General features: G+C 43.2%; 1 protein-coding gene and 1 pseudogene across 1 annotated transcript; both read right to left on the bottom strand.

Annotated features, from left to right (window-relative positions):
* Positions 1-28,006: 28,006 nt before the first annotated feature.
* Positions 28,007-109,393, bottom strand: LOC126336373 (lysozyme 2-like). The gene is made up of 4 exons (XM_049999980.1): positions 109,306-109,393; positions 38,697-38,885; positions 33,396-33,469; positions 28,007-29,627 (listed from the first exon to the last, which is right to left on the bottom strand). Exons 1-4 carry the CDS (start codon positions 109,385-109,387, stop codon positions 29,478-29,480), a joined length of 495 nt encoding a protein of 164 aa, XP_049855937.1. The 5' UTR covers positions 109,388-109,393; the 3' UTR covers positions 28,007-29,477.
* Positions 104,774-104,891, bottom strand: LOC126337110 (5S ribosomal RNA; annotated as a pseudogene).
* Positions 109,394-144,179: the final 34,786 nt, after the last annotated feature.

Consider the following 144,179-nt stretch of genomic DNA (forward strand, 5'->3'; position numbering starts at 1 on the left):
CTTCCTTTGTTTTCAGATTGCATTTCCTTAGGATTCTTCCAATGAATCTCAGTCTGGCATCTGCTTTACCGACGATAAACTTTATAAGATAATTCCATTTTAAATCACTCCTAATGCGTACTCCCAGATAATTTATGAAATTAACTGCTTCCAGTTGCTGACCTGCTATATTGTAGCTAAATGATAAGGGATCTTTCTTTCTATGTATTCGCATCACATTACACTTGTCTACATTGAGATTCAATTGCCATTCCCTGCACCATGCATCAATTCGCTGCAGATCCTCCTGCGTTTCAGTACAATTTTACATTGTTACAACCTCTCAATATACCACAGCATCATCCGCAAAAGCCTCAGTGAACTTCTGATGTCATCCACAAGGTCATTTATGTATATTGTGAATAGCAATGGTCCTACGACACTCCCCTGCAGCACACCTGAAATCACTCTTACTTCGGAAGACTTCTCTCCATTGAAAATGAGATGCTGCATTCTGTTATCTAGGAACTCTTCAATCCAATCACACAATTGGTCTGATAGTCCATATGCTCTTACTTTGTTCATTAAAAGACTGTGGGGAACTGTATGGAACACCTTGCGGAAGTCAAGAAACACGGCATCTACCTGTGAACCCGTGTCTATGGCCCTCTGAGTCTCGTGGACAAATAGCACGAGCTGGGTTTCACACCATTTTTTTTTTTTTTTTGAAACCCATGCTGATTCATACAGAGTAGATTTCTAGTCTCCAGAAAAGTTGTTATACTCGAAAGTAATATGTGTTCCAAAATTCTACAACTGATCGACTTTAGAGATATAGGTCTATAGTTCTGCACATCTGTTTGACGTCCCTTCTTGAAAACGGGGATGACCTGTGCCCTTTCCCAATTCTCTGGAATGCTACGCTCTTCTAGAGACCTACGGTACACCACTGCAAGAAGGGGGGCAAGTTCCTTCACATACTCTGTGTAAAATCGAACTGGTATCCCATCAGGTCCAGCGGCCTTCACTCTTTCGAGCGATTTTAATTGTTTCTCTATTGCTCTGTCGTCTATTTCGATATCTACCATTTTGTCTTCCGTGTGACAATCTAGAGAAGGGACTACAGTGCAGCCTTCCTCCGTGAAACAGCTTTGGAAAAAGACATTTAGTATTTTGGCCTTTAGTCTGTCATCCTCTGTTTCAGTACCATTTTGGTCACAGCGTGTCAGAACATTTTGTTTTGATCCACCTACCGCTTTGACATAAGAGCAAAATTTCTTAGGATTTTCTGCCAAGTCAGTACATAGAACTTTACTTTTGAATTCAATTGAATGCCTCTCGCATAGCCCTCCTCACACTACATTTCGCTCCGCGTAATTTTTGTTTGTCTGCAAGGCTTTGGCTATGTTTATGTTTGCTGTGAAATTCCCTTTGCTTCTGCAGCAGTTTTCTAACTTGGTTTTTGTACCACAGTGGCTCTTTTCCATCTCTTATGATCTTGCTTGGCACATATTTATCTAACGCATATTGTACGATGGTTTTGAACTTTGTCCACTGATCCTCAACACTATACGTACATGATACAAAACTGTTGTGTTGAGCCGTCAGGTTCTCTAAAATCTGCTTTTTGTCACTTTTGCTAAACAGAAAAATCTTCCTACCTTTTTTAATATTTCTATTTACGGCTGAAATCATCGATGCAGTAACTGCTTTATGATAGTTGATTCCCTGTTCTGCGTTAACTGTTTCAAATAGTTCGGGTCTGTTTCTCACCAGAAGGTCTAATATGCTATCGCCGTGAGTCAATTCTCTGTTAAACTGCCCAAGGTAGTTTTCAGATAAAGCACTTAAAAAAAATTCACTATTTTTTTTGTCCCTGCCACCTGTTATGAATGTTTGAGTCTCTCAGTCTATATCCAGCAAATTAAAATCTCCACCCAGAATTATAACATGGTGGGGAAATCTAATTGAAGTATTTTCCAAATTATCCTTCAGGTGCTCAGCCACAACAGCTGCTGAACTAGGGGGCTTATAGAGACATCCAGTTACCATGTCTGAGTCTGCTTTATCCGTGATCGTCACCCAAAATATTTCACATTTCGGATCTTCGTCAATTTCCTTTGATACTATTGCATTTCTTATCGCTATAAACACGCCCCCCCCCCCCCCCCCCCCCTTCACTGTCCAGCCTGTCTCTGCGGTATACATTCCAATCTGAGTTTAAAATTCCATTACTGTTTACATCTGGTTTCAGCCAGCTTTCTGTCCCTAGTACTATGTGGGCATTGTGACCGTTTATTAATGAGAGCAGTTCTGGGACCTATCTATAGACGCACCTGCAGTTTATTGTTAGCACATTAATGTTGTTATTCCCTGTTGCATTTTCCCTACTCCTACCCTGCCGCATCTCAGAAGGCGCCTTGTTGGGCCTAGGGAGGGAATTCTCTAACCTAAAAAACCCCCATGTGCACTCCACACGTACTCCGCTACCCTTGTAGCCACTTCCTGTGTGTAGTGCACACCTAACCTATTCAGGGGGACCCTACATTTCTCCACCCGATAGCGGATGTTGAGAAATTGGGCATCCCAGATCTCCGCAGAATCGTCTGAGCCTCTGGTTTAAGCCTTCCACTCGGCTCCAAACCAGAGGACCGCGATCGGTTCTGGGAACGATACTACAAATAGTTAGCTCAGATTCCACCCCACGAGCAAAGCTTTCCACCTTCACTAACTTCGCCAACCGCCTGTATGAACTGAGGATGACCTCTGAATCCAGACAGCAGGAGTCATTGGTGCCGACTTGAGCAACAATTTGCAGTTGGGTGCACCCAGTGCTCTTTATTGACGCTGATAGGGCCTCCTCCACATCTTGGATGAGATATCCCGGCAAGCAGACAGAGTGAACACTGGCCTTCTTCCCCGAACTTTCCGCTATTTCCCTAAGGGGCTCCATCACCCACCTAACATTGGAGCTCCAAATTACTAATAAACCCCTCCTCCCATGTGCCTGCTCGGACCTTGCTGAAGGAGCGGCCACATGTCCACTCACAGGCAGAGGGGGCGATGCCACACAGCCAGCCTCCACATTGATCCTCCGCCTCGTGCGCCGCGAACGCCGCTGAACCTGCCACTCCTCTTGGGGAGAGAGTGGCCCAACCGCGCCCGATACCCACGAAGATGTCTCGACAGCAGGGACAGTGGGTGAAGCATGTAACACGTGGGGTGTATCATGCGAGGCACCAGACTCCCCACTGCCGCTACACTCCGAGGCAGCAGCCTGAAGACAGCTGACTGCAGCCATCAACACATTCAGCTGTTTGCAAACAGTGGCCAGCTCCTCCTGCGTCCATACACGGGAGTCACACATCCTATCCATCCTAAGAAATCAATTTACTGTAGAGAGTTAATCAGCTTTTAACTAGACTGCTAATTCACTAAAGGCAGCTGATAGTTGACTAAACTGTGTTTACTAGATACTTCTTATAGAAAATAGCACTACCTGTATCTGGACTGTATTCAAAACAAACACCAGTACTACTGGCACTATGGCTGACGAAAGGGACTCTCTCTGACTGTGTTCAAAACAAACACGAAATCTATGGAACACTATTACTAGCACTCGACAATTAAAGCTTCCTAAAAGCAAAAACACATGGAAGAAGAAGTGACAAGTAAGGAAAATACAGTTAAAACTTAAATTAACATAGCTCACTGCACAGCAGACATGATTCAGATGGCAGTTACGATGATACTGACAAGAATGCTATTTCATTCACAAAACTGTTCAAAATCACATGAAGTGAACTGTGTTCCATCATCTACACAAGTACTTCTGGCAAACTGTCTATGCAAAATATGGAGGACAACACTTGAATGGTGCTATGTGATGAGGTAGAAGCCATAGGCACCACAAATGGGAACTTGCTAAAAGAGTCTATCACTACCAGCCAACAAGTGTTCCAAAATAGTCCTGCAAAGTCTATGTGCACTCATTGCCATAGGGATGGAATCTTAGGCTAAGCTGAGAATGTCTGTGTTGGAGTGGATAGGTTTTCTTTGCATGAGCAACAATGTGATGTCATTTATTCAATATGGGCATCCATGCCCTTCCAAGAACATTGTCATCATGCTAATTGTTTAGTGTGGACAATTCCCCTATGTCCTTGGTGGAGAAATCACAACACATCCTTTCACAGCACTTTGGGAATAAGCACATGTGATTGTCCACTTTTATTTTGAACTAGAATCACACTCTGTTGAACTGAAAGGTTATGCCGACGTGCAAAATGTTGGCGCACTACTGAGTTCTGTATACTATTCAATGAACGAGGCCGAGATGTGTGAATGTAATGCAACAAAATCTTGAGATCTGGGTTCCAGTGGATGTGCTATTTTTCTGTAGTGCAAGGGAATAGATTCCAACATTTGAGAGTCCTGTGCATCAATTTGGCAACAAGATGCAGCAGATGCATCAAAATCAGCATCTGGGTCAGTCGGAGGGTGAGGTAAGGGGTCTGGATTGGCATGCTTTGCCATAGGTCTGTATACAATTTCAAACTAATACTGTGAGAGCAACAAAGCCCAATGTTGTAATTTTTAGCAGTGTGTGTAGGAACTGGCTTTGATGTATGAAACAATGACTGCAATGGCTTGTGATCTGTCATTAAACAGAACTTGTGACCAAACAAATAGTGACGAAATTTTGTCACAACATACACAATAGTGAGAGCTTTTTTTTTTTAATTAGTTAATAATTGCATTGAGTATGAGCTAAACAACTTTGAGGAAAAAGCAATAGGTCTGTCTTGTGCACCAGTTCTGTAGGAAGAAGTGCCAACTTGCAAAACTACTGGCTTAGCAGGATCAAAATGCACTAAACATCTGTCACAGAGCAAAGCATTTTTGAGTTTCTGAAATGTGTCTTGACACCCTTTGGTCCACATGAAAGGCCAATTTTTCTGACGCATGCAATCCAATGGAGCCGCATTCTGAGAACATTCGGTATGAACCAAATGAAGTATATCATCCTGCCTAGCACTGACTGCTGTTCAGGCACTTTGGGAGCAACAGGCAGGTCATGGATTGCAAGCAAATGGGATTGGAGGAGGTGCACACTGACTTTATCACACGACCTAAGTACTGGAGTTCTGTCTGAAAGAAGTCACACTTTTCTTGATGATACTTGAGTCCTGCTTCTGACAACACTTGAGAAAGAGTACGCAAACTGGCAATGTGTCCCTCTGGCATATGACCTGAGACAACAATATTGTTAAGGTAGTTTGAACAAAATGGCACTTTTGCAATCAGCTTTTCCAAGTAATGTTGAAAAATGGTGGGTACGGAAGCACTGTCAAAGGGCAAACACAAACACATGAACAGTCGTAAGTGGATATTTACATTAAACACTTTCTGTGATTCTTCATCCAATGGAATTTGCAAGTAGGCACCACGCAAATTTATCTTAGAAAAGTAATGTCCTGCACCAAGCCTATCCTCAAGACAAGGTAACGGATAAGTGTCAACTACTGTCTGTGGGTTGACTGTATACTTGAAGTCAACACGAATAAAACTGCGACCAGAAGGCTTAGGCAACAAAACAAGAGGGCTTGCCCACAGAGTAGCTTGAATGGAAGCAATTACACCATTATGTTGCAATTCTTTGAATACACTGGCTACTTTGTCTCTTAAAGCTATTGGAATGGAACAGGCCCAGAAAAATTTATGCTGTGCATTGTTTCTCAGTGTAACATGCACTACAAAATTATAAGATTTTCCCATTCTTCTGTAAATAGTTCAGGAAATTCTGTCTTTTCGTTCAAAAGCAGACACTGAAAGTACAGTGTCTTGGATGCTAAGTGCAAACAAGTCCAAATATGTACTCACTGTCTCTTGATTTCAACACAGTAAAAGTCGCTATCCTAGTGTGGGATTTGTAAGTGGCAGGGAAACTGCAGTGTCCAAGCACTCGAATTTCCTATCTGTTGTAAGCAGTGAGGTGCTTGTTATATTTAGAAAAGTATGGTGAGTCTAACTGTTCATATGTGGCATAATTAAGGAAAATTATTGAGGCACCTGTATCTAACTGAAAGTTCACATGTTGGCCAGCAATTTGTAATGAGACAAATTGTTTATTAGAATGTCACTGTACAGCACTAGGGTGAGAAGGAGGCAGAACCTTAATCTTCCTTTTGTCAGGACCTGTTGCAGGTTTTGAAAACACAGTGTTCACTTTATGTGCACAAGCCTGTTTTTTCTGGGAGTAGACAAAGTTGACATTTTTGTGCCATTGCAAACAAACTGCTTGAATATGGCCTTTTTTTCCTCATGTGTAACACATTGCGTCATGTGATGGGCAATCCTGTCTTTTATGGTGAGCAAAACATCTAGAGTAAGACTTCAGTAAATGCACAGGCCTGTTTACATGTCTGCGTAGCTGTCCATGCAGCTGTGTATATGCTCGTTGTTGTGGCTGTGAAGAAGGGGCGGCTTGACCCAGCAAATTGAGGCCTGTACAAACTTATCAGCTGCTGTGGCACCCGTATCATATTGCTCTAAGATCTGCAATACTAGGGGAAGTGATGCATCAGAGTACTTTAAGATTTGTTCCCATATTCTACTATCTGGGAATTGAATGTTTTGCATAAAGTATAATTAAATCACTGTAAAAGTTGCCACAACTACACTTAAATTTACACTTCTTAGTTAATTCTGTGTACCATTGGCTATATGTCTGTTCTGGCTTTTTCTGCAAGCAAAAGAACTGATATCTAGATGCAACTACTTGGACTTGCTGGTCTTAGTATTGAGTTAATGCAGCAATTACTTGGTCATAGACAAGTTCATTGAGAGACACCGTTGGAAATAGTTCTTGTATTAAACTGAACACTGGGAACCCTATAATCGAAAGAAAGTATTGTAACTTTTGCAGTACCTTGAACACGATGAACTTGACAGTGTGCTTGGAACTGAGTCAGGTATTTAATCCATTCTTCCTCTGTTTCCTTAAATTTCTGGAACATTGGTATACTGGTTGGTGGCACTTCTTGGGCTGGTTGGTTAGTCAGTTAAGGTTGTGCGGCCGATGCAGCTTGTGCAGCCAGTAGTTGTTGTATTGTCACCAGTAAGGTAGCAATTTGTTGCTTCTGAAACTGAAAAACTTGTGTTGGCCATCTGTGGCTGAGGTGCAGGGGCAAGAGGTGGAGGGGGTGGGGAATTCATGTTTTACACAAATATGTTGTATCAAAAAGCAAGCAAAGCCTCTGAAAAGAGAAATTTGATTAGTTCTGTGGTTCCCCTCCTGGAATACATGCAAGAACACAACAACAAATTAGCAAATAGAAACACGTGAACACCACCACCTCTGCAAGCTAAAACACAGGAGAAGCAAACAAAATCTTCAGCCAAGTTGATTATCTTTGATTGCCACTGAATTATCCTTGTTCACCACTGTAAGGTTGTGTATTGCGAGGAAGCAAGGGAGAGGACATTGTTATGGGTGTGTGGTACACTCTTTCTACAACAAAAATGCACACTTGGATTAATACAGTTATTTATTTACATGAAATGGAAACATTTACTAAACTTGAATAGAGTCCATGTTTTGTGGTACAAGCTCATCAGTAATAGTCCTCTTGCAAACTGATGTAATGCCAATATAAGTAATCTTGCTGTTAAAAACTTTAGTTCCTCACTGCTGATAAAGTACAGTTCTGATTGAGATAAAGTAGTCCTACTATAGTCACTAATCTGGTTGCTATGTATTGTCATGGCCTGTGATGAATTAAACCTGCCCTGTGAGTAAGCTGACAGACACCAAACTGGATGATTGAGTGAGGCCCACCGGTCAGTGGTGGTGGCCTAAATACGTGCTGTCAAGAGGGCATTGGCAGCATGTTGCTTGTGGGTGTGTCTCTGGCCTCTTTCATGATAGGCGAGCTTGACCCAGTGTCTACTAATCAATCTTCATCTTTGCTGACTGGTGTGTTGGTGACAGCTTATGCCACACATTTTCTTGTGCCACCACTTGGTTAATAGATAATTTTATCAACCCAATTATATTATATTTTCATGGGTAATTTACATGTTACTATTATTACTGAATGTTGACAATTTTACTCGGATATTTTATGCATATCTCACACTGACAGTATAAATAAATTTGCAATGGCCAAAATGAAAGCAGCTGTATCCGCTGTAGATCTTAGATTCAAAATTGTGATGCTGTGTTAACACCTTGGCTGTTGCTGGACACCATTAGCTTAGACCAGGGTTCCACCAATCAGGGGGAAACTTCCTTGCACGAAGGTGCACAGACAGTGATGAACTTGCCTCTAAGTGTCACAAAAATGTTATTTGTTAGTTTTACTAATACTAGGGAAATCTGAAATAAATAATCATTACATTTCCCTCAGACACATTCTTTTTGCATACAGAATAAATGCATTTTAAAAACAATACAGAGGGTGTCAGATTGAATGCTCAACTTTGCATGTACTCTAAATTTCATTTACTAGTAGACCATGAGGAGATACAGCACAGGAACAGTTTCAGTAGAAGGCAACAGTTTCTTCACATTTTTCTGCACCCTGCAGTCTAGCTATTTTGCGCAAATGACAGGACACTTTGGTTTCTGAGTATTACATTTCTGGAGGCTGGCAAGTTTATTGTCATCTTACATGAATACCGCAGGCGTAATAGCTGAAATAGCCAACTAGTGACCTTTTCTTTCTTTCTGTATGTTATTGTGTTTAGTTACATTTACGTCAGCCTTATATAGAAAGAAGATTAGCTTTTAGTATAATATTTATTTATTCGTCCTTTAATTCTTGTTTAGAATGATGCTGGATACTTCAGTGTATATTTACAGTTGTAGGGTAAATCACAGTTTGAGAACTTCAATTATTTTACAGTTGACTTATAAACACATTGCTCAAAATTTCAGGGGAAACTTGTATCAACACCTGGTATGGTAAATCTATTTTGATACAATCTGTGTTATTATTGCATAGCCTGAGATCTTCACTTTCAGTGTATGTGGCAACTAAAGTAATTCACATTCTGCCACATTTGTTATGCATCACAGTATCAGGTGACCCCTCAGAAGGAAGCAAGTACTGGTTTCCCCCATGTTCTCTAGTGAGTTATACATGCAGAATTTGTTATTTAGGTACATAGTATTCAACTAAGCACCAGCAATAAGATATCTTAATGCAGTGCACGTTGCAAGGGCAATCTGTTTGATTCAAGAGGGATGGGCTTTCTGTTGTGTTACTGCAGATGCCAATGTTTCTCCAGCTGTCATCTATTAGGATGTGAACATGCTTTAGGGAGACAGGTCAGTATACAAAGCAAACTGCACAAGGTCATGTGAAGATCGATATCGATATCTGACAATCTCTGCACTGCAGTGTTGTATGGCTACCATCAGAGCACTGCAATATGATTTCAGAAGGGTAACTGGAGCTGCTGTGTCTGATCAGACTACAAAGAAAAGGTTACAAGAAAGCATGACTTTATAACCCAGAAATCCTATTAGAGTTTCCCTCTTGACACAACACCGCCTCACAGCTCATCTTGAGGTCAGCTGTTCCCATGTCAACTGTCAACTTTGTCACAGGTGAAATGTGTTATTCACAGAAAAGTTCAGATTTCTTTGACACAAGGTGATAGCCCTGTTAATGTGTGGAGATGATGTGCTGAGTGGTACCTGACAAATGTTCAAGAACTCGACAGATTCAGCCAAGGTTCTGTTGTTGTGTGGGGAGGCATCAGTGTTGAAAGCTGTGTGGATCTTGTAATTGTCCATGATCACCTTACTTAGGCAGTACATAAGACAGATCCTGCAGGACAACATGGTGGCTGCTGCATACTGTAGTGACCTTAAATTCCTTTTCATGCATGATAATGCCATGTCTCTTGTGGCAGGCATCACCAGCAACATCTTGCGAAACCTGGACATGGAAGTAATGGAATAGCCAGCAGTGAGTCCTGACCTAAGCCCCATAAGCATGTGTGGGGCATGATTTACAGGCATGGTTGAGGTCCTCATGTTCCATCACAGACTCTCCAAGAAGTCTCAATGGTTCTCATTGAAGAATGGGAATGAACATCACAGAGTGACCTCCGTAGATTCAGACAGAGCATGGCACACAGTTGTCAGATGGTGATAAATACTAATGAAGAGCATACACATTATTGAAGCTCTCGGAGTCTAATGTAAAGCCGTCAGGATGATGGAATGAATAATTGTTTCCACATCAATTTCAACACCTGTCAGACACATCTGTTCTTGTGATGTATATGATCTAGGATCCAATGCTGTTTTGTTGTGTACTTCATTTGTGAAGGATAAATGTATAATTAACTAACATACCCTTGCAGACACCCAAAATCATGTTGCCTCAATTATTTTGGACAGTGTACATATATGTATAAATAACAAATGAAAACATAGTCAAAACAAAAACTTTATTACTAATTTAATTTACTTGATATAGACACACAGTTTCACTTTCTGCTGTGATGCTTAACTGTCAGACATACAAAAAATTTCATGTGTTCTTTTCACTGACAAAGTATATGTAACACATTTCTCCGGATGTTGCCTTAGTGCAACAATTCTAGTTCTTTTGGACTACTGTGAAAATATTCCTTAACACTGTACAGGCATGCTGTTTTCAAGTACACCTAGTTTTATTTTGAAGACTGGTAGTGCTTTTACATTTTTAAATTGCCTAGTAGTTCATGGGTTTGGCTGGGTCTTTATCAGCCAGTTATAGTCAGACACTGCTGCTGTGATAACAATCTTTGACTCTTGTGCTGTAATTTTGCAGTTCCCTGATTAGCATTTGTGCACAATTTAATTATAGATACATAACATACAAAGAGGAAATGGTCAAAATTTTAAAGGCTTTGAATTCAATTTTTTCAGTTTTACAGCATGCTCTTGGAGATAGCCATCTAATACATCTCACTGCACTCACTCCTCCCCCTCTATTTTTTCAGCTTCAGCAGTGAGTCTACATGGTATACAGTCACAGTGAAGAAACTTCTAAAGAAACAGTGACTACTGAATAAAAAGTGTAAAACAAAGCATAGGACTATAGACAGAAAGATGCTGAATGAAGTGCATTTGGCTGCCAAGAGAGCAAGGGATGAAGCTTTCAGTGACTAACATAGTAGAATTTTGTCAAATTATCTTCCACAAAACCCGAAGAAATTCTAGTTGTATGTAAAGGCTGTTAGTGGTACTAAAGTTAGTGTTCAGTCACTCACAGAGGAGACAGGAACTGTTACTGAGAGTAGCAGAGCAAAAACAGAAGTGCTTAACTCCACTTTAAAATGTTCCTTTACAAAGGAAAACCGAGGATAATTGCCCGAATTTAATACTCATACCAGTGAAAAGATGAGTGAAGTAAGTGTTAGTGTCAGTGGAAACAGCTGAAGTCATTACAACAGGACATAGCTTCAGGGCCTGATGGAAAACTTATCTGAGTCTTCCCTCAAATGAAAAACCAAACCTAGTAGTTGGAAGAAGGCACATGTAATAACTATTTGCAAACAAGAGTTGTAGAAATGATTCACACAGCTGTTATCCATTATTCTTGACATCTGTTTGTTGTAAAATCTTTGAACAATTTCTGATCTCAAACGTAATGACATATCTCAAACAGAATGACCTCCTCTCTGCCAACCCAGATTCCAAAAAACATTGATCATTTGAAAACCAACTCTCACTTTTCTAACATGACATACTGATAGCTTTGGTTCAAGGCAGTTAGAGATGCAGTATTTCTTGACTTTCAAAAAGCATTTGACTCAGTATCACATCTATGCTTATAGTCAAAAGTTTGATCATGGGGGGTAACAAGTCAAATATATGACTAGATTGAGGACTTATCGGTAGGGTGGACACAGCGAGTTATGTCAGATGAAGAGTTATTGACAGATATGAAAGTAGCTTTATGTGTGGACCAGGGAGGTGTGTTGGGACCCTTGCTGTTCATGTTATCTATTAATGACCTTGCAGACAATATTAATAGTAACCTCAGACTTTTTACAGATGATACGGTTATCTATAATGAAGTACTGTGTGAAAGAAGCTCCATAAACAGTCTGTATGATCTTGATAAGCTTTCAAAATGGCGCAAAAATTGGCAGCTTGCTTTAAATGTTCAGGCAAAATTTTGCAATCCACAAGACAAAAAAAGTGTAGTACACTATGACTATGGTATCGATGAACCATGGGTGGAATCAGTCAACCCATACAAATACCTGGGCGTAACACTTTGTATGAATATGAAATGGAATTCTCACATAGGCTTAGTCATGGATAAAGTAGGTGGTAGACTTCAGTTTGTTGGTAGAATACTGGAGAAATGCAATCAATTTGCAAAGGAGATTGCTTACACATCACTCACGCAACTCATCCTATAACATTGCTCAAGTGTTTGAGACCAGTACCAAATAGGACTATTGGGGCATATTGAACTTCTACAGAGAAGGGCAGCATGAATATTGATCTATGGGAGGGTGTCACAAAACTGAACTGGCAGTCTCTTGAAATAGATGTAAACTATCCTGAGAAAACCTATTTACAAAGTCTGAAGAACCGGCATGCAATGCTTATGCTAGGGATATACTAAAATCCCCTATGCATTGCTCCCATAGTGATCTTGGGACAAGATTAGATTAATTGCAACGTGCATAAAGGCTTTTAAACAATTATTCTTCCTGTGCCCCATGTGTGAATTGGATGGGAAAAAGCCCTGATAACTAGTGCAATGGCATGTACTCTCTGCCATGCAGTTCACAATGGTTTTCAAAGTATAAATGTAGTCCGTTTATATCCTCATTTGTGCCCTACCCCATTTTATTATACAGTATATTAAATGTGGATGAATTATTCCATAGTACATATTCAATGCTGTTCCTACATCAAATGTGTGAAGCCTTTTCTTCATTAAAAATACAGTACACTGCTGCTTATTTTTGAGCAGATCTTGTCTATATGATTTTCCCCAGGTAATAAAGATGTCTATTGTGAATCCCAGAAACTTGTCGCTATGAAATGAAATGAAGTGTCGTGTGACGAGGGCATCTTGGCGGGTAGTCCTTATCACCTGGTACAAGTCTTTTGAGGTGACGCCACTTTGGCAACTAGTGCATCGATGAGGGTGAAGATGACACAAACAGCCAGTGTCTGAGTGGAGAAAATCTCCAGCCCAGCTGTGAATCAAACCCAGGCCCCTCGGCATGACAAGCCAGCACGCTGTCCGCTCAGCTATGGTGGTGGACACTTGTTGCTATCAACTTCCAGTATTATTCATTATTCTCTTTACAAGTATTTCCCTGTATGTTGTTTCTTTTTATTTATAAGTAGATTGTTTCCACTTAAATACAAGGGTAATCCCAAAAGTAAGGTCTCCTATTTTTTTTGTAAGTACAGAACTCTATTTGAGAGGCAGTTGGTCACACTGTTATGAAGAGTGCTTCACGCACTGTGTGTGAACATGCGCATGCCAAGGTGATGCACTCAGTCTTGGCATGGTAGCTGTTGAGAATGGAGCTCCCGTTGGATGTTACTGCCAAGTGCAAATTGTGCGCACTTATTCGGTTTTTGAACGCAAAGGGCACTGCGACGATTGAAATCAATCGCCAATTGATGGAAGTGTATGGTGAGTAGTATACAGATGTCAAAAATGTTCGTAAGTGGTGTGTTCACTATGAACACACAAGCAGGAGACCTCCAATTTCTGAGGAGACTGTGTTGAAGGTTGAGCAAAGCGTGCTTGAAGATTGGTGTATCAGCCTGGAGGATCTCAGCATGTTGGTTCCTGAGGTTTCCCGAAGCACTGCTCACAGAATTTTAACTACCAGAAGGTGTGTGCAAGATGCCACACATGTTGACTGAGGAGTACATGCAGCAATGAGTTGATGCTTCCCACATATTTCTTCACCACCTTGCAGCCGAACAAGACAACTTTTTGGGCTCAATTGTCAGAGGCGACGAAACCTGGGCATACCACTTTACACCTGAGACCAAGCAACAATCACACCACTGGCGGAATCCTTCTTCACCAAAGCCGTGGAAATTCAAACAAACACAGCCTGCCAGTAAAGTCACAACAACCATTTTTTGGGATCAGAAAGGGGTATTGTTGGTCGACTTTATGCCCACTGGGATCACAATTAATGCTGACGGGTACTGTGAGACTCTGAAAAAAACTCAAATGGTCAATTCAGAACCGGAGAAGAGGAATGTTGAGCAAGGGCATACACATTTTCCATGACAATGCTCGCCCGCACATCGCTCGGCAAACCGTTGCTTTCCTGCAACAGTTTCAGTGGAACATAATCACCCATCCACCCTACAGTCCTGACTTGGCGCCCAGTGACTATCACCTGTTCCCTAAGTTAAAAGAACATTTGGCCAGAAAGCGATTCAGCTCCAACAACGAAGTGAAAGAAAAGGTTCATAACTTTCTGAACAGCGTGGCGGCAAGCTGGTATGACATGTGCATACAAAAACTGCCACAGTGTCTACAAAAATGCATCGACAGAAATGGTGATTATGTCAAAAAATAGCTAAATGTTCAAGCTGTAAACTGATGTCAACCATTGTACAAATAAACAGGTTTATGTACTTATAAAAAATAGGAGACTTTACTTTTGGGATTACCCTGGTATTAATTTGCCCTTTCCATGTCCATGATAGTTTCTAATTTCTAAATTATGTATTGAGTTTATACATATGCCTACTATGAGTGGTGTATCATCTGCATACATTATTGTATTTTCCTTTGCATTATAATTCACATAAAGTATAAATATTAGTAGACTGAATGACAAGCCTTGCATTGTTCCATCCTTTACCACTTGAAAATCGTAATAATAGGCTTCCTCAACATTGTCTACCCTGTGTTTTGATTATATGCATTGTTCTCTGTTTCCTACAAATGATTTTATTAGGCTGGCACCATTGCCTCTGATACCATATACATGTAGTGTATGTAACTACACAGGGTGTAACAAAAAGGCATGGTCAGACTTTCAGCAAACATTTCCATCGCATAAAAGAATAAAATGAAGTATATGCATATGGATATGGAAATGCGTTATTTCCATGTTAGATCTCATTTTCTACTTCTCTTCATAATCACATTAATCATGGGAAACATATAAGGTATACAGCATTACATGAAATGTTTTCTTACATGAAATGCTCATATTACCCTCTTGCTTACATTTTGGTTAGAACATACAGCAAGTTGTAATTCTTAGGTCCACTGCCAGTGTTTATTGTTCCAATGGAACAGAGATAATGTTTACATGTGACTCACTTCACTATGTATGTTGATGGGTGTTGCTCTACTAACATCAAGCACATAGCATTAAATGATTAATGATCGTCAAGGACTGTGCAAGCACATTGCATCAACTGTTTAGTGTTCAAAACAGACTTGACTTCCAATACAGTGCAATGGAAGTGTACTCAAATGTGGAATTGATAGATGCCCATTAGCTGTTTGGATTATCAGATGGTAATGCTCATATTGAGAGAGATTTTCAGAATGACAGTGCCTGTACGGGAGGATGTTTGATACAATTGAGCATCGTCTTAGGGAGCATGGGACATTTAAGTTTACTAACCATGACTGCAAGAAGCCTAGAATGACAAGGACACTTCATCTGGAGGAGGAACTACTTTCTGTATTTAACGAAAACCCTAGTGTAAGCAAAAGACAATTAACTGCAACAAGTAATGTTGTCTGGAGAGTACTACACGAGAACCTGCTGCATCTGTACCATGTACAGTGTGTGCAGGCACTATCTGCAGCTGATTTTCCTGCAAGGGTACAACTTTGCAAATGGTTCATTCAACATTGTGTCAACCCTCACTTTAGTGCAATGTTCTGTTCATGTATGAGACTTTGCTTCAGCATGATCAGATTGTAACTTTTCACAATCAGCAACTATGGCCTGTCCAGAATCCTTGAAATACTGTGCAATCACATCATCAGCAAAACTTTTTTGTCAAAGTTTGGGCTGGCATTGTTGATGACTTTTTGTTAGGGTCTTGTGTACTTCCACCCAGTCTCAACAGAGAAACTTACCGTGCTTTCTTAGAGAATACTCTATCTGCTCTGCTGTAACATGTGCCTTTATGAGCACAACAAAACATGCACAGTGGATCTCCTCATTTTGTGTTAATGTTTGTAGGTCTTTAAATCAGGGATGCAAGGCAATGGCAGGCTGATGCATGTATCTATGCTAACGGAGGGCATTTTGAACATTTCATTTCAGTCTATGTTTCATACTATGTTGGTATGTTCTCTTCCTATGTGTTTCTCATGATTAATGTGAAGAGTTGTAGAAACTGAGCTGTAACATGGAAATAAAGCGTTTCTGGATACAACATATTTTCTTTCTCTCTGTGTGAGAACTGTTTACTGAAAGTTTGGCAATACCTTTTTTGATACACCCTGTGTGTTGTGGACCTTGCTACTGCTGTTTTGTAAACTTTACTGTCCTAAAGCTATGCTGTGCTTCATCCAGGATATTTTGTTTTTCTTTGAATTTTATTACTCTGTTTGTAATAGCTGTTTCTACCATTTTTGACAAGGTGAGTGTAATTGTTATAAGTGTATAGGTTCCAGAATCCACCTTGCCACAACCTATTTAAATTGGTACTATATTACTCTTTTTTTTTCAGACAAACTGGGAACAAGCACCTGTCCATCATCAGAGGCTTCGCTAGGTAATGTGAGCAGTGTGTGATTAGTTTCACAAATATTCCATATATGCCCTCTGTACCTTCATTTTTTAGTGTTCTGACCATAATTGTAATACTTCATTTTTTTCATTAGTTTCTGAACTGTAATTATATAACACTGATGTAAGTGGAACATACTTCATGAGGGTCAATCAGTTTCTACCATTGTCCAACAATTAGGAATACTATTTTCTCACTTCCTGTCTCATTTGATTCATTCTTGTTTGTATTTATGTGTGACCAATAGAAACACAGGGTGTTTATAAAAGATTGATGCAGTTCTAAAACTTAATAATAAATTGATTTATTACTGTATGTTGGTCAACCTTATAGCACAAAAAAGTGGCAGCTGTTCAAGTTTCTGATGCATTAATCACAATCCTTCAATATGTGCACCCTTGGTGCACAGGCATTGGAAGGAAGAGGGGGGTTTATCATGCCCCAGGCACCACTTACAGAGGGGTGCTAAATGGTCTCCAAGGCAAACAAGATTTTCTGGAAAGTAAATTATTATTAGAATAAGTTCTATATATTATACTACTACATGTGCTTCTGGAGTGAGTTGGGTGCCAATAAAATGTATTATCATAACCCACACACCGAGGAAGGGCGTGAGTCACCAACAAAGTGTCATGCCCCAGGTGCAAGTTATGTTTGGTATGCCATTGCCTTGATCACAAACATCTACATGGTAATAAAATTATTCACATACTCAGAATAGCATGTCACCTGCTGTGGTCTGTGGTACACGCTTCATCAGATCAGATACTTCCTCAAGGGACACAGACATAGATTGTACATAAACTCAGTCTTTCTCAAACACCCACAGAACGAAATCAGAGAGTGTTAAATCCAGTGCAACGGGTGACTGGAGAAGGAGGAGGTTGTGAGCTATTGCAGCAAATCTAATCCAGCATTGGTGAAAAACACAATTAAGAAGCTTTTGTACATTCTTGTGAAAATGTGGCAGAGCACTGTCCAGTTGCAAAATGTTATGTGTGTTCACCTTGCCATGTACATGGAAAGCGGCTTTATCACAGAAGATGAGTCATTCTACAAAACCAGCATCCTCCATTTTTAACTGCAGCTCTTCACAAAAGTCATGCCTTCTCATTTTGTCTGCTGGTGTGAGGCCCCACACTAATTCCATTTCGTACAGTTTATAATATGCAGCACCTTCCACACCATAATCTTTGGCATGAGCGATTTCCTGGTTGATTTACTAAGTGACTTTCAAGGACTTTGGTGGAATACCTCAACCACTCTTTCGACTCTTGCATCAGGCACACGAGAATGACCAGAAGCCTTCCCCTTACAAAGGCATCTGATTTCCATGAACTGTTGGCACCACCTACCTGTGTTATTCTTATGTGGTGTACCTTCTTAAACTGTGTACAAAACTTTCACTGCACTTTAACCAAAGATCTGGACACCTCAAAATGGGGTACACAGAAAGCCTTTCCCTGTCGGATGCCATCTTGGAAACAGATGTTATGCCAGCACAGTAAGCATGACAAGTGAACAGTGGATAGTGCATCTTAAACTTAGGTAGTTGCTGTTGCTTGTGCCATAAGGTTTTACAAGTAATTTTTAAAACCACACCATTTCATTCATGTTGTTGTTGAGCCTGGGTGGGCCGGCCAGTAATATCTCTGACATGAGTATGATTGATTACCTTGTACAGAGGTTTGTGTTGGGGCATGGGCTGGCTCGGGATATAAGCGAGTGACGACTGCGAATAAGGGGTGGCGGTTATCACATAGTTATACTGGAGGCGGCGGGAGTTGGCCAGTGCTGCGCATTCTCCGACAACCTCGTGAGCTGTGGATGTGCCTGCTTCCTTGGAGGGACATGCTGTTAAGGTATTGCGAAGTAATGGTCTGACATCTTCACAAAATCACCCCAGCATCAAGACACCCAGTTAAGTACTCTAATTACTAACAGTGCTTAGTTAACTGTGATTGTGATTGCTCTTGGTATAGTAAGACGTTGCCAGACGCGTGATGTTATGTGTGTTCAATTTCATTTGATGCCTCTTACTAATCATGTGCTCTGCTTCAGCATAATATTGCTGTATTTGAAGAATGTTAGTTCATTAGCTATTATTAGAAAGTGTTTAATTTGCTTATGATGTTGCTTAATCCATGTCAATATGTCCTCTGTGGGCAATCTGAGTTTTTATTTCTAAAGGTTACCATGTTGAGCTTTGCAGGCCCACTTAAGGTGGGCAATATGTGTGTCATTAAGTCCTAGTGAGTGTCAGTTCTTGTGAGCCAGTTCATGTCCCACTCTTCGTGTTTGTTCATCAGGTACTGTTTCACTCAAAGAAAGGACTTGTGAGTGAAATTAGTTGTTGTTTAGCCTTGATTTTGTAGTATTAATTAACTGGTCAGTCTTGAATGTTAAAGGTAGGAAAAGTTTTTTTGGCCTCCTGTTGTAGGGTGTGGTTTGTGTTTCAGTGAGCTGAAGCAGCGGGCAACCAAAGCCCAGAGCTTCCCTTCAGATTACAAGTTTGGCTTACGGGCGGAGGGCTTTGCTGGAGCTTGTGTGTTCCTCTTCAGTAGCGTTTGATGGTTCACATTTCAGTGGCCTATTCGACATGGGGTTGCAAACAGAGCCACGTCTTGGTTTGAAGTTAAGTATTACTTCCCTCAGTCGGCTCCACTTCATGGTTAAACTTCGGCCTTACAACCTTGGGCCTTACTTCTCTTGTTACACATTTATTATTGTACAAAGTTGTAACTTTTTATGCCCTAAAGGCTCATCTTACAAGCCAACAGCGTTTGAATAATTTCATGGTTCACTCTGCAAGGTCCTCTAGTCTAGTAATTTGCAGGATTGCCCAAGTTACATTTTAATAAATATTTTTTCTAAGCATTGATGTTAAAATTGAGCCTGTGTGTCTACTGTTATTTTACATAATATTGGAACTGAAAGGGTCTTAAATAACATGTCTTAACTAGAGTTGTTTTGTTAAAGTTATGGTTAGATTCAGCCTTGGTGGCATTTCTCAATGTTTATGGGAGATCGTTGGCTAATGGTTTATTAAATTGCTTACAATTTTATGTAGTGAGTGTTTTGTAAATAATCTTGCCTGAGTGGTGTCTCTCAATTTTTATGTGAGATTGTTTTTGGTAGTTCATAAACACATTAGAATTGGAATGTTCACTTTATTAGGTCAGCGCTTCTACTCCCTTTGGATTTAAAAATTAAACAAAGCAGGTGTTAAGTAAGAATGTTCCAGTTGTTGTTGTAGTCTTCAGTCCAGAAACTGGTTTGATGCAGCTCTCCATGCTACTCTATCCTGTGCAAGCTTCTTCATTTTCAAGTAACTGTCGCAACCAACATTCTTCTGAATTTGCTTAGTGTACTCATCTCTTGGTCTCCCCCTGTGATTTTTACCCTCCACCTTGCCCTCCAATACTAAATTGGTTATTTGTTGATGCCTCAGGACATGTCCTACCAACCAATCCCTTCCTATAGTGAAGTTGTGCCACAAATTCCTCTTCTCCCCAGTTCGATTCAGTACCTCCTCATTAGTTATGTGATCTACCCATCTGACCTTCAGCATTCTTCTGTTAACACCACATTTTGTCTAAAATATTTATCATCCATGTTTCACTTCCATACATGGCTATGCTCCATACAAATACATGTACATGGTGTCCCATTCAAACCTCCCTGATTTCAAGGACTCAGGAGAGAAAAACCATAGCATGTATGCCATTGAAAAATGCACCACATTGTAGAGCACCTCAAAGAATTTTTATTCCCATGTGAGAAGAGCCAATTATCGTCATGAGAGTGCAGCATGGTTGCATGTAGTGAAAATGGTGATTCCACAGCAGCACACACAAGCAGTGGTTTGCATAAACAAAATCGCCGATTACTGTGCAAAGAAATTATTGTTGTATGTATGAATGTGATTCATCTGATGTGAAACCAATTAAGGAATGATATAGGAAGTTTCTGGCAACAGGCACTGTTCTGAAACATTATGGTGGTGCACATTACAGAGTTTCAGAAGAGACAGTGAAGGACATCAGACAAATGTTTCTCAGAAGCCCATGTAAGGCAATTTGTCAAGCATCTAGGCAACTTGATGTACCTTGATCAACATTGCATCATGTAGTTCACCAGTGTCTTTGTATGTGTGCTTACAAAGTGAAAATTGTGCAACAACTGGCGCCGAATGAGAAACCATGCTGACAACAATTTGCTGGGGATATGCTGCAGCGTATTGATATTGATGCCAGCTTTCTGGAAAGATGTTGATTCTGAGATGAGGCAACCTTTCATCTATCAGGAGAGGTTAATATGCATATTGTTTGGATTTGGGGTTCACAAAATCTGCACGTTGTCATTGAACATGTTCGTGACAGTCCTAAACTAAACGTCTGGTGCGGGCCAATGCATGACAGGATTGCTGGACCGTTCTTCTTTGCAGAACAAACAGAGAATGGGTCAGTGTATCTGGGCATGTTGGAGCAGTTTGTGTACCCTCAGATACAAAAAGACTTGCAACCTAACATCATTTTTCAACAAGATGGAGCTCTGCTGCATTGGTCAGTGCCTGTTTGCAAGTTCCTGCATAGAAAATTTCTCAATTGCTGGATGGGACACAGAGGACCCATTGCCTGGCCACCATGTTCACCCAAAATTAAGCCGCTTGATTTCTTCTTTGTGAAGGACCGCATGTATGCGACCAAAGTGGATGATATTCCTACTTTGTGACATCATATCACTAATGCTATTGCAACAATAACAGAGGAAATGTTACGAAGAACTTGGCAAGAAATTGAATATAGACTCGATATTCTTCATGCTACAAATGGTTCACATGTAGAGATGTATTGATGATAAATAAATAAATTCTTTGAGATGCTCTAAAATGAGGTGCATTTTACGTTGTCGTGCTGTGGTTTTTGAAATCAGGGACGTTTCAGTGGGACACCCTGTACTTTCAGAAAAGACTTCCTGGCACTTAAATCTATACTCGATGTCAACAAATTTCTCTTCTTCAGAAATGCTTTCCTTGTCATTGCTGGTCTACATTTTATATCCTCTCTACTTTGCCCATTGTCAGTTATTTTGCCCCCCAAATGGCAAAATCCATCTACTACTTTAAGAGTCTCATTTCCTAATCTAATTCACTCAGCATCACCTGATTTAATGCAACTACATTCCATTATCTTCATATTACATTTGCTGATGTTCATGCAGGCTCAGACATGGTAATTGGATGTCTCTATAGGCCCCCGGGCTCAGCAGCTGTTGTGGCTCAGCACCTGAAGAATAATTTGGAAAATATTTCGAGTAGATTTCCCCACCATGTTATAGTTCTGGGTGGAGATTTTAATTTGCCGGATATAGACTGGGAGACTCAGACGTTCATAACGGGTGGCAGGGACAAAGAATCTAGTGAAATATTTTAAAGTGCTTTATCTGAAAACTACCTTGAGCAGTTAAACAGAAAACCGACTCGTGGCGATAACATATTAGACCTTCTGGTGACAAACAGACCCGAACTATTTGAATCAGTTAATGCAGAACAGGGAATCAGCGATCATAAAGCGGTTACTGCATCGATGATTTCAGCCGTAAATAGAAATATTAAAAAAGGTAGGAAGATTTTTCTGTTTAGCAAAAGTGACAAAAAGCAGATTTCAGAGTACTTGGTGGCTCAACACAAAAGTTTTGTCTCAAGTACAGACAGTGTTGAGGATCAGTGGACAAAGTTCAAAACCATGGTACAATATGCGTTAGATGAGTATGTGCCAAGCAGGATCGTAAGAGATGGGAAAGAGCCACCGTGGTACAACAACCGAGTTAGAAAAGTGCTGCGGAAGCAAAGGGAACTTCACAGCAAACATAAACATAGCCAAAGCCTTGCAGACAAACAAAAATTACGCGAAGCGAAATCCAGTGTGAGGAGGGCTATGTGGAGGCTTTCAATGAATTCGAAAATAAAGTTCTATGTACTGACTTGGCAGAAAATCCTAAGAAATTTTGGTCCTATGTCAAAGCGGTAGGTGGATCAAAACAAAATGTCCAGACACTCTGTGACCAAAATGGTACTGAAACAGAGGATGACAGACTAAAGGCCGAATTACTAAATGTCTTCTTCCAAAGCTGTTTCACAGAGGAAGACTGCACTGTAGTTCCTTCTCTAGATTGTCGCACAGTTGACAAAATGGTAGATATCGAAATAGACGACAGAGGGATAGAGAAACAATTAAAATTGCTCAAAAGAGGAAAGGCCGCTGGTCCTGATGGAATACCAGTTCGATTTTACACAGAGTACGTGAAGGAACTTGCCCCCCTTCTTGCAGCGGTGTACCGTAGGTCTCTAGAAGAGCGAAGCGTTCCAAAGGATTGGAAAAGGGCACAGGTCATCCCCGTTTTCAAGAAGGGACGTCAAACAGATGTGCAGAACTATAGACCTATATCTCTAACGTCGATCAGTTGTAGAATTTTGGAACACGTATTATGTTCGAGTATAATGTCTTTTCTGGAGACTAGAAATCTACTCTGTAGGAATCAGCATGGGTTTCGAAAAAGACGGTCATGTGAAAGCCAACTCGCGCTATTCGTCCACGAGACTCAGAGGGCCTTAGACACGGGTTCACAGGTAGATGCCGTGTTTCTTGACTTCCGCAAGGCGTTTGACACAGTTCCCCACAGTCGTTTAATGAACAAAGTAAGAGCATACGGACTATCAGATCAATTGTGTGATTGGATTGAGGAGTTCCTAGATAACAGAACGCAGCATGTCATTCTCAATTAAGAGAAGTCTTCCGAAGTAAGAGTGATTTCAGGTGTGCTGCAGGGGAGTGTCATAGGACCGTTGCTATTCACAATATACATAAATGACCTGGTCGATGACATCGGAAGTTCACTGAGGCTTTTTGCAGATGATGCTGTGGTGTATCGAGAGGTTGCAACAATGGAAAATTGTACTGAAATGCAGGAGGATCTGCAGCGAATTGATGCATGGTGCACGGAATGGCAATTGAATCTCAATGTAGAGAAGTGTAATGTGATGCGAATACATAGAAAGATAGGTCCCTTATCATTTAGCTACAAAATAGCAGGTCAGCAACTGGAAGTAGTTAATTCCATAAATTATCTGGGAGTACTCATTAGGAGTGATTTAAAATGGAATGATCATATAAAGTTGATCGTCGGTAAAGCAGATGCCAGACTGAGATTCATTGGAAGAATCTTAAGGACATGCAATCCGACAACAAAGGAAGTAGGTTACAGTACGCTTGTTCGCCCAATGCTTGAATACTGCTCAGCAGTGTGGGATCCGCACCAGGTAGGGTTGATAGAAGAGATAGAGAAGATCCAACGGAGAGCAGCGCGCTTCGTTACAGGATCATTTGGTAATTGCGAAAGCGTTACAGAGATGATAGATAAACTCCAGTGGAAGACTCTGCAGGAGAGACACTCAGTAGCTCGGTACGGGCTTTTGTTAAAGTTACGAGAACATACCTTCACCGAAGAGTCAAGCAGTATATTGCTCCCTCCTACGTATATCTCGCGAAGAGACCATGAAGATAAAATCAGAGAGATTAGAGCCCACACAGAAGCATACCGACAATCCTTCTTTCCACGTACAATACGAGACTGGAATAGAAGGGAGAACCGATAGAGGTACTCAGGGTACCCTCCGCCACACACCGTCAGGTGGCTTGCGAAGTATGGATGTAGATGTAGATGTAGATATCCTCCTTTCAAGACACTGTCCATCCCATTCAACTTCTCTTCCAGGTCCTTTGCTATCTCTGACAGAATTACAATGTCATCGGCAAACAAAGTTTCCATTTCTTCTCCATGGATTTTAATTCCTGCTCCAAATTTTTCTTTTGTTTCCTTTACTGCTTGCTCAATATACAGATTGAATAACATTGGGGATAGACTACAACACTGCCTCACTTCCTTCTCAACCACTGCTTTCCTTTCATGCCAATCAACTCATAACTGCCATCTGGTTTCTGTGCAAATTGTAAATAGCCTGTTGCTCCCTGTTTTAGACCCCCACCACCTTCAGAATTTGAAAGAGAGTATTCCAGTCAACATAGTCAAAAGCTTTAAGTCTACAAACACTAGAAATGTAAGTTTCCCTTTCCTTAATCTTTCCTCTAAGATAAGTCGTAGGGTCAGTATTGCCTCATATGTTCTGATATTTCTACAGAATACAACCTTATTTTTCCCAAGGTCGAGTTCTACCAGTTTTTCCATTTGTCTGTAAAAAATTCATGTTACTTCATTTTATTTTATTCATAAACACCCTGTATTTGATGAGATTCCAATTTAGTGTTTACAGTACCTAGATTTTGCTTGCCTTGTCATCCTATTGTATTATTTCTTCTTCTGTCACTGATGACATGGGCATCAGAGACAGATAATCAATTTAATTTTGTTTGAACATCAGATCATGGTTTAGCCCAAGAAGGAAATTAATCTGCTGTAAGTGTTGAGAACTGTTTGCAAGTGAATTAATCCATGATGTCCTCCATCTTGCCCCAAATGAAAATTTACAGAAAAAAAAAAATCACTGCAAGTATCAAATCCATCTTTAAAACAGGCACTAAATTGCCCAGGCATTTAAAGAAGCATAACCTATGGACGAAATGTTGCAAAGAACAAATGAGACTTTCTGAAACGCAGCTGGTCTCTTAGTGTTCCACATTTATTTTCATGTCAGACCTGTCTGAAATACAACAGTATCAATTCTCTTGTAGATAGCCACAGCAGTAGTGGAATTGAAGCAGCAAACAAACAAGTTGGCCAGCTCATCATTTGCACCTCAGTAACATGTCACATCAACATCATTACAATAACTGCAAATCACAGCATCGGTGTTAACTGCTGTTCTCCATTCATTGTTTCCAACTGTGTGAGCAGATATTATGTTTTTTTCAGCAAGTTATGTGCAACTACTGTAACAAACATGAGCCTGTAACTTCTGCGTTACAAAGCAAAAATAGAAATAAGTACAAAATCATACTATTAAGCAAGCATTTTCGAGGCTTTTAAACATTTTGACAAATATTTATCTTTGCAGCCTACATCCTTCTGAATCTGCTTAGTGTATTCATCTCTTGGTCTCCCTCTACAATTTTTACTCTCCACGCTGCCCTCCAGTACTAAATTGGTGATCCCTAGATGCCTCAGAACATGTCCTAGTAACCAATCCCTTCTTCTAGTCAAGTTGTGCCACAAACTCCTCTTCTCCCCAATTCTATTCAATATCTCCTCATTAGTTATGTGATCTACCCATCTAATCTTTAGCATTCTTATGTAGCACCACATTTTAAAAGCTTCTATTTTCTTCTTGTCTAAACTATTCATCATCCATGTTTCACTTCCACAAATGGCTACACTCCATACAAATACTTTCAGAAACGACTTCCTGACACTTCAATCTATACTCGATGTTAACAAATTTCTCTTCTTCAGAAGCGCTTTTTTGCCACTGCCAGTCTACATTTTATATCCTCTCTACTTCGACCATCATCAGTTATTTTGCTCCCCAAATAGCAAAACTCCCTTACTACTTTAAGTGTCTCATTTCCTACTCTAATTCCCTCAGCATCACCCGACTTAATTCAACTACATTTCATTATCCTCATTTTGCTTTTGTTGACGTTCATCTTCTACCCTCCTTTCAAGACATTGTCCATTCCATTCAGTTGCTCTTCCAAGTCCTTTGCTGTCTCTGACAGAATTACAATGTCATCAGTGAACCTCAAAGTTTTTATTACTTCTCCATGGATTTTATTACCTACTCCAAATTTTTCTTTTGTTTCCTTTACTGCTTGCTCAATATATAGATTGAATAGCATTGGAGAGAGGTTACAACCCTGTATCACTCCCTTCCCAGCCTCTGCTTCCCTTTCATGTCCTTCGACTCTTATAACTGGCATCTGGTTTCTGTACAAATTGTAAATAGCCTTTCGCTCCCTGTATTTTACCCCTGCCACCTTCAGAATTTGAAAGAGAGTATTCCAGTCAACATTGTCAAAAGCTTTCTCTAAGTCTACAAATGCTAGAAAAGTAGGTTTGCCTTTCCTTAATCTAGCTGCTAAGATAAGTCGTAGGGTCAGTATTGCCTCACGTGTATCAACATTTCGACGGAATCCAAACTGATCTTCCCCAATGTCAGCTTCCACCAGTTTTTCCATTCATCTGTAAAGAATTCTATTTTGCAGCTGTGACTTATTAAACTGATAGTTCGGTAAATTTCACATCTGTCAACACGTGATTTCTTTGGGATTGGAATTATTATATTCTTCTTGAAATCTGAGGGTATTTCGCCTGTCTCATACATCTTGCTCTCCAGATGGTAGAGTTTTGTCAGGACTAGCTCTCCCAAGGCCATCAGCAGTTCTAATGGAATGTTGTCTACTCCCGGGGCCTTGTTTCGACTTTAGGTCTTTCAGTGCTCTATCAAACTCTTCACGCAGTATCATATCTCCCATTTCATCTTCATCTACCTCCTCTTCCATTTCCATAATATTGTCCTCAAGAACATAGCCCCTGTACAGACCCTCTATATACTCCTTCCACCTTTCTGCTTTCCCTTCTTTGCTTAGAGCTGGGTTTACATCTGAGCTCTTGATATTCATGAAGTGGTTCTCTTTTCTCCAAAGGTCTTTTTAATTTTCCTGTAGGTAGTATCTATCTTAAGCCTCGTGAGATAAGCCTCTACATCCTTACATTTCTCCTCTAGCCATCCCTGCTTAGACATTTTGTACTTTCTGTCGATCTCATTTTTGAGATGTTTGTATTCCTTTTTGCCTGCTTCACTTGTTGCATTTTTATATTTTCTCCTTTCATCAATTAAATTCAGTATCTCTTCTGGTCTTGTGAAATTTTCACATAAAAGTAAAGTGAAGCCCAGTCTCAGTTTTTGATCTTGCAGGGTATATGCACTGAATATATGTGATCTGGACTGTGATGTTGGACATTCTAAAGATCAGTTCTATATAAGTAACTACATAAATTTGTGTTAACAATGGTATTTCATGTAACCTACTGTTGTGTTACATTACAGTTTAATTTATTACTAAGCATATTTATATAATGTATTATATAGAATATTTAAGTGTGTTTATATAATCAAGTGACACAACAAACTAAAAAATATATGATGTCAGTTAAAAGTGACATTTCCAAATTGCATTGTCAATTAAGTATGGGTGTATAAGGTATATCTTGTAAAACAATAAAATGGTGTCAATATTTTGTAAAACTGGATATATTAAAAAGAAAGACCATTAACTTACAGATACATCTGTAATAAAAAAGTACAGAAATGAAACAGGATTATTGATCTTCACCACAGTTTTCAGAACCATACAAAGGAAATAATACCATGAGTAATGATGTAACTTGTAACATTTAGTCTGATTGGAGAGCAAATGCAAAATTTACAGGTAATTCCAAGACAGAAACAACAAAGACACAATTCTGTCGCAGGAATGTGCATTTGGGTGTCTGTGTTTGTATGTACAAGTGTGTGCTTGCATTAAAAAGAGTAACAACTTTCCGGAAAGCTAGTACAATTTTTTGGCTATTGTGTGTATTTGTGCACCACCAACACATCAATTGCAAGTGACTGGCTGTCTTGCTTCACTTTCATCTGTAAGCATTTGGTGATTTATTCACATCACTGAGATCATCAACTTGGTACTTTGTTGCCTATAAATTTCTGTATCTTTATTTACCTAAAACAGAAAATATATATTTCAATTTGGAATACAGGAATTTGTATCTGCAAGGGTAACATTCACTGTATAGGGAAGGTGTTTGGCAATAGGTAGGAACAGGAAAAGAAGATGAAAGCAGCAATTTAGCTTTCAAACTCACATTCCTTTTCAGAATATACAAGTTGAAAACTGAAGAAGGCTACAGTGTTCAATGTTTTGATTGCGTGCTTATCTACTTTTCAAGGACTTCCTTGTACAGTGAGCCATTGTCTTACTCATTCCACTTCCACTACTGCATTCTTGGGCAGTGAACAGAATTTTAGGCTACCAGTGAGTGAAAATAAAAATGTAAAACTTCCTGGCTGATTAAAACTGTGTGTTCAACTGGAACTCAGACATGGGACCTTTGTCTTTTGCAGGCAAGTTCTCTACTGGATAACTTGGTCAGTAGATTACTTACTCATGTGGCGCAAAGGTCTCCAGGTTAAACTGCTGTCTGGCACACAGTTTTAATGTGCCAGGAAGTTTCAAATCAGGACATACTCAGTGAAAATTCATTTTGCAAATAAACATGCATTCCTTCCATGAATCCAACTACATCATATGCATAATGGTTTCATAAGTACAAATCAAATGACTTTATTGTGAACAAATCCTGATTATTATGTTCCTAGTTTATTATTATAGAACCAGAATAACAGCTCCATGCTAAATTTTTAAAATTCAAGTAAATACGATTTCCTTACAGACTTAGACAGGTTAAGGGATAAGTATTTACTCCGAAACTGTCCTATTTGTACAAAAATAAATCAAACTCTTTTCCTCTAATTTGTTTTCATATATATTTCTTATGACACTTCCAGAAATTGCCACTCTCTCATATATTCTAATGTCTTACACTAGTTGTTCAGAAAGTAGCTGAAGAGTACAGTCCTTACAAAGAATATCATACAAATGTCGGTGGGTAAGAGTGATCAAGAATAAGTGTGATCAACAGTTTCTTTTCAACCATTGAGCTGCTGAAGACTATCCATGCACTCCCTGAATACTTTATAGTACCCCAGATGTTCCACTGGCAGAGTACACTGATGTCCACCCATGTAATGTATGCGAGCATAATCATCACAGTCCACTCTCCCATCCCAGTTGCAGTCCTGCAACATGATAATTTTCCTTAAATAACAAGTTAATGGTTCATGCAAAGAAAAAAAGAAAAGCAGTGGTGCATAAACAGCTTGCTCTAGACACACTAGCAGGGTATAGATTTACAAGTTTATGTTTAATCTTTCAGTTTATTTGTATTATAAATAAGTGATACCATGTCATTGTCATCTTTATTGTACATGTTATGTTCCTTCCAACATAGTATAATGAAACCAAAAATATTAGTTCTTACAGTATTACTTATTTAGGAAGTAAGTAAAAAGATGTAACATTCCAATTTGAACAGAATTTCTTTTGTTAGATTTTTGTGGTACAGAAGGTGTGTACATTTCTTAACACATCGACTGCTGCACACTTAGTGATGGATGTTTTACACCAGAGCAGGCATTAGGTGCTGGACTGTGCTGTGGCCACCACCAGCTGCACAGCAGTCAACGTGTTTAGCAACTGAGTGAAAAGTAATGTTAGATTATAGGTCAAGAGAGACTAAATGGTATATGACATGGAGCAAATATGCACTGTTAACTGCCATATCATCCTCATTTGCTGTCTGTCTCTTGTGCTGTAATTATAAGTGAGTATCACATCTAGTCCTTACAATTCCCGCTCTTCTCCAGGCAATGAAGTCTATAGTCACTAAACCTTCAGAGCTGGGTGTCTGTCTTTCACATGTGACTAAGAAGCTAATATAACAATACAAGAGAAGGAAAGTTGCTACTCATCATATAGCGGAGATGCTGAGTCGTGATAGGCACAAAAAAAAAAAAAAAAAAAAAAAAGATTCACACAATTATAGCTTTCGGCCACTAAGACCTTTGTCAGCAGTAGACACACATACACACACGCGCACACACACATGACTGGGTGGGGGTAAGGAGGAGGCTGGGGTGGGGAGGGGGAGGGATAGTATGGTGGGAGTGGCAGACAGTGAAGTGTTGCAGTTTAGACGGAGGGCAGGAAAGAAGGTTCGGAGGGGGGAGGGGGTAAGTAGTGGAAAGGAGAGAAATAAACAGAAATTAAAAGACTAGATGTGGCTGTGAAATGACAGCTGTGTAGTGCTGGAATGGGAACAGGGAGGGGGCTGGATGGGTGAGGACAGTGACTAGCGAAGGTTGAGGCCAGGAGGGTTACGGGAACATAGGATGTATTGCAGGGGAAGTTCCCATCTGCACAATTCAGAAAAGCTGGTGTTGGTGGGAAGGATCCATATGGCACAGGCTGTGAAGCAGTCATTGAGATGAGAGATATCATGTTTGGCAGCGTGTTCAGCAACAGAGTGGTCCACTTGTTTTTTGGCCATAGTCTGTCGGTGGCCATTCATGCAGACAGACAGCTTGTTGGCTGTCATGGCTACATAGAATCCAGCACAGTGGTTGCAGCTTAGCTTGTAAATCACATGTTTGGTTTCACAGGTAGCCCTGCCTTTGATGGGATAGGTGATGTTAGTGACCAGACTGGAGTAGGTGGTGGTAGGAGGATGTATGGGACAGGTCTTGCACCTAGGTCTGTTACAGGGGTATGAGCCATGAGGTAAGGGATTGGGAGCAGGATTTTTGTAAGGATGGACGAGTATATTGTGTAGGTTTGGTGGATGGCGGAATACCACGGTAGGAGGGGTGGGAAGGATGGTGGGCAGGACATTTCTCATTTCAGGGCTCAACGAGAGTTAAACACTGGCAAAGAATGTTATTCAGCTGTTCCAGTCCCAGATGGTACTGAGTTACGAGGGGAATGCTCCTCTGTGGCCGGACTGTGGGTCTTTGGGAGGTGATGGGAGACTGGAAAGATAAAGCATGGGAGATTTGTTTTTGTACAAGAATGGGAGGATAATTACGGTCAGTGAAGGCTTCAGTGAGACCCTCGGTATATTATGAGAGGGACTGCTCATCATCGCTGCGGATGCAATGACCACATGTGGCTAGCTGGACAGAAGGGACTTCTTGGTATGGAATGGGTGGCAGCTGTCGAAGTGGAGGTATTGCTGGTGGTCAGTAGTTTTGATATGGACAGAGGTACTGATGTAACCATCTCTGAGGTGGAGGTCAGCATCTAGAAAGTGGCTTGTTGGGTTGAGTAGGACCAGATGAAGCAAATGGGGGGAGAAGTTGTTGAGGTTCTGAAGGAATGTGAATAAGGTGTCCTCACCTTCAATCCAGACAGCAAAGATGTCATCAATGAATCTGAATCAGGTGCGGGGTTTAGGATTCTGGGTTTTTAGGAAGGATTCCTCTAGATGACCCCTGAATAGGTTAGCATAGGATGGTGCCATGCATGTGCCCATAAGTATACCGCAGATTTGTTTGTAGGTAATGCCTTCAAAGGAGAAGTAATTGTGGGTGAGGATATAGTTGGTCATGCAGACTAGGAAAGAGGTTGTTGGTCTGGAATCCATAGGGCACCTGGAAAGGTAGTGTTCGATATCAGTAAGGCCATGGGCATTAGGAATGTCAGTGTATAGGGAGGTGGTATCAATAGTGACGAGCACGGCATCGTGTGGTAAAGGGACAGGAACTGAGGAGAGTCAGTTGAGGAAATGGTTGGTATCTATATAGGAGGATAGGTTCCAGGTAATAGGTTGAAGGTGTTGGTCTACGAGAGCAGAGATTCTCTCAGTGGGGGCACAGTAACCAGCCACAATGGAGCATCCTGAGTGGTTGCGTTTATGGACTTTAGGAGGCATGTAGAAGGTGGGAGTGCGGGGAGTGATAGGGGTAAGTAGAGAGATGGACTCTGGGGAGAGGTTCTGGGATGGACCTAAGGATTTGAGTAGTGACTGGAGATCCTGCTGGATTACTGGAATGGGATCATTGTGGCATGGTTTGTAGGTGGAAGTATCTGACAGCTGACGGAGTCCTTCTGCCACATAATCCTTGCAGTTCAAAACAACGCTGGTGAAGCCTTTGTCTGCAGGTAGGATTATAAGGTCGGGATTAGTTTTTAGATGGTAGACTGCAGTTCTTTCTGTGTGGTCTTTGGTTCAGTCTAATTGGTCAGGTTGGTGGCAAAAAAGTGTTGCCACTGAAGGGATGGGAGAAGGAGAGAAGGTCTTTAACTAGTCCTGTATGGTTGGATCTGGGAGGGGGGCAAAAGGTAAGGCCTTTGGAAATGACTGATATTTCTGTGGCACTAAGGCTTCTGGAGGAAAGGTTCATAACTGTGTTGCAGGTCTGTTTAGGTTCTGGGTTCTGTGTGGTGGTGGGAGGGAGTTTTGGAGGGTGGGGTAAGTGTAGTAGGTCTTAGAGACAGGGTTTATCAGCTATGGGGGAGGTTTGGATGTTGTTGTAGAAGTGGTGGGCAGTGGTACTCCGAGGCGGGAATAGGAAGTGAGCAGGATGGAGAGCTTTCTGAGGTGGCGTTATGCATGTTGCTCAAGTTCCAGCAGGGCAAGAGTTTCAATGTGTGTTATGGGTTCCAGGAATTTGGGATTACATAGCATGAGAATTTTGCTAATATTGTACTTCATGTTGGTAACCTGTAGTCTGAATAATGTTCATTCTGTTATAAAATCAACAAGATAAAACAACATTTGTATGTCATGTACACAAGTCTCTCAGTATAGCTGCACAACTGTTGTTTCACAGCTATTAACTGTTGTAAATGTGTAATTGACATTCTTTTTACAATATAAATTAATTCTGTACATAAAATATTATCTGACTAAAAACAATCTTAAGATGTCTTACGTTAATATGGCCATAAAGTCAAAACTGAATTTCTCCAAAGAAAGTCAGAAATGTAAAATATAAACTACATCTCACCTGTGCATATCTACTGAGATACCCTCTAACAGTAGCAGCAGCACAAAAAATATCTGTAACGCAACGGTAGTATGCTGAAAAAAAAAAGGCCAAATCATATTACAACCAGTAATACCATATACAGAAAAACACTGTAGAGTTCAAACAAGCTAGTAAATACAAGGTTCACAGGTGGCGCTCCCTTTGACAGTGTATATTTGCCCATTTACAAGATTACAGTGCAGACAGTCAAGGGGATAGCAGCCATAGGTTAGGCAAATCAGTGCAGAAGGAGCATACGGTCTGACCAGGATATTGCACAGAATGGTGGGGTAACACAGAGTTAGGTAACTACACATATACACAAAAGAAACATTATGTGAAGGTATAGGGTGAGACTCAGTTGTGAAAGTTAGAGGAAATAGAAAACCCTCACTGAAAATATTAGGCAATGAGTATAGTATGAGAAATAAACTGTCTCATTCTTCTGGAAACTGTTATTGCCTTAAATGATAGATAGACAAGACTGTCAAATGAAAAGAGTATTATGAGACTGGAGAAACTGATCAGGTCAGTAAAATTTGAGTCTGAGTGAGGAAGAGAGTCGATAGAAATAATATTTGTAAATAATGAAAATGAACTTTTGAGAGAATTGCAATTATCAAAGGTGAATCTCTTTCAAGTGAGAATATAGATAGCAAAGGTGAAAATAAAGTGTGGATGGCATAGTTTGCAAAAGAAAAATCATATCTGACATATGATAGCTGAAGGAAACAGAACCTGTTATGTAGGCATGTAGAACTGTTATAAATGGAGACATCAGTGTGTATATGCAGATAAGGGGAAGAGAAATCAACACTAGTCTCACTTTAAACTACATTGTTAATAAAAAGATATTTTGAAAGGGATAACAGAGACATACCAAGTTCTGAGAAACTAGTGTGTTAAGGGCAGACTCACCATATACTAACATAGAACAGATGCCAAAGTTTTCAGTACTGGCACTTAGTTTTGAATGCCATGCTTTTAAACCAGTTTCTACATGACGGTAATGGTATCATGCTTACAAAGATTTCATATCAACAAAATGATCTATTATGAAAATATAATATAACTATATAAATAAAAAAATTAACTCACCAAGAAATGGGAGGAGAAAGCACATATAAAAGTTAAGAAAATGAGTAAGCTTTTGGAGCCATTGCCTCCTTCTTCTGGAAGAAAGTTGAAGGGGAAGGAAGAGGGATTAAGGAAAAGGACTGGTGAGGTTCAGGAAATAGGGGGAGGGGGGGGGGGGGAAGTGGAAAAGTAGCCCAGGCCCATGGGTCAGGGGATACTCACCAGATGGGAAGACTGACTGTTGGGGACTGCACACAATGAGATTTGAAAACCTGGGAGTTCAAAGGAGGAAGATAAGGTAACAGGCAAGACAGAGGTTACTGGTAAAACATCTTTGAAGAGTTAATAAGAGCAAGAGCAGAAAGCTAAGTGCATTATACATGATAGAAATGTGAGATGGGGGACAGGGAAAAATAGACAGGTCAGAAAATAAAAGAGGTAGAAAATTAAGAAGGAGCAAAGAAAGGAATAGTTACTGAGAAAAAATGCTGCAGATTAAGACCAGCTGGGTGGCCAGCTCCCAACTGTTGAGTTCTGAGAAAATGGTTTCTGCGGGAAGAATCCTGATGGCACATGTGATGAAATATGCACCAATGTCCTGATTGTCATGTTGTAGAACATGCTCTGCAACAGGATATTTTGTATTGCATTGTACACCATCTGTCTATGCCCATTCATCCTAACTGATAACTTGGTGGCAGTCTTACCAGTGCAGAAGGCCAAAAAGAGTTTACATATCAGCTGGTACACAACACATCTCATTTCACAGGTGGCTCTCCCTTTGATAATATATGTTTTGCCACTTACAGGGCTGGTATAGGCGGTGATAGCAAAGTGCACAGGGCAAATCGTACAGTTGGAACAGTCATGAGGGTAGTAGCTATAGATTTGCAGAATCAGTGTAGAAGGGGCATAAAGTCTGACCAGGATATTGCACAGATTGGTGGGGTAACATAAAGCTATTCTAAGTTGAGGGTAAAGTGTCAGACATAATGGACCTAATTTCAGGGGTTGGTGTTAGAAAGTCATATAGCCTTGTTGAAGTAACTGATTAATGCATTGAACACCTGATAATACTGAGTGACAAGAGGTGTACTCCTAAGCTGTTTTTTTGGAGGGATCAGCAGTCCCAAGATTGGATACAATGTTCCAGAAAATTTGCTTTTGAACTAGGCTGATGGAGTATTTACACCCAGTGAAGACTGAGGTGAGATAGGTGGTGTATTGCTGTGAAGAGCCTGCATCTCTGTTTGCCTCAAATACAAAGGCAGTACAGGAGGGATAGTTTGATACAGAAAGAATGGAAACTGTCAAAATGCAAATACTGTTGCTTGTTAGTAGATTTATGGAATGGAACTGAAGAGTGAGCCCTTGGTGAGGCTGAGGTCAACATCAATTAAAGTGGTATGGGATTCCGATAGGACGATGTGAAATGTAACTGAAAAAATGTATTAAGAGATACCAAAAATCTTAAGAGTCCAGCCTCATCATGAGACCATATGACAAAGACCTCATCTATGTATATATAAACCGAAACAGGAGCTGAAGGCATGAGATCGCATGGCCATGCCCATGATCTGTCTGTATGTCTGCCTCTCAAAAGTAAAGTAGTATAAAGTTGATTAAAGTGAACAGGAAGGACGTTACAGGTTTGGAATCAGGTGGGTGCTGGATGAGGTAGTTTTCAGCAGTGCACAGATCATGTACATGGGTAATTCTGGTATAGAGGGAGGTGCCATCAATGGTGACAAGCAAAGTGTGTGATGGAAATGGGTCAGGCACAGGTTTCAGATGATCTAGAAAATGGTTGGTGTTTTTTTAATATAGGAGGGAATCTTTATACTACATATTGCAGGTATCGATCAAGTAAGGCAGACATACTTTCGGTGGGTGCTTTGAGGGTCAGCACTATGGGATTACCAGGGTGACTGATTCTATCGATCTTAGGAAGAAGGTAAACGGTGGAAGTGTGTGGTCTGAGTGAGGTAAATTCTGTGGATTGTGATATTAGACCTTGGGAGGGGTCTGGGGTTTTAACGACAGATTGTAGATCATTTTGTATCACAGGGATGGTATCTTGAGAGTAGATGCTGGGTGCAGAGGTGTCAGACAGCTGGCGTAGACTCTTGCTTACTTACTCCTGTTGCTCAAGTACTACAGTGATAGTTCTGTTGTCTGCCAGGAGGATAGTGATGGGGTCATCAGTTTTTGGGGAACAAAAATCCTGGAGTTCTGCAGAGGACAGGTTTAGGGTCATATTCTAGGAACCTGAGGATGTTATAAATTCTTGGAAGGCTTGTGAGGGGTGATTTTGAGGTAGTGAAGGTGGATCAAGATGGGATCGTGGTTAGAACTGTTCAAGGCAAGGTCAATGTCAGGCTTTCTGATGGAAGGTTTTGGGACTGGGTTCCAAAGTGATATTTCCAGCTGCCATTACATGTGAAGGAAAGTAAGACCTTCACCAAAGCAGCATGATTAAATGTGAGACCTTTGCATAATACAGATAAATAAGGAGGGGACAGTCCCTTAGGTAAGAAGTTGAGAACACTGTACTGTTGTGGATGGTTCTCGTGATCATGAAATATCATTGCTCTGGGAGGCAATGGTGAAGGCTGGAGGTTTGTCACTCATTATTATCATGGTCTTGAATGTATTAATCAGCTACTTCAGGAAGGTTATGTCTTCCTAAAAACATGCCCTGAAAGCAGGAACATTTAGTCCAACATTCTGCCCACCAGGCCTAGAAAAACTTTCTGTTAACCTCCCACATACCTCTGCAATATCCTGGTCAGACCCTATGCTCCTTCTGCACCCATTTCTCTACTCTATGGCCCCTCCCACTGTGAGATTTGTCCACAGCATTTCTTCTGAGAAACCATTCCTTTCTTCATTCTCTTTTAGTTTTCTATCTCTTATTTTATACCTATCTATTGCCCTACACTCCCCTCTGCTTCCCCCCACCCCACCTCTACCTCATATAATGCACTTAACTTTCTGCTTTGTATTAACTCTTGCACAATGTTTTGTCAATAATCTCTGTTTTGATTATTGCCCTATCCAGCTTTAAGCTATCAGGTTTTCAAATCTCATCCAGTGCAGTCCTCAACAATCAGTCTTTTCATCCAGTAAGTTTCTCTCACCCAAGGTTCCGAGTGACTATTCCTAACTTCCCCATTTGCTACTCCTTTCAAGTCTTTTTCCTTCATCCATCTTCCTTCCCCTTCAGTCCTTCTGTAGGAAGAAAGAGCCACTGTCCCTGAAAGCCTTTATATGTTTTCCCTTTTCACTGCTTACACAGATTTTATAAATTTGCTTGTTGGTTGGTACAAGGTGAAAATGGTTCTAGCTACATATGTAGGCAAGAGTAACATTTAGCCATAAAGGTACATGAATAAATATTTTGAGTGATCTAAAGATATAACTGACCAACTTTTTTTTAATGTTTACAAAGAGACATCGTTATGTCCCAACATTAACATAAAAGTTCACCAACCAACCAAATAGTATTACATGTATAGTTGGTAAATGGTTTGATGTTGTTTCAGTTTTGAATAGAGTGGAACAGAAGAAATTAGTTCTAACCCATAGACATTGTGAGCCTACGTGAGTGCACCAGTACATCACGTCCACAACAATCATAAGCAGGGGTACACACAAGATCTGAAAATATGTGAGGAAACTTGAAACAGAGCAAATAGATGAGCATTCTGAAAAAGTGGCACTGGACAATTCAGATATCCCATTCTGTGAATAGATTTATAAAATCATTTATTCCAACCCTTGTCTTCCTATCTAAAAAATGATTCCAGCAGAAGCTTTCACCTTAGAGAATGTTCTCTGCTAATCTTATGTGTCTTCCCATTGTCTTGAATGTCAGTAGTAAAATGTCACAAAAAACGTTATTGCATTGACTTATCAACTGTGTCATTAAGCATTTTATCTAGATTAGATGCTGCCCCCCCTCCCCTCTACCTGTCTCTTCTAATGTACAATATGTGACATGTAAACGTAGGCCTCCATAGCCATTTCACAGTCAATAAAATTCTTCTGTTAGCAGTACACCTTGAGGCATCTTGCAACAGTCGCCAAAATGTTGGAATTTTATAATTGACAACGTGACCTCAAATCCAGAAGAACTTTATTGAATATGCGCCATGTTAGTGCTGTGGTTGTTAGGCTGTCATCACTTCTGGCAAGGCTTACCACCAGGATTGGTAGGCCAGTCCCCACGCAGCAGTGGAGATCCTGCGTCTCTCCAGTACTGTGGCGCCACCAGGAATGGCCCACACAGCGTCCTCTGTGGCAGGCACATGGCGCTCATGTTGCAGCCCGAAGTCGCCTCACACAGGCAGCCCAGGCACGCATCATCTGCCTCTGGTAGGAACACACTACCTGCCCAACACACACAGTGACAATGTTAAATATATCTACAGCGTGCCATGTAAAGTTGGTAGGGAAACATGGAAACATCCAGCAGAAGCCTCAACAGTGACCTAACAACTCTTATGTTTACATGCTAATACACTGACACCTTAATGCATTTGTGGGTAATAACAAGAGAGCATTTAGAATGTATTTAACATTGTGACAAAACTTCGCCTTCCATATTTATTTCCAAAGGGTTCTGAATGAAGTTTTATAGTGTGGTGCCACGCCACTTACTTACTGTACCAAAACAACCGCACCAACGCTCTGCTGGAGTAATTATCCTATTTGAAGTTGCGCTCTACCAAAATGGGCAACTTCAGATAGAATAATTACTTCAGCAGAGCTCTACCAAAGAGCGCAACTTCAGACAGGATAACTACTTCAGCAGAGCTCCAACATATTCCTGTCTCTGTCCTCGTCTAAGTGAGCTTATTGTGCTTCTCAGATAAACCCGAAAGCTCTCATCGATCTGAAGACTGATTTGAATACCACAACTCTTTACTAGACATGGGCATATTGGAGGTCCTGTGCTGTAGCCTTCCTTGGAACTTTGAACTGATTTAACCAGTCACTTTCAGGGGGCTGAGACCTATAGCTTAAAGTTGGTAATTTACCCTCAACATCAAACTCATTAGCGATACAACCCCGACTCGGGGACGAGGAAAACTGCTCTGATTTGGTATAAAGAGTTATGTTGGCACCTGTCTAAATGATTCAGGTAAACCACAGACAAAGGACAGTTACACATTGGGGAACATGAGTCCAGTTTCTTAACCACTGTGTTACCTCTTTCGGTGAAAGACATTGTATCGATCTGACAACCCTCCTTCTATAGAATCTTTCATATATTAAGAAGTTTTTAAGTGGATGGTGAAATTTTGTTTTCAAGTTTACAACACTGCACTTTAGACAGTTTAGAGAAGAGAACTGAAGCTTTTGCAAGAATTCGGGATAAGAGAACTTTGTGGTACAACCTGACTAAAAGAAGGGATCTCTTGGTAGGACACTTTCTGAGGCATCAAGGGATCGGCACTCATTACTGGAGGGAAGCATAGGGAGCAAAAATCGTTCAGGGACAGCAAGAGATGAATACAATAAGCAGATTTAGAGGGATATAGGTTGCAGTAGTTACTTGGACATGAAGAGGCTTGCACAGGATAGAGTAGCATGGAGAGCTGCATAAAACCAGTCTTTGGACTGAAGACCACAACAACAATGTTTATTATTTTTAATATCGATTGTCATTCAGATTACTTGATCATTCGTTGCTTATGTATTTCAGGGTTTCTGTTTCCACGGAGTGGTTCACAAAGAAGGAATGTGTTACCATTGTGAAAAACCATTACAGGACCGGTTAGCGTTATGCATAGACTGTTTGTAGACTTCACGGTCTCTTAGAACGTAACAATGCTCCTACATAATCAACAGTTCTGCGGTTGATAAATTCGAGGATACCGGGTCCGTCGCAACCATAAAATCGCCCGTTCGTACCGAGCAAAACACTGCGTTAGTGCAGCATAGTGTGGCTGTGACCCCACACAAGTCGCTTTAATGCCGTTCTCAACAATTGGGGATTTCGACAGACTCTTTGCAAAGAATTTTGAAAAAGGATCTTCATATGCACCCATACAAGGTTCAGTTGACGCAATATCTTAAGCCCACTGACGATCTGGAACAGAGAAATTTCGCCGAGTGGGTTCACACAAATCAAGGAGAGGACAACAACATCGCAAAAAGAATAATCTTCAGTGACCAGGCACATATTCATCTGTGTGGTTCGTTAACGGACAAAATTGCCCTATTTGGGGTCAAGAAAACACTTTGCCACCTGCACCGACTACGAACCACAGTTTGGTGTGGATTCTTCTTTCTTGAAGATTTCGACGGTAATGCAGTAACAGCGTTATCGTGAAACGGTCAGAAACAACTTCTAGTCTGTTCTGGATGAAGTGGATACAGCCAATATGTGGTTTCAGCAGGACGAGGCTACGTGTCACTCACCCAGCGAGACAATAACGCCACTCCACGAAAAATTCCCTCAGCCTGTGATTTCAGTTCGCGGCGACTTGGAATAGCCTCCCACATCTTCTGACCTTACTTCATGAGGCTGCTTTTTGTGGGGTTACGTGGAGTCCAAGGTCTATGAGAACAAACCACAAACAGTTAACCAACTTAAGGAAGAAGTTCAACGTGTCATCAACTACATCAGCAGAGACGTGTATGAAAGGATCGTCATGAACTTCACAGACTGAGTAACTGCCTGCCGAGATAGTTGATGTGGACATACACCTAATATAATTTTCTGCAATTAAATGGGAGTGTACGTAGATGAAAATAAAAATGAATTTTTTATCTCGATGCATTTTCACTTAATTATTGCATTTTTTAAAAATTGTGAAATATCTGAAAGACCCTGTATTAAGACTACGTTAACTGCTTTACATACAGAAGTGTATTAGCAGTTTAAGCTGCCCGCGATACACTTAATAATAGGCTGCCTGAAAAGTACTAACTGTCGAGCACTTCTCGACTATTAGCAGGGCGGCTACAGTGACATAGATGGCAAGTGGACGAGTTTGAGTCACAGAGGCATGCGTTGAACCGGATGTTCAGCGCTCTGATGCGTGGCCATCCTCTGACACCCACACGCCGTTCGGCGCCGTTCGAGCATCTAATGGGGGCGGTAAAGACGGCTTCTCGCCTTTCTGGGAAGCGGTAGCACCGTCTGATGGTGGGTGCTACACAGCAGTACCTGCGTCCTCATATAGGGGAACGCGGGCAGCAGGTTCGTGACTCATCTCGGCAATCAAGGACCAGGAAAAGCGTAAACAGGAAAATGTCTCTGGGCGCATGGTTTTATTGTACAGTGCAGAACAGGCACCACACACCACAAAAAAGGTAACTGGAATAACAGATGACGAACAATTTGACTGCAGGCAAGGCAAAGGCACCAGAGGGGCAATTGTGACGCATCTGACAACAGAAGCAAGGCTTAAGAAAACCCAGGACACGTCCAAAGAATCTGTCGATCTAGTAAAAAGGTGTTCGACAATATATAGCAATCAAGAAATAATTCTCAGAAAAAGCTGTAGCCAGAGACGGGTAATAGACATGACGTACAAAAACCAAGAGAGGACAGTAAGAATGGACGAATTGGTTCGCCTCTTACTTTAAGAACAGGAAGCAGAAGGTAATTCTCCGCAATACTGAGAGTGGTAGTGTTGTTCAGTCCCAATGGGGCACTGTTACGTGGGGCGTTGCCCAAGGGTCGGTGCTGGGGCCACTGCTGTTTCTTATTTACATAAATGACATGCCTTCTAGTATTGCAGGTGATTCAAAAATATTTCTGTTTGCTGATGACACCAGCTTGGTAGTGAAGGATCTTGTGTGTAATATTGAAACAGTATCAAATAATGTAGTTCATGAAATAAGTTCGTGGCTTATGGAAAATAATTTGATGCTAAATCACAGCAAGACTCAGTTTTTACAGTTTCTAACTCGCAATTCAACAAGAACCGATATTTTGATCAGACAGAATGGGCATATTATAAGCGAGACGGAACAGTTCAAGTTCCTAGGCGTTCGGATAGATAGTAAGCTGTTGTGGAAAGCCCATGTTCAGGATATTGTTCAGAAACTAAATGCTGCTTTATTTACCATTAGAACAGTATCTGAAATAAGTGACAGTTCAACACGAAAAGTAGTCTACTTCGCATATTTTCATACGCTTATGTCGTATGGTATTATTTTTTGGGGTAATTCTTCTGATTCAAAAAGGGTATGTTTGGCTCAAAAACTGGCTGTTCGAGCTATGTGTGGTGTAAGTTCGAGAACCTCTTGTCGACCCCTATTCAATAGTCTGAGAATTCTGACATCGCCCTCACAGTATAGCTTTCACTCAGTTAATACTAGGCAGAAATCAAACCTGCATGTGGAAAGTACTTCCTTGACTCTTGCGCAGAAAGGAGTGCAGTATTCTGCTGCATCCATTTTCAATAAGCTACCACAAGAACTCAAAGATCTTAGCAGTAGCCCAAACACTTTTAAGTCTAAACTGAAGAGTTTCCTCATGGTTCACTCCTTCTATTCTGTCGAGGAGCTCCAGGAAGAGCTAGAAAAGTAAGTAAATTCCAGTGTTTCATGGTTGATTTACTTTATTTAAACTTACGACTTGTCGCCTGAATATGTTTCTTATGTTTCATTTTATCTGTTTTTACTATCGTGTTAGAATTTCATGTATCGACGCGTTCCATGACCATGGAGACTTCTCCTTAATTTGGTCCCACGGAATAATAAATAAATAAATAAATAAATAAAGAAAACAAATAAAAAAGAACGAAATGTTCGGATTAAAAAGGATGTAAGACAGTCTACACACCGAAGAAGCAACGATGGATAGAAAAGAAAGCTTCAAAGTCTACTGGTTTCAAACGTAAATTTCTGACAAGTAAATGAGTGACATCGAACGCTTACAACCGCACGAAAATGTGCTTAGAATATAAATCGCTCATTCCGAAAACAGAGACATTCGCACGCAACATTGCGTGTCTTATGACGAGAGGCATTTGAATAATGACCTTCTCCAGGTCTAAGAGAGCAGCATTGGCAACGCGAACTACAAGAAATTGATGTAATACACCCATAAACACACATACATTTCAATGTCGTGACTTATTCTTATACTTCCCTCTGCTTAAAATAAGTGCACTATCTGATGAGCAGACTTCTAATACTGATCTTATAATATAGTAAAGCTATTCAGTCTTTAAAGGGCAGGTGTGGGATTTCAGTGTAGCACTCAAAGCAAAGTGGAACACTACAGCACGCACGTCTGATTAAAGCCACTTTTTCTCATTCGACAACAGCATCAAACGCCGCACTAATTACGTTTTCAAACGATAATATGAAAGTGTCATAATCTACCTTTTGTGAAACATATTGTAACACGGGCTCGTACTTCGGTATAAAGTCTTTTGCTCAAATGATGATCGTGTAATTTTACTTGTGGTTTTTCACATTATAGTCTTACAAAATGAACGATCATTCTCATGCAGAGCTTATATTATTTGTTGAAGTATACACAGTGCAATTGTCGACCTTGAAATGCGTGTGTTTTTGGTCATATTATAGCGATATATTTTCTTTCTTCCCGTCACCAAAGTTACTATCCTAGACGTTGAATGGGTGATCAGTGATCATTCAAATATCGCTCGTGGTAGGAAGGGCAGCTTTCAATGCGAACAGCTCACACCATTGCGTTTGGGATAAGCGATTTATATTCTAGGCACATTTTACTGCTGTTCTGAGCATTGGAGGTCACATATTTCCCTTGTGAGAATATACGTTTGGAGACTGTACTGCATGGTGCCAAACCATGGACTGTGGGAAAACTGGAACAGAAGAGAGTCAAAGCGTTTGAGATGTTGTGATATTAAACGATGTTAAAATTAGGTGGACTGGAAAGAAAAAATAGTTGGAGGTCCTCCGCGGAACATGCTGAGAACACTGACGAGAAGAAGGGATCGGATGGTAGGACATGTGTTAAGATATCTGGGAATAACTACTAAGGGAAACTGCAAAGAGTGAAAACTGCAGGGGAAGGCTGAGATTGGAATTTATCGAACATATAAGGGAGGACGTAGGTTGTAAGTGCTACTCTGAGATGAAAAAGGTGAAACAGGAGAAAAAGTCTGCAATTCCTGTAACGAGTAATAACCCACTTTGGAGAGCTATTCAAGAACTGTAAACAGTTGTAAACTGTACTGCAGCCACATCCTAGATGGTTGCGATAGTGGAACATGGTAGAGCCACCAACGTGCATGCGGAAGGAATTGCTTTTTCGCGAAGTATTAGCAGTTTTCCAATACGTGTCTCACACGCATTGCTCATTCAAGACGTCGTATGCCTGAAAGATTTCTTTATCTACAGTCCTCTTTCAACCGTATCATATAGGGCTGGGACAACTCCTAGATGTACATGTAAAAATGTAAGTGGCGTGTGCCGCTGCCGATTGGTAAAACAACGGGGATTTAAAAACTACTTGGGGAATGATTACTGTACCTGATTGGGATGGGATTGCAGTTTAATGTTTTTTTTTTTATAGTGATGAGACAATCGAAGGAGAGGATGACAGAGTAATTTCCTAAATCGCCCAAAGGGGCCATCCATAGGCTAAGTGCCGCCGGCCAGAAGCTGTCGCCAGATATTGCCCGATGACATCGACCGACAGCTTGGTCATAGCACGACCTTTCTCTCTGTCACCAATTTTTGGCTGGGTGAAAAGAAGAGCATTGCGAATTTTGCTATTAAAACAATTCGTGATGCGTGTGAATGACTTATATCTGTCTTTAAAACAACGTGGCGACTACCATATACCCGTGGTGGTCTCGCGGTTCTAGGCGCGCAGTCCGGAACCGTGCGACTGCTACGGTCGCAGGTTCGAATCCTGCCTCGGGCATGGATGTGTGTGATGTCCTTAGGTTAGTTAGGTTTAACTAGTTCTAAGTTCTAGGGGACTAATGACCACAGCAGTTGAGTCCCATAGTGCTCAGAGCCATTTGAACCATTTTTTTTGACTACCATATACTCTTTCCTCAGTTAATTGAAATAACCAGATAATTTTTACAAATATGTGAGGTGGAGAGAGAGAAAAGTTCAATTACACATGGTGATGATAGGTAGTGACATGGAAAAATTCGATATAAACACACTGCACAACTTGAAATACATTCAGCAAAAGAAGCATTTGTCAATCAGTAAGCATATGTGTGGAAGATAAAAATAAGTTTTGGAATAAGACTTTCTAGGCACACAAAGAACTGAAAAGTGGAAGCCATATTCCACATTTGCCTATTGGCTAAGCATCAAAATTGCAATGCGCCACTTTTCTCACTTGAACATACTTTTATTTCAGCTTATAGTCTAGCCCTGAAATTTCCGATACAGCTTTTGCCCATGTTGCAGATGACATGCTGCACGAAGTACACTGAAGCGCCAAAGAAACTGGTGTAGGCATGCGAATTAAAATAACGGAGATACGTAAACAGGCAGAATACGACGCTGCGGTCGGCGCTGCCCATATAAGACAACAAGTGTCTGGCGCAGTTATTAGATCGTTTACTGCTGCTGCAATGGCGGGTTATCAAGATCTGAGTTCGAACGTGGTGTTATAGTCAGCGCACGAGCGATGGGTCACACCATCTCCGAGCTAGGGATGAAATGGTGATTTTTCCGTACGACCATTTCACGAGTGTACCGTTAACATCAGGAATCCGGTAAAACACCAAATCTCCAACATGGCTGTGGCTGCAAAAAGATCCTGCAAGAACGGGACCAACGACGACTGAAGAGAACCGTTCAACGTGACAGAACCCTTCCGCAGATTGCTGCAGATTTCAGTGCTGGACCATCAACAACTGTCAGCGTGCGAACCATGCAACAAAACGGCGGAGTAGCCGAGTGGTTCTAGGTGCTTCAGTCTGGAATCGCGCGACCGCTACGGTCGCAGGTTCGAATCCTACCTCGGGCATGGATGTGTGTGATATCCTTAGGTTAGTTAGGTTTAAGTAGTTCTAAGTTCTAGGGGACTGATGACACCAGATGATAAGTCCCATAGTGCTCTGAGCCATTTGAAACATTTTTAGAAGATGTGTGTGTGAGAGAGGCAGTAACAACGACTGCAGACAGAAATAAATCGAGCTCATTCGTATTGTCTACATCATGAGTCAGATGAGGAGTAAGTAGGTAAATTAGGCAAGTACATTTAGTCTGAAAGTAATTCGTGCCTGCACAGGCTTCAGATCACTCACTATGTTCCGTAAACTTGAGTCTTTACATTTGGTTAACGCTCGTCACGGATGCGGAAATGCCTCAGTCGATCTTGCTTTAAAAGTCATTTCCCTAGAAGCACGCAGACAAAAAATAGTCACCTTGAGGAGAACTGGCGGTAATACCGTGAAAAACCGCGCCTAGCGTTGACAGTGACCTTAATGCGGCGAGGAAGAGAGGGCACAAGTTTCTCCAGATATGCGGTATCCCGCTGAAGGCACTCATTGAAGCTACTTAATTGAGGTGATGTTGCTGCTATGTATCATCCGCTATTCCAAACAACCCAAGACATTTTCTCGCGGAACTAAGACTTAGTGGGACGGTAGAGGTGCGTCAGAGTGCCTGAGGGTGCGTCAAGCCAGGAACTTTTGCGAGCGGAACTGCATACATGGATGTTGTCAGTCTGGAAGACGGAAGTGTCTACAGTGTACTCAAGAAGAAAATGTAGAAGGAAGGGCAACACTTGGTCACCGAGGTTGTTGGAATAAACGTACTGTTTCATTTTTAAGATAATCAGAATGCCTTTCTTTAAAGTCAATACCGCCATTAGACTCTTGATTTATTTACAGTGTTACATTTACACTTACGCAATCATGATTTCGGCTTCAAAGTGCCATTTTAAGTGTTACAAATTGCCTGGGATGGCATCAAAGCAATTTATAACACTTAAAACACTTGATAATGGCACTTTGAAACCGAAATCATGATTGTGTAAGTGTAAATGTAACACTGTAGATAAATAGTCTAATGGCAGTACTGACTTTAAAGAAATATATTATGACTGTGGCCCCGCATTATGAAAAAATTATAATCAGAATGAATGGTCTCAAGTCATGGCAAAAAAACAATACCAAAAACATCACAAAACCATCTCCTGCGCGAGCTATACCCTCCACCACACACTGCGAATGGACATTTCACCGGGCCATCACAGTGGCGAAGTCACGACTTCTCAGACCACGTTACACGCTTCCAGTCAGCTACTGTTAGGTTTATGCGTTGTTTATGTTGTGTACGACTTCGTACACAGTAAGCAGATTAATTACTTAACTTGTATTTCTCCAAGTGTACAAAGACTCATTACAAATAATGCAGCTAGAAACGGAGTCCAGCTGTCAGAATGTCTCTACACCAAGCACGAACAATGGAGCTGGAGCCTCGCCTTGTAGCGAAGAAGCTCCAAGTGCCAGTGGGTTGAGCAGCTGCCTCCAGCCAACCTATATCACGACAGCAGAAGGCGTTCGTGGTACAGAACCACTGAAGGCGTGGCTGGCTCAGTGGGCATGCTCCATTGGGTACGTTAGATCCCGCACGACCACTATCGGCATCAGATGGAAACTTGCAATCCCACTGTCGACTTAAAGACGCCTATGGCGTGGTATCGATATATCATACCACAGTTTGGCTCACTGAACACGTGCAGCTTTATGCGTCACTATGAGAAATGGGCTTTAGCGACATACACAACACCAAATGCCCATTGTATGCAGTTCCCTTCGTAACGTTCGCTCGGAAGCCGTTTGAGATGGACCTGCATTCACTTACAGCAGCAATTCCTGTCGGGCTTGGAACCGGTTGTACTGACAAGGCGTTGCCCTTGTTTCCCGCCCTGTAAATTAGGGTCGTTTTACAACCACTATCTTTACGCCGTCAAGTGAACCAATTCGCTTGAAAACGTGCACATGACAGAAAAGAAACTGGCCAGGTTCGAACAGGACTCACGCACTGAGGGTTCTGTACAAACTTAATTATGTGTACTGTATTGGCAGTTCATCCATTCTGGAAATCCAGAATCTCGACCATTTTCGCCCATTATCGACACTGATACTGGCAAGACATCGTTCTCAGGATTCCAAGATTTTCCAGAACGTTTTGAGTTCTACGGTATAAATGTGACCTAAAGTCATAGCGGACCTTTATTATAATAATAAGTTGTTCTCCATTCAGACTGACTGGGTCGCTTTGGTAAAAGCCAAACATCAGGCAAGGATGATGCGTTTCGGAATTTATCCAAAGGATAATATATTCGGGAGCTTGCTGTCATGGAATGAAAATTGCAAAGAAATGGGAATTATTGGCATAAATACTGATAGGAGGCAGACTGAGGAAAAACTCAATAAAGAGTGGATAAAAGAACAAAGTCGCCTCCGATCCGCATCTTACGTAAGTTTCGAGAAAGTTTATCACACGGTTCTTGGATTGTTTAAATGCAAAATTAGTGTTATCGCGAGCATGAATATTTATAGATTAATTCCACTATCGTAAAGAGTCAACGGCTCGCCACGTGGTCTTGTACTGAATCATATTTAATTTCGTTCTTTTCCTTTCTTATATAGAGGGTGGTCCATTGATCGTGACTTGGCCAAATATCTCACGAAATAAGCGTTAAACAAAAAAACTACAAAAAACGAAACTTGTCTATCTTGAAGGGGGAAACCACATGGCGTTATGGTTGGCCTGCTAGATGGCGCTGCCATAGGCCAAATGGATATTAACTGAGTTTTTTAATAATAGGAACCCCAATTTTTATTACATGTTCGTGTAGTACATAAGGAAATAAGAATGTTTTAGTTGGACCACTTTTTTCCCTTCGTGATAGATGGCGCTGTAATAGTCACAAACATATGGCTCACAATCTTAGACGAACAGTTGTAACAGGTAGGTTTTTTTAAATTAAAATACAGAAAATAAGTAAGTTTGAACATTTTATTTCGGTTGTTTCAATGTGATACATGTACCTTTGTGAACTTATCATTTCTGAGAACGCATGCTGATACAACGTGATTACCTGTAAATACCACATTAATGCAATAAATGCTCAAAATGATGTCCGTCAACCTAAATGCATTTGGCAATACGAGTAACGACATTCCTCTCAACAGCGAGTAGTTCGCCTTCCATAAAGTTCGCACATGCATCGACAATGCGCTGACGCATGCTGTCAGGCGTTGTCGGTGGATCACGATAGCAAATATCCTTCAACTTTCCCCACAGAACGATATCCGGGGACGTCAGATCCGGTGAACGTGTGGGCCATGGTATGGTGCTTCGACAACCAATCCACCTGTCATGAAATATGCTATTCAATACCGCTACAAGCACACGCGAGCTATGTGACGGACATCCAGCACGTTGGAAGTACATCGCCATTCTGTCATACAGTGAAACATCTTGTAGTAACATTGGCAGAACATTACGTAGGAAATCAGCATTGCACCAATTTAGATTGCCATCGATAAAATGTTGGCCATTTATCCTTCCTCCCATAATGTCGCACCGTACATTAACCCGCCAAGGTCGCTGATGTTCCACTTGTGGAACATCATAGATTTTCGTGGAACATCGTGGATTTCCCGTTGCCCAACAGTGCAGATTATGCCGGTTTACGTTACCGCTGTTGGTGAATGACGCTTCGTCGCTGAATAGAACGCGTGCAAAAAATCTGTCATCATTTGTTTCAGGTCGTGGTTGACGTTTCACATGTGGCTGAACACTTCCTGTTTCCTTAAACAACGTAACTATCCGGCGAAAGGTCCGGACACTTGGATTGGATGATGTCTTCCAGGATACCGAGCAGCATACATAGCACACGCCCGTTGGGCATTTTGATCACAATAGCCATACATCAAAACGATATCGACCTTTTCAGCAATTGGTAAACGGTCCTTTTTAACACGTGTAATGTACCACGAAGCAAATACCGTCCGCACTGGTGGAATGTTACGTGATACCACGTACTTATACGTTTGTGACTATTACAGCGCCATCTATCACAAAGCGAAAAAAGTGGTCCAACAAAAACATTCATATTTCTTTACGTACTACACGAACATGTAATAAAAATGGGGGTTCCTATTTTTAAAAAACGCATTGATATCCGTTTGACCTATGGCAGCGCCATCTAGCAGGCCAACCATAGCGCCATCTGGTTTCCCCCTTCAAGCTAGACGAGTTTCGTTCTTTGTAGTTTTTTCGTTTGATGCTTATTTCGTGAGATATTTGGCCCGGTCACTGTCAATGGACAACCCTGTATAAGCTATATGTAAACTGGTTATAGGTACCGACAAAAACAAATTAACTAGTTGTTTTGTGGAAAAGGATAATGTTTTGATACGTCGTTAAACATCTGTTTAAAAAACTACGCTCTTCAATTTATTAATTCCTGTATCTTTACCCTTTTGTTTCGATAACTGGTCGCGTACGGACGTATGCTTGGATCCGTCGTACGAGCATTGTTAAAAATGTGTATTTCAACCGTATATTAAAAGTGTTATAGAATGTTATTAGAAAAGCAAAATTTACTCGCACATTTACGACGTCCACTCCTATCTGTTCCATCATTTCAGTTGCTGCCGAGATCCTGCTTCATGAGGTTCGGAACAGACAAGAAGAATTTACGCGATATCTTGGGGGAACGATTCTGCATCGACATTGTCAAAATCAAGATCAAACACAATGGAATTAATTTGAATCCGTACGTGGCGCAAATTATGAATATTGACCTTGAATGTATTGATATTGAAGGTCTGTTGATATTGGTATCATTTAAAGTTTGCCCAGGATTGTGTACAGATTCATAAATTACCTTCAAATTTCTTTCAACTGTTCTGTCCAATCCATCTATATACATCAAGCAGCATTTGAAGCAATGGGACAAGAGGAAGACAGAAAGCGGCGCCCACTATGGTGGACCCAAGCACTGAAGAAAAAGTGAACCTAAAAAAGATGTTCTGTAATAATTGGTTGAACAGACGGGCAAACACGATAGATCTTTGTATGTCAGAATGAGTAGAGAAGTAGAAAAGGATATATGCAAAAGAAAAATGAAACTTGGAAGAATAAATGTGAAGATGTAGACCGATGCATGCGGCGGACAAAAGTTTGGTAGAGTAGGAGAAGCATTTTAAAGGGCTGTTAACAGAAGAAAGGACAGAGTACAAAGGAATAAATTGGGAGACACGGGAGAACCAGGAAGGTGAACGAATAGAGAAAATAACTACGAAAGAGTTTCAAAAGGCCGCTACAGTTTTGGAAATTGGAAAACCACCAGTGCTTGGAAATGTGAGATACGGCCCAAGCATTCTGTATCAATATCTAAGCAAGTTATTTAATTTATGTGTGTGGGGAGGAAACTCGAGCAGGATCCAGCTTAGCGTATTTAAACCTCATACATAAAAAAGGAAACAAGAGAGTATGTAGCAATTTTAGTGACGTAACTGTCACAACTACAATAGCAGGCTGTATGGGAAGATTTTAAAATCAAGAATGGAGAAGTTTGTACATGAAGTGGAAGAACAGAGTGGCTTTAGAAGTGGTAGGTCATGCGTAGATGACATCTTTATTCTAAGACAGATCATGGAATCATGGAAAAGAGACTAGAAAGGAATATAAGCAGTCACTTGTTTTTCATGAATCTTGAGAAAGCATATAGCGCAGTGCCACTAAAGGTATTGTTCGAGGTGCTGTTGTCAGAGGACCTGTCGAAACTTTATGTAAGATTTATCATGAACCTCTACAAGGCAGCAGAATATGTCATAAAAGTAAGGGAAAGAAATTTCAAGAGAGGCCTTCAGAATAACTGAAGAAGTGAAGCAAGGATGCACTCTGTCTCCCAAACTCTTCAACACGCATGTGCAGAAGACAGTAGATCTGTGGTGTAAAAAGTACATGGGCACGAGAATTGAAGTTGAGTACCAGTGTATGAACACACGTTTCTATGTCGATGATCAGATCGTTGCAGCAAACGGTGAAGAGGACATATCTTACGCGCTTAGGAAGTTGTTGGGAGCTCCAACGTTAGTCGCGTTATGGGGCCCCTTAGGGACATGGCTGCCAATAAGAGATAAACATCAATGTGCACTCCGTGTGCATACCGGGTGGAGTCATTTCAGATGTGGAACCGGTCCTCCCGAATGCCATGTAGAACACAGGGCGCAGCCAACTGCAGGTGGTTGCTCACGTCGGTACCAATGAAGTGTTTCACTTTGGACCAGAAGGGATTCTCTCCGGTTTCGAGCGGCTAACAGAAGTGGGAATGGCTGCCAGTCTTGCTTGCAAGATGTAAGCAGGGCTGACGATTTGCAGCATAGTCGGCAGGACCGATTGCGGAACTCTGGTACAGAGCCGAGTGGAGGGTCTGAATCAGAGGCTCAGACGGCTCTGCGACCGTGTAGGCTGTGAATTCCTCGACTTGCGCCATAACGTGGTTGGGTTTCCACAACACGCAGGAGGCGGCTACACGGGTAGCAGGGGCTGTGTGGGATGGGCAGAGCAGTTTTTTAGGTTAAAGGATCTCGGGAAAACGTACGAAGAGCTTCAGTCACAAAGGGTGCAGGCCGAACACAGGAAGAACGCATCTACAGGAACCATCGGTTTAACAGTTGAAATTCTCGTAGCTGTGTTGGGAAAGTAACATAGCTCCAAGTCGTAATAGAAAACACTGAAGCTCAAATCGTTATAGGCACTGAAAGCTGGCTAAAGCCGGAGATAAGCTCACCCGAAATTTTTGTGAAGAACCTAACAGTGTTCCGAAACGATAGGCTAAACACGTTCCTGTGAGTCAGGATGTTTGCAAACCGCCTCAGTCAGTGCCGCCTGGCCACCAAGAGCTGTTGCATAGCGATTTGATTCACGGATCCAGTGATATGGCTCCTTCTGTTTATAGCGATTTTACGACTATGACGTGTGGGGCCTGTTGGTAAATTAATACATCAAGACATTTAGGATGTAGTGCTTCTTGATGTACAGAACAATGAAACCCGTCTGCCGATCGATGTAATTTTTTGCTCTTTCATTGACAACAAAATTTTTAAATTCTTTCTGCATAGTATTGTAATGTCGTTTCGTAGCAATAGTGCAGTAGCCGTCGGTTATGCGACTTATATACCGAGAATTCTCGTGCTTTTCTTCCGGCTTTCCCATTCATTTTTAAGGGCTTATGACGACAGATACAGCTTTTTTTTTTGTGCGAACATCCACCGGAACTGTGAACGGCCTTGACACCACGAACAAAAACCAAAGGGTAAAAAGCGCTGACACCACGATTCTACCGAACTGAAGAGAGTGCAAACCGCAGTACTCAATGAAATGTGTCGCTGTTCCGGGTACTTGAGAGAAGGACCGAGCAAAGCCGAAGCAGGCCGAGCCCTGGCCCGCATGCCATCCTCACACACCGCATGTGTGAAATTTGTAACATCACGACTGAGCCTGCGCTGTAGGCACGATAAGTAATATATCGTTATTTGCTATCCTTCCTGGTGGTGCAAATACACTCCTGGAAATGGAAAAAAGAACACATTGACACCGGTGTGTCAGACCCACCATACTTGCTCTGGACACTGCGAGAGGGCTCTACAAGCAATGATCACACGCACGGCACAGCGGACACACCAGGAACCGCTGTGTTGGCCGTCGAATGGCGCTAGCTGCGCAGCATTTGTGCACCGCCGCCGTCAGTGTCAGCCAGTTTGCCGTGGCATACGGAGCTCCATCGCAGTCTTTAACACTGGTAGCATGCCGCGACAGCGTGAACGTGAACCGTATGTGCAGTTGACGGACTTTGAGTGAGGGCGTATAGTGGGCATGCGGGAGGCCGGGTGGACGTACCGCCGAATTGCTCAACACGTGGGGCGTGAGGTCTCCACAGTACATCGATGTTGTCGCCAGTGGTCGGCGGAAGGTGCACGTGCCCGTCGACCTGGGACCGGACCGCAGCGACGCACGGATGAACGCCAAGACCGTAGGATCCTACGCAGTGCCGTAGGGGACCGCACCGCCACTTCCCAGCAAATTAGGGACACTGTTGCTCCTGGGGTATCGGCGAGGACCATTCGCAACCGTCTCCATGAAGCTGGGCTACGGTCCCGCACACCGTTAGGCCGTTTTCCGCTCACGCCCCAACATCGTGCAGCCCGCCTCCAGTGGTGTCGCGACAGGCGTGAATGGAGGGACGAATGGAGACGTGTCGTCTTCAGCGATGAGAGTCGCTTCTGCCTTGGTGCCAATGATGGTCGTATGCGTGTTTGGCGCCGTGCAGGTGAGCGCCACAATCAGGACTGCATACGACCGAGGCACACAGGGCCAACACCCGGCATCATGGTGTGAGGAGCGATCTCCTACACTGGCCGTACACCTCTGGTGATCGTCTAGGGGACACTGAATAGTGCACGGTACATCCAAACCGTCATCGAACCCATCGTTCTACCATTCCTAGACCGGCAAGGGAACTTGCTGTTCCAACAGGACAATGCACGTCCGCATGTATCCCGTGCCACCCAACGTGCTCTAGAAGGTGTAAGTCAACTACCCTGGCCAGCAAGATCTCCAGATCTGTCCCCCATTGAGCATGTTTGGGACTGGATGAAGCGTCGTCTCACGCTGTCTGTACGTCCAGCACGAACGCTGGTCCAACTAAGGCGCCAGGTGGAAATGGCATGGCAAGCCGTTCCACAGGACTACATCCAGCATCTCTACGATTGTCTCCATGGGAGAAAAGCAGCCTGCATTGCTGCGAAAGGTGGATATACACTGTACTAGTGCCGACATTGTGCATGCTCTGTTGCCTGTGTCTATGTGCCTGTGGTTCTGACAGTGTAATCATGTGATGTATCTGACCCCAGGAATGTGTCAATAAAGTTTCCCCTTCCTGGGACAATGAATTCACGGTGTTCTTATTTCAATTTCCAGGAGTGTATTAATGGAGGCACGTGTATTTCAGTGAGCAACAACATTATATTTAACGCAACAGAGTTTCGTGATTCTCTCAGCTCCTCTTCCCGTCTCGCAAACACTGTCCCTGACATCCAGGCTTCTAAAGGCGTAGCGGCAGAGAGGTACGAATTCCACTCGTCGCATGCTCTGTCACTATTAGCCCCCACCCACTCAAGCCCGTAAATCAACGGTAGTCCTCCTACGGCTGCCTCTCGACCAACCCGCAGAACCGGCACGTCATCCCCAAACGGCGCGACTGCGTGTCAGAACAGTAGCCACTTCCTGTCTCGCTTGGCTAACGGCGGCAGTCGCGTGTGTTTACATTGCCGCGCTGCACACTTCTGCGGCATGCGTGGTCGTCAAGAATGTTTTGTCTTCCTGCAGCCGAGAGCAAAGTCAGCAGTTCTGAACAAGTGTGCTTCAATCTGGCCACAGCTTCTGCATAAACACTCATTTTAGGCAACTTTTGATACAGAAATAACCAGCCTGTAGAGTGACTTGTTGACTGAGAACTTATACTGGGAAGGAGCAGCAATAAGAACAAAATAAAAGGCAAAGAATCTATCAAAGTTATGAGAATAATGTGAATGAACAGGCTGGTTCGTATTAACGTTTAAAAACCCTCAAAGCGCTGAAACAAGTAATTTAATGTAAGACACATGGATATGTAAATGTAGGGAAACAAAAATGGATGACAAATGTTGAAGATGTGACGTCACCCGGCGGAAGCGGCCGCGTAATCCGTTACATGGCGCCTTAAACCGCGCGGCCACTCCGCGCGGCGAAGTCAAGTATTCACGTTGGTATGGCTCCGGGCCTAGCGAGCGACTCTAGCGGGAGGGTCTCTTGCGTCTCCTACGGCTATTTTGTTGCACTCCGTTAGACAATTATGCGTTTACATTGAGATAACATCCATAATTTTATCTAGCACTCTCTCGGTCTCGGCTGGTTAATTGCAAAGTACAGTACAACAAATACCTGTCACGTAGGTCGACCTGAAACTACCGGTACAGGTTTGCGACCATTGTTATTAATATAACTGACTGCGTTTTAGAAAACCTCAGTAGTCACAAACAAACTGAAACAAACAGATACCAGTTGTTTATTGGTGCATTTATTCCAAATGACATGTTCGGGCTCTGCCCATCATCAGATTTCCTGGTATAAACAATATAACAATAATTTGTTATACATTTCTTTTAAAACGCCCATGGTTAACAAGAAAGTGCAAAAACGAACGAAGTGTCAGAACCAATACATACGATTTCGTAGAGAAAAATAACCTTGACGGGTTGTTCCTTGCTCATACGTTCACGAACCAAAAGGTGTCACAGATTAAATTACACGTAACATCTTTTGTTCGTGAATGTATGAGTAAAGAACAACGTGTCAACGTTATTTTTACTAGGAAATGGCATGTACCGGTTCTGACACTTGCGATTTTGCTTTTTCTTGTTAACATAGGTTGTTTTAGAAAAACATAAATAATTATTGTTATATTGTTTACAATATACAAGGTGAGTCACTAACTATCGCCATCAAGAATAGCTCCGAAAGTATGATAGGAGCTGAAAAGTTTGTGGGAAAAAAGTTGCACGGAACAACGAGGGCCTAATATGACGTTGGTTTTTTGTTGCTAGGGGGTTGCGTCAGAGATATGAAGGGCAACTTTGTTTTTTTAAATGGGATGCTATAGTTTGGTACGTATTTTCTGATAACGGCTATCGAGACGAATCCAAGATGTGTAACAGTAAGGTCTTTGAAGGTCAACGAAGGTCAAAAAGGTAGCTTGAACGTCCATTTACAGAAGTTTCACAACTGCACACATTCCGCAGCAGAATAAAAGATCCAGAAACAATTCCAAGCCCGTAGCTAAGTCATTTTCTCGGCAAAACCTTTCTTCCAGCAATGCTAGCCCAGCATGCAGGACGGCTTCTGAGAAGTGTGGAAAGCACTGTTTGGCAACGGTAAGTTAACGCTTCGCAATGTGGCTGTCATAAACGACAAGGCTATGATTGCTAGATGTTCGGTTGTCCGACTTTCATCAGGCGTTTTAATGATGAAGTAGAGAACGCATTTTAATGATGAAGTAGAGAACGCAAACTAATGCCCGTTCCAAGCTAATGTCGTAAGTGCGAGGAATAAGTGTAAGGAGGAATACGAAAAGAGGATATACTGTAACGATACGTACAGGATGTTCGGAAATTACCGTTACAAACTTCTAGGACATGTAGAGAGGACTGAGTACATAATACTTTGAACAGGAACCCATGTCCGAAATCGTCATCCAACGACGCTACAGAGATATAGGGGCCGGCGTCTATAAAAGCATGTACATACGTGGTGACTCAGTGATGACGTCACAGACTTTCAAGGATGACAGAGAAGGATAAATGTATCAATCTGAGGTAAGGATCCCAGTGCCAGAAGCGAACGAGTCGGAAGTAATAAGCGAGAGCCGTTCTGATACCCCTGACAGTAGAATACATGTACTGGTACTGCCAAAACTGGAGGGCAGGCAACTTTCAGAGGTGGTAATATGGACCAAAATAAGAAAAAAATGTAAACATGAGCTCTAAGATGCTAGGAGCACTGGTTCAGCTTCACTGGTCTGAAACACATTTTCTCTATTGAACAAGTGCTCATAGCTCTAAAGGTATGCATTTGAAACTTCTTTGTTTAAATGTGTGTGTCTGTACTTCACTGCTGAATGACTGAGAAGATAAAACTTCTTATTATGTCAACACTGACCCACAATATTCTAGCGCAACGCAATCTGGCTGCTCAAAAAAATTACAAAAAAATGGCTCTGAGCACTATGGGACTTAACATCTGAGGTCATGTCCTCTAGAATTTAGAAATACTTATACCGAACTAACCTAAGCACATCACACACATCCATGCCCCAGGTAGGATTCGAACCTGCGACCGTAGCAGCAGCGCGGTTCCGGACTGAAGCGCCTAGAACCGCACGGCCACTCCCGCCGGCAAAAAATTACAACCTGACTTTAAATAATTAATTCAAAAGAATGGCCACGACTAAAAAGAAATCTTAACAATAACTTATACATTTCATTAACCACTTACCTCACAAAAATCTTCATTACGCTAACTACCGCAATACAGCGTGCGTCAATACTGCCAGCTAAATAAAAGATTCTAACTTCAAAAGTCACTAACTACAAATAGGCATGTGGTTAGCAAAGGAAAGATTTTGTTGCAAACCAAATAATGTATTTTTTACCTTAATAATGTGACTTCCAGTTCAAACACGAATATAAATCGTCATTGCCATCCAGTACAAAGATATATAATCATGAATAATTTTCAATCTCCAAGTCGGATACTTGCAGATCGTTAACCTACGCTAACACTTCAGGCCTTTGCCCTCCATCAGTGCTAACTTCTCACATTTAACATCCACCATTGCTGGCTGTTTACCTCCAACTGCCCAAAAGTACTTCTATCACTGCTGGCGACTAACTTCCAACAGCCCAACACTACTGGCGATTAACTTCCAACAACGAGTCCAACCAGCCACAGAGTCTTTTACAAAGAAAGCGCAGTCAGAGATCCAATGGAAAGCGCTACACAGCACTGCCAACACAGAATCAGCCCACTTAACACATTTTAGAGCCCATGTGTACTAGACATTTTATTTTCTTCTTTTGCTCCATATTTCCACCTCTAAAAGTTGGCTATCGCCAAACCTTAGCAACGGCAGTACCAGTACATGTATTTCACTGTCAGAGCTAACAGAACGGTTTTCACTTTTTCGCTTCGTTCGTTTCCGGTACAGGAACCCTTTCCTCAAATTGATATCTTAATCCTTCTCCATCGTCCTAGTAAGTTTGTAACATCAAGGAATATATATATATATATATATATATATATATATATATATATATATATATATATATATATATATATATATATCCCGGAGCCTATAACTTTGACGCTCTGTAGCGTCGCTGGATGACGTTTCCGGACATGGGTTCCTATTCAAAATATTACGCACTTACGCGCCTCTATAGGTCCTAGAACTTTGTAACTGGAATTTCCAAACACCCTGTAGATAAAAAAAGCAATGTTGCCTTTCTGCCTGTACCCTACATTTTAAATATGTCGCCGGCTGTGGTGGCCGAACGGGTCTAGACGCTACAGTCTGGAACAGCGCGATCGTCAGGTTTAAGTAGTTCTAAGTTCTAGGGGACTGATGACCTCAGAAATTTAGTCCCATAGTTCTCAGAGCCATTTGAACCATTTTAAGTATGTCGAACTGAAACGACCAAATTTATTGAATATATTTTCGTTTTCTGTCCGGCGAATCTATTTCAGTTTAAAATAGGCAGATTTTAGGCCAAAATGTTCCGTTAAATATAACGCCAGTCCGGCTTTCCTGTGTATTTTTAACCGGGCAACCCGGCGAACGGTGTACCCGACGGGAGGCCGTAGTCACAAGACATTTACATTTTACGTGGCAAAACTAGGCAGGCGTGTCGTGCCACCGCGTTACGACCGGATGCTGATAACCTCGCCGTCGAGCGGCCATAAAGTGTAATGGCACACACACACACACACACATTACGACTGCCGAGGGGCGATGAGTGTCGAGAGGAAAGCGGCGCAGTGCTGGAACAATTATACGCGTTTTGTGCTCATACTGAAGCAGTGTTGGCAGACGCGGAATTATTGGCAGCGCTCGGAGACAAATGAATATCTTCTAAATAGTGCTGATTTTCTTCGCTACTAGCAGCGCACTAAAAGCGGGTCAAGTTATCGTGGCCAAACAGTAGAAGGGGGATATTGGCGGAATTGAAGCCGTTGAAGGCTGATGGTGGGTCACAGCTGGTCGTGGAAAATCAATAAGATCACTGACCGCGAAAGGCAAGGTCACCGATCTGAATCCCGACCCGGCACACAGTTTTAGCCTGGTGGGATGTTTCAAAACGGTACTTTCCGCTGCAAAGTCAAAAAGCTGTTCCAGTAATGTGTGTCGTAAGACGTCTGCCGCTTTCCAAACGCTGCCTTTTAAACCACGTAGGTCTAATGAATTCAGCCTTGCTGCTACAGCCACATGACGAAGAGTGTACCACGAAGGCCTCTCATTTGACACGCTCATGAGTAATGGGGTGATGAGCCACGCGCATCAGTTCAGAATGTGGAGCAAGAAAAACACACTGCCTGTTCCTTCAGACGCGCAAGTAAAGTGTCGAAGTTAGGTAATACAAGTTTCCGTTTAGTTATAAAAGTGTCACAGGCCTAGCCGGATATACGACAGTAACAACAGTGTTCCCGACTCCTTGTAGTCTCATTCTGTCTGTGGAAATCCACTTAATAACGTTGGCGAGGCGAGTATTGTGCGATGAATATACGGGAATAGGCATAAGGTTAAACGATGTGACATACGTAGATTTGGGTCGATCCAAGGAGCGTGCACAGAAAACCGGAGTGGTTAAGGTGTATACAGTCTTCCTAAATAAAGTGAATTGTCTCCGACACTTCATAATATAATAAAAAAAAAGATTAATATAAAATAAAATGCGGTCTTTTAGATATATGTACAAGATGTACAACTTTGCTTCCGCCGTTTGCCCATAGGTGGCGACAACGGTAAGTAGCGGTCAAAAGAAACAGATCGCAAACGTCAGGCAGTTAGCTTATTCAAACATTAGTCGATTTGTGTCTGCATCATAAAGTTGTTCTTGATTGAGAATGTCAGTTTACGAGCCTAATTCTCGTCATTTGCGGGAGGTGTTACTGTTTTGTTCCAGTACGAAGAAAACAGGGGCTGGCGTCAAACTGAAGAAGAATTGGCACGATTAGTGGGAGTGACGCAGCAAGCCATTTCAAAACGTCTCAAGGCTTTGGGCATGATTCAGAAAGAAGGAACTTGGGTCCCGTGTGAGCTGAAACCAAGAGACGTTGAACGGCGTTTGTGAACAGTTGCTTCAGAGGCAAAAGCGGAAGGGATTTCTGCGTCGCATTGTGACCGGGAACGAAAAATAGGTCCAATACGATAATCCTAAACGCAAAAAATCATGGGGATATCCCGGCCATGCTTCCACGTCAACGGCCAAACCGAATATTCACGACTCCAAGATCATGCTCTGCATTTGGTGGGACCAGCACGGCGTCTTGTAGTATGAGGTGTTAAAACCAAGTGAAACAATCACAGGTGCTCGTTATCGAACGCGATTAATGCGTTTGAGCAGAGCATTAAAAGACAAGCGGCCGCACGATAAAGTGATTTTGCAGCATGACAACGCTCGACCCCACGTTGCAAAAGAGGTCAAAACGTACTTGAAAACGTTAAAGTGGGAAGCCCTACCCCACCTTCCGTAATCTCCAGACGTTGCTCGCTCTGACTATCATCTGTTTAGATCAATGGCGCATGGCCTGACTGACCAACACTTACGATTTCATGAAGAAGTCACAAATTGGATCGATTCGTGGATCGCTTCAAAAGATGAACAATTTTTTCGACGCGGGATTCGTACACTGCCTGAAAGATAGAAGAAAGTAGTGGCCAGCGATGGAAAATACTTTGAATGATACATGTGTAACCAATTTGTTTCATTAAAGCCTCAAATGTTGGGGGAAAACGGCGTTAGCAAAGTTGTACACCTTGTAATTAACGGGATTATTTTTTTGGCACTCGGACAAACACAATAAGCTGGGACATGCCTGTAAAAGGGTAAAGAATCTTTTCATATTAGTTCCACATAAATGACATAGCCCTTCTCTTGTCGTAGGTTTACACTTAACAATTTACAATATTACGTCCGATCGCCGTGTCCACCTACAAAATCTTGACCGTGTCCATGTTGCGTTAATCGGATCTTCGTAAGTTTCCGAAGTACACAGGTGGGCTTCAGTTCCTCTTATTACAGTACTACTTGAAATAATAACTCATACAACCTCTTAGTTAATAAAATAATACTATATTCTTGTGTTCCATGCACACAGAAAATACATACTCCTCACTTATTCACATCGCCCAAAAAGGCGGTCTGCGACGACACGTTAAGATATAAGTAGCAGAGCGGGAATCCTTCCTCTTACTGAAGAAAAGGAAAAACATCTTATGTTTTTTAACATCTGAAAATCAAAAATACTTGACGGTAGGCACAGGCTCTACGCTGGACTACCGCTTCACGTGATGTCTTTGCCTTTAAAGAAAGCGAAAACATAAAAGTAAGAAATGCAAAAGGTTTGTCACGGGTGGCCGCTCCAAATTAGCGGGAAATCCGGGTTCGAGTCTGGTTGGAGCAAAAATTTTAGTATGTCACTACTACATAGTGTTTCAAAAATGACCGGTATATTTGAAACGGCAATACAAACTAAACGAGCAGCGATAGAAATACACCGTTTGTTGCAACATGCTTGGGACAACAGTACATTTTCAGGCAGACAAACTTTCGAAATTACAGTAGTTACAATTGTCAACAACAGATGGCGCTGCGGTCTGGGAAACTCTATAGTACGATATTTTCCACATATCCACCATGCGTAGCAATAATATGGCGTAGTCTCTGAATGAAATTACCCGAAACCTTTGACAACGTGTCTGGCGGAATGGCTTCACATGCAGATGAGATGTACTGCTTCAGCTGTTCAATTGTTTCTCGATTCTGGCGGTACACCTGGTCTTTCAAGTGTCCCCACAGAAAGAAGTCACAGGGGTTCATGTCTGGCGAATAGGGAGGCCAATCCACGCCGCCTCCTGTATGTTTCGGATAGCCCAAAGCAATCACACGGTCATCGAAATATTCATTCAGGAAATTAAAGACGTCGGCCATGCGATGTGGCCGGGCACCATCTTGCATAAACCACGAGGTGTTCGCAGTGTCGTCAAGGCAGTTTGTACCGCCACAAATTCACGAAGAATGTTCAGATAGCGTGATGCAGTAATCGTTTCCGATCTGAAAAATGGGCCAATGATTCCTTTGGAAGAAATGGCGGCCCAGACCAGTACTTTTTGAGGATGCAGGGACGATGGGACTGCAACATGGGGCTTTTCAGTTCCCCATATGCGCCAGTTCTGTTTATTGACGAAGCCGTCCAGGTAAAAATAAGCTTCGTCAGTAAACCAAATGCTGCCCACATGCATATCGCCGTCATCAATCCTGTGCACTATATCGTTAGCGAATGTCTCTCGTGCAGCAATGGTAGCGGCGCTGAGGGGTTGCCGCGTTTGAATTTTGTATGGATAGAGGTGTAAACTCTGGCGCATAAGACGATACTTGGATGTTGGCGTCATTTGGACCGCAGCTGCAACACGGCGAACGGTAACCCGAGGCCGCTGTTGGATCACCTGCTGCACTAGCTGCGCGTTGCCCTCTGTGGTTGCCGTACGCGGTCACCCTACTTTTCCAGCACGTTCATCCGTCACGTTCCCAGTCCGTTGAAATTTTTCAAACAGATCCTTTATTGTATCGCTTTTCGGTCCTTTGGTTACATTAAACCTCCGTTGAAAACTTTGTCTTGTTGCAACAACACTGTGTTCTAGGCGGTGGAATTCCAACGCCAGAAATATCCTCTGTTCTAAGGAATAAACCATGTTGTCCACAGCACACTTGCACATTGTGAACAGCACACGCTTACAGCAGAAAGACGACGTACAGAATGGCGCACCCACAGACAGCGTTGTCTTCTGTATCTTTCACATCACTTGCAGCGCCATCTGTTGTTGAAAAGTGTAACTACTGTAATTTCGAAAGTTTGTCTGCCTGAAAATGTACTGTTGTCCTAAGCATATTGCAACAAACGGTGTATTTCTATCGCTGCTCGTTTAGTTTTTATTGCCGTTTCAAATATACCGGTCATTTTTGAAACACCCTGTAGGTACTACTATACCCAATAAAGCTGACGTCAAAGAATCCTTAGTCAGCGATTAAATTTCCAATTATTTCGAAAAAATTAATGGGAAAATGGTTATAATGTACGTGATTAGAACTAACGAAGTTAATGTGTTTAACAGATCAGCAGCGCTGCTATCCCTCGTAACCTGACACTTAGCAGAGCCGAGGCTTGAACCGCTGACACCGTATAAGAACGGCCGTTCCAGACTGCAGCCACATTCAGTCAAGTCGCCACCAGTCGCTTCATCACGTGGGTGTGTCTCCTAAGAGGGTGGTCAGACGCATGTTCTCTGGTGTTTCGGTAGGTATCTGCAATTTCGATGTTGCAGTGAGTAGCTGGAGTCAGCGAAAACAAGTAGTGCTCGTTATGTGTTTCGTGTGACGTGCAGTGTCGACGGAAAGCGTCAGTTTGTTCCCCGTTACAAACAAAATGATTGTTGGAGCGGAATTGCGGAATTTTATGCCCATTCGATAGAGCCGTTCCAAATTAGTCTAGTGCTGCAGCAGTTTTATCAATGTGTTTTTACGGGCGCAGAAAAACACGAAGAATAACAGTTACTCCAGCAGCGACAGTATTTTAAGAGTTACTCCACCAGCGACAGCACTGCCCTGGGCTACGTTGACTGCTGCTGTCACACCTGGAGTAACGGTTATTTTTCGTATTTTACTGTCACTGTTAAGACATATCGATAAAAGAAATATCGCACTAGACTAGTTTTGAGACCGCTCTATCGAATGAGAATCACAAAATACCGCTTTTGTTGGTAACATGTAACAAACCGAGGCCTTCCGCCGACACTGAGACTCGCACGAAATACATGACTAGAGGTGTTTGCTTAGGCTGACTCCAACTATACACTACAAACACGAAATTCAGACATCTGCCGAAACACTAGAGAAAATCGGCATCGGTACACCGAGTAATTTGAGGAGCTCACCGCCATTCCGCAGTCTACTCGTCGACAAATATGTCTACAGGAACACAAAGCTATCATATTTTATGTGGGACATGCTGTCCTAGAATTGAATTACAAATAGTTTCCTCCCCCCTCCCCTCCCTGGTTCTTATCAACGTTTTCGGGGAATTTCTCTCGCACGTAAAGGCAATGCCAAATAGTCCCTTCCCAAATACTGCCAACTGGCATACCCTCCACCTCACTACCAGTTTGTCTGGTATTTGGCCGCAGACACTCTGACTCTACAATGGTATCAACTCGAACTCGAAAAGCCTACAAAAAAAAAAAGGACTGTAGTGTCAGTCTGCCTCTTGCAGCCATATATATGTTCGTCGCAGGGAGCATTCACTAAGACGAGTAGAGGTACGGAACTGCGCTAGGGTTGGACATTGCTCCCTACTTTGTTCATCTTCATACGAGATGGTTATGAGGACTAGGCTGCTGTATATAAAATGCCAAATCAAAACACGTTCGACCGTCTAGATTCCCAATTTTATTTTAGTTGTACTACCAGTTTCAGCATTACATTGCGGCATTTTCATGCCCGCTAATCGACTTGTACGGGGTGTTCAAAAGGCTCTCCGCAGTGCCGTATGATGGTTAGCCGTGCGTGCCGTATGATTGCTCGCCTGCCTGAGTTACTTCGCTTCAAGTGGACTCTCCCAACTTTCCACTGTTTCGTTTATCACAGCCACCGTCAGAAGTATCATGGTGTGTGTCGTTACGTGTTGACGTGAACTTTTAAATTTAGTTCCTTTGTTCGTTTGTTTCGCTTTTGTCACTGTTAAAATGCTAACCACTGAAGAACGTGTGTTTTTAGTCGAACAAGTGTTCAGAGCTGGCGGTAAACAGACAGTTTCAGTTCGTCAAACAATTAATTCAGTTTTCCCGGGGCAACAGTCCCACATCGAGATACTGTGCGAGATTTGATTAACACATTTAGAAGTAAGGGTTTAGTGACAGATGCACCGAGAAGTGGTCGTCCTAGCGTTTTGTCTGAGGGTAAACTACACGATATTTCCGATAAATGTCCATGAGTCCGAACAAGTCAGTAAGAAAACTCGACCAGGAAATCGATGTTAGTGTCGGAACAGCCCATACAGCTGTAAGGAAAAAATTAAAACTTTTCCCATACAAAGTGACAGTCGTGCAAGAACTGAAAAATACTGATCATGGCAACAGACTGCATTATTGTCAATTGTTCAAAAATTTCGTTAAAAATGGGAGGGATAATCTTAATGAAACGTTTTTCACTGATGAGACGTGGTTTCATTTATAAGGGTACATAAACTCGCAAAATTTGTGGAGTACTGCAAATCCATTGTGTATTCATGAGGAACCACTTCATTCTGTGAAAATAGAAGTTTGGATTGCAATTTCTAGACGTGGGATTGTGGATCCCATATTTTTTAACGAAACAATAAACGTACAACGACACTGCACTGATATTCTGTACCCATTCATAGGAGAACTTGTGTTAAGTGAAATACTGAACGGTTATTTTCAACAAGATGGTGCAACCGCGCATTCAGCTCGCGTTTCAGTGTCACTGCTTGCTGATGTTTTTGGTGATCTCATAATTTCACAGGGAGTCCGGCCTCCACGATCGCCCTAACCTCACACCACCTGACTTTTTCTTCTGCGGTGCAGCGAAAGCAACTGTCTATAAAAACGGTCCAAAATCCATCGATGAATTGAAAACTGCAATATCCACTTTCACTGCTTCTGTTACAGAAGAAATGTTACAGCTTGTGTTTGGAAACATGATTAGAAGAATTGAATTGTGTATTCAACAATAAGGGGGACACTTTCAACATTTAATGGGAAAAATTGGTAAGTAAAAATGAATATCCAGTAAATTAATAACTTGTATTTCAGTGAGTTTCATTTCGGTACATTTACTGCGGCATACGGCACGTGCGGCTAACAATCATACGGGTACTGCTGAGAGACTTTTTGAACACCCCTTATAACGAATCCCTCCTTCTCTACAATAGAAATAGGAGCCAACATACTGTCGCTGGTATCTGTCTAGACGGATGCCAGTGACTGTATGCTGGCCCCTGTTTCAATTGTAGAGAAGGAGGGAGTCTTGCTACAAGACGATTAGCAGCCCTGAAGATGGCGCAATGTGACGCTGAAACTGACAGTACAAATAAAATGAAACTGGAAATGGAAAAAAGAACACATTGACACCGGTGTGTCAGACCCACCATACTTGCTCCGGACACTGCGAGAGGGCTGTACAAGCAATGATCACACGCACGGCACAGCGGACACACCAGGAACCGCGGTGTTGGCCGTCGAATGGCGCTAGCTGCGCAGCATTTGTGCACCGCCGCCGTCAGTGTCAGCCAGTTTGCCGTGGCATACGGAGCTCCATCGCAGTCTTTAACACTGGTAGCATGCCGCGACAGCGTGGACGTGAACCGTATGTGCAGTTGACGGACTTTGAGCGAGGGCGTGTAGTGGGCATGCGGGAGGCCGGGTGGACGTACCACCGAATTGCTCGATACGTGGGGCGTGAGGTCTCCACAGTACATCGATGTTGTCGCCAGTGGTCGGCGGAAGGTGCACGTGCCCGTCGACCTGGGACCGGACCGCAGCGACGCACGGATGCACGCCAAGACCGTAGGATCCTACGCAGTGCCGTAGGGGACCGCACCGCCACTTCCCAGCAAATTAGGAACACTGTTGCTCCTGGGGTATCGGCGAGGACCATTCGCAACCGTCTCCATGAAGCTGGGCTACGGTCCCGCACACCGTTAGGCCGTCTTCCGCTCACGCCCCAACATCGTGCAGCCCGCCTCCAGTGGTGTCGCGACAGGCGTGAATGGAGGGACGAATGGAGACGTGTCGTCTTCAGCGATGAGAGTCGCTTCTGCCTTGGTGCCAATGATGGTCGTATGCGTGTTTGGCGCCGTGCAGGTGAGCGCCACAATCAGGACTGCATACGACCGAGGCACACAGGGCCAACACCCGGCATCATGGTGTGGGGAGCGATCTCCTACACTGGCCGTACACCTCTGGTGATCGTCGAGAGGACACTGAATAGTGAACGGTACATCCAAACCGTCATCGAACCCATCGATCTACCATTCCTAGACCGGCAAGGGAACTTGCTGTTCCAACAGGACAATGCACGTCCGCATGTATCCCGTGCCACCCAACGTGCTCTAGAAGGTGTAAGTCAACTACCCTGGCCAGCAAGATCTCCGGATCTGTCCCCCATTGAGCATGTTTGGGACTGGATGAAGCGTCGTCTCACGCGGTCTGCACGTCCAGCACGAACGCTGGTCCAACTGAGGCGCCAGGTGGAAATGGCATGGCAAGCCGTTCCACAGGACTACATCCAGCATCTCTACGATCGTCTCCATGGGAGAATAGCAGCCTGCATTGCTGCGAAAGGTGGATATACACTGTACTAGTGCCGACATTGTGCATGCTCTGTTGCCTGTGTCTATGTGCCTGTGGTTCTGTCAGTGTGATCATGTGATGTATCTGTCCCCAGGAATGTGTCAATAAAGTTTCCCCTTCCTGGGACAATGAATTCACGGTGTTCTTATTTCAATTTCCAGGAGTGTACAATGAAACTGGGAATTTAGACTGTTGTAGATGTTTTGGTTTGGTATTTTTTATTACTCCCTTCTGTAGAAAACTTGGCCATTCTGCAGTTATCAGGGTCGGCACACTTCTATCGTTGTTTCAAGAAAGGCTGTGTTTTGAGTTACATTCACTAAAATACACTATCCGATCAAAACACCTGTTAGTATATATTAATATGTGGTGTGTCTACACTCCGTCCTTACGACGGTTTGAATTCTGCTGAAGACACTACCAGTAAGGCGTCCGAATGTCTGAAGGGATGGCAGGCCATTCTTCCTCCAGAACCGGAGCCCGAGGAGGAAGAAATGTTGGTCACTGGGGTCCTGAGCGACGTTGTAGTACTAGTTCATCCCAAAGGCCTTCCACTGGGTTCATATCGGGACTCTCTCCAGCCAGCAATGTCCATTTCAGGAATCTCATTTTCCTCTGATGGCGTTTCCTGGTAAAGTGCACTGTCAGGATGACAAACTGATCCTCTACTGTACGCAGTACACAACCCTCTAAAATGTGTTCCAATCCTTCCACATTTAGCTTTTCCTTAAGCGCAATAAGATGACCACAATCTAACCATGAAAATCACTCCCATACCGCAACTCCACTTCCTCAGTACTTCACTGTTGGCATCTGGCACTGGAGATGATGCCAGTCAATGTTCTCCAAGTATTCGCTAACCCCAGATCCTTCCGTTTGGTTACCACACGGTATAGCGTGATTCGTCGCTCCAAATCACTCGTTTCCAGTCATCCCAGGTCCAGTGGTGACGCCCTCTAAAGACACCTCAAGCCTTACTTAGCACTGACCTCAGAAATGCATGCCCTGCTAGGAGCTGCTTCGCCAGCGTGTCCCATTCTGGTGAATTCCCCGCCACCAGTCATTGTGTCAGCTGGACTGCTGGTACCACTTTGGAACTCGCCAGTTTTCCTTCCGCTGAGTTCATGCGATTTCTTACAAACCACCCTCACGAATGCTTGACGGTCCCCGTCCGTCAGTATATGAGATCTACTTGATGTTGGTCCAGCTGTGATTGTTCCTTCACCATTACACGTGGCAATTGCATCACCAACTGTCAACTTGTGCAGCTTTAGACGGTCTGAAATGTCCCTTATGATACTCAACTGACATCCAGTGTCTAATGGACGCTCGAAGCCACTGAGTTCCCCTGACTGATTCGATGGTGACGATGTTCGGTTTGTGGGGAGCTCAACTGTCCGGTCATCAGCGACCATATAAAGTCCCAACTTTAACACAGTTCACTTTTTTTCCACAATCCAATCTAGTCACTGTCGCAAATAATGATTGTGATGATGAAGACAACACAAACACCCAGTGGCCGGGCAGAGAAAATTCTCAACCCGGCCGGGAATCGAACCCAGGACCCCGTGATCGAGAGGCAGCTATGCTAGCCACTAGACCACGAGCTGCGGACCCTGACTGATTCGTTGTGCTGTTACTGCTTCTGAACTGACAACACAATACACTTCGCTTCCTTTTATGCTGGCGGGTCCGCCTCTCGAAACATCTAGTGGTCTATTCTGCATTACGGTGTTTGGCTTGTGGGTCGCGGTCATCAGCGCGCGTTCGAAGTCCCAAGTTTTATTCAGTCAAATTTGTTACACAGTCCAACCTAGCCATTGTCACGAATGATGATGATGATGAAACGATGATAATAATACAAACACCCAGTCCCCGGGAAGAGAAAATCCCCAACCCGGCCGGGAATCGAATCTGGGACCCCGTGATCCAGAGGCAGCAATGCTAGCCACTAGACCACGAACTGCGGACATTCTGCATTACGTATGGGTGTTCGTATACTTTTGATCACACGATTTATGTTACATCTCTTCCTCTGCTTCCCTCCTTACAACATAGGTCATGGAATGAAATGTGTACGTCTATTGATGCGTCAATAATCGAGACGTGGGAGGAAATAAAAATTACATCCTTGTCCTACGCTTACAGTCTTCCTCATTCCCACGTATGTCTCTCTTAACTGCCCGCTGCACGCCAGAGCATTGCATAAGCGCCCATATACTGATCCAATGTAGGTGCAGCGACGTGCATTGCAAGTGGGTGGCAATCATCAGCAGAAAATGGAGACGTATAATGTACTACTTACCTCATTTGTCACTGTGTGCCTCTGGACTGTGAACTTAACGCTCTGATCACGTAGAAATTATTATAGAAGCGTTACACGTGCTTGTGACCGCATTGAAATCTTCCGAGTGCAGTTAGCACCTTAACAGATGATCCATCCGGTTGCATCGCAAGCCGCCATGTTCTCCTTGGCTGTGCATAAGGGGTGTGTGAAGGACAGAGGGGCATACTCATGGGAACATCGTGACATCCTCTCTTCGTATGGCGAAGACATTTTTCATGCTTTTGCCACAGAAAGTTGAGCTAGTAGCCTAACCCTCATACGAAGTATGACCACTGCACAGAACTCCTTTATACCCGTTAGGTGGTGGTGGTGGTGGTTAGTGTTTAACGTCCCGTCGACAACGAGGTCATTAGAGGCGGAGCGCAAGCTCGGGTTAGGGAAGGATTGGGAAGGAAATCGGCCGTGCCCTTTCAAAGGAACTACCCCGGCATTTGCCTGAAACGATTTAGGGAAATCACGGAAAACCTAAATCAGGATGGCCGGAGACGGGATTGAACCGTCGTCCTCCCGAATGCGAGTCCAGTGTGCTAACCACTGCGCCACCTCGCTCGGTTTTATACCCGTTGGAACAACCGCAATTTAGTTCGAAAAATGGTTCAAATGGCTCTGAGCACTTTGAGACTTAACATCTGAGGTCATCAGTCTCCTAGAACTTAGAACTACTTAAAGCTAACTAACCTAAGGACATCACACGCATCGATGCCCGAGGCAGGATTCGAACCGGATACTGTTTACAGATCACCCCTCCCCCCCCCCCCCCCCCGCCCCCATTCAATTTCACAAAGTGGGATATGTTACAACAACGTCGCCCAGCTGTGTCTATCCATCATGATGTAACATGTCAGTCCAAAAAGAAATTGAGGCAAGTGGAGGTTTTAAAGCTTCAGATGTTCCGCATGGTATCCCCCCGCCTTCTGTGTAACGCACAAAACCTTCACACAACCATTTGAAACTGTCAGAAAAGTCCTTCTTTGGGACGTTGTTCAGCTCTCTCGTCACACTGACTTGGATGTCGCATATGTCGTCAAAGCGTTCACCCTTCGATTGAGTTTCTGCACTTTGTAGTTCTGCGGCAGATTTGTATTGATAGTACCAAGAGCAGTCAACTCTCCTGGAGCTCGCACGAGAGCTTCTGTAAAGTTTGGAAGGTAGGAGGCGAGGTACTGGCAGAAGTAAAGCTGTGAGTACCGCGCAGGAGTCGTGCTTCGGTAGCTCAGTTATTAGAGCACTTGCCCGCGAAAGGCAAAGGTCCCGAGTTCGAGTCTCGGTCGGGCACACAGTTTTAATCTGTCAGGAAGTTTCATAGCAGCGCACACTCCGCTGCAGAGTGAAAATCTCATTCTAAAAAGATTCTGTTTACTGCGTTCTAGATATTGCCTGAAGTGCTTGCAAGTATATATTTTATGGAGCAAATAAATGTATATGTTCTGAAGCGTTTGAATGAAATTTTTCCTATTCTTCCAGTTTTCAAGTATGTGAACAATTTGCCACACGGCCTTTGACAAGAATTTCCACTATTAATTCTGCTTCAGTCATTTGTAAACTCCACTGCCATTGCTTGTTCCTACGCTTTATTACTATATTTCGATTGTTCCGTAAAAAGAATAGTCACCCATAACCTCACTTTCACCATTCAGATGCCAAACAGCCCAGCAGATAGGTCTCACAACTCCGGCAGTCTTGGCGCTTACGTGTAAACGAAAATGACCACTCAAAACAGACGAGACTCCGTTCGGGAATAAAACGCCACAGTCGCCGCTGTAGACGCACTTATCTCGAGTAGCTTATAGAGTAAATTTCTCGGGAATGAGCATTCACATGCGCAGAAGAGATTTTGTGTTGTCAACATACATTGCCGGCCTGGTCACGTGTTCTCGGGACGCCCTGTATATTTAGAATGTTACTAAATCCCTAATAGAGATGGATTCTTTTCGTACGTGTCGTAGATTATTTATATATGTGACGCAGACATTTTAACAGTATCCATTGGATACCGGGAATAAAACAGCTACGTAACTTTTAAGGGCAAGTGATATTGCGTTCTGCTTTTTTGCGGTAGGTGTCACAGTTCAGATGCACTCGATTTTTGGTAGTTTTCGGTATGATACGGCACATTTTAGTGTTACAGACCCTGAAGTATATTCTTGCAGTGATAGTCTTGCAAAACGACTTGACAGTACGCTAGTACTTTTGCAAGTGTCCGAAAAACACCGAATTAGTCACACATTAGCGATTATATCTCTGCTAATTCGATCTTTTTTCTGCTATTTCTGCGTATTTATTTTCTCGTTTTTGCGACCTAAAGCACAATTTTTCTTACTGGTGACACTTTGAAGTATTTATTTAACGCAATTTACGTACTTGCTCCCAGTTTATTAAATAAATACTAGACTGAGTAATCTATGTACATAATCGACAAGTCACTGATAAATGCATGGAGGATAGTATTTGCTGAAACAACTAACCATTCCCTTTCCTGTTCCACTAGCAAATTTACTAGAGGAAGCGATTGTTTGTAAGCTTTTGTACGAGCCGTAATATCTATTATATAGTCATAAAATCGTAGAAAAATTGATCTACGGAATCAAGGCTTAATTATAATGCGTCTCGAAATTTTTAAACATATGCACTGTCTCTTACTAATATGATAACTATAATTAGAGCTACATAGTATGTACCCATGAAAAGTTACTATCCCTCCTTTCACATATTTTTCTTTGCATCCGTAGCAACAACAGTAATTCATCATCGCTATTACACTATCAACAAACGGTGAAATACAACAAAAACACTTGATATTATAAATTTCAAACGCTGCAGAAAGTACACACGCACAGCTAAAGTACACACGCACGCGAAAACGCGTGACAATCCTGGTTTAATGTTGACAACATGGGCAGAACGCAATGCTCACTCCAGAGATATTTACTCTATGGAGTAGCTAGTTGATACAAGAGTGTCGACCGTGTAAAAGGTACTTCTACATCTACACTTATACTCCGCAAGCCACCCAACGGTGTGGGCGGAGGGCACTTTACGTGCCATTACCTCCCTTTCCGGTTCCAGTCGCGTCTGGTTCGCGGGAAGAACGACTGCCGGAAAGTCTCCTACCGCGCTCGAATCTCTCTAATTTTACATTCGTGATCTCCTCGGGAGGTATAAGTAGGGAGAAGCAATATATTCGATACCTCATCCAGAAACGCACCCTCTCGAAACCTGGCGAGCAAGCTACACCGCTATGCAGAGCGCCTCTCTTGCAGAGTTTGCCACTTGAGTTTGCTAAACATCTCCGTAACGCTATCACGGTTACCAGATAACCCTGTGACGAAACGCGCCCCTGTTCTTTGGATCTTTTCTATCTCCTCCGTCAACCCGATCTGGTACGGATCCCACACTGGTGAGCAATACTCAAGTATAGGTAGAACGAGTGTTTTGTAAGTCACCACCAACAATTATTTTTATATGATCATTCCACTTCAAATCATTCCGCACGCATACTCCCAGATATTTTACAGAAGTAACTGATACCAGTGTTTGTTCCGCTATCATATAATCATACACTTAAGGATCCTTCTATCTATGTATTCGCAATACATTGCATTTGTCTATGTTAAGGGTCAGTTGCCACTCCCTGCACCAAGTGCCTATCCGCTGCAGATCTTCCTGCATTTCGCTACAATTTTCTAATGCTGCAACTTCTCTGTATACCACAGCATCATCCGCGAAAAGCCGCACGAAACTTCCGACACTATCTACTAGGTCATTTATATATATTGTGAAAAGCGAAGGTCCCATAACACTCCCCTGTGACACGCCAGAGGTTATGGGCGTGTAGGTAAGATAGAATTTGGTCATACAGATACGATTAGAATAAAATGACACTTAACTAAAATGGGCACTGAAAAGTGTCCGAGCAAACGTGTCCTTAAATATTTACTACTCCTCTCGCTACAGCGGGTGTTACAGCCTGAGTCACCGGCAGCAACACAAACACACCAGCTCTCTGTCCCGCCTTCCTGACCGCACACGCTGCGGAACGGCCTTGTGGCCCATTCACGACGCCTACACCGGCCAGCGTGCTCCACCCACGGCTACCGAAGGTTCCCTTTCGCCACTCTGCTTACATCACGAGGCATCGTGAAGCACGCAGAGCGGAAGCACGCTGTGTCTAGGCGCTGCCGTGACGTCATCGTATTACGCGTTGCCAATACACGTTCAGGCGACACAGCAGTCGGGACTGCAGCCAATTGCAGTCGAGCGATGACGCGCTCGGGAAGTAGGGACGTGTGACCGAGGAATGCAAGGTCTCGTTACGTCACCAACGGGCACCTAAGGACCGTGAATGAACAATCCCGTGAACGAAAAAAATCACGTACTACTCCTCTACATGTTATACTGATCTCAAATACTCCTGAGAACACTGTCTCCTGCTTGATAAAAAAAAAAAAAAAATTAGTGGTAATCTTAAACTTTTCGCAGCTGATACAGTTATCTATGGCAAATTTCTGTTCGGTAAATATTGCCCCAATATCCAGTCACACCTCGGCAGAAATCAGCGTGGTGCAAAGACCGGTACCGTGCTCTTCGTAAAGAGCAATACAAAATCCTGCACTCCACGAAACCTATACTACAATCAAAATTACTTGATAGTTGACACTTCACGACTGGAGCTGGTCTCCCCCAATCAGAGCGCTCAATGTCATGCACGAACCGCTGACGTTGGCAAACTGCCACAACAATCGATCAGATCACCTTATCTGGCTTTCTTTCTTCTAGTGTTCAAACCCGAATCCTGGATCTGGCCATTTACTTTCGTATTTTATCACACTTGATAACCACAAGACACACACGAACAGCGATGCTAACGACATTCGTACGTTTCATACTCAGTACTAACCAAACACTACTTCATCCTTCCGCATTGACAAATTTCAGCGTCACATATATAGTTATTTCAGCCACAGAGATCGGCTCACACTAGAAAAATTTCGCACGACGTTACGCGAAGCCAAATATTTGAATGTTGCACTTCATCGTTGCTACCGGAACATAAGAGTCATAAATACAGGGTATATACAAAGTCCGGGAACACTTTCAATTATTTATTGCACATGAACCAAACATTGTACAGGTATCATACATATGTCATTTTTAAGAGAAACTCTGAAAGTTTTTTTTTGTTCGTGTATATCGCCACAGCGTAGTTTGGTAATTAGGCGATAGTCAGCGCTAGTCCCAAAGATGCCGAGTTCAGGTGCAGAGCGAGATTTCTTTGTGTTGGAGTTCGACAAAAACACCAGATCCTACTCCGTGTAACTTTTTTCTGTGGGGACACATTAAAGATCTGGTGATATACCGCCTCTACTACGTGATGTAGCAGAGCTCCGTGAGAGAATGCGGGAAGCGGCTGCCACAGTCGACGATGCCATGCTGGGACGTGTATGGCAGGAATTCGATAACCCTTTGTCTGCCGGGTCACTCATGGTTCGCATATCGAATGTTCGTAAGAAAAACTTTCAGAGTTTCTCTTCAAAATGCAATATGTACGACCTCTGCACAATGTTTAGTTCTTGCGCGGTAAATAATTGAAAGTGTCCCCTTCGGTAATTGTAGTGTCACAGCCCAGAGGTTATCGCGTTAACCTCTCGTCTAGGAGGTTAAAAGGTTCAAAATTTCTTTTATTTCTAAATCTAATTATTTTCATTATCATTTTTGTTCAGTTAACTGATTTAAATGTAATTTTTATAAACTTTTTATTATATCATGCCTAGTCGTCGAATATGAGGTGTCGAGGAAACCTACTTTCTTGGAGCACTAGTCAACAATTCAAGCAAATCGTGTTAATGAACAATGACAATACTTGATTTTGACAATAACACAAAAATGTCGCAAGCAAAGGGCGACATGCAAGTAAGAAATCTCTTCAGTATGTACTATTCCTAAGCCGCCGGTCTAATCTAGCTGCTGATGTCGCAGTGGGCCACGGCAAGTCGCAGACGCAGACGCACGTGACCGAGGGTTGTACCCTCTGCTGGGGGCGAAGTTCTAGCGCTACTGAGGCGCTTCTCCTTCTTATATGGTGTGCTGATATGGGATTTCATGATGGTTGTGGTTATTTCTTGACTTTTGTGCTGTTTTTCTTAATTACAAAAAGGTTGAAAGGATAGTCAGAGCGATAGTAGAAGAGATGGGAAAAACGAACGGCCCAATTGACTGGCCAGCGTGATTTTTAAATGGAAGAAGACAGGACAGTAGAAGGGACAGTAGGAGTGTGAGGAAAACGAACGGCCCATTGGCTAGCCGAGAATTACAGTTAAATGACAGATTAAAGGAGAGGAGGAGGAACAGTAGGAGTTAAATGAAAGCGAAAGGCCATTATCCTGGCCTCTTCTTCTTCGAGGCGGCGTCTTGATGTTGGTGGCAAACAATCCTGAGGTGGCGGAGTGAGGGAGGGGGGGGGGGGGAGAGAGAGAAAGAAGTCAGAGAGTGACAGATGGAGAAGTGGAAAAAGGAAGGGCCTGTCATGATTAGGCCGGCATTGGGTGTGGGGGAGGGTGGCGTGCTGGGGGGGGGGGGGGGGGGAATGGCATGACATGGTATGGAGATGATCGATAATGTGAGAGAGAGTGGTTGTCATGAGACGAGGTGGCTAGTGAATGTGGAGTCATGGGGGGCGGAAGAGAAAGTCAGGTCATCGAATGGTGGCTGGACGATGGACTCGGGTGCCCATGGAAAGGATTATAGGATTGATAGAGTGACGGGTTTGTTGGTAAAAGGAAGTGGCTGAGGAGAGGATGCGGGTACGAAGGAGCGGCACCTCGGCCCTGATGTGGAGCTCTTGGGTTGGGAAGTCGAAGGGGAGGTGGAGGGCACGCCGGAGAGCCCGGTTCTGGACGGTTTGGAGTCGGCAGAGGTGGGTGGGGGCAGCATTGCCCCACACCACCACCTCATATTCAAGGATGGGGCGAACAAGGAAGGTGTACGATCTGACAGCAAGGTGTGTAGGGAGTGAAGAGGTTGGATTGATGAGAGGGTAGAGCAGGCATAGCCACCCCATTGCCCTACGACGCACGTCATCGATGTGGGGGCGCCAGGTGAGGCGCCGATCCAGGCTTCACAGTACGAGTCCAGGGGACTGGGGTACCAAGGACCATCACCTGTACAGCAAGTCGGGCGCCGCGCGTTATATGTCCTCTTCGCATAGGGGCCGCTGCCGTCGCGTTGTCGTCCCAGAGAGGGGTCGGTCAGCGCGCAGTTGGCTGATGTCTTCTTCACAGCCCTCTCTGCTCTTTCGTTCCCGACTTGCGTGCCGGCGCTTGACTTTACGCCAGGACAATACGGTGCCGCATCATTTTCATTATCGTATTGATTTTTTATTTATCCTTGCTTTTCTGCTTATCATTCTCTTTTCAGTAATTTTTGAGAACATTTCTCCTGGAGAACAGCGGTCTCACAGTAGAAGGGACAGTAGAAGTGTGAGGAAAACGAACGGCCCATTGGCTAGCCAGGAATTACAGTTAAATGACAGATTAAAGGAGAGGAGGAGGAACAGTAGGAGTTAAATGAAAGCGAAAGGCCATTATCCTGGCCTCTTCTTCTTCGTTACACTTACTAATATTGAGAGTTAACTGCCAGTCATTACACCACGCATTTATTTTCTGCAAATCCTCATTGATTTGTTCACAACTTTCGTGTGATACTACTTTCCTGTAGACTACAGTATAATCGGCAAACAGTCTCAGGCCGCTGTCAATACCATCAACCAGATCGTCACTCGAACATATACCGTGAAGACAGGCAGCATAAGCACATACACTGTAGATATACTCTACATCTACATCTACATATATACTCCGCTAGCCACCAAGCGGTATGTGGCGGAGGGCACAATTAGCGCCAGAATCATATCCCCCCCCCCCCTCTGTTCCACGCCCGGATCGTGCGAGGGAAAAACGACTGTCTGAACGCCTCAGTACGAGCTCCAATTCCCCTTATCTTTGAACAGTGATCATTGCGCGATTTGAAATTTGGTGGTAATAATATATGCTCTACATCCTCGGTGAAGATCGGATTTCGGAATTTAGTGAGCAGCCCCTTCTGTTTAGCGCCTCGTCTATCTGCAAGTGTGTCTCACTTCAAACATTCTATGAGATTTGTAACGCTCTCGCGATGGCTAAATGTACCAGTCACGAATCTTGCCACTCTTCGTTGGACCTTCTCAATCTCTTGAATCAGACCCAACTGGTAAGGGTCCCATACAGACGAACAATACTCCAAGACTGGACGAACTAATGTATTGTAAGCTATTTCCTTTGTTGAAGGACTGCATCGCTGAGTTCTACCAATAAACCGCAATCTGGAGTTCGCCTTACCCGTTACTTGTGTAATGTGATCATTCCATTTGAGATCATTTCGAATAGTCACACCCAGGTACTTGATGGACGTTACCGCTTCCAAAGACTGGGCATTTATTTTGTACTCGTACATTAATGGGGATTTTCGCCTTGTTATACGCAGTAGGTTACACTTACTAATATTGAGAGTTAACTGCCAGTCATTACACCACGCATTTATTTTCTGCAAATCCTCATTGATTTGTTCACAACTTTCGTGTCATACTACTTTCCTGTAGACTACAGTATAATCGGCAAACAGTCTCAGGCCGCTGTCAATACCATCAACCAGATCGTCACTCGAACATATACCGTGAAGACAGGCAGCATAAGCACATACACTGTAGATATACTCTACATCTACATCTACATATATACTCCGCTAGCCACCAAGCGGTATGTGGCGGAGGGCACAATTAGCGCCAGAATCATATCCCCCCCCCCTCTGTTCCACGCCCGGATCGTGCGAGGGAAAAACGACTGTCTGAACGCCTCAGTACGAGCTCCAATTCCCCTTATCTTTGAACAGTGATCATTGCGCGATTTGAAATTTGGTGGTAATAATATATGCTCTACATCCTCGGTGAAGATCGGATTTCGGAATTTAGTGAGCAGCCCCTTCTGTTTAGCGCCTCGTCTATCTGCAAGTGTGTCTCACTTCAAACATTCTATGAGATTTGTAACGCTCTCGCGATGGCTAAATGTACCAGTCACGAATCTTGCCACTCTTCGTTGGACCTTCTCAATCTCTTGAATCAGACCCAACTGGTAAGGGTCCCATACAGACGAACAATACTCCAAGACTGGACGAACTAATGTATTGTAAGCTATTTCCTTTGTTGAAGGACTGCATCGCTGAGTTCTACCAATAAACCGCAATCTGGAGTTCGCCTTACCCGTTACTTGTGTAATGTGATCATTCCATTTGAGATCATTTCGAATAGTCACACCCAGGTACTTGATGGACGTTACCGCTTCCAAAGACTGGGCATTTATTTTGTACTCGTACATTAATGGGGATTTTCGCCTTGTTATACGCAGTAGGTTACACTTACTAATATTGAGAGTTAACTGCCAGTCATTACACCACGCATTTATTTTCTGCAAATCCTCATTGATTTGTTCACAACTTTCGTGTGATACTACTTTCCTGTAGACTACAGCATAATCGGCAAACAGTCTCAGGCCGCTGTCAATACCATCAACCAGATCGTTTATGTAAATCGTAAAAAGCAGAGGACCTATTACGCTGCCCTGGGGCACACCTGAAGCTACACTTGTTTCTGTTGAAGTCACCCCGTTCAGGACGACATACTACTTCCTGTATGTTAGAAAGCTTTTATCCAACCGCATATGTCATCGGATAGAACGTAAGCGCGCACTTTTGTAGCAAGCGATACTGCGGAACCGAGTCGAACGCCTTTCGAAAGTCGAGAAATATGACATCAACCTGGGAGCCGATATCTAGAGTCTGTTGTATATCATGCACAAAGACTCTCGACCGCAAAAACATTTATTTTGTGGTAACCGGTTTCGGTCAGTTTTTGACAACCCTCAGACCTTCGTACCATGATGGTAGACGGCGGTGATAAATGGAGCGGGTGTTGTAACTCCATGAGGAGTTGACGTTCGTGAAGTCACGAACCTGCTCTGTTTACTACCACCGTCTATCGTCATGGTACGAAGGTCTGAGGGTTGTCAAAAACTCACCGAAACCGGTTACCACAAAATAAATATTTTCGCAGTCGAGACAGTTTACGTCCATTTTTAAAGTACAGTCTTCTTTCCACTTGGAGTATGCTAGTACCGTCTATAATTTACAAGCAACTGTCAACCAGGACTATTCGTCGGTTGGTAAAGCGGCGGCAGTTCGTATAGCCAGTGTGAGGATAGTTTCAGGTAACAAATGACGGTGAGAAGCAGCAGTTTGTTTTTAGCGCTGTCATTGAAATTTTTCTGTCGAGTTCGTTGGTAGAGGTAAGCTTTAACTGCCGTGAACAAAGCGAGAGTGATTTCAGTTCTGCCGCCGATTGCTGACTGCTGACTGCCACATTGCACATCACGGGGTTGTGCGTAGGCTAGGACACGAGTTTAGATCTCAGAGCTACAAAACGCATCGTCTTCCGCAGTCCAGACATTGGGTACTTAAAATCAGCTGTCGACAGTCCATCTCGGATTTCCGTCATACCTCGCGGCGGCCGCGTCCAACGTTGTTCGGCGTTACATTAATAGCATTTGCGAAGTGACACGGCTTGTTTGTGTTTTACCCATAGCCGAGCGGTATCCGGCAACTGAAGTGGCAACAATGAGGTGGAAAGTGACAGACGTCAAATATCACGTAATTTTAATCGGACTACAAATGTGGTATACCGTGTATTTGTCCCATCGTTCTTCTGTATGGCTTGATGCGGCTCGCCAAGAATTCCGCCCCTGGCCTCATCTCAGAGTCGCACTGACACCGAACGTCCTCAGTCATTTGTTGGATATATTCCAATCTCCGTCTCACCCTACAATTTTTACCCTGTGCAATTCTGTGAAGTGCCCTGGACGCTGTTCCTCGATGTTTCAACACCTGTACTATCGCCCTGTCTCTTCTTCTTGTCATTGTTTTTCCACATATTTCTCCCCTCTACGATTCTGCAGAGAGCTTCCTCGTATCTTACCTCCTCAGTCCACCTCACTTTCTATGCCATTCTACAGCACCACATTTCAAATACTTCGATTCTCTTCTGTTCTGGATCTCACACAGCTCATGATTCACTTCTATACAACGCTACGATCAAAATGTAAATTCTCCATTTTTTTTACCTCAAATTAAGGTCGATGTTTGATACCGGCGGACTGTCCGCCCTGGTAGCTGAGTTGTCAGCGCGACGGAATGTCGTACATAACGGCCCCGGTGCGGTTCCCGGCTGGGTCGGAGATTTTTCTCCGCTCAGGGACTGGGTGTTTGTGTTGTCATCATCATGATCATTATAAAGACTTGCACCAGGCGAACGTACTACACGACGGGAGGCCCTAGCCACACGGCATTTCCATTTATCAGCGGACTACTTTTGACCAGGTATGTCCTCTTTGCCTGTGCTAGTTTGGTTTTTATGTCCTCCTTGCTTCGTTTATTATACGTTACTTGCTTCCAAGATAGCAGATTTTGAGAAATCGAAAAAAGTGCAGTGCCAAGGGACCACAAGTTGAGAAGTAAGCCTATTTACTTCGCCAGCAACACAGGAGAACGCACCACAACTTCAAAACTATGACAAGTTGTATATTGTGTAGCAGAATAGCTACCAAAATAAATGGACAGTAACATCACGTACGTTAAAAATAAAAATGGGGCCCACTGACGATAGCACAAAAGTGCTGAAACATGTATGGGTGAAACAAAACAAAAAAGGTGTCTTGCATAAGGCCGAATTTCTCATCCCATTTTCGTAGCAAGCACGGACACAACAAGAAGAACTGCACCACAAAATGGTTCACTTTGTTTACTTCCTGGTCCCCAAATGGTGATGTTAAGTTACTCGTTGTTCCAATTTTTACTACTGCTCATCCCTTTCGTCTTTCCTCGGTTTACGCTCAATCCATACGCATTACTCGCTATTCTGTTCATTCCATTCAATAGGTGCTGTAATTATTGCTCACTTTCCCTGTGGGTAGAAATATCATTACTGACTTTTAATGGTATTCATTCACCTTGAATTTTAATCCCACTTTTGACCCTCTCTTTTATTTATGTCGCCAACAGCTTTGCCGCAGTGTTAACACCAGTTCGCATCAGATCACCAAAGTTAACCGCTGTCGGGCTGGGCTAGCACTTGGATGGGTGACTATTCGGTCTGCCGAGCGCTGTTGGCAAGCGGGGTGCACTCAGCCCTTGTGAGGCAAACTGAGGAGCTACTTGACTGAAAAGTAGAGGCTCCAGTCTCGTAAGCTGACATACGGTCGGGAGAGACGTGTGCTGATCACATGCCCCTCCATATCCGCATCCAGAGATGCCTGTGGGCTGAGGAGGACACGGCGGCCGGTCGGACCGTTGGGCCTTCATGGCCTGTTCGGGAGGAGTTTCGTTTTATTTATGTCACTGCTTCTTCGATGCATAGACTGAGCAGTTGGGTCTTCCATTCTTATTTTTCCGTTGTACATATTGCATATTACCCCTCTTTCCCTGCAGATTACACATATTTCCCCGAGAATTCCGAACATCTTGCACCATTTTACACTGTAGAACGCTTTTCCTAGATCGACTAATCCTGCAAATGTGTCTTGGTTTTTTTTCTTCAGAAGGTGATACGTCACAGTTCGTAAATATTTGAAGCACGTCATAATTAATCACCAAGAGCTGTTGGCAAACATTTCTTTATTGAACAACCAGTTTCGCTTCACAGACTATCACCAGGCTCTTTAGTTTCTTTCAGTTATTGAACAAGAACCCGATGATGGTTCGTAGACCGAAACTGGTTGCTCAGTACAGAAATTATGTCAGTAGCTCTTGCCAGTTAATCATGACGTTCCTCAAAGTCTTGATTTCTTTTTCGTCTTTTTCCATTCTCAAGCGCAACGTCAGAACTGACTCTCTTTCTTGTGCCTTTACCTTTCCTAAAGCCAAACTGATTGTCTTCTGACAGATTCTCAGTTTTCCTTTCCATTCTTATGCATATCACTCTTGTCAGTAAGTTGGACCCTTGAGATATGTTTTCTACGCCTCGTGGCTTATTTGGTTGCAAGTCTTCCAAAGCTCTGAACTCTGACACCTTTTCTATACTAGTAATGCATCACAACTAAGTCAGTTATGTCAAATACATTTGGAACCAACAGGGTGCAGAGATGTAATGTTAAACGATCGCACAAGCCCAGTTGTAGGTAAAGCGCATTGCAGGCTATCATTGGTAGGATACTGCAATTCATCTACATATGAGATTGCATACAAACATCTGTACGATTTATACTTGAATACTTCTCAAGTGTACGGGACCCTGATTAGCTTTGACACAACAGCTTTGACACATTATGCTACCCGTCGAGTACTTCACTGACTGGTCCAATGCACAGCTGTCATTTACGGTTATTGGTTTAAACTGTCACCTTAGTTACTGCGCTGAAGCCGCGTATATGCAAAGAATAAATTCAGTCTTGGATTTTTTTTGTATACACAATACAAAAAAGGTGGTACAAACAGATGGAAGTTTGTCTAACTGACGAAAGAGTATAACAGAAATGTAATAGAACCTTCACTAGCAGTGGCTCAAAGAAAGACACTGCACCTGGGGTGAAACTGCTTAGAAAACTTCAGGACCCTTGTATTACAGATGAAAGGGTTTGAAGATGAACTGTTTCCTATGTCCTGTCATGCACAAATCGTGCTGATAAAATTAGACGAATAACAGCTCGCGTACAAGCAGTTACTTCGTCCACCCGTGAATGAAATGGGAAGAAATTTTTAATACGTAATGTAATAAAACGTACCTTCTGACGCGCACTTCGCAGTCATCGATGGAGTTGTTGAAAGGAGTGAAAAACTGATTTTTCAGTCAGATAAGTTAATCATCTAAGTTCGGGACATGTGTAGCTGGTCGCCCTTCGTACCGTACCGTTAAAGTCACTGGCTAACTTAGTTATTGCAGGAGTGAAATCGGTACTGGTGTTCTACAACGGTCAGTATTTTATCCACTCTGTCATGTTTTAAGGATAATATATTTCTGAACTTTAGGCTCCAAAGCAGCTAGACATTTCGCCATGAGCCTGAAACGTATATATTCTACGACAATATTTGCTAGCAATCATTTATTATAATTAATAAGGAATAATGAGCTGTACAATTACTATAATAGAACAAAAATGACCTCCAGTACTCGTAATGTAAATTCAATTATGTTCAGAAAGGACAAAGAACACGGTTACCAATATGATTTACTAGTCAGTTATTGAAAACAAAATGCATTACAACCAGCAAAGGAACATTATAAAGAAAGTTGAAAAAAATTAATTAGGTGAACTTGTGCTATTTCCAAATAGCCTTTTTAATTTTGCGAATGTGTATAGAAAATAATTACACACTCGCTTCTGTTGTTAAACTGAATATTTTTTACGTTCATATGATTCACATATAACTCGAGAACATGTAAGTACTCGAATGATGAACAGCCTGTAATCTGACGAGTTACTACTCATCAATATGTAACGTTCTGCTAACTCGTGGAACATGTAACGAAGTACCTGATCATCAGCTTTCTCACGTTCAATGAATGGATAAATGACTTTTCGACAAATTCTGTCTCCTCTAGTCTGCATGCATGAACACTATGTGATCAAAAGTATCCGGACACCCCCAAATACATATGTTTTTCATATTAGGTGCATTGTGGTGCCACCTACTGCCAGGTACTCCATATCAGCGACCTCAGTAATCCTCAGACATCGTGAAAGAGCAGAACGGGGCGTTCCACAGAACTCATGGACTTCGAATTTGGTTAGGTGATCGGATGTCACTTGTGTCATACGTCTGTACGCGAGATTTCCACACTCCTAAACATCAATAGGCCCACTGTTTCCGATATGACAGTGAAGTGGAAACGTGAAGGGACACGTACAGCACAAAAGCGTACAGGCCGACTTCGTCTGTTGATTGACAGAGACCGCCGACAGTTGAAGAGGGTCGTAATGTTTAATAGGCAGAAATATATCCACACCATCACACAGGAGTTCCAAAATGCATTAGGATCCACTTCAAGTAGTATGACAGTTAGGTGGGAGGTGAGCAAAATTGGATTTCATGGTCGAGCGGCTGCTCATAAGCCACACATCACACCGGTAAATAACAAACGACGCCTCGCTTGGTGTAAAGAGCGTTAAACATTGGACGATTGAACAGTGGAAAAACGCTGTGTGGAGTGACGAATCACGGTACACAATGTGGCGATCCGATGGCAGTGTGTGGATATGGCGAATGCCCGGTGAAAATCATCTGCTAGCGTGTGTAGTGCCAACAGTAAAATTCGGAGGCGGTGGTGTTATAGAGTGGTCGTGTTTTACATGGAGGGGGCTCGCACCCCTTGTTATTTTGCGTGGCACTATCACGGCGCAGGCCTACATTGATGTTTTAAACACCTTCTTGCTTCCCACTGTTGAAGAGCAATTCGTGGATGGCGATTGCATCTATCAACACGATCGAGCACCAGTTCATAATGCACGGCCTGTGGCAGAATGGTTAGACGTCAATAACATCCCTGTAATGGACTGGCGTGCCCACAGTCCTGACCTGAATCCTATAGAATACCTTTGAGATGTTTTGGAACGCCGACTTCGTGCCAGGCCTCACTGACCGACATCGATACCTCTCCTCAGTGCAGCACTCCGTGAAGAATGGGCTGCCATTCCACAAGAAACCTTCGAGCACCTGATTGAATATGTGCCTGCGAGAGTGGACGCTTTCATTACGGATAACGGTGGGCCAACAGCATATTAAATTCGACAATTACCGATGGAGGGCGCCACGAACTTGTAAGTCATTTTCGGCCAGGTGCCCGAATACTTTTGATCACATGTATGTTTAAAGGAAATAAAATTGACTAGATATGACTTCAGTGATAAGATCATAGTTTCTTAATACTGGTTACTGTTTGTGTAATGAAAATGAAGCAGATTGTACAGTACATTGTACATTTTGTCTGTTTTGGGTGCAGTTATTTTAATAAAGAATTAGGAAACTCAGTTTAGAGAATTAGTGTAGGGCTGAGGATTAACTATGTGACACCAAAATGATGTAAGTCATTATGGTTAGACGACGCTAAAAAGAAGGATAGCAGCGTGATTGAACCGAATGTGCGTTTCAAGCAATAAATAGCAGAAAATGAATACGTAGTCAGATTGAGTGAAGCGTGTGCGTGGAAGTGCATTTTAAAACAGTTCAAGCCGCAGAATGGCAAAGAGCTTCTTTGTATCTTACTCAAGTATTCCTCCACAGGAGAGGAAAAAAAAGAAACGAAATTACATATTTCTTTACCACAGGCGAAAAAAGCCTTATAAGTTCTCCTCTTAGCCACATTACGACATCGTTCTGTTCTCATTGTAAAGGGCACTCGTCATTTGGTGAGGACATAATTCATGTGGGTACCAAATGCCTTCTTGAAAGGTAACTTTGTGTGTATCGGGAACTGAAGTATAAAAGCAATGCGTAGTGCTAAGTTCTAAACGATGACATTATTTATTAATTCAAATACGCAAAGCATTCAAAACTGAAGAGATGCATGAGCTTGCAGAGAATTATAAAAAGAGGTAATAAAACAAATACATGGATAAGAGTAGAGATAGCAGTTAAGAACCTTATGTTGGCTTCAGATCGAAATGGAGATGAAATGGCCTCGTGGTGAACAGGATATATCGCTCAGATGCCTCAAAGATAGAAATTACTTCGACGGCGATCTAATGAAAGATGAATGGATCACATCAGAAAATGGCCAGAACTAACTTGTATGTGCACAATTATAAATCATAAATATGTGGAGGTATCTAGAAGAAGCTCTCATCCATCATTGGGCGAAAGACTGCGACGTTTTACATTGAACCATTTTGCGTTCGTACCTCACAAACATTAGGAATGTATGTTGTGGTCAGTTCGTGGTGTAGACTTGTAAGGGTGAGGAGTTGCCGCTGGCGTCGTCGGGGAAACCGGCACAAAGTGGTAGGACCAGGAAAGCCAAGTAGGGCGGACCTTGCAGTGTCCATACACCTTCCTCCCACTCCGAGCAGCCTCTCCAGTCTGACTCACTCACTGCGGTCGCCCTTGGACCCACAGAAACGGACGTGACTGTTGCTCCATTTTGAAATGCGAACTTGCTCGCACTCCTCTACAGAAAGCTGGGGGATAGATATTGCGAGGCCGTCATCGAAATGCGAACGGTTTATATAACAATAACAGATAAGAAGGTGCTAGAATAGTTTCTCTGCTTGTTAGTGCCCAAAATGATGTTAGTAGAGAGGGAGCAATGCTCGTAGCTTTGGTCCGTAAGAATAACCCAGCGAACACAACCGAAGACTACGATAAGAGCTTACTCCTTGGTGCACACGAAGTGACTCAGTAAACGGAATAGAGGGAGCGCCTGGCGAGTGTCTAAATTAGTTCCTCTCGACTATGAACCGAGCTTGGTGCTGTACCATATCTCTAGACTGCAGTAACCTCAAGAACGTCCAGTGCCTATTTTCACTTCGCTACTTTATACTAAACAGGCAGAATGAAGGCGCTATTTAATCAGGCTGTTGTTAAAGAATGAGCTACTGCGAAACATGCCCCAGATGAAAGGAAAGAGAAGACACATCATGAAAGATGCAAACTTTTTTTAATGCTTTGTTATGTAGCTCGCTTTGTTCAGTTAACAATTCATGTGGGTATTTTATAAAGTAAATAAAAAATTAAAGTTATTCTAGTTTATCCAAGTGGCATTCCATAGGAATGTAATGACAGATATCGGGGTGTTGATCTCTCTTTACTTCAGGAAGGAAATTGTTTCTACTTTGTCATATATCACTATATACACTACTGGCCAATAAAATTGCTACACCAAGAAGAAATGCAGATGATAAACGGGTGTAAACAATGGCACCCCATACCATCACGCCGGGTGATACGCCAGTATGGCAATGACGAATACGCGCTTCCAATGTGCGTTTACCGCGATGTCGCCAAACACGATGCGACCATCATGATGCTGTAAACAAAACCTGGATTCATCCGAAAAAAAAAGACGTTTTGCCATTCGTGCACCCAGGTTCGTCGTTGAGTACACCATCGTAGGCGCTCCTGTCTGTGATGCAGCGTCAAGGGTAACCGCAGCATGGTCTCCGAGCTGATAGTCCATGCTGCTGCAAACGTCGTCGAAATGTTCGTGCAGGTGGTTGTTGTCTTGCAAACGTCCCCATCTGTTGACTCAGGGATCGAGACGTGGCTGCACGATCCATTACAGCCATGCGGATAAGATGCCTATCATCTCAACTGCTAGTGATATGAGGCCGTTGGAATCCAGCACGGCGTTCCGTATTACCCTCCTGAACGCACCGATTCCATATTCTGCTAACAGTCATTGGATCTCGACCAACGCGAGCAGCAATGTCGCGATATGATAAACCGCAATCGCGGTAGGCTACAATCAGACCTTTATCAAAGTCGGAAACGTTATGGTACGCATTTCTCCTCCTTACACGAGGCATCACAACAATGTTTCACCAGGCAACGACGGTCAGCTGCTGTTTGTGTATGAGAAATCGGTTGGAAACTTTCCTCATGTCAGCTCGTTGTAGGTGTCGCCACCGGCGCCAATCTTGTGTGAATGCTCTGAAAAGCTAATCATTTGCGTATCACATCATCTTCTTCCTGTCGGTTAAATTTCGCGTCTGTAGCAGGTCATCTTGGTGGTTTAGCAATTTTAATGGCCAGTAGTGTAGTTCATCTCCAGTTTCTTCCGGAAACGGATTGTACGAGGGCGTTCTGAAAAGAAAAGCCTCCGATTTTTTTATTCTGTTCTCAGTATCGGCTGAGGTATATGTCGTGCATATTATTCGGTCGACTTCCACGCTTCGCTGACGCCAAATTGCAACAGTCGGCGGCTAGAGAGATCTGGAGCGTGTAACATGGTGGTGTATAACGGAACTACCACGGTGAGTGAGAAGCAGCGTGCTGTAATTTGGCCTCTGTCAGCAGAAAACGTGCCTCTAATTGAAACCTATATAAGAAAAGCTGTGTGTGGTAATGACTTCAGTATCTTGCGATATAGGGTTGTTCGTGCTCGTATGGAATTAAACGGTAGTGCAAACCTAAAAGTATCTGACAGAGCCAGCAATGGACGACCGCGTCCGGCAACTGACGAGACTCACCGGAATCGGGTTGATGAACGCATCAGAGAAAATTGTCGGATAAGATAGATACAACGCTCGGGTAAGTCAGGCATGTAACGACAGCGTGTACAGGCCGTCACTGCAGAACTGTTGCACGAAAACTGTGTGCAAAATTGATGTTTAGAATATTCACTGCTGAGGAAGTTGGACATGCATCGACAATTTCCTATGCATTTTAATTGTGAAGGTGATGGGTTCCTTAACATTACTATGACACGCGATGAAAGCTGCATTCACCATTTTTACCCCGAAAACAAGAGAGTATGAATAGAGTTCGGCCACAATCCTTCACCGACGGCAAACAAAATCAAGATCGCTCCATTAACAGGCAAACTTACGCTCACAGTGTCCTGGGATGTTTAAGGTATAGTGAATTTGGGGTTCATGCCTAAAGGCACACCATTAAGTCTCCAAGGCACCTTGAGACCCTCAGAAAAATGATAGCACGAATTCAAGAATTCGTCCACACACCAAACACGACCGCTGCGACATCTGCAAAAGTCGTACGCCTTCGGTTCACAGTCATCGACCATCATCCATACAGCCCCGATCTGGCACCATCCGAGTTTCATCTGTTTCCAAAACTTAAAGAACACCTTCGAGGACTTCACTTTGGTAGTGATGAAGATGTGCAAGCAGAGGTGAGGTTGTGCCTCCGTGAACACAGTCAAGCGTTCTATAGTGCCGGTACCAACAAACTAGTCTTTCGTTGGGAGAAATGTGCACGTCGGCAAAATGACTACGTTGAGAAATAAATATGTAAACATGAAGATTATAGACGTGGATTTCATTAAGTTTTTTTAAATTTAAAGAGCTTTAAGCGTTTTCACGTAAAAACATCGGAGGCAATACTCTTTTGCACGCCCTTGTATCTTTACAGATTATTTGTTTTGCATTACAATTACAGTCGACTGTTTAAACAGAGGGTAACATGTTCGATCAGGACGTAAATACACTCCTGGAAATGGAAAAAAGAACACATTGACACCGGTGTCTCAGACCCACCATACTTGCTCCGGACACTGCGAGAGGGCTGTACAAGCAATGATCACACGCACGGCACAGCGGACACACCAGGAACGCGGTGTTGGCCATCGAATCGCGCTAGCTGCGCAGCATTTGTGCACCGCCGCCGTCAGTGTCAGCCAGTTTGCCGTGGCATACGGAGCTCTATCGCAGTCTTTAACACTGGTAGCATGCCGCGACCGCGTGGACGTGAACCGTATGTGCAGTTGACGGACTTTGAGCGAGGGTGTATAGTGGGCATGCGGGAGGCCGGGTGGACGTACCGCGGAATTGCTCAACACGTGGGTCGTGAGGTCTCCACAGTACATCGATGTTGTCGCCAGTGGTCGGCGGAAGGTGCACGTGCCCGTCGACCTGGGACCGGACCGCAGCGACGCACGGATGCACGCCAAGACCGTAGGATCCTACGCAGTGCCGTAGGGGACCGCACCGACACTTCCCAGCAAATAAGGGACACTGTTGCTCCTGGGGTATCGGCGAGGACCATTCGCAACCGTCTCCATGAAGCTGGGCTACGGTCCCGCACACCGTTAGGCCGTTTTCCGCTCACGCCCCAACATCGTGCAGCCCGCCTCCAGTGGTGTCGCGACAGGCGAGAATGGAGGGACGAATGGAGACGTGTCGTCTTCAGCGACGAGAGTCGCTTCTGCCTTGGTGCCAATGATGGTCGTATGCGTGTTTGGCGCCGTGCAGGTGAGCGCCACAATCAGGACTGCATACGACCGAGGCACACATGGCGAACACCCGGCATCATGGTGTGGGGAGCGATCTCCTACACTGGCCGTACACCTCTGGTGATCGTCGAGGGGACACTGAATAGTGAACGGTACATCCAAACCGTCATCGAACCCATCGTTCTACCATTCCTAGACCGGCAAAGGAACTTGCTGTTCCAACAGGACAATGCACGTCCGCATGTATCCCGTCTGCACGTCCAGCATGAACGCTGGTCCAACTGAGGCGCCAGGTGGAAATGGCTGGGCAAGCCGTTCCACAGGACTACGTCCAGCATCTCTACGATCGTCTCCATGGGAGAATAGCAGCCTGCATTGCTGCGAAAGGTGGATTTACACTGTACTAATGCCGACATTGTGCATGCTCTGTTGCCTGTGTCTATGTGCCTGTGGTTCTGTCAGTGTGATCATGTGATGTATCTGACCCCAGGAATGTGTCAATAAAGTTTCCCCTTCCTGGGACACTGAATTCACGGTGTTCTTATTTCAATTTCCAGGAGTGTATATCAACAAATTCATGAACATACAGCAATAGAAAGAAAGGTACTCAGTCCCGCGGAGTGGCCGCGCGGTTTAGGGCGCCATGTCACGGATTGCGCGGCCCCTCCCGCCGGAGGTTCGAGTCCTCCCTCGGTCATGGGTGTGTGTGTGTTGTTCTTAACATAAGTTACTTTGAGTAGTGTGTAATTCTAGGGACCGATGACCTCAGCAGTAGTATCCCTTAGGAATTCACACATATTTGAAGACACATTTCTGAGAGGTACTCAGATCTAAGCCAAGTATTCATCGAACGGTGCATTTCAAATGGTTGATGATTATGTCGATTGCATACTCTTGCTAAGATGCATTCCGCACCAGCTTCAAAACAGGAGCAACTCCAAGCCTACTGGAATGACCTTGTCAGAGCGATAACATCTGTTATTACTGTGCGGAATGCAAAGTAAACGCTGGCGATAACTGAGGCGGGTTGTCGCTTGTCTGGGGACGTCAAGGATGGCAACTGCAGTTTAGCTAGCTTCACTGGTATTCAACGCTTAGCTGTCGTTTGGTTTAGTTGTCCGTCCGGCCTGATTGAGATGAAAATAATTCAGTTTCTTCTCTCCTATTTTTTAGGGTTGCCTACCTTAAACTATGAAAACCTTTGTTGTCTGTCTGTCTGTCCGACTCTCCAAAACAAGTTTTCTCAGGAAAGAATAGACGTATCAAGTTGAAATTTATATCACATATTAAAGTCTACGGTCTCTTGGCGATGTAAAAAAATGAAGTGTCCAAGTCAGTCTAATAAAAACACACGGCAATTTATGTCACATAATTTGATACTCGCAAATGCACTCGTCGAATCCTATAAGTTACTTCCCTTTGACCTAGAACCATAAAATTTGCTAAGAAGCAATGTCTCACACTACAACCAAAGAAAAAAAATCCGAAAACGGTTAACTTGTAATTATATCATATGAAAAAAGTTGCCATTTGTTATCAGCCTTTTAAGACCCATTTTTCTTGGGAACAGGTAGACGTATCAAGCTGAAATTAAAGTTACGTACTAAGGTCTGTCGTCCCTTGGCAGTAAATTAACGTTAGCTTCTAAGTCAATGAAATCAAAAGCTGCGACCAGTTATGTCACGTATTTTGATACTCGCAAACTCACTCATCAAAACCTGTAGGGTACTTCTCGTAGACCTAGAATCATGAAATTTCGCAAAACGCAATGAATCGCAGTATCAACCAAAGGCAAAAATCCGAAAACTGTAAATTTGTAATGATATCAAACGGAAAAAAATCTTTGTACATCTGTTAACTTACACTCGGCCTGTTGGTCCATCTGTTAAGACGACTTGTTATCAGGAGCGGGTACACACACCGCTTTGAAATTTATGTCACACACTAAGGGCTATGGGCCCTTATCGGTGTAATAAATATAAGCTTCTAAGCCAATGCAGCCAAAAGATACGGCCATTTATGTCACATATTTTGTTTGATACCTGCAAACTCAATCAAAAACTATGGGTACTTCCCGTTGGCCTAGAATTATGAAATTTGGTAAGAAGCAATGTTTCACTGTACGAGTAAAGGAACAAATCAGAAAAGTATTAATTTGTAATTGACTCATACGGAAAAATATTCTTTTCTCATTTATCCTCCGACTTCAAACTTGAAATTAGAACTTTCTCGAATGTCTTGGAATACCCGGGACAGATGTTTTGGCAGTATCAATACATGATAAAAAAGGTCCAGAGTCTCGATTTCCAGAATGGATGAACTGTCTATATAATTAAGATCGTACAGAAACCTCATTGTGCGAGTCCTACTTGCAACTGGCCTTTTATTTTGTTTTACTTTTGTTGTTTCAATCTTCGAATACCACCAATAGTTTACTGGCCTTAGAAAGCTACAAGAGCAGTGAGTGGTGGCGGGTTTGTTGAGCCGCATGACGCGACGAAAGTGAAAGGCAGAGAGAGGTATTTCTGCTCGCGATGGAGAGTAAACGGAAGCGGATGTGATAGCCACGGCTGGCCGCCTGCATGGAGATGAAAGTGCCGCGGCTCATCCGAACAATGCTTAACTGGTCTGACAGACACGGAAGTCGTTTTGTGGCAACAGACTGCACATATAAAAAGCAGGATGTCTGTGAGGTGTTCCGCACCGTGTATTCTAGACAGTCGGAGAGGGTGGTACCGCTTGTTGTCGAAAGTACAACTGTGTGGGGTATTAAGTGAAATTTGTGACTGGAATGACGATTTCTTGGTAGGGGGACGCAGCATGTTATCCTGGACAGAGGGTTATCGATATATGTTCAAGTAGCTTCTGGTGCGACTCAGAGAAAGCTGTTGGCCCCTTGTTGTTCGTATCGTATATTAAAGACCTTGCAGTCAATATTAATAACAACACCAGACTTTTTATGTAAACAAGAAGTGTACGGAAGAAAAGCTGCTCAAATATTCGATCGGATCTTGATAAGATTTCAAAGCGCTGCAGAGATTAGCAATTTGCTTTAAATGTTCAAAACTGCAAAATTGTACACGTACGTAGTATGCTGTAACTGGAATGTCAATGAATCACAGTTAAGATTCGACCAACTCATAGAAATACTTGGGTACAACAGGTCGTAGAGATATTAAATAAAATGATCACATTTGCTCAGTCTTAGGTAAAGCAGATGTCAGGCTTCGGTTCATTCGCAGGACATCAGGACAATGCAGTAAGATTGCAAAGTTGAATGTATACAAAACACTTGTGGGACCCATCTTAGAATATTACATAAGTGTTTTGGACCCGTACCAAATATGATTAACTGAGGATACTGTAAATATAGTGCTGTACTGCCCGAACAAGACACAGCCAGGACAAAAGCACCACAGGCACAAAGATGCGAGCTGGTGCCAGAGCTATAGAGACTCGTCACGGGCGGCGCTGAGGATGAAGGTATCGACTTTGCCTCGACCAGTTGCTGGCCGAGTACAAACCGCCAACTACCGAACGACAACAGATAGAAGCCTGCTCGGAATGTAGAAGAGCAGCTCTCGCCCACTTGGTTACAGACGTAGACAGGGAACGTCGCATAATCAACTCTTAGAAGTGAACAGACAGTTCTTGTAAATTGCGTTTGGTATGTAATGTGCAGTTTGCCTACAATTATTTGCACTTAGACACTGAGGGCCTTTTTTGTGTTACTTATACCGGGTGATCAAAAAGTCAATATAAATTTGAAAACTGAATAAATCACGGAATAACGTAGATAGACAGGTACAAATTGACACACATGCTTGGAATGACATGGGGTTTTATTAGAACCAAAAAAGTACACAAGTTCAAAAAATGTCCGACAGATGGCGCTTCATCTGATCAGAATAGCAATAATTAACATAACAATGTAAGACAAAGCAAATATGATGTTCTTTACAGGAAATGCTCAATATGTCCACCATAATTCCTCAACGATAGCTGTAGTCGAGGAATAATGTGAACAGCACTGTAAATCATATCCGGAGTTATGGTGAGGCATTGGCGTCGGATGTTGTCTTTCAGCATCCCTAGAGATGTCGGTCTGTCACGATACACTTGCGACTTCTGGTAACCCCAAAGCCAATAATCGCACGAACTGAGGTCTGGGGACCTGGGAGGTCAAGCATGACGAAAGTGGCGGCTGAGCACACGATCATCACCACACAACACGCGCAAGAGATCTTTCACGCGTCTAGCAATACGGGGTGGAGCGCCATCCTGCATAAACATCGTACGTTCCAGCAAGTGTTTATCAGCCAGGCTGGGAATGATGCGATTCTGTAACATAACGGCGTACCTCTCACCCGTCACGGTAGCAGTTACAAAACCAGAATCACACATTTCCTCGAAGAAAAAAAGGCCCGGTAAAGGTAGGTGTGGTAAATCAAACACATTCCGTGACTTTCCCGTCGTGCAATGGAGATTCCGCGACAGTTCTAGGATTCTCGGTAGCCCAAATTCTGCAGTTGTGGGCGTTGACAGACCCTCGGAGCGTGAAATGAGCTTCGTCGGCCCACAACACGTTACTCAACCAATCCTCATCTTCCGCCATCTTTAGAAACGCCCACACCGCAAATGCCCTCCGCTTCACTAAATCGCCAGGTTACAGTTCATGATGCCGTTGGATTTTGTACGGATAGCGTCGGAGGGTACGCCGAAGTGCCAACAAAACGGTAGTGTATGGAATGCCCGGTGCGACGTGCGACTGCACGAGCGCTGACTTCCCCGTGCATAGACGAACCCGCTACAGTCTCCATTTCTTGCAGAACTGTCTCAGCAGCATTACACCTTGTGCTCGGTCGGCCACTACGGGGTCTATCGTCTAAACAACCCGTGGCTTCGAACTTCGAAATCATTCTCGCTACAGCTGCATTTGTCAAGGGACCTTTACCCGCTCGAATCCCCTTCCTATGGCTATAGGGTCGTAACGCTGAACTAGCACATTCCCCATTCTGATAATACAGCGTCACTAAAAGCGCCTTTTCAGGTAACGTCAACATGCTGCGACTGCTGGCGCATCTGATTCTCTCTCTCATTACAGCTCCTTTTACACAAGATTGTCATGCGCAGTCGCTGACGTTTTGCTGTACAGCGCCACCTGCGGACATTTTGTGAACTTTTTTTTTGTTCTAATAAAACCCCATGTCGTTCCAAGCATGTGTGTCAATTTTTACCTTTCTATCTACGAGGGTCAGTCAAAAAGTAATGCCTCCTATTTTTTTTTCTACGTTTAATTGTCAGGAAATTTAAATGCAATTACATAGGTTGAAAACCACAACATTGAGGATCATTTTGTCATTTCTCAATGTAATCTCCGCCCATCTCTACAGTTTTGGTCCATCTTTGAACAAGGGCATGTATCCCAGCACGGTAAAAATCACAGCTCTGCTTCCTAAGCCATTGACGCACGGATGTTTTGACGGCCTCCTCATCTTCAAAATGAATCCCACGATGCGCTTCTTTTAGTGGCCCGAACAGATGGAAGTCTGATGGTGCCAGGTCAGGGCTGTATGGGGGATGAGGCAAAACTTCCCATCCAATTTTGACAATCTCGTCAGAGGTGTGACGACTGGTGTGTGGTCTTGCATTGTCATGCAAAAGAAGAACATCTGCCATTGATTTTGTTGGGCGAACTCGCTGAAGACGTGCTTTAAGTTTTTTGAGGGTTGTGACGTATTGAACAGAATTTATTGTGCATCCCTGCTCCAAAAAATCAACCAGAATCACACCCTCTGTATCCCAGAAAACTGTTGCCATAACTTTCCCTGCCGATCGCACAGTTTTGAATTTTTTCTTCCTCGGCGAGCTTGTGTGACGCCACTCCATTGACTGCCTCTTTGATTCGGGTTCAAAAAAATGCACCCATGTTTCGTCCCCGGTCACAATTTTTTTCAGAAACTCATCTCCCTCCAAACGGAAGCGCTGCAAGTGTTGGGAGGCTATTGTTTTCCTTGCCTCTTTATTCTGATCGGTTAACATTCTTGGAACCCACCGTGCACAAACTTTTGAGTACCCCAATTGTTTAATAATCGTGATCACACTGCCTTTACTAAGAGAAATAATGCGACACACTTCATCTGCAGTCACCCGACGGTCACCACGAATGATGTCATCAACTTGCTGAATGTTGTGTGGAGTCACTGCACTCACCGGCCTGCCGCTCCGCTTTTCGTCAGTCAACGGTGTTTGCCCTTCAGCTTCCTTACAACGACGAACCCATCGTCTAACAGTGCTGACATCCACTGTCACAACACCATACACCTTCTTCAGTCTATCATGAATGCGTATGGGCGTTTCACCTTCTGCATTCAAGAATTCAATCACACAACGCTGTCTCAAACGAACATCGATGTCGGCCATCTTACAAACTTCTGCTGTGCTGCCACCTGTTGACACAGAAAGTTACTACTGCAGTGGATTGCAGAAGAAGGTTTGAGGAATGGCGCCAAATTCAAATTTTTCACTTAACTTAATTTTTTTAAGTAGAAAAAAATGGGAGGCATTACTTTTTGAACGACCCTCGTACATTATTCCGTGGTTTATTAAGTTTTCAAATTTATACTGCCTTTTTGATCACCCGGTATATTACATACAGTATTGCAGACTTAATTATTGGACAAGTCACAAAGATAAGTAAACCATGTTAACTCATTTGTGTGACTTTTTTACTAATGTGTTGGAGTGCTGTGGAACCTTCGTTCTCCTATGCTGTTACCACACCCTGGGGCATAGCTGTGTAATAGGGGCAGTGAGAAAATCTCTTAGCCTCTTAGCAGTGTACTGCACTAGTGACGAGGCCTTTACAAAACTGGCGACGAGGGTTTATCTGACCCATAGGAGGTCGTCACAGAGATGCTGAAGAAACTGAACTGGCAGAGGTTTAAGTTTAGACGTGACCTATCCTAAGAAAGCCTACTTACAAAGTTTCAAGTACAAACTTTAAGCGATAAATCTAGGAATATAAAGGATGAGCACAAAGTCTTGCCCTGATTATAACAATTCATTACAGAATAACCGTTTGACATAATAAGTTACATTTCATGCCGTTACATAGGTTAGTTTAACTAGCTTTTTTTTTTTTTTTTTTTTTTTTTTTTAAGACCACTTGCGTTAGTAAACCTCAACGTGTGCTCCCTTGGTAGCTCGGAGAAAGTCGCGGCGGTTTTCCAGTTCCCGCCAGGTGTTTGGTAACATGTGTCCTGTCACAGTACCGACAGTAGCTTGTATCCTAACCTTCAGTTCGTCGACGTCAGCAACTGGTGTGACGAAGACTCTGTCCTTCATATAGCCCCAGAAAAAAAAGTCAAGGGGCGTAATGTATAGAGAGCGGGATGGCCAGGGTGGTGGACTGTTCCTTCCAATCCACCGATCCGGAAATGTTTCATCCAGGAAATCACGCACTATCAAAACCCAGTGGGGAAGAGGGGCGGGTGCTCCATCTTGCTGGAAAATTATGGTTGATATTCTTCAAACGGTGGGGCTTTGATAGCGCGTGTTTATATACTATGATAGTAAAATACCCCTAGCACCCCTACCGCTGAGCCGGCCGGTGTTGCCTAGTGGTTCTAGGTGCTGCAGTCTGGAACCGCGCGACCGCTACGGTCGCATGTTCGAATCCTGCCTCGGGCGTGGATGTATGTGATGTCCTTAGGTTAGTTAGGTTTAAGTAGTTCTACGTTCTAGGGAACTGATGACCTCAGAAGTTAAGTCTCATAGTGCTCAGAGCCATTTGAACCATTTGAACCCTGTCGCTGAGGGCTTGGTATGAAAAGGAGTGACATAAAAGCAAAAATTACGAACGCCTGGAGCAATTTCAACCAAATTTGGTACATGCATATTATTCGTTTTGGAGGTGGGGGTGACGATGAGAAGGGGTACATTCAATGCACAAAAAATTATCCGCTTTTGCTCACATAGTTGTGTCTGCTTTCTATATTTGTAGCTACTAAGAAAGGAAAAAGAGGCATTTTAAAGCAGGTGGGAATAGCATTTAACTATGTATAATGCTCTAATAGCTGCCTACCGTTGATAAAAGTGCATAATGATTTTTTCTGCCGTGTACAAACTCTACGGACTGATCGATGAGAGGAAACGGGATAAGAAAGTTCTAATAAACTTACGTCAGGAAATGCATGGTTTCCATGCTAGAGATCATTTGTTCAATCGTATATTGTTATAGAGGCTGCTGTCTAATATGTGCTGTACGACGCAGTATCAGTCACAGCATGTGGTGAAAATGGTTCCCTTGTGCCTTAACGCATGCGTGTAAGCGCCGTAGCAAGTTCTGTTTCACACGTTCACATTGGCCAGGCTGCATCCGAACAGTTTCAGCATGAATACGCTGCTCAAGTGTCTCCACATCTGGAATGGGCGCAGCGTACACGATACTTTTGAGATGGCCCCATAGCCAGAAATCGCATGGGTTGAGAGCCGGTGAACGAACAGGCCATGCAACTGGACACTCTCATCCGATCCAACGACCAGGAAAGGCACGCTTGAGATGCGTCCGGACGTTAATGGCGAAGTGGGCTGGAGCACCATCATGTAGCAGCCACATAACACTTCGAATCATCGATGGTACTTCTTCCAGCACGGGAGGATAAGTCACCCGCAAGAAACGCCGACAGTTCCGGCCTGTTAGGCGACGTGGAAGGAAGACTGGTCCCAAAATACGGTAGCCAATTATCCCGATCCGTATATCCCAGCTGCACCGATTCTCGTGCCTCGCTGCCCCGTACTCTGGAAGTTCTTCATAGTATCCCACAGACGACTGTTATGGAAGTTGGAGGTACCACTCCGCGTAAAGGTAGCCTCATTTGTAATTAGGATGCAAAGCACAAATCCCGGAATCGTGGTTGTCTTGTGAAGAAACCAGTGACAAAACTGCTCCCGACGTGAAAAGTCTGTCGCTAGCAAGTCCAGCACACGCTGTGAGTGATAAGGGGGGTAACAATTGCCATGGAGAATGTTCCACACGGTCGTATGGCTCACCCTGCACTGGCGGGCCAACTGCCTGGTAGTGACACGGCGGTCGCATTCCACAGTATTAATCACATTTCCCTCCAAGTCTGGTGCCCGAACACTTCAGGTGCGTCCTTCGTCATTTCCTGCTTCCTGAAACGACCCTGCGTCTCACAAACGACGAAACACTGTTGCAAAAATTGAATGCTCTGGTTGCTGTCGGCGAGGATAGGTCTCCTCATACAATCTTGCTGCCCGCCGCCGGTTGTCATTTTCCATTCCGTAAGTAAATACACTCCTGGAAATGGAAAAAAGAACACATTGACACCGGTGTCTCAGACCCACCATACTTGCTCCGGACACTGCGAGAGGGCAGTACAAGCAATGATCACACGCACGGCACAGCGGACACACCAGGAACCGCGGTGTTGGCCGTCGAATGGCGCTAGCTGCGCAGCATTTGTGCACCGCCGCCGTCAGTGTCAGCCAGTTTGCCGTGGCATACGGAGCTCCATCGCAGTCTTTAACACTGGTAGCATGCCCGCGACAGCGTGGACGTGAACCGTATGTGCAGTTGACGGACTTTGAGCGAGGGCGTATAGTGGGCATGCGGGAGGCCGGGTGGACGTACCGCCGAATTGCTCAACACGTGGGGCGTGCGGTCTCCACAGTACATCGATGTTGTCGCCAGTAGTCGGCGGAAGGTGCACGTGCCTGTCGACCTGGGACCGGACCGCAGCGACGCACGGATGCACGCCAAGACCGTAGGATCCTACGCAGTGCCGTAGGGGACCGCACCGCCACTTCCCAACAAATTAGGGACATTGTTGCTCCTGGGGTATCGGCGAGGACCATTCGCAACCGTCTCCATGAAGCTGGGCTACGGTCACGCACACCGTTAGGCCGTCTTCCGCTCACGCCCCAACATCGTGCAGCCCGCCTCCAGTGGTGTCGCGACAGGCGTGAATGGAGGGACGAATGGAGACGAGTCGTCTTCAGCGATGAGAGTCACTTCTGCCTTGGTGCCAATGATGGTCGTATGCGTGTTTGGCGCCGTGCAGGTGAGCGCCACAATCAGGACTGCATACGACCGAGGCACACAGGGCCAACACCCGCCATCATGGTGTGGGGAGCGATCTCCTACACTGGCCGTACACCTCTGGTGATCGTCGAGGGGACACTGAATAGTGCACGGTACATCCAAACCGTCATCGAACCCATCGTTCTACCATTCCTAGACCGGCAAGGGAACTTGCTGTTCCAACAGGACAATGCACGTCCGCGTGTATCCCGTGCCACCCAACGTGCTCTAGAAGGTGTAAGTCAACTATCCTGGCCAGCAAGATCTCCGGATCTGTCCCCCATTGAGCATGTTTGGGACTGGATGAAGCGTCGTCTCACGCGGTCTGCACGTCCAGCACGAACGCTGGTCCAACTGAGGCGCCAGGTGGAAATGGCATGGCAAGCCGTTCCACAGGACTACATCCAGCATCTCTACGATCGTCTCCATGGGAGAATACCAGCCTGCATTGCTGCGAAAGGTGGATATACACTGTACTAGTGCCGACATTGTGCATGCTCTGTTGCCTGTGTCTATGTGCCTGTGGTTCTGTCAGTGTGATCATGTGATGTATCTGACCCCAGGAATGTGTCAATAAAGTTTCCCCTTCCTGGGACAATGAATTCACGGTGTTCTTATTTCAACTTCCAGGAGTATACCATGACGGCAAGCTCTCCATTCGAAACGGGACCATTGTGTACAACGCTGTGTCACGTCCACTGCAAGGTGTGTCAGCAAGGGAAGTGAATCGGACACAACATTACCTGTTACTATAGCAGGAGAGGGTGCTACGTCGTGACGTATAGGAACAGTAGCACCCTATAGGAGGAAAGGATACGTACTGTAACTGTGGCTGTGTATTAGACCGTAGTCTCTGCAAACAAAGTGTGACTCAATTAATGGCCTCTAGCATGGGAACCTTGCGTTTCCGGACATAAGTTCATTGAACCTTTCTTGTTCCGTATACTCTCCCCGATCAATCCCTAGAGTTTGTACAGGGTGGGAAAAACCACCCTGTATAATACCCTCTCTCCATTATTTCTCTCCTTTTCTTATTCACTTCCACGCTCGGCAGTACAACTGCGACCCAGCCGCTGGCGTCTGTATATTCGCAACACGTTCTCGTTGAGATCATGGCCTTGGCTGCCTGTCAGTGGCGCGTCTCTGAACGCATTCGCTGTATAGAGCGTCTCATACCAGGCCAGCAGCGCTGTTGCATTAAAACTAAGTCAGCTGACGTAATCGACAGCAGGATATAGCGCTAGAGGTGGCTAGTAAATGTGTGCTCATGGACTGAAAGACTGGAATTCAGCGCGTTGATAATTTCGTGAGGGGCAACAAAAATCTGTTGTTCGCAAAAACATCGATGCCGTGGCCATCATGATTGAATCGGCACGATTGTGACTTACAGAGAGTTAGAGCCATCTTTGGGCATATCAAAATTGCAGTACATTCGCTCCATAAAAATTTAGTTGTGAAAAGGTTCTGTTCTGAATTTCGAACAATTTGTCCGAGGTTCAAAAAAACGTCCCGGTCATTTGGAGAAAGGAAATGCTCAAAACAATCAACCGAGGAAATTCAAGATCCTCAATCATGGTGGTAAACAGGACAAGAAAAATTGGGTGTATTCTTAAGAGCCGGAAACTAGCCAGCCATTAACTTACTGTCTGAATGTCCCAAGACGCAAGAAACCAAGAAGAGTTGTTCGTTCGCGAAGCACTAAAAATAAAAAATAAAATCAAAAAGTAACGTAGTTTGTTTCGTTGCTTACACTAGACGTGTCGTGACCATCGCTTTAGTGTAGCACTCACCAAACTTCTTTACTCAACAAGCAATACTGACTTTGTGGGGCGGCATTTGTACATAAATTAGTAAGCTGGCACCATTTGGAATACGTGGTGCCGGCTTTTCTCAGTTTCAGATTGTTGTCACCCACAGCGATCCAGTAGTTATGACACTGAAACTGCCCGACGAAGTGTTGTTGTGTAGTCCGTGTGCGCTGGCGATTAACAGATTAATAACAGTAATAGCACTTATATTTAAATGAATTATGCAACATGAGGCATGATCACAAATGCTTAGTACAAGTATTATAAGTCATTTTTCTTCTACTCATTGTGTTGTAATACAGCGACCTTAATTTAATTGCGTATTCCTTTCTACAGATACACTGATCAGCCAAAACATTATGACCACCAACCTACTATCGATATAAACCGTCCCAAATACACTGATCAGCGCCGGCCGCTGTGACCGATCGGTTCTAGGCGCTTAAGTCAGGAACCGCGCGACTGCTACGGTCGCAGGCTCGAATCCTGCCTCGGGCATGGATGTGTGTGATGTCCTTAGGTTAGTTAGGTTTAAGTAGTTCTAAGTTCTAGGGGCAGATGACCTCAGAACTTATGTCCGATAGTGCTCAGAGCCATTTGAACCATATACTGACCAGCCAAAACATTATGACCACCCACGTAAACTCCTCCCAAACAGGCCATGAAGGCCCAAAGATACCGACCGGCCGCCGTGTCATCCTCAGCCCACAGGATGCGGATATGGAGGGGCATGTGGTGAGCACACCGCTCTACCGGCAGTAGGTCAGTTTCCGAGACCGAAGCCGCCACTTCTCAATCAAGTAGCTCCTCAGTTTGCCTCTCAAGGGCTGAGTGCATCCGCTTGCCAACAGCGCTCGGCAGACCGGATGGTCACCCATCCAAGTGCTAGCCCAGCCCGACAGCGCTTAACTTCGGTGATCTGACGGGAACTGGTGTTACCACTGCGGCAAGGCCGTTGGTCACACCACCGAACACTAAAGGTATAAATCCGCCCAGGCGATACCAGCGTCACCTGGCAAGGGATGACGCACGCATTATCAGTCAGCGTGCTGTGCGTGTGTAAAATGGGTTTGACGGAAGGCAGATTGTTATAACGCGGAGGATCGGCACGAGCATTTTGAAAACTGCACAACTTGTTGGGCGTTCGAGGAGTGCTGTGGTGAGTGTCTACAACACGTGGTGAAACCAAGTCCATGCGTCTTGAGGTTGAGCGGCCGTGCCTCATTATGGGTGTCGGACGTCGTAACCCGCGCAGGCTAGTAAAACAGAACAGGCGGTGAACTGTGGTGGAACTAACATCAGACTTCAATGCTTGCCAGAGTAGAAGTATGTCGGAACACACAGTGCCCGAACACACCTAACGTCGGGCCTCCGCAACTGACGACCCATGTATGAGCCAATGTTGACAACACGACAATGGCAGCTGCGATTGAAATGGTACCGGATGTTGGGGCAGTGGCAGAGCGTTGCATGGTCTAATAAACCCCGATACCCTTCTTCATCAAGGCGATGAGAGAGGGCGAATCCATCGTCTTCCAGGAGAACAGCTCCTTGACACCTGCATTTCGGGACGGAAAAAAGCTAGCGGTGGCTCCGTTATGCTCTGGGGAGCATTCTCGTGGGCATCCATGGGTCCAGTGGACCTCATACAAGGCACCATGACGGCCAAGGTGTATCGTACACAGTTTGCAGACCACGTACAGCGCTTCATTACGATAATGTTTCCCGACGGCAGTGACATTTTTCAGCAAGATAACGCGCCTTGTCACAAGACCAGGAGTGTGACAGAGTGTTTCGAGGAATATAGTGGTGAGTTCCAGTTGATTTGCTGGCCCCCCAACTCACCAGACCTGAACCCGATCGAACACATATTGGATGTGATTGAACGTGGCTTCAGAGCTTATCGCCCCCCTCGCCGGAATTCACGGGAATCAGGTGAGTTCTGTGTCCACATGTGGTACCAGCTGCCTCCAGCGACCTACCGAGGCCTCAATGCTTGCATGCTACTCCGCATCACCGCTGTTATCCGTGCTAGAGGTGGACATACCGATTATTAGACAGGTGGTCATAACGTTCTGGATGATCAGTGTATGTACCGCATGTGAGGATAACCGTCTCTATAACACACTTTCATGAATCTGTGTTACTTCCGTGTCAAAATTTATACTCAGTCAACATATCGGCACTAGTAGCCCACGCGCGTGAGTTGTCAGTACAGGAAGACAGACAATAAAACATTCCCTCATCTCCTCTCATATGTTGTAACCCCGCAGTGGCCATGCCACGTACCACCTTCCGCCCCTGAGGTAAGCGGCCAAAGTCCGATTTCACAAATATTACACATGCGGTCCGCGGGTCGCATTTTGACGACCACCACTTTAGTGGACCGACGAACAGATAGTGCTGAATGGTATACAACAATTTCTTTGCCTCAAGTCATGGATGAAATCAGGAAACAATCTAAAAAGGCGCATAGTTCTTCATTATAACAAAGCCAGCTGTACCAATGCGCGTCACACAATAGCTTACTTGCAAAACCGTAAGCTTTCACAGTCTTAAACGTCACACCTATTAGAATAGTCAGGCTATTACGGCATAGTCGGATGAAAAACTTGTTGAAACCAAACGTTTTGTCCCATTCAAGCTGTGTTGTAGCCTTTTCGAAGGTCAGCTGCTAACTTTACTAGTTTCTGCTTGCCCCCTCGTAGAGGCGGGAAGTCAAACTCAAGCGCAATCGGCCAATGACGATCGCTGTCGTCTGCTGTTGCTATCACTCACGGTGGAGGTACACCATTTTCAGCACCGAAATGCACTTACCATTTAGCTTCACACCCTCCTCCTTCCGATTAAAATTATTAGCATGTTTACTAATTTGTTCGGCCGCTCAGTATAGCTTTACATGGAATCCGCTTGTGGTTGCCAGTACCTGAGTCTTATCAAATTGAATCCACTGGTCTCCTGGATGCAAAGCACATTTTGCAACAGATCATCCGCCAGTTCCTCCCTTTTTACAGTTGCCCTTGATTTCTAATCGTTTTGCGACCGCTCTTTCAGCGGTACCAACATATACGTCTCCACAACTACACGGTATGATGTAAATTCCTACTTCTTCCAAAGGTTTACGAGCATCCCTGGCCCACTCTTGATGTTCCTGTACCTTCTGCGTAGGTCCGCAGATAGCGGTGATATACTGTTTCGTTATCATTTCTGTGTTAGTGAGCGACTGTCACAGACCTACCCTGAACCTCGCTGTACAAGATTCTACAATCAAATAAAATTTGTGAGCTCGCTTATTACGCAGCCCGCACGTCAGAAGGGGGAAGAAAATCGTACCCAGCGAGACGGTAATAGGGAAGGGACTTAAATTTACTACTCTTAGTGCCCCATTTCCTAACCTGACTGTCTCAGAATCGCTTGACTTAGGGTTCCATACATAAATCGTTAAAAACGGAACCCTTTTAGGGTCACTTTGTAGTCAACCTCCCTGTCTGTCTGTCCGACTGTTAAAATCCATTATTCTCAGCACGGGGTAGACGTATCAAGTTGAAATTTTTTTCACATACTAAGGCCTACGGTGTCTTAGCAGGGTGAAAAATTGAACTTCTAAGTCAATGCAGTGAAAAGATATGGGTCTTTATGTCACATATTTTGATTTTCACAAACTCACTGTCAAAGCCTATAGCGTACCTGCCATTGGCGTAGAATCATGAAATTTGACAAGAAGCCAAGTTTCGCAGTAACACGAAAGGAAAAAATCGTAAAACTGTAAATCTGGAATTATATCACACGAAAAAAAATTTTTTGTCATTTAATATCGGACGGACCATCCGTATGTTAAGACCCATTTTTCTCAGGAACGGACAGACATATCAAATTGAAATTCATCTCACATTAAGGTCTATACGCCCTTGGTTGTTTAATAAATGTAAGCTTCTAAGGCAATGAAATCAAAAGATACGGCCATTTGTATCACATATTTTGATACTCGCAAACTCACTCATCAAAACCTAAAGGGAACTTTCGGTTGACCTAAAATCATGAAATTTGGCAATAAACAAGGTCTCACAGGACAGATACGGGGAAAAATCTGTAAATTGTTAATTTGTAATTATATCACACGACAAAAATACCGCGTGATCAAAAAGTTAGTATAAATTTGAAAACTGAATAAATCACGGAATAATGTAGATAGAAAGGTAGAAATTGACACACAGGCTTGGAATGACATGTGGTTTTATTAGAACTAAAAAAATTCAAACGTTCAAAAAATGTCTGACAGATGGCGCTTCATCTGATCAGAATAGCAATAATTAACGTAACAAAGTAAGACAAAGCAAAGATGATTTTCTTTACAGGAAATGCTCAATATGTCTACCATCATTCCTCTACAATAGCTGTAGTCGAGGAATAATGTTGTGAACAGCACTGTAAAGCATGTCCGGAGTTATGGTGAGGCATTGGCGTCGAATGTTGTCTTTCATCATCCCTAGAGATGCCGTCGATCACGATACACTTGCGACTTCAGATAACCCCAAAGCCAATAATCGCACGAACTGAGGTCTGGGGACCTGGGAAGCTAAGCATGACGAAAGTGGCGGCTGAGCACACGATCATCACCAAAAGACGCGCGCAAGAGATCTTTCACGCGTCTGGCAATACTTTGATTTCTTTTTTTTTTTTTTTTGTTCCACAAAACCCCATGTCATTCCAAGCTTGTGTGTCAATTTTTACCTCTCTATCTACATTATTACGTGGTTTATTAAGTTTTCAAATTTATACTGACTTTTTGATCACCCGGTATATATTTTCTCATTTGTTAGCCGACATTAATCTCGAAATTAATACACTCTCGAAAATCTTAGAATCCCTTGTCAGTATCAATGTCGATAACAGGAAAGATTGGTCGACATTCTTGAATCCCGCAGTGTATGAACTGTCTATATAGATATTTAAGTTTGTACTGAACTTTCAGTGTGCGAGTCCCAATCGCACCTGCAACCTTTTCTTTTTTTTTTTTTTACTGATGCTTATCATATAACCTCTTTTCAAGATACTGTGCATTCCATTCAACTCCCGCTCCAAATCCTTTTGATACTCTCCTCTGTAACGTCACAAATAGTAACCTTGCTCAGTATTTCTCACGAGCTCCTTCTCACCCCTCTCCGCCTCTCCCCAAAATGGGTCACGACGTTGCTGGCGGAGCTAACGATACGCGCATCTAGCGGTGTGGAACAGTCCTCGCAGTACTTCGGTGACGTTATCAGTATATACTATAACAATTTGCCCATTAACTTCCCGCTTCAGTTTCGGAATCCCAAGCTTTCGCTGACTGCATCCACCACTGTGGTCAGGGGCCGAGCCCGGCCGACTTTACCTGCGTACAGAGTGGCGGAAAGGCAGGCGACGCTGGCGGAGGCTGCGGCGGCGACGACGAGCAGCTTCAGGAGAGCCGACATGGCGGGCACTGCAGCCCGGCGCGCTCGCTCGCCATTTATATGGCGCGTGGCGCCGGCGCGGCACACCCACTCCGCCGCTGGCCTTGCGGGGACGTGCGTTGCCCCCAGCGGCGGATCCTCGCTTTCCTCCGACCTGGCTGCGTCATCACGCAGTTCCGCGAGCCCTTAAGGCCCTTTTAAGCGAGCGAGTTTCTTGTCTCAATCGACTAATTGTGGCAAGCGGACTACTGCAGCGCCCCTAGCGTTTTATTCCTGTACTGAGCCTCTCGCCAGTCACAAGAGGTAGTTTTCGTCTGCACGTCAGCTATGGAATTGCGCGTGTTGTGAGAGCTGTCTGAATCTCGGAATATTGAATTCCCTAACCATTTCCGAAACGGAATCTCCCATGTGGCTAGCACGAACTACCTCTCCGCGTTCAAAGTCTGCTAATTGCCGTCGTGCGGTCTTAATCACTTTGGGAACCTCTTCACATGTATCACCTGAGTAAAGACGACAGTTCCGTCAATGCACTGCCCTTTTATACCTCGTGTACGCGATTCTACCACCATATATATACAGAGTGGTCGGAAATTCCCGTTACAAACTTCTAGGACATATAGAGGTGTACAGAACATTTTGAATAGGAACCCATGTCCGGAATCGTATCGTTTCCGTTCTACGACAGCTTTAATTCAAATGTGTACCTCGTCAACGTCTGCTTAGGGCAAGAGAAACGTCTCAGAGTTCCCTGTCCTGGTATGCAACAGGGTAGACACGATGACGTGTACTACGCCAAACGATCCCCAGATGTCACTTATCGTCCGCTTTGTTGTGAGACCGAGTCAATACCTGAGCCTGACCGATAGAGTAAACAAACCGGCCGCGGTGGTCTCGCGGTTCTAGGCGCGCAGTCCGGAACCGTGCAACTGCTACGGTCGCAGGTTCGAATCCTGCCTCGGGCATGGATGTGTGTGATGTCCTTAGGTTAGTTAGGTTTAAGTAGTTCTAAGTTCTAGGGGACTAATGACCACAGCAGTTGAGTCCCTTAGTGCTCAGAGCCATTGATAGAGTAAACATGGTGCAGTACACGTTTGCGGAATACACAGACATGCTTCTTGTGTATGGCGAAGATGGAGGTAACGGAACAGCTGCTAGTCGGCTGTATCACGAACGTTTTCCATACCGTCACACTCCATCGCACAAAGTGTTTGCCCCAGTTACACAACGGCTACGAGAAACGGGTACCTTCACCGTGAAATGGCAGGACTGTAGTGCTCCACGGCGATGCCGCACTCCCGAATTTGAAGAGGGTGTACTGCGTCGCATTGGAGATACCCCGTCAACGAGTTCGCGAACAATTGCGCGTGCAATGGCTGTTAATTACAGTACAGTGTTGGACGTCCTGCATGAGCAACAATTACATACGTACCACTTACATAGGGTACACGCTACAGGTCCAGCAGACTTTCCGCAACGTGTCGCCTTCTGCACATGGTTCCTGCACCGTTGCATCGACGCGCCGATGTTTCCACGTCGAGATCTCTTCACAGATGAATGTAGGTTCACAAGGGATTGTGTTCTGAATGCTCGAAATAGCCATGTCTGGGCGGATGAAAACCGTCATGCAACGCATTAACGTGTGGGCAGGTATTCTAGACGGTCATGTGATTGGACCATACCTCCTCCCATCCAAGCTCACGGGTCCCGCATATTTAGTCTTCCTACGACACGTAATGGACCCGTTCTTGGAAGCTGTGCCATTAGGTGTCCGTCAGGAAATGTGGTTTCAGCAGAGACAGGCTGGACAGTGAAGGGGGAGGCGTGTTTATAGCGATAAGAAGTACAATAGTATCGAAGGAAATTGACGGAGATTCGAATTGTGAAATGATTTGGGTGAAGGTCACGGTTAAAGCAGGCTCAGACATGGTAATTGGATGTCTCTATAGGCCCCCGGGCTCAGCAGCTGTTGTGGCTCAGCACCTGAAGAATAATTTGGAAAATATTTCGAGTAGATTTCCCCACCATGTTATAGTTCTGAGTGGAGATTTTAATTTGCCGGATATAGACTGGGAGACTCAAACGTTCATAACGGGTGGCAGGGACAAAGAATCCAGTGAAATATTTTTAAGTGCTTTATCTGAAAACTACCTTGAGCAGTTAAACAGAGAACCGACTCGTGGCGATAACATATTAGACCTACTGGTGACAAACAGACCCGAACTATTTGAATCAGTTAATGCAGAACAGGGAATCAGCGATCATAAAGCGGTTGCTGCATGGATGATTTCAGCCTTAAATAGAAATATTAAAAAGGTAGGAAGATTTTTCTGTTTAGCAAAAGTGACAAAAAGCAGATTACAGAGTACCTGACGGCTCAACACAAAAGTTTTGTCTCAAGTACAGATAGTGTTGAGGATGAGTGGACAAAGCTCAAAACCATCGTACAATATGCGTTAGATGAGTATGTGCCAAGCAAGATCGTAAGCGATGGGAAAGAGCCACCGTGGTACAACAACCGAGTTAGAAAACTGCTGCGGAAGCAAAGGGAATTTCACAGCAAACATAAATATAGCCAAAGCCTGTAAGTAGACTGTTTCGGTTTTTTTATTGGTAACGCCGCCGCCACGTAGCGCTCTGTATGAAAATCACTGGCTGTGCCGTGTGCAGTCTGTGGCTAGTTTGCATTGTTGTCTGCCATTGTAGTGTTGGGCAGCGGCAGCTGGATGTTAACAGCGCGTAGCGTTGCGCAGTTGGAGGTGAGCCGCCAGCAGTGGTGGACGTGGGGAGAGAGATAGCGGAGTTTTGAAATTTGTAAGAATTGGTGTCATGAACTGCTATATATATTATGACTAGTGAGGTAAATACATTGTTTGTTCTCTATTAAAATCTTTCATTTGCTAACTGTGACTTCCATAGTGAATCTTTTAGTTAGCTGGCAGTAATGGCGCTCGCTGTATTGCAGTAGTTCGAGTAACGAAGATTTTTGTGAGGTAAGTGATTTGTGAAACATATAGGTTAATGATAGTCATGGCCATTCTTTCGTAGGGATTTTTGGAAGTCAGATTGCATTGCGCTAAAGATATTGTGTGTCAGTTTAAGCACAGCCGTGTATAATTGTTCAAAGAGGACGTTTCACATAGCACAGTCGTGTATAATTTTTCTAAGGGGACGTTTCAAGCCTTGCAGACAAACAAAAAATACGCGAAGCGAAATGTAGTGTGAGGAGGGCTATGAGAGAGGCTTTCAATGAATTCGAAAGTAAAGTTCTATGTACTGACTTGGCAGAAAATCCTAAGAAATTTTGGTCCTATGTCAAAGCGGTAGGTGGATCAAAACAAAATGTCCACACACTCTGTGACCAAAATGGTACTGAAACAGAGGATGACAGACTAAAGGCCGAAATACTAAATGTCTTCTTCCAAAGCTGTTTCACAGAGGAAGACTGCACTGTGCTTCCTTCTCTAGATTGTCGCACAATTGACAAAATGGTAGATATCGAAATAGACGACAGAGGGATAGAGAAACAATTAAAATCGCTCAAAAGAGGAAAGGCCGCTGGTCCTGATGGGATACCAGTTCGATTTTACACAGAGTACGCGAAGGAACTTGCACCCCTTCTTGCAGCGGTGTACCGTAGGTCTCTAGAAGAGCGAAGCATTCCAAAGGATTGGAAAAGGGCACAGGTCATCCCCGTTTTCAAGAAGGGACGTCGAACAGATGTGCAGAACTATAGACCTATATCTCTAATGTCGATCAGTTGTATTATTTTGGAACACGTATTATGTTCGAGTATAATGTCTTTTCTGGAGACTAGAAATCTACTCTGTAGGAATCAGCATGGGTTTCGAAAAAGACGGTCGTGTGAAACCCAGCTCGCGCTATTCGTCCACGAGACTCAGAGGGCCTTAGACACGGGTTCACAGGTAGATGCCGTGTTTCTTGACTTCCGCAAGGCGTTTGACACAGTTCCCCACAGTCGTTTAATGAACAAAGTAAGAGCATACGGACTATCAGATCAATTGTGTGATTGGATTGAGGAGTTCCTAGATAACAGAACGCAGCATGTCATTCTCAATGGAGAGAAGTCTTCCGAAGTAAGAGTGATTTCAGGTGTGCCGCAGGGGATGTCATAGGACCGTTGCTATTCACAATATACATAAATGACCTGGTGGATGACATCGGAAGTTCACTGAGGCTTTTTGCAGATGATGCTGTGGTGTATCGAGAAGTTGCAACAATGGAAAATTGTACTGAAATGCAGGAGGATCTGCAGCGAATTGACGCATGGTGCAGGGAATGGTAATTGAATCTCAATGTAGACAAGTATAATGTGATGCGAATACATAGAAAGATAGGTCCCTTATCATTTAGCTACAAAATAGCAGGTCAGCAACTGGAAGCAGTTAATTCCATAAATTATCTGGGAGTACGCATTAGGAGTGATTTAAAATGGAATGATCATATAAAGTTTATCGTCGGTAAAGCAGATGCCAAACTGAGATTCATTGGAAGAATCCTAAGGAAATGCAATCCGACAACACAGGAAGTAGGTTACAGTACGCTTGTTCGCCCACTGCTTGAATACTGCTCAGCAGTGTGGGATCCGAACCAGATGGGGTTGATAGAGGAGATAGAGAAGATCCAATGGAGAGCAGCGCGCTTCGTTACAGGATCATTTAGTAATGGCGAAAGCGTTACGGAGATGATAGATAAACTCCAGTGGAAGACTCTGCAGGAGAGACGCTCAGTAGCTCGGTACGGGCTTTTGTTAAAGTTTCGAGAACATACCTTCACCGAAGAGTCAAGCAGTATATTGCTCCCTCCTACGTATATCTCGCGAAGAGAGCATGAGGATAAAATCAGAGAGATTAGAGCCCACACAGAAGCATACCGACAATCCTTCTTTCCACGTACAATACGAGACTGGAATAGAAGGGAGAACCCTATGTACTCAGGGTAACCTCCGCCACACACCGTCAGGTGGCTTGCGGAGTATGGATGTAGATGTAGATGTAGATGGAGTACCACCTCACTTTTCACTGGCTGTCCGGAGACATCTCAACAGAGGGTAGGGTGAAAGATGGATAGGCCGTGTGGCCGCCACGATCGTCGGATTTAACCTCTATGGACTACTCCTTGTGGGGTCGTATGAAGAGCCTATGTTATGAGACACCTGTAGAGACAGAGAAAGATCGGCTGGCACGAGTTATGGTCGCTGCACAAGACACTGAAGACACGTCAGGTGGGATGGAGAGAGTGTACCAGAACCTGCTTCGGAGGTACAATGTGTGTAACAACGCTGGTGGTCGCCACATCGAGCCGCTGTTGTAATGCATCGGTAAGTTGCGGCTGGTGCCGTAGATTCTGGGTTCATGTTGTTGTCGACTAATGTAACTCATAAGGTGTAAGTTGTAATGCAAATACATAGGTAGTAACGGAACGAGTCAGTATTCTTTTCAAATGGATTGCAACAATTGTACTGGGTCACGCCTAAGTACATTCCTCACGTGGTTGTGGATGAGATAATGATCTGCATTGAAACTGTTGTAGAACGAAAACGATACGTTTCCGGACATGGGTCCCGATTCAAAATGTTATGTACTCACTACCCTCTGCATGTCCTACAAGTTTGTAACGGGAATTTCCGACCACTCTGTATAAGGATATTGCTGTCGCATGATTTTTGTCGCCTCTGTGCGTATATAATTAAAGTTACAGTTTAAAAAGGCTATGGAAAAAGAACCACTGCTTATACTGACGTAAAATTTGAACAGCATATTATTGACTCAGGTGGAAATGTCAAGGAGAATAAAACTAACGAAAATTTGACTAATAGATGACACTCTACAGATACGAGCAATGACAGACTCTTCCTCAGTTTAAGTGCGAGACCCCCAACATGACAGTGTCCATGAAGGATCGCGTGCAGCTGGTAAAGATCTTTTACAAGAGCGGCGCCTATGCGCGCTCCTGAAATTCTGGACACTTAAGGGTATGAAAAGAGGTATTGGTCTAGTGTCTACTAATGGTCTAGAGAATAAGATTACAATACTCGAAATGACAGACTCTTTTGAAATGTAGTGTGGCATATGAAGGTTCAAATGGCTGTGAGCACTATGGGACTTAACATCTGAGGTCATCAGTCCCCTAGAACTTAGAACTACTTACACCTAAGTAACCTAAGGACATCACACACATCCATGCCTGAGGCAGGATTCGAACCTCCGACCGCAGCAGTCGCGCGTTTCCGGACTGAAGCGCCTAGAACCGCTCGGAAACAACGGCCGGCTGGCATAGGAAGGAAAGCAGTCAATCCGACGTCTGTCGAAGATATGGTCGCAGTACTGCAGGAGGTATCGACCGATGGCGTGCAGACATGCAGTGCATGGGGAATTGGTCGTACACTGGACATGTCTGTGAGCACGGTGCATCAAATCCTACGAAACATCCTACATTTGCTATCCATACAAAATCACCCGTGTTCAGAGGTTGTTTCCTGTTGACCTGCCAGCGAAACAATCGTTCTCTCTGAAATTTCTTGCTCGCATGAAAGTGGGCAATGAATGGCCATAGAGCATTCTATGGATGGACGAAGCCCATTTCCATCTCCAAGGGCATGCCAATAAGCAAAATTGCAGAATATGGACAATGGAAAATCCAAACTCACATCAACTGGTACCTCTTCATTCTTGCAATGGTGACTGTGTGATGTGGGTTGATGGCATAATTACGGCACCGTTTATCGTAGGGCCGCATTTCTTCGAGCAGATGAGTCCTCCGGGTCCTGTTATCTGTACCTTGACTAGTAAACGCTATGAAAATGTTTAGCGCACCAACATGATTCCACCCCTTCAAGGGCATGGATGTGCGGATAGGATAAATATTATGCAAGATGGCGCTTCTCTTCACATTGCAAAGCCAGTGAAGCGGCTGCTGCAGTCGCATTTCGGAAAGGCTAGAATTACTAACTGTCATATGCTTACAGCCTGGCCATCCCGAACACCTGTCTTAATCCGTGTGTGTTCTGGTTTGGGGTAACCTGAAGGATATTGTGCTCAGTGCTACACTTACAAACGTGGCTGAATTGGAAGGACGCATTGTGCAACGCATTCTGAACGTGACTCGCAAGACACTTAGATCTGTTGTGGAACATGCTGTTTCTCGATTTCGACTCGCGGCACAAACGGTGGGCAGCATATCGAACATGGCTCACGCCAGTCTCACGACAATTATTAACCGATGCCATTTTCTTTTTCTTAGCGGTTCTTAGTTCCTTGACAGTTAAAAAACCGATGTTATTTTGTTTTTATGCGCTTTTGGCCTCAGGACAACCAAAAACCGATTTTTCCCATCCGATGTGGTACGATCTTACCGTGGTAGATGGGCTTATTTAACTAACAGTGCCACAGCTGTTGAGTGCCGAACTTCCGCAGTCATGCATATTGAGCATACGGTTGGTGCAATGCGGAACTCAAACCGTAGCCGTCCTATTGCTATTCACCTGTCATTTGTGGCCGACCCCATTAAGTGCGATGCTTACAGCGCCATGTATTGGTCAAATTTTTGTTATGATTTTTGTTCGTTGGCGTCTCCCCCTGCGTCAATAACATGACGTTCAAATTTGACGTCATTCTGAGGAGTGGTTATCTTTCTACAGCGTTTTGAAACGGAGGTTTTAGTTATTAACACCCTGTACTTACAAACACATCAAACAAAATGTAAAAAGTAGTAAATAGCGGCTTTTTAGCTTATGCTTTGTATCTTGTTTTCTTACGTGTTAAAAAAATAATATTTCCCGTGAAACATATCTGACGTTTTCGCTGTTCAGACAATTTTCATTAAAGGCATTTATCTTTTTACGTTCTCATTTATGCACAGTGTAGTCTCTTTCTTTGCCCACAAACTGTAAAACATAAATGCCTTCTAGCTTTCAAATAATTCGTGTCTCTTCGTGTCTCGTGTGGGAAAATACTAGTAGAAAAATACTATTCCCTCGTGTAACCTTCGCAATGTGTCACGAAAACAACCTCACAACGAGTAGTCGATTTTGTAAGACGAGTTTCACTCAAATGTAGACCGTCCGCGGTCAGGATCATTTCGAGAACATTTTTACACATACTCGACATGTCATTTGGTGTCCCTTCCTCAAATATTAGTTGTCTTTCCTTGTGCTCTTGACAGGTCCTTTAAAAATACATTTAAATTTAGTGAGCGCCGAAATGGGTTGTTTTTCTTTCAAAATAAGTAACGTATAGATATTCTTCTGTAATAGAAACACTGGATTCCCATTCGGGAGAACGACGTTCAAATACGTCTAGCCATCCAGATTTAGGTTTTCCGCTGTTTGCCTAAAATCGCTCCAGGCAAATTGCAAGATGGTTCCTCGGTCGATTTCCTACCCAATCATTTCGGAATCCAAGCTTGTGCTCCTTCACCAATGACCACACTGCCGACGGGACACTGAACTCTAATTTTTCTTCTGCAATAGAAAGAAACTTTCTGAAATTTGTTTTAGAGGTAAATGTTAAAGTAAAAACACTTCATTTCCAATTACGTAATTCCTGAGCTCTTTAAAAGATTTAGTGAAAGCAGGAAGAACTGGGCTTTTTGTATCGTTCCACATTTAAAAAAAAATAAAAAATAAAAAAAATAAAAGCGCCATCTGTTGAACTGGTTGGAAAGAACGAGAATATAATAGTTTTGTTATATTTGTAGTTTAGTAATGGTACTTTTCAAGTCCATATTTACCAGTTATTTAATTTTTCGTCGGAAAAGCAGGACGGCAATACAAAAAAGTCATGTTATTTTATAATGACGTGCTAAAATGTAAGGCACCGTTTAACTACATAAGTTGTATGTTACATGTGAAGGAAACTCACCAGTAAATTGAACATGTAACGAGCAAGGACTCTCGCAAGCTTGCATGACAGTAGGGGCAAAGCATTTTCCCCATACATGTGATTCATTGATATTGAGAACAATATTATCTACTCATCATGTTCTCCTGTTGGTTTATACAGTGCACTTTAAGTACCAGCTCAGTGTTATAAAAGTAAAGAAGGTAACAGCGAAATTATACAGTTAATATCTTTTTACGTTCCCTAATTTTACTTTTTCCGTCATTTTCTGTTAGTCCCGTGAAAAGCCCAATTTTCCCATTTAATGGTTTTCCTGCCATTAACAATTTCGTGTGGGTAACATTTCCACACATTTTACGCTTTTGAGCCACCAACAGAAGCTTCAAATTCATGTTTCAAATCGAGTATGTGTAAACTACATAGTGTTGCCACTCACGCGACTTGTAGGACAATTAGTATCATAAAACGGAGCAGTTTGTTTCAGAATATAAATAATTTTTGGCTTATAAGAAATATATGTGGTATTTTTAGGGGCACTATGAAAACGGTTCCACAGTGTTTCGTCACCTGGCTGAACTCTAAACAGCAATCAATCTTGAAAAACAGCATTCGAATTTGATTTTCCTCTTAAATACAAGTCATGTAATGCACGAAACAACATGTTGCGGGCTGTCGATGGTCGAATCCGGGACTCCAGATGGCCGATCTGAAGCCGGGACCCACGGCGCTGTATTGCGTCAGCAGGCCGAGCGAGGTCAATGTCGTCAAGGGGCAGTGCAGAGTGATACAGCAGTATTCGGAAGTATTCCTTTATTCACATAGTTTACAGTACTATGATGGGTGCAGCGCAGTGTCGGCGTGCCGCCCGCAGCGCTGTTCCGCGAGTCCAGCCGGCTCACAAACACCTCGTATGCCAACGCCGCTCCTCCGTCATCAAGGCCACTCATCAGGGAGTTGGCCGCGATCTGTCCGGTCGCCGCCCGCCGAGGTGTGGCGTCCTGCACCGGGTAGCTGCCCGCTGATCTGGTGACTGTTGCAGTCCCTGGTCCCCATTTGGTCTGCTCTGTCCGACCATGGGTCAAAGGTGGTTGTACTGGCCCTCAGCCGCTGCTGCTCCCAGGACAGGACCGGACTCGAACCCGCGCCCTCCTGGATGCGGTGCCGCAACTTGGTGCTAGCGGTGCTTGCCGGATGGCAACAGCTGCGGCTGTCTCCGGCATTGCTCCAGCGCTGCTGCGCCTCCCGCAGTGCATGGCTCACCTGGACCCCCGTGCGCTAGGTGGGAAGCGAACGTGGCCCGTCCTGGACCCGCTGCAGACTGCTATCACTGCCCTCCTTCAGGCAGACCGTGCAATCTCTTACCCGACTGCCATTCCGTCCCGCGCCGGTGTCGTGTCCCCAGAGGCAGAATACAGCCCGAACAAGTACACAGAAATAGAGAACAGTTTACACAGAATATTTACAACATCGCTGCCAGACTGGCCCCTACAAGCGTAGACCAGCACAGATCCGACCAGACTCTCGATGGACCTGACACCCCCCCCCCCCCCCCCCCCAAGCTAAAAGTGCCTGATTATTTATACTGCTTTTCCCCTCACTTCTGACGTTGAGTCAGAGAGAGACAGAAACTATGGTGGGGGTAAATTCCCATACATCAGCCACTTACACATCGCCACTCCCAGCTCCGACCTACTGCCTCACTTCAAACATCGCAATAACTTCTAGCAACGCTGCAATTCCCTGCCTCGCTATTGCTCCACGCCATGTTTATCCTGCCTGGGCTACTGGCTGCCGACTATTACCACACACTGCCAGCGCCCACAGACTTTATCACCCAACCGCGCCTTATTGAATTATAACAAAATTCCCCTTCTCTATGACTAAGACTAATACTAGCACAGTGAGTACTCAAGAAACAAGTGATTTCAACTTAGCGATATTATTTTGTGCAAATTTTGTAAGATTCTCATTTATGAGTTCTTAGTTTTGTTTGTCATAAGACTGACAAAAATATTTAATTTTGCAACTGCGTCTTTGCGCCATTCAGAATTCATATGCATTTTTGAAACATTTGGAAACCTGTGAGTCTGAAGTTACTCACCCACAGTATAACTGTGTTGCACGTCGGAACTTTTCTTCGTGGACCTACGAGGGTGGTTTGAAAAGTTCTCGGAACGGAATAGAAAAAAAGTACTTACATAACTGAAACTTTTTTTTAATTTTTCAGTGTAGTCTCCTTGTAGATTAATACACTTGGTTCAACGATGTTCCAGTGCCTTGATCTCCAGCAAAAATTTCATTGAGATTGGTTAATATTTAGTGTAAAAAAGTTGACATTGAACTTAGAAAAACAAACTTATGGGAAAATGAATTTTAACATTAAAAAAAAAGAATGCTACTAGAAGACAGATACCCATTAAAATTCACCATCACCATGTTTTCCTTTTCTGCTCCTGTAAGGTTCCTTCTTCTTGTAATTTCAAGACGAGGGTGGCCCTATTTCTCAGTTTTTCCTCCGCTGAGCAGCATCTTGTGAACTGCTTGATCTGTCATTGATTTCTAGATAAGCAGATCTTCTTCCATGAGGGTGATAAAGGACTGCTGGGATTCCCGCTTTCTTCAATCTTCAGACAATCCATACTGAACTTGAAACAACTTCTACAAGACCCAAAAGTATCTGTCTTTTTCTTTGTGACACTTGGAGCAAATGACTCTGTGCAAACATTCATTTGCATTTTGTGTCTTGCCGTCGGTTCATCTTGCCAGTAGTCCTTTGGATGCAAGTTTCTGACAGACAGGTACCATATTTATCATCTTGGCAGCTGCCATTGTGTCATAGCTCCTAGGACAGTCAACATTTTTAATATTTCTCAGACCAACTTATAATTCAAGTACAGCTAAATCGTTTTGGGATCTAAGAGTAAACACTCTAAAAATTTGAAATAGACATGAACATATTTTTTTTTAAAGCTGATGTTCTGGGTGGAGTCTCTCCTCAAATGGGCCCTGTCCACAGACTTACCACGGATGGCCTAAACAGAGCTCAGAGATGGACGATAATTAACGTGACTACACTGTTGGCCACTAAGACTGCAACACCAGGAGGGTGGCACGCAACATACGTCAGGCTAGCATGTCTGGATATGGAAACGTTTAGCATTTCAATGGAAAAATGAGGGTTTGGCGTCATTGGCCGACTTGCACCTTGCGGGGCAGTTCCGGCCGCTTTGGTGCAGGCAGGTCTAATTACATTCGACGCCACTTTGGGCGACCTGCGCGCTGGGGATGAAATGATAATGAAGACAACACAACACCCAGTCCGTGAGTGGAGAAAATCCCCGACCCAGTCGGGAATCGAACCCAGGCCCCTGACCATTCAGCTATCGGGACGAACAGCATTTCAATGCAACCGCACGAATAGATCGGGGTAACGCCATGAGCGCTTTGTATACAAGGTTTCTCATTCAGAAATTACACTGAATGGTGTTTGTGTATTAGAAAATAGTGTTATTTCGTGTGTAAGAATCAGAAATGTCTACCAGCACATGTCGTGGCACTATTGAGGCCTACCGAGATAGCAGTTTATCATTCCACGATATTTATTTATTTTAACTGGCAAGGTTAGCACCATCAGGCCCACCTCTTATACCTAACTAGGCAATATTAATATTTTTCATCACAATAATTAAGATCAACATGTTGTGAGTTACATATTAAATAAAACATTTAGTAATTACTACAGTGCATAAGAAAAAAATAAACATAGTTTACATTCGTTCATGAGCACAAAACGATAGAGACAAGTTGCAGGAAACTGGATTTAAATTATAAGGGCTAGGAGCAATTGTCGTGAGGGAAGAGGAAGAAGAAATTGATAAAAGACAATTAATGAAGATAGAGTAAAAGAAAGGTGACATGACTGACTGGGAAATGTAAAGAACAAGGAGTGTAAATGGGAGAATTAGGAGCATTTAATCTATGGTTTGGCAGATTTGAAAATTAGCCATATACGTTAATTTTTAGTTAAACGTTACGAGGATGACAAAAAGAAAGAGTTTCAGCTTCTACCGGGAATTTGACTGTGCGCAGAATGCAGGGCAGCTTATTCCACAGGTTGACGGCAGCAATAGAGAAGGAGTTTCCGAGTGTTTTATGATGTATTGGTAGTTGAGGTGGCCAATAAATACAGTCAGACATCCAAAAAAAGGTAACACATTAGTTTATTTACACTATGCACACTTAATAATTGAGTTCTCTGAAGGCTTATAGGTTCTCGCATGGCGCTGAGTTCTATGCTATTAGAGTAATGTTATTGACAGAACCAAATAATCTTGAATGCCGATACACTTGAACGCCTCATATGACTATGGCTATTGCAATCTCTGATTGCTTCAGCAGTAGGTGGCAAATATTGTTAATTTACAATAATTTTCATCCATAATTTTTAAATACTAATTTACTTTTTAGAATTTCTTTGTTATTAAGAACTGATAATTTCTACTATTAAGACTGCCTCTAGTCGACTGACTGCGTTTTTATCATTAGACATGAAGCCCAGATACTTTTCCACCCACGTGGGTGACAGATGACATTCAGTTGAGATATTTGTGACATAAACATTATGGAAACTGCATATAATACCTGTTGTTTTTTACTTACAATTATATGTTACATATTTTGTTTAATGATAGGTTATGAGAAATATCACAGATAATAAATTTATGATGCCAGTTCTTAGTTGGGTAACATCCTAAATGGTCATACCTTGATATTGATCCTCATATGATTCTGACTTTGACATTGTCTGATTTTCTTAAATTAAGGAGTGTTAACTTTTGACTAGGTGATAAATATGTGAGTAGAAGTTGTTTATTTTTATATTGGTCTATTATATCTGAGCTTTATATGTCACCATTGAATTAATCAATTACAATATCTGACTAAGTTGATTACTATATTTTTATAATTTTTATGTGTTTACTTAGTAAATTGTAATCATCTTTTGTTCTTGAATATTTTTTGTGATAACTGGCATTGTTGGAGAGGTGTTCCTGACATAAACATTATGGCAATTGCTTGCATTCTTAAAGTTTTTGTAAATGATTATATGGATGTATATGTTTTGTTAATTTGATATGTTACTAGTGTATGGTTTGTGGAGGGTTACGATCCTGATATGCCAAGATTTACCTTTAGCCCAATGACTCTTACACTCATGTGGGTGACAAATGACATGTTAATAGAGGTGTTTGTGACATATAAATCATATAATTGCTTCTAATACCTATTGTTTTATACTTATATATTGTGTTTGATGTGAGGTACAACACAGCTATTATGCTTATGATGCTGGTTCCCATTTCATAAAGCTCCTAGGTGGTCTCTCCTTATTACTGATCCTCAGACACGTACTGAATGTGGTATTGTCTGATTCTGATGAAGGCATGTTGACTTTGTGGTTAGGTGACAAATAGAGTGATTGATGTTATTTACATGTTTATTGACCTATGAGTAGGTCTTCTACTTTCCGGTTTTCTCTGTCAGTATAAATTATACACCCCTGGAAATTGAAATAAGAACACCGTGAATTCATTGTCCCAGGAAGGGGAAACTTTATTGACACATTCCTGGGGTCAGATACATCACATGATCACACTGACAGAACCACAGGCACGTAGACACAGGCAACAGAGCATGCACAATGTCGGCACTAGTATAGTGTATATCCACCTTTCGCAGCAATGCAGGCTGCTATTCTCCCATGGAGACGATCGTAGAGATGCTGGATGTAGTCCTGTGGAACGGCTTGCCATGCCATTTCCACCTGGCGCCTCAGTTGGACCAGCGTTCGTGCTGGACGTGCAGACCGCGTGAGACGACGCTTCATCCAGTCCCAAACATGCTCAATGGGGGACAAATCCGGAGATCTTGCTGGCCAGGGTAGTTGACTTACACCTTCTAGAGCACGTTGGGTGGCACGGGATACATGCGGATGTGCATTGTCCTGTTGGAACAGCAAGTTCCCTTGCCGGTCTAGGAATGGTAGAACGATGGGTTCGATGACGGTTTAGACGTACCGTGCACTATTCAGTGTCCCCTCGACGATCACCAGAGGTGTACCGCCAGTGTAGGAGGTCGCTCCCCACAACATGATGCCGGGTGTTGGCCCTGTGTGCCTCGGTCGTATGCAGTCCTGATTGTGGGGCTCACCTGCACGGCGCCAAACACACATACGACCATCATTGGCACCAAGGCAGAAGCGACTCTCATCGCTGAAGACGACACGTCTCCATTCGTTCCTCCATTCACGCCTGTCGCGACGCCACTGGAGGCGGGCTGCACGATGTTGGGGCGTGAGGAAGACAGCCTAACGGTGTGCGGGACCGTAGCCCAGCTTCATGGAGACGGTTGCGAATGGTCCTCGCCGATACCCCAGGAGCAACAGTGTCCCTAATTTGCTGGGAAGTGGCGGTGCTGTCCCCTACGGCACTGCGTAGGATCCTACGGTCTTGGCGTGCATCCGTGCGTCGCTGCGGTCCGGTCCCAGGTCGACGGGCACGTGCACCTTCCGCCGACCACTGGCGACAACATCGATGTACTGTGGAGACCTCACGACCCACGTGTTGAGCAATTCGGCGGTACGTCCACCCGGCCTCCCGCATGCCCACTATACGCCCTCGCTCAAAGTCCGTCAACTGCACATACGGTTCACGTCCACGCTGTCGAGGCATGCTACCAGTGTTAAAGACTGCGATGGAGCTCCGTATGCCACGGCAAACTGGCTGACACTGACGGCGGCGGTGCACAAATGCTGCGCAGCTAGCGCCATTCGACGGCCAACACCGCGGTTCCTGGTGTGTCCGCTGTGCCGTGCGTGTGGTCATTGCTTGTACAGCCCTCTCGCAGTGTCCGGAGCAAGTATGGTGGGTCTGACACACCGGTGTCAATGTGTTCTTTTTTCCATTTCCAGGAGTGTACTATGTGACTGCCCTATGCTAATTGATTATATTAAGGTAATATTTTTTATATTTTCACATAGCAAATTGCATTAGCCCTTTGTATTTGTACATTTCTGGTGACAAATGGCGTTGTTAGTAAGGCACTCTTGACATAATAATTGACAGTTGTTTATATCCTTCGAAGTTCTTACAAATAATTTTGTGAATGTATATTCTTTGATAATATAGTGTTAGTACATCATTTCTGAAGGATTATGATCCCGAGAATGCCATGGGATAGCCCCTGGAAGGTACTTTTTCCTAAAAATATCTGTAAATTAAAACCTTTTGGCTACATCTGTTAGCATGAATTGTGTATTTGCAGCATGGTATTTAGCTCATTCTGATAACTTCGTTACATTGTAAAGATGTAGCATCGATCTGCAGTAGTGTTTTGGAACATATTCAGTGATCTAACCCAGTGAATTATCTCGAAGAAAATGATTTACTATTAGTCAGTACAGATTCAGAAAAAAATCGTTCTTGTGAAACACAACTAGCTCTCTATTCTCATGACGTAATAAGTGCTATCGACAGGGGTTGTCAAATTGATTTGGTATTTTTAGATTTCCAGAAGGCTTTCGACACCGTTCGTCACAAGCGACAAGCGCTTATGGCGTATCATCTCAGTTGTGTGACAGGATTCGTCAGTTTCTGTCAGATAGGTCACAGTATATACATACATTAATTCTTGTTCCATAGATCAAGAATACGACATTTCGTAATGGTATAGAACGTGTCACTTTAACATAGTTTTCTTTACACTAAATAACAATTTTTTGTATTTTTATATTTATTTATTTATTTCCAGTTACTACTTCGTATCTAAATTTCATCTATTGAGTAGAAGCAGCTGCCATTCATAAATTCTTTTAATTTCTTTTTAAGTGTTGGTTGGCTATCTGACAGTTCTTAGTAACTGACAGAAAGTCATTGGGTAAAACAGATGTTGTATCTGGCGTTCCCCAAGGTGTTACAGGCCCTCTGCTGTTACTGTTCTACATAAGAGACAATCTGAGGAGCCCTCTTAGATTGTTTGCAGACGATGCTGTCATTTACTGTCTTGTACAGTCATCAAATCATCAAAACCGTTTGCAAAATGATTTAGACAAGATGTCTGTTTGGCGTAAAAAGTAGAAATTGACTCTAAACGATGAAAAGGGTTAAGTTATCCAGATGTGTACTAAGAGAAATCCGCTAAATTTCGGTTACGCGATAAATCATACAAATCTAAATGGTGTAAATTCAACTAAATACTTAGAGATTAAATTTACGAATAACTTCAATTGTAACTATCATATAGATAATGTTGCTGGTAAAGCATACCAAAGACTGCGATTTATTGGTAGAACTGCTAGAAATTGCAACATATCGATTAGAAGGACTGCTTACACCACGCTTCTCCGCCCTCTTGTGGAGTATTGCTGGTCGGTGAGCGATCCGCATCAGATAGGACTGACATAAGACATCGAAAAAGTTCAGAGGAGGGCAGCTCGTTCTGTATTACTACAAAACAGGGGAGAGAGTGCAATGGACATGATGTGTGAATTAGGGTGGCAGTCACTAAAACAAAGGCGTTACTTGTTGCGACGAAATCTTCTCGTGAAATTTCAGTCACCAACTTTATCCTCCAAATGCTAAAATATTCTGTTGAATCCCTCCTACATAGTGAAAAATGATCCTCATGATAAAATAAGAGAAATTAGAGCTCGAAGGAAAGATTTAACTGCTCGTTTTTCCCTCGCACTTCAGAGAGTGGAACTGTAGAAAAATTGCTTGAAGATGGTTCTATGAACTCTGTGCCACGCTCTTAATTTTGAACTACAGAGTAATCATGTAGATGTAGATATTACTCTTTAGTCTTTATGACGACAAAAGGACGTTGTTATCACATAGTAATAAAGTGTCTACGAAGAAACGCCCTTTTGTAATGTAATTATAAATGCTTATTACTTTGTCTTCTTGAAAATGTTTGGTTGGACTGGAATGCAATTTGATTATGAGTTGTTTGATTAGTGTTACCTTCATCCTGGTTATGAATGCAATGTCTTCTTAGTCCTTGATCTTTGAATTGTTACTAGGATTCTGATCCTGTAATACAGACTGTCTTACATTAGTTCTCTTCAGTTGTTGCTCTTCACCCAGGTATCATACTTGTAACGTTCGAAATTAACGATACGTATAGTTTTGATATGTAATGTTGGCTGCAGATCAAATTTCCGACGTAAGTAATTTTTCTGTTGTTATATTTGACACAAAACAGTGGTCCTGAAGGCCATTTCCTATCTGCATTTTGACGTCATTTTTGTTTTGCATTTCGTACAAGACTGTGAACATGGTTTTGACCGAAACTGGTCGGAATCATATATGAATATTGTTAACATTTGTGTTTCATGGATTTTATAAAACACTTATATATGCCTCTGAACATTAACCCTAGAACGCCAAAGGGGGGGGGGGGATGTTACTGATTCTAAACCATCATAAAGTGTACTACAGCACATTCTATTCAGACTACATCATAATTTGTAGGTTATGCATTAGTTAATTACAATTTTTAGGTTTCAAATGGTATGTTACATTTCAAATTAAGTACAAAAGTCTTGTTTTACATCCTGTTGCAATCGAAAATTTTGTGAGGGTTCAGCAATCTGGGGCAGTGGATCCCACTGACGGAGTCCTGGTACTCTGATGGAACACCTTGTTTATTCTAAATATGAATAAAATTAATAAAATTTTTAAGAAAGTAGGAAAATTTGTTTTTTCAGTAATTACTTCAGTTTTATATAATAACTAATAAAACAGAAATCACAATAACTTTTTAAAAAAGTAAGAAATAATATCGCCAAAAATCCGCCACGTTATTAATAGTTTTTCGCAGAGCATTTCCCACGGAACACCAATGATCCACAGAACACAGTTTGGGAAATCCTGATGTAGGGTTAATAATGTTCAGTAGTTTCTTGTTACGTTCGACGTATTTTCCTCATTGCACTCTTCCACACTAATCTTGGCAACTGTATAGATGCATAATATATGTGGGCCGCGAGTTCTGGGGTAAAGCGTGCGCCTTTCTGATGGCGCTTTACCTCTTGCTAGAGTCGACGCTTCCACGGCACTGTGGTGTCACGCTCTATCTAGCACTGATATGACCAGTGCCAGAATACGCGACCACAGTGTGGGGAAACGCAACCGACAGCCACATTCGTCAGCTCCAAGGCGTTCAGGGTGGAGCCTTATGACTCCCCATGCACCCTATCCGGGAACTGCATCAAGAGACAGGTATTCCACGATCAGAGACCGAATAAAACAGATATCCCGGCAGTTCTATGAAACGTCGAGGCAGTTTGACAATACGCTGATTCCAAGTCTGTAAAACCGCCAGTACAGACGAAGGAGCACTAGATGGCCCGACCTGCTACGACAGTGACGATGGGGTGCGAAACTTGTTAACAAACTAAAAAAAAAAAAAAAAAAAAAAAACAGAGAGGAAATACACATCCGCTAGGCACAAAATGAACACTTTCAGAAAGAGCAGCAACAGTTTCCCGAAAATTCAATGCCCTTAGGAGACAACAATGACTGACCTATAGTAAAAGAGCGGTAGGTATCTGGGGGCGATGCTCTGAATTGCGGCTGCTTGCAAAGAATCGTAACAGTTTAGCATCGTCTAATGGCGTATTTGCGTGGCGCTACCCGAAGAAGAACGGCGAGCGAAGAAACAGCGAATTCGCCCGTGCCGCGTTGGCGAGCGCTAGCGGTTCGGAAGTGCCGTAGATTATAAAGCCATTGTCTTTCCATTATGATGAAACTAGCTTAGCACCCACTGCTTCGCTCGTGTAGACTGTATGACCTGCAGAGATATTTTTTATTTAATCGAATAAACACCTTGTAAGGTTTTCACGCTAACTAAGGTCATATAAGCATTGCCTTTCCCGAATGTACTTTTGACAAAAAGCTACTCTGGTAGATGGAGTCCAAAGTTTTGTTAATCATGTCTTTTGCGGAGTTATTTTCATAGCAACTTTCATTCCCTAACAAATACTTCGTTACATCCAACCGAGAAGAGATTTAGCAATTTTCATAAATTTAACATTAAAGTTTTTTTTAATTTAATGAAATATTTTCTTAAAAATTTTCCCTCCTTTTGCACTCATCAGGAGTTGAATTTCCAGAAACACTGAAACGCGTACTTTTTAAATTTCTAATTTATAAGTAAAATATCAGTCGTCATAGACGTAGCCTTAAAAATCCTTTAGTAAAGCTTCAGTAATAATTCGTTTTCCAAAAAACTTTCACCCACAATTCAACCACTAAGGTTGAATTTCCTAACACGATGAAACACGTATTTTCTTATTCTCTGACTGAGAAACCAGGTACCAATTTTCGTAGATCTAGCTTTAAGATTGCCTTAACACTAACATCTTTAAGGAAACTTATACTCAATTTCCTTTTTCCCCGTAGAGTAGAAATTTCGAAAAATTCCTTCTTAAACGACGCCAACAGTGTAAGATCCATGTCTTTTCCAAATTTCGAGTTTCTATTCTTAGCGGTTTGGGGTGAACGAAGATGAGTTAGTTAGTCAGGACATTTCCTTTTATATAGGCCTATAGATGAAACGGTAGGTTCTGGGTGCACGTGCACTGCGAAGGCGGTGAAGGAAACACAGCGTGTGGTAGCCATGTAGATTGTCTGTTGTTCTGGATACTGCTGTCCTTCGAATATGGATTCGACAGATTCAGGACAGGCATACTCGACTGCCCGCCTGTTTTCTTCGCACCACATAACGATCGTAGGCAATGAAAACCTTATGACTCCCTCCGTCTGTAGAAACCCTTAATTCCAGCAATTGATAACTCCATTATGAAAGAGAGGTTCGAAAGTGCATGGGTTTTTCCAGTCGGTCAATAACTTGGCTTCTACTATACAACTACACATGTATCAATTTTATCTCTATCGCTTCATATTTTTTTAAGAAACTGTTTTTGCTTCTCGTGTAACATGGTAATACGAGGTTCTCATTGTCTCAAGCAACCTGCCAAGCGGAATGTGTCGTACCACACATGGGTTGTTTTGCTCGTTGGAGATTTTACTTCATATTTAATACGAAAACGTCGCTGAACTGTCATGAGTGACACACATTTAGCGAATTCAAGGAGACAAAAAAGTCGCACATCGTTCTATTATACACCATACTGTATCTCTCTGCGCACTAGTGTTGCGTTCAGCAACCACTCTACAGTGCATATTGCGAATCGAAAGTTCGAGAGATGCTCATTTTCCGCGTGTCTTGCAGTTTTCGAGCAGTCTTCTTCTGAAACCTCGGAGGCAATTCGGAATAACCCTTTAAGATGTCCAGGATTTTGTGATGGTTTGTGTCTGAAGGTGGGAGCATTCTCTTCAAAATGTGATCAGAGTTTTAGATTAATGTGTGAATTATTTATTTTCAGTTGTAGCTCAGCTCTACGTGCTCTAAATGATATGGAAATTATTTTTATTCTGTATTTTATAATCACTTAATGTGATTTATACCTTTGTTGTTTTCCGCTTTTGTGTCACGAAGTACCATATCTACTGCTATTATTAATTTTTAAAAAAGTTTTGATTGTTTACGAATGTGTAACACAGTGCTAGCGCCACCGATGTACTCGCTACGGAGACGCGTACTTTAAACTAGGTACGATGAGAATTTAACATTAATTATTATAAGCTGAATACTTTGTAGGAGGCCAAATAAAAGTTTGATTTTATTTTAGATGAGTGCCAGGCTCCCTACATGTTTACAGTTTCACGAAATAAAGTCCAGGCCAGAATTCACATATCTGCCCCAAATGGTGCCGCTGAAAATATCTGACCTCTCGCAAATTTGAATTACTGAAATACTCAAACTCAAATTAAATAAGGATTTGAAATGACTGCGTGGCCTCTGCTATAAATGAAAATTGCAAAATAACTTAATATTTAATTCTGCCGCGTAATGGCGGCCAATTGTTGCCAGTCACGGTAACGGCTTTTGGGCGTCGTAGCAGCTGAAAAATACAAATTAATCTCTCTCTTCAAGTGAAACATCAAGATGAGGCGCTTGCATTATCCTGAAAAAAATAACGTGAGCTATTTTTATAGATGTATTTTAAGCAATAATGTACACACACACCTTAACATCGTCTAGAAGAGGAAACAATAATATCTGCAAGCGTTAAGCGCTACACACAATCTCCATACAACAAAGGAAGCAGAAGAAGATCGATTTGTTTTATCCATCTTATATATAGTTACACAAAGATATAAATATTTTATTTCACTATATTTTTACTGCGATATTAATTATCAGCGATAAGGTCTTTTCCTCATCAGAGTTTTTACATTACAGTTCTTTGTAAATATAAATTGTACAGTTTTTCACAAATGTCTTTTAAGTCTTGTTTGTTTAATTTTATTCACGTTTTTTTATATGCATTGCACACGCACTGTCCGTAAAAATCGCCTAAGGGATACTACAGGAAACACTCAGTAGATTTGCGAGTAGTCTTCATGCTTTTGGATTTCAAAAGGCAGCTTCATCTTCACAACATTATTAATGATATTTTGGATCAGCTCTCGCTTTTATTATGGCTGGTATCAATTTTGTCATTTATAATGATGATTTTCATGACGACGCCCGAAAGTTCGTCGTTCATTAGTCCAGTCAAACATACATTTTCCACTCGTGTCCTACTGTCACTAGAATGCTTGCCAATACGTGTATGCTCCGCTTATACAGGGTGTACACAAAGTAAAGGAATACTTTCAATTATTAATTGCACAAGAACTAAACATTGTACATATGTCATCTACACTCCTGGAAATTGAAATAAGAACACCGTGAATTCATTTTCCCAGGAAGGGGAAACTTTATTGACACATTCCTGGGGTCAGATACATCACATGATCGCACTGACAGAACCACAGACACATAGACACAGGCAACAGAGCATGCACAATGTCGGCACTAGTACAGTGTATATCCACCTTTCGCAGTAATGCAGACTGCTATTCTCCCATGGAGACGATCGTAGAGATGCTGGACGTAGTCCTGTGGAACGGCTTGCCAAGCCATTTCCACCTGGCGCCTCAGTTGGACCAGCGTTCATGCTGGACGTGCAGACGGGATACATGCGGACGTGCATTGTCCTGTTGGAACAGCAAGTTCCTTTGCCGGTCTAGGAATGGTAGAATGATGGGTTCGATGACGGTTTGGATGTACAGTGCACTATTCAGTGTCCCCTCGACGATCACCAGAGGTGTACGGCCAGTGTAGGAGATCGCTCCCCACAGCATGATGCCGGGTGTTGGCCCTGTGTGCCTCGGTCGTATGCAGTCCTGATTGTGGCGCTCACCTGCACGGCGCCAAACACGCATACGACCATCATTGGCACCAAGGCAGAAGCGACTCTCATCGCTGAAGATGACACATCTCCATTCGTCCCTCCATTCACGCCTGTCGCGACACCACTGGAGGCGGGCTGCACGATGTTGGGGCGTGAGAGGAAGACGGCCTAACGGTGTGCGGGACCGTAGCCCAGCTTCGTGGAGACGGTTGCGAATGGTCCTCGCCGATACCCCAGGAGCAACAGTGTCCCTAATTTGCTGGGAAGTGGCGGTGCGGTCCCCTACGGCACTGCGTAGGATTCTACGGTCTTGGCGTGCATCCGTGCGTCGCTGCGGTCCGGTCCCAGGTCGACGGGCACGTGCACCTTCCGCCGACCACTGGCGACAACATCGATGTACTGTGGAGACCTCACGACCCACGTGTTGAGCAATTCGGCGGTACGTCCACCCGGCCTCCCGCATGCCCACGATACGTCCTCGCTCAAAGTCCGTCAACTGCACATACGGTTCACGTTCACGCTGTCGCGGCATGCTACCAGTGTTAAAGACTGCGATGGAGCTCCGTATGCCACGGCAAACTGGCTGACACTGACGGCGGCGGTGCACAAATGCTGCGCAGCTAGCGCCATTCGACGGCCAACACCGCGGTTCCTGGTGTGTCCGCTGTGCCGTGCGTGTGATCATTGCTTGTACAGCCCTCTCGTAGTGTCAGGAGCAAGTATGGTGGGTCTGACACACCGGTGTCAATGTGTCCTTTTTTCCATTTCCAGGAGTGTATATGCAGTTTGAAAAGAAACTCTAAAAGTTTTTTTTAATATACAAACATTGATATGCGAGCCATGGGTGACCCGGCAGACGTCAATACGGTAATCGAATTCTTGCCCAACCGTCCTAGCATGGCATCGTCGACTATGGCAGACGCTTCCCGTATTCTCTCCCGGAGCTCTGCTACATCACGTGGTGGAGGCGGTACAACCAGATCTTCAATGTGTCCGCACAGAAAAAAATCACATGGAGTGAAATCTGGGAGTCTATTTCATGAACTCGAACACACAGATAGCTCGCTCCGCATCTGAACTCGAGATGTTTGACACTAGCGCTATCGGAAAATTACCAAACTACGCTGTGGCGATATACATTAAAAATCATCTGTACAATGTTTGGTTCTTGTGCAAGAAATAAATTGATAATCTTCCCGGACTTTATGTACACCCTGTATACTTCCTTGCCATAGTGGTTCAAAACATGGCTCTGAGCACTGTGGGACTTAACTGCTGAGGTCATCAGTCCCCTAGAACTTAGAACTACTTAAACCTAACTAACCTAAGGACATCACACACATCCATCCCCGAGGCAGGATTCGAACCTGCGACCGTAGCGGTCGTGCGGTTCCAGACTGTAGCGCTTAGATCCGCTCGGCCACACCGGCCGGCTTACCACAGTGGTCACGAAGTTATGGCTCATCAGTGCATGTTTACCAGTCTGACATACTGGAGTTTACCGGAGTTGGACCTCTTCTTTTATTCCTAAGCGCAGTAAAATACAATAGATGTTGCCGAATTTGAGATACTTAAACTGAAACACCATACCGTTCTGCGAAGAGGCCTTCAAATTCTGTTGAAGGAGATCAGTGATTGACAGTCCTGAAAATAAATTAAAGGAATAAGGCTAAAATTGAGTCTGAGAAGAAATTTTTATCTAATGTGTAACTTCAATATACGTAAGAAGAAAGATAAAAAAAATTTCTTATAGTGCTAGAAGAATTAAACACGAATGTCGGTCAAGATGGGAAAAAGCCAAGTTGAAACAGTCTTATAACATACTTTGTTTGGTCGGTCAATTTGCCGGAGGGGACGAAACAGGAGGTCATAGGTCTCATAAGGTTAGGGAAGGATGGGGAACGAAGTCGGCCGTACGCTTTCAAAGGAACTTTCTCGCCGTTTGCGGGTTTGAACCGTCGTCTTCCCGTATGCGAGTTTAATGTGCTAACCACTGCACTATCTCGCTGGATTAAGATACTTTCTTCATTTTTCAAAAGACCATGTCTTGTCTCCGCGGCCACAGATTCCTCTCTTCAACAGTCCTCTTCATCTCCATGTACGAAGAACGTCGCAGCTCACTGATCATATTTTTTGAATAGGTTGCTCTCGGTACTCTCCTCGTTTTCTCGCCTACGACGCTGCGTTTGAAAATACTTTGTAGCAGAATATCATGTCTGCTGAAGTGTCCAACAAGTTTTGATTTGTGCTGATCTATAACGTTGAGTATTTCTTTATTCTCTACCCTATTTCCTTTAAAACCAAATCATTCACTTTTTTGTCAGTTCAGTTTTCTTGTAATTCATCTCTACAACCACGTTTGCGCAGCTCCGAGGGGAGCTTTCTCCTGCTTTGCCCACGTCCAGGTTTCACATCCGTATGTCAGAACATTCCACACAAAGGTCTCTACAAATCTTTTCTTAATGTGGGAGCTGACGAGCTTTATCAGTAGAGGGGTCTTCTTATTTTGGAAGGAACGCTTGGCCAGTCTTATTCTTATCTTGATTTCCTTGAGGTAACTATTGTTTTCCTCCACAATCCTCGAATTGCTCGCTACCTATTTCTATATCAGTCGTGCCTCTTGTCTGTAACAATGACTTTCGTCTTCTTGGCATTTATTTTTAGTTTTAGTTTTGTTATCTCTTGATTTAAGACCTGAAACATTTTATTTAGTTCCTCCGAGTCTGCAACTATCACAGTATCATTGGCAACTCTGACGCAGTGAATATCAGTAACATTAATCTTATAAGACATAGCAGCATTTAAGAGAAAATATAATGAGTTTTGATTAAGGTGTGACATGAAAAGAAAATTAAGTTGTAACAGAAAAACAGAAAAAGCGTGGAAAAATATTTACTATGTTTTTAAACAGTGACGAAGAACAGTTACTGAACAAACATTTGATGTAAAATTAAAGGAAAAATCATGACAGTGCTACAGTTAAAAATACGGTTAATGGCAAGCGAGGTGGACACACTTAGTGAATGTGAACAGTTCAGTACGGCGAAAGAAACAGTTCCTGGATATGGTCTTTCAGAGAGATAAGGAGGTTATGCAAAAACTAAATAAGAAGCTACAAACTCCACGTTATTAAGGCACATAAGGGGAATATGGCCACGTTGATTCACAATAATTATATTCAAAAGCTCATAACATTGTTGTTGTTAAAAAAGATCAAAAATATTCCTAAAAGAACTAAGTTGATAGATAAATTGCATTTCCAGATATCGACAAAAGATAAAGGCTTGTAAAGGTTATATGCCTGTCCTGTGAGCAAGAACTAAATTATACAGAAAAGAGATGTCAGTCATCTCAGCAGTTAATAACATAGTTTTTCCTACTTAGGTCTTGAAAGTGATAATGAAATGAAATGATCGTATGGCACTGATGGCCGGAGTTCCGACCGCGGGAAGTTCGGTCCCCGAGATGAAAGTCTTTTCGGGTGAGGCCACACTGGGCGACTTGCGTGCCTATGAAATGATGATGAACACAAGCAGTAGGAGGAGGAGATTAGTATTCAGCGTCCCGTCGATAACGACGTCATTATAGACGGAGCACAAGCTCCGACTGGGGAAGGACGGAGAAGGAAATCGGCCGCGCCCTTTCACATAAACCATCCCGGCATTTGCTTTAAGCGATTTAGGGAAATCATGGAAAACCTAAATCAGGATGGATGGACAAGGGTTTGAAGCGTCGTCCTCCCCGAGAGGAGAAAATCTCCGACTGGGCCGGGAATTGAAGCCGGGCCTGTGCATCGCAGTCCGAGGCACTTACCATTATGCTAAGGAGGCGAACTCTTGGCAGTGATACTGTCCCGCTCTGTAATAAGGCTGTGACTATGTGGCTTGCTCCAGATCAGTTTCTAATGCAGTCGATAACAACATGAGAGAACCAGAGATCAGTAAATACTTGTTCGGCGTGTCTTCCTAAGGTAACGCACAGTGCAGTAGCTTACGAGCCGAGGAAATTAGCCAGACCCAGTCAGACTTCGCACGACGGATTTACGACCGTGGGGGCTGGTACACCTGCCGGCCTGAGTTTGGGCTTAGGCGGTTTCCCACGCACGTTTAGCCCAGGCTGGGTCCACACTGCCCGCCGAGCCGGGTCGGCGAAATGGGGAAAAATCCACTTCTCCGATTTGCATGTTTTAAAACTTCTTAGCGGTATATAAGACTTCGCCACATCGTTTTATGAACTTATTTTTTCCTTAAAAGCGTTACTTACGTCGTGAAAAAAGAAAAAGTCTACTTTTCGTTTCGCGTGATTTCTTAGTTTCGTAACGCTTCCCAACCGATTTTGCAGAAAGTATACGGCTAAAACATCTGATTTTTGTACACGTGGTAGCGCAACATCCTAGCTTCGTATTGAATCATTTATCTTTCCATATTTCTTAACAGTCATTGTGAATTGATGCTATTTGTCAACGATGTGCACTTGATTTACAAATCTTGTACTGAAAAAGTTATGTAGTGGGTAGCTTACTATTAGATCCGTTTTAGAACATACATTGTTGGGAATGAAATGTAGCTAAAAGTACCAAAAAGTTTTTGGAATGATAGTGATACTGATATCTGTCTCTGGTCACAAGTAATGCGAGCTATTCAGTGGCGTCAGTGCCGCGCCCGCAAGCCACGGAGTTCGCGCGGTTACAGCTTGGTTTAGTGTAGTCATATGATGCACGACGGAAAAAAAACTAATTACTAGTGATCAGCGCAGACCTAGTGCCGGTCCGTCGTATTATTTTAATGGTCTCATTCTCTAGATAAATCAAATGTATAAGAATTTTTCCCTCGGCTGCTGGACAATCATCTGCTATGCTTTAAAAATTGGCCACACGTTGCATCACAAAAGACAAACAATTATTTGTCATCAACATCCTACAATTAATATGATGCACATTTCGTATTTCGAACTAAAATATAACTGAACCGCAGTTCTGTAGTCTCTACTTTGACTGAAAAAATAATGGAGAGTTAGTGAAACTACTGTAGATCGGCACAGATGTGCGTTTCATTGTTCCTCATTGTTCTTTTTTTTCTCTCTCTCTCTCTCTCTCTTCCTTGGCGGGCTGCGCTGCACTGTCAAGGTAATCCACACTCTTTGGCTAAATGGCTGGCGGGAGGCCAAATAAATAAATTTAAAAAGATCCCCACCCTTCGACAGCTGACGAGCAAGTCAGTAGAAAACGTAGCTGCAGTCAACAGTTGCTCGCCTTTAGCTAGTCTGTGCTGTCGTGTAGAACAATGTCTTCACTCTTTTATTGGTATTGTTTTGACTCTGCAGTAACTCGTCGAGTTATGAAGTACAGAAGAACTAGGAGGTTATGGATTCATCCCATAAATAGAGACAGACATTTAGGAGAGTTTTTTTCTTTATATGAAGAACTTAAAAACTATCCTGAAAAATTTTATTCAAATTAGAGAATGAATCATAATACATTTCAGTATGTGCTGCAGAACATTCAAGACAAAATTTCTAAACAGAACACAAATTTTCGCAGAAGTATAACAGCAGAAGAAAAATTGTGTATAACGATAAGGTAAGATTCGTTAGTACACACTTTTTGGTTTGCAGTAGAACTTTGCGCAGCATTCACTACCTCCAATTAATTGTAGTCATGCTTTTGTCTTTTAAATTTCACAAACGCTTACCTCTGAGGGGAAGAGAGTTCATGGGGCTCCTGAGTATCATTAGGAAGTAATTAGCTTCGTCATTTTGGGTAATGTCTTGCTGTGCCTTCAACGAAGAAACGCAGAAATACTCCTTCAGAATTTTCCAGCTTTTTTCTTCATGATGCAGCGCTTGGTAGTGATGATGGTTCATCATGTGGGGTCACTGATGACCTCACAGTATTCTTTTCATTACCTTGTAATATAGGCAGATTGATAGGCGAAGAGTTTTGAGATAATGCCCTTTGACTCAGTGGTTCTATTTCCACTGATAAGGAAATGCCACAGCATGACTTTACAATGCATTATCATCTGGCAGGGACACATTTCCGTCCCTCAGTGACACTCATATCTGCCTCCGTTTACAAGTAAATGCGAACTTTTCAGTGGCGGCAATGCCGCGATCGCTGGCAAGCTATTGTTGTAAATGCATGTAAATACGGTAGATTAAATAAATGAAATAAAAGTAATTTCGGATGTATCATTATAATAAACGTAATTTTTCATCACTGATTGTGAAATGTGAGGTAACATGTTAAAATAAAAGACGTGTGCAGTCACACTTGTAATGAAAGCAGAAGGGAGACGTGTGATGCGTGTACTGTAGAAGCTGTAGCGCTTCTCCACAGGCTCGCGCCTGCGGTCGGCTCGGGCCGGCAATATTAAACACTCGGGATGTCGCCGGGTCGGCTCCGGGAGGCTCACGCCGTGTCGCCGCGGCCCGGCCGCCAGTGTGAACGCAGCCTTTCAATTTATGCTGGACTGGGCCCCAAATCCCTCTCAGAGGAAACTACACACAAACAGCTGAAATGCGATAACATGAGAACAACGTTTACATCATTGATAAATTGATGGTGCGCACGACACGACTTCCCTCGCTTACTTCGACGATCCGATTTTGTCTGGTTTGCTGAATTTTGAGGTTGCATTCCATTTTATCTGTGACGATCTTAATTATGTTCACTAGTACGACGCAGACTAAGGTATGAGCTATTGAGAATAGGACGCAAGGGGAGCGCGTTCCGGTGAAGAAAGGTGGAGGGTGAACAAGGGCGCCTTTATTGGCGGTAGGTAATCCTGCGGTGCATTTTAGAAAGGCTTCGGAATTCGTCGTCAGGTGTCGGCGTCATTGCTGCTAAGCTTTAAGCTTCCTCTAATGGTGTTCCTTGCTTCGCTGCAATTTCCTTGATCTACGGTGAGGTGCATATTCAGGACACGCACTGCTCAATGCATCGTGCTCATCGCCGCAATGAATGGACATAGAGTAATCATATTATAAAGCCCCAAATTGTAGACAACCTCAACGGGATTTATCAACACGATTTTAGAACAATTCTTCTCGGGATCTGTGTATGTGGATAGAATAAGGTAAATATTGCTCACGTCATATCATATATACAGGTACTAGAACGATATTTTGTTTTAAATAAAAAAATATGACTGCTGTACCACACATTTATAGGTGAGTCAGGAACAATTTCTCTCAGTCCACTGTTGCTTTGATGTGGCACAGTATGGTACGCAAGATTGCCTTCAGCAGCACTTACTTTAGCTTCTAGTTCAGTATTGGGATTTACAAAAAAATGAGGCACTTTATTTGATAACTTGCAGCGAAACTCATTTCATGTTTCTCTGTTTTCAAGTGGAGTTCCAAGTCGCTGGCACCATGATTTGATAGTGAAACATAGAAGGTCCCTGGGCAACGAACAACACATTCTGCTTCCCATTTGTACACTCGCGAGACGAATGCTTCGACATTTTCCTCGTAGTTTATAAGTAAATGTGCATTTCCTTTACGGCATGATGAGAAATTATCAAATTATTGCAAACAAAAGCGAAACAAAGAATGGCAAAACGCTTTGTTCAGCTATAAAAAAATCTTAACTTAAAAAATAAAACGATTTTTATGTGGCTAGACTGTATTTTTAATGTCTTGAAGCTGTTGTTTCAGTTTACCTTACAAGATGATTTATTGGATCAAGATATGTAATTTAAACAAGATGCAGCTGGATGAATACACTAGTTAGCTAAAAATACGTTTATCGAACAAAATTAAATTGTTGAACAAAAATCGGAGGGAAGAGGAATTTATCACAGCCAAGGAACTTGGAGATCACAGCTACCCCTAAGCTAAAAAGATCGAAACATGGACATCAGAGCTATCTCTAAAAGGCAGAAAGATCGAAACATCTATTGTAAGCAATATAAATCGATATTTTCGGTTTTACTAGCATAAGAGATCGACTGTAAGCAAGTAACAAATAAAGTAATTCAATAACCGAATTAAAAAGTATGTAAATTGTTGATACGAGACGAAAAAAATGATTAAAAGATCATAATTCCCAAAACTAAAAAAGGCGGACATTAGCAGAAACCGTAAAAAAGCATGGGGACGCTACATTAAAGGTCGAAAATGCAGACATGTCCACATTAAGTGCGGACGTATAGTATCCGTAAATGCACAGTACTTGTGTAGTTGGGCGGTCAGTGCGAATGTGATCGCTTCCACAATTCGCACAGCGCGGAGCGCTTTGGCACTCACTGCTAATGTAACTGAATCGAAGACAATTAAAACAGTGACGCGCCCTCGGTATTTATGTCCCACACAGCAGCGCATCCCGTACACCGTGACGTACTCAGGTAACCTTTGTGGATCAAAGGTCACTACGCACGTTTTATATGTATTAACTGAGATCTCTCCATTTTAATTTACATTCTTTGTCAGCAGTCTCACTGCAACGGCTCGAATAGGAGACACGTTACCATTCGATATTTCTTCTTCACTATCAAGAGTATCTACATTCCTTAATTCAGCCAGACATTAAGTTAGTATGTGGCTTGGCACGTATGCTAAAAAAAAAATTGTAGTGCGGATAACATTGAGAAATCCACCAATAAGTTAGCTGTCTTTGACGTGTCTAGTTTGAACTTGATCCTGTTTCTTCCCATTGAGATTATGTTTTCAACGTCCCTCCTACACTGTGGATTCGTTGTCAGAAGACGAGTTTCCGTAGTGCCTTGGGGTCAAGCTTTCAATCTTTCGCGACTTTCTTCATATATGACAAAGAGCCAACATAGACATCTCTGTAACGATTACTTTTGTTTGCTTCATACGTAAACCGATTTCCAGATACCGCTTGTGGGTGGCCACATAAACACTTCAAAATCTATTCTGGAAATCCCCTTCTAGTTGACGGTTTTCCAAATCGGCGATCGATTTTCGCTCCCATGTATGCGCAACCGGTCTTGAAACGTACTTTGCCTGACAGGTTGTCTTATTTTTAAAAAAAATTCGGCTAGTATATGGACGAAGTAGCATTCTGTACAGTAAAGCATAAGTAGAAATATTAGACTGAAGCTGTTTACAACTCGTCTAACTAAAGAGAAATAGCGATTGCGTTGACTAAATCAGAAACTGTAACAGCTGTTCTCGAGGCTCTACATTTAAATGGGCTACAAAATTCGCTTCAGACCTTAACAAGTAAACAAGACAACGGAAAACGGTTTCCGAAATCCTGTATTCGTCTTTCGGAAGATGTGTAGTACGTAAACTACCATATGGGTAGTATAACCTATCAAACCACCCATTGACACGTAAGCATGCAAACTTCAGATTCATGCTCCACAGATTAAACAAAACACCCATGAACAAACAGAACTACACACAAGAACTAAACACAATAAAACAAATAGCAGTAGAAAGTGATTATACTACCCATATGGTAGACAAGTTCAATAAAAAATATGCAACAGTACAAAAATGAACACATCACACACACACAAATTCTCACACAGCATATAACAACAGCCAGACGGTGTGGATGAGCGGTTCTAGGCGCATCAGTCTGGAACCACGCTACCGCTACGGTCGCAGATTCGAATCCTGCCCCGGGTATGGATGTGTGTGATGTCCTTAGGTTAGTTAGTTCTAAGTAGTTCTAAGTTCTAGGGGACTGATGACCTCAGATGTTGAGTCCCATAGAGCTCAGAGCCATTTGAACCATTTGAACACAACAACACAAAACAGAAACAATGACAACACACAAAACACAACAGAGCAACAACACACACACAAAACGGAATGGCACATACTCACGTACAATAACAAGATTGTTCACAGAATAGGCAACATATTAAAGAAACAAGGACTCCAAATAGGATACAGGACGGAGAACACAACACAAAAAAAGATCAGAACACAAGAAACACCCATGGATAAATTTAACGGATCAGGAATATATGAACTTACATGCAACACTAGACAGTCAGTGTACATAGTACAAACACGCAGAAACTTCAAAACAAGATATTCAGAACATATCAGAGCTTTAAAAAGCAGCAGCTCCCATAGCACATTTGCTGCCCACCTTGTAGCCCACAATCACCACCCAACAACAATAGAAACAGACTTAAGGATACTGAAACCCAGCCACAGCCTATACAGCAAACTGACCATTAAGGAAAACTTCCATATAGAGAGTGCAATAGCAGAAGGAAAACAGGTCTTAAACGAATACACTACACTCTGCAAGGGCACACTATTTAACACATTAAAGGAACTTTACAAATAAAAACAACACAGACAGATAAAGTCTACACACACACACACACACACACACACACACAAACACACTCACACACACACACACACACACACACACACACACACACACACAAGATACGCGAAAATCTGCAAACACGCACCGTTTACGCACAAAAGGAATGTTGTTGTTGTTGTTGTCTTCAGTCCTGAGACTGGTTTGATGCAGCTCTCCATGCTACTCTATCCTGTGCAAGCTGCTTCATCTCCCAGTACCTACTGCAACCTACATCCTTCTGAATCTGCTTAGTGTACTCATCTCTCGGTCTCCCTCTACGATTTTTACCCTCCACGCTGCCCTCCAATGCTAAATTTGTGATCCCTTGATGCCTCAAAACATGTCCTACCAACCGATCCCTTCTTCTAGTCAAGTTGTGCCACAAACTTCTCTTCTCCCCAATCCTATTCAATACCTCCTCATTAGTTACGTGATCTATCCACCTTATCTTCAGTATTCTTCTGTAGCACCACATTTCGAAAGCTTCTATTCTCTTCTTGTCCAAACTAGTTATCGTCCATGTTTCACTTCCATACATGGCTACACTCCAAACAAATACTTTCAGAAACGACTTCCTGATACATAAATCTATATTCGATGTTAACAAATTTCTCTTCTTCAGAAACACTTTCCTTGCCATTGCCAGTCTACATTTTATATCCTCTCTACTTCGACCATCATCAGTTATTTTACTTCCTAAATAGCAAAACTCCTTTACTACTTTAAGTGTCTCCTTTCCTAATCTAATTCCCTCAGCATCACCCGATTTAATTTGACTACATTCCATTATCCTCGTTTTGCTTTTGTTAATGTTCATCTTATATCCTCCTTTCAAGACACTGTCCATTCCGTTCAACTGCTCTTCCAAGTCCTTTGCCGTCTCTGACAGAATTACAATGTCATCGGCGAACCTCAAAGTTTTTACTTCGTCTCCATGAATTTTAATACCTACTCCAAATTTTTCTTTTATTTCCTTTACTGCTTGCTCAATATACAGATTGAATAACATCGGGGAGAGGCTACAACCCTGTCTCACTCCTTTCCCAACCACTGCTTCCCTTTCATGCCCCTCGACTCTTATTACTGCCATCTGGTTTCTGTACAAATTATAAATAGCCTTTCGCTCCCTGTATTTTACCCCTGCCACCTTTAGAATTTGAAAAAGAGTATTCCAGTCAACATTGTCAAAAGCTTTCTCTAAGTCTACAAATGCTAGAAACGTAGGTTTGCCTTTTCTTAATCTTTCTTCTAAGATAAGTCGTAAGGTCAGTATTGCCTCACGTG

The sequence above is a fragment of the Schistocerca gregaria genome, chromosome 2 (genome assembly GCF_023897955.1).
Source record: "Schistocerca gregaria isolate iqSchGreg1 chromosome 2, iqSchGreg1.2, whole genome shotgun sequence".
NCBI classification, from domain to species: domain Eukaryota; kingdom Metazoa; phylum Arthropoda; class Insecta; order Orthoptera; family Acrididae; genus Schistocerca; species Schistocerca gregaria.

Bases quoted from the DNA above. Each gene is read 5' to 3' on its own strand.
- LOC126336373 (XM_049999980.1), bottom strand. From the start codon at position 109,387: ATGTCGGCTCTCCTGAAGCTGCTCGTCGTCGCCGCCGCAGCCTCCGCC. The intron at 38,886-109,305 runs GTAAAGTCGGCC...TGTGTTGGGCAG, and splicing joins TTCCGCCACTCTGTACGCAG to GTAGTGTGTTCCTACCAGAG. The intron at 29,628-33,395 runs GTGAGATGTAGT...ATCATGTTGCAG, and splicing joins ATCTCAGTAGATATGCACAG to GACTGCAACTGGGATGGGAG.